The 119,498-nt window shown below is 36.6% G+C and overlaps 3 protein-coding genes, 2 non-coding genes and 1 pseudogene across 8 annotated transcripts; 2 read left to right on the forward strand and 4 right to left on the reverse strand.

The window, feature by feature from the left end:
* Nucleotides 1–1,091: 1,091 nt before the first annotated feature.
* LOC117410415 (retinol dehydrogenase 13-like) lies at nucleotides 1,092–11,999 on the forward strand. The gene is made up of 7 exons (XM_059025068.1): nucleotides 1,092–1,272; nucleotides 2,343–2,555; nucleotides 3,798–3,890; nucleotides 7,089–7,300; nucleotides 8,469–8,708; nucleotides 9,323–9,403; nucleotides 11,408–11,999. The coding sequence occupies exons 1-5, from the start codon at nucleotides 1,209–1,211 to the stop codon at nucleotides 8,481–8,483; spliced, it is 597 nt and encodes a 198-aa protein (XP_058881051.1). The 5' UTR covers nucleotides 1,092–1,208; the 3' UTR covers nucleotides 8,484–8,708; nucleotides 9,323–9,403; nucleotides 11,408–11,999.
* On the reverse strand, nucleotides 9,826–9,939 carry LOC117411623 (U5 spliceosomal RNA). The gene has a single exon (XR_004545815.3). It is a non-coding gene; the product is annotated as a U5 spliceosomal RNA (small nuclear RNA).
* Nucleotides 12,000–12,366: 367 nt separating the features above from the next.
* map4k3a (mitogen-activated protein kinase kinase kinase kinase 3a) lies at nucleotides 12,367–91,882 on the reverse strand. 4 transcript variants are annotated; one of them, XM_034018290.3, is made up of 34 exons: nucleotides 91,506–91,882; nucleotides 68,639–68,696; nucleotides 55,836–55,926; nucleotides 50,795–50,859; nucleotides 50,306–50,361; nucleotides 49,978–50,025; nucleotides 49,659–49,701; nucleotides 49,090–49,162; nucleotides 48,531–48,662; nucleotides 47,946–48,008; nucleotides 47,024–47,105; nucleotides 46,821–46,931; nucleotides 38,899–38,977; nucleotides 37,996–38,054; nucleotides 37,190–37,252; nucleotides 27,975–28,018; nucleotides 26,887–26,925; nucleotides 26,548–26,595; nucleotides 25,971–26,022; nucleotides 24,852–25,017; nucleotides 22,869–22,990; nucleotides 22,080–22,121; nucleotides 21,764–21,848; nucleotides 21,500–21,579; nucleotides 21,359–21,419; nucleotides 20,937–21,054; nucleotides 20,776–20,834; nucleotides 20,181–20,284; nucleotides 19,919–20,090; nucleotides 19,332–19,400; nucleotides 19,126–19,218; nucleotides 18,795–18,865; nucleotides 17,788–17,843; nucleotides 12,367–15,552 (listed from the first exon to the last, which is right to left on the reverse strand). In XM_034018290.3, exons 1-34 carry the CDS (start codon nucleotides 91,602–91,604, stop codon nucleotides 15,465–15,467), a joined length of 2,691 nt encoding a protein of 896 aa, XP_033874181.1. In that variant the 5' UTR covers nucleotides 91,605–91,882; the 3' UTR covers nucleotides 12,367–15,464. The 4 variants fall into 4 exon arrangements, with proteins under 4 accessions (XP_033874181.1, XP_033874184.1, XP_033874183.1 ...); XM_034018293.3 differs by lacking the exon at nucleotides 37,190–37,252 and having other exon boundaries at nucleotides 91,506–91,879; XM_034018292.3 differs by lacking the exon at nucleotides 37,190–37,252 and having other exon boundaries at nucleotides 22,857–22,990; nucleotides 91,506–91,878.
* A 9,994-nt stretch (nucleotides 91,883–101,876) lies between these two features.
* LOC117410916 (transmembrane protein 178A-like) lies at nucleotides 101,877–113,345 on the forward strand. The gene is made up of 4 exons (XM_034017867.3): nucleotides 101,877–102,650; nucleotides 105,826–105,939; nucleotides 108,978–109,115; nucleotides 112,364–113,345. The coding sequence occupies exons 1-4, from the start codon at nucleotides 102,239–102,241 to the stop codon at nucleotides 112,603–112,605; spliced, it is 906 nt and encodes a 301-aa protein (XP_033873758.2). The 5' UTR covers nucleotides 101,877–102,238; the 3' UTR covers nucleotides 112,606–113,345.
* A 760-nt stretch (nucleotides 113,346–114,105) lies between these two features.
* LOC117411624 (U5 spliceosomal RNA) lies at nucleotides 114,106–114,195 on the reverse strand (annotated as a pseudogene).
* A 158-nt stretch (nucleotides 114,196–114,353) lies between these two features.
* On the reverse strand, nucleotides 114,354–114,473 carry LOC117411625 (U5 spliceosomal RNA). The gene has a single exon (XR_004545816.1). It is a non-coding gene; the product is annotated as a U5 spliceosomal RNA (small nuclear RNA).
* Between the last annotated feature and the right edge of the window lie 5,025 nt (nucleotides 114,474–119,498).

Below are 119,498 nucleotides of genomic sequence, written 5' to 3' on the forward strand. Positions count from 1 at the left end.
TAACAGGTATAGGTAAAGAGACAGCACGTGAACTTGCCAGAAGAAGTAACATTATTATTGTGCTTAAATCTTGGATATACATTAACACTGATGGGTTGTTGTACAAGTTTAACATTTTGTAGTAATTACCAGTTTTCAGGATGTGCGCTGCTGTATCTCAATCGCTCATATCTCACAAACCATTTTAGATACAGACTAAACATTTCCACACTGTGTGTAAAGAGACCACACGCTTGAGACAGTGTATTGTATTGTTTTGAAATTCATGTCTTAATTTTAGGACTTTCTCTGTCAATGTAGCCACTTTTCAGGGAATCAATTAACTGCAGAAACATGGCATGAACGTTCTTGTTTTGTCTTTTTTTTTTTTTTTTTCTAGGCCGGATTATAATGTGCTTTTGAGATATGGTGAAGTGTGAGAATGCTGCTAAAGGAATAAGCAGGGAGACCTTGAGTCACAGTGTGTATGCGAGACATCTTGACCTGGCTTCAACAAAATCTATTCGAGAATTTACAAAGAAAATAAATGAAGGGAGATTGTTGTCGCCGTCTTAAACTCAGTAGCTGAACACCAAAATTCAAAAGCTCTTGAGTATAAATCAGCAAAAACAAAAAAAACATTAAAGTCATGTTAAAGAGATGCTTGTACCAGGTAGTGGGACCTTACAATACCGACTGCTATGAAGACCCCAGATTAGAATAAATAGAGATGCACTATAAAGATGTGATATCTACAAAAGGGGCCAAGTTTAATGTCCAGTAAAGATTAAATAAGGCACAATTAGGACAAACTTGGTCCCCTATATTTATTGCAGTTTGAATTAGTGGCAATGTTAATAAACAAAGTGGGGACAAGAATAAGATTTTTAAAATACTGTTTTGTATGTGATGTTAGAGTGTTTAGGGCTGTCCAGAAGTCAAACTTGAATGGAGCCGAAACAACTTGTAAAGGTGTGGCAATAGCCTTGATTTCCCTTTCAGTTCAGTCCTGTAAAGGTACTCACGGTAGATTTTTTAAAAATGTTTTTATTAAAACTACTGTGCCTCCCAGTAAACACGGCTGACACCAGCCTCCTCTTTTTAAATCTAGGTCTGTCCTTGCTGTCGCCACTGTTGGTTATTTATAAACTAACCTCATATTGAAATTGAATTTTTATTGGGTTGCAGAAGAGCAGCGTGTAGACATACTGATCAATAATGCAGGAGTAATGAGATGCCCTCACTGGCAAACCGAAGATGGATTTGAAATGCAGTTTGGGGTTAACCATTTAGGTAAGCAAACATTTTATTTATGGACCTATGACAAAATTTTAGTTACTCTGATCTCAGACTGAAATATAACCTCTGGAATTGTCTATTTTCTTAATCCTCATTCAAAAGTGGTTGGAAATATTGTCAACTCAAACATTCAGTTTTATAAAAGAATATGGTTCAGCCAATTAATATTGGCAGGAAAGCAGGAATTCCAAAAATTACAATACATTAAGATTGTGATTAAAACCCATCAGATGGACTTCCTTGTTTGGCTGCTGTTCCTGTAAAAGTTACAGAGGAATGAAGTAATGATTTCCTAAGAATGGTTTGGAGGACATTAAAATGTGTGTCATGCTTTAGTTTTTCATAAATGTAAAGAACTGCTTGTTAGTTCATGAGAAAGCTTGCTTATTTAGCTATTGATTATATCCTAATCTTGGTGCATTAGTAAACGGTTTATCTGTCTGACAGTCTTAACTATCATTTACAGATTTGTTTATATTTAGAGATTATGATGCATCTTGCTAAGAACATTCTTTAGCAGAAGTTATTGAGTCATATCTAGAGAAACCCATGTCAAATTCTGATGACATTTACTAAAGACAAATTACTGAGAGATTATAATCTGGAGAAATATGAAGGCCAATGTTCTGTCTGTGCCACATTTACATTGTTCAGAAACCCGGAGAAGCACTTATTCAATATTGATTAAACTTGGTCTGGTCCATCAATCTGTCTGTATGTCAAGCTTACATGCTGTGGATAAAGGCCATGGTAATCTACTTTTTTATTATTTTAGACATTGACAGTGCAATACAGAGGAAATGTTTACCTTTTTTCTTTTTTAAATCATTATATGCTACAATGTTTAGCATAGTAAGCTATATAACCCTGGGTACATGTCTGTGAAAAATGATTTAGTCTTGGCAGAATTTAAAGTAGTTTTGAACAGTACAACTTTATCCTTGTATACTTTGATGTAGAGGGTATTTAACATCAGCATGTGGAGTCCAGATTTCCTGGAAGTGATGCATACACATTTTCGAGAATTCAGTAAATAAACTGTGTTTTTCTGTAATTTCATGCAGGCCACTTTCTGTTAACCAACCTCTTGCTGGATATGATGAAGCACTCAGCGCCCAGCCGCATCATAAATGTCTCCTCGCTGGCTCACGTAGTGGGAGAGATGGATTTTAACTATCTGAACTGGGAAAATAAAAAATATAATACAAAGGTGGCCTACTGCCAAAGTAAGCTTGCAAATGTGCTGATTACAAAAGAGCTGGTCAGGCAACTGCCGGGTAAGTAAGATAATCAGAAAAGATCTTCACTCTAATGATTTACTGGAATGTTTTTATATATTAGGGCCTGTAGAAATTCACTCCAGAATTTGCACAAACTAACCAGCAATTCAGTCATATACCTCAAGATGCCTTAATAGAGACTAACTAACTGCTGTCAATAATTAAGTAAATAACACAGTAGCTACTGGCTAATTAAAAACATCAATTAATAATGAGGGACAGTTATGACAATTATGCCATAATTGTCTCTCATTATTAACTGCCACTTCCATTTTCTTTAAAGGCCAATTACAGATCTCGTCTGTGTTTCATATTTACCCTATATGGATAACTTTGGATGCATAATTTTTCTGAGACTGATAAAATGAGCAACCAAATGGGAATTTTATATTTATTATATACAGTTGCAGTCAAAGGACAATAAATCTGCCTAAGGTCTTCAGATAGCTCTTTACTTTTTCCCATATTGACTTATTGGTAATGACAGCAATCATCATATGCCAAACCTTTTTATACTCTAAGAATGTTCACCTACAATCCAGCATTTTCTAGACTTTTCTAGAATTAGGTTCTTTATTATCATATTGAAATTTCTAGCACCTTGTAGACAATACTATAATAGCATCAAAGAGTATGAATACTTTTGAATTAGCATTTTTTGAGTTTTGCAAAAAAATTGGTGGAATAAATAATTGTAGACATCTATTGCTTGTAACTTTTTTTCCTCATCCACAGAAGCAAAACTTTTGTTACAAAAAGATTTTTCTAAAATTCTTTGTTTTCGAGAAATTTCTATTAAAATTATACATTTCCAATGGGGTATGTAAACTTTTGACTACAACTGTATAATTTATAGAAAAACGAATACATCACAATTTACTGGATACATGCCAATAATATGTCAGAAGTGGAGACAGCTGAAAATTAAAAATGAAGCCAGTGAATATTGTCAATTTAATGTTTTCAATTGTCCTGTAGTTAGGATACGCTTGTATGTGTCTATGCTGACTGGCCAAAAAAAAAAACCAAAACAGTTAATGCAAAATATAAAATTAGATTAGCCTACAATTTATAAAAATTCCTAGGGTCACAGCAAGTGTATAATTAATCAAATGTTGTGTACCTATGAAAATGTTAACTAGAATTAGATTTTCATAAACATGGCTGGTTGGCTCAAGTTTCCAATCTGCAGCATTTAAGAGCATTATTAATGTCTGAAATGTATGGTTCCTTTTAAAGGTACTGGAGTAACAGTCAACGCGCTTCACCCCGGAGTAGTTGAGACCGAGCACACAGGGATGCATCAGTCTCAATTTTCAAGCGCAGTACTAGGTGAGCAAACACAGTTTTTGACAACTTCAATTTAGCACAAAGAGCGACTGTTCAGCTCTTTCGAGGAGATGACTTAATCAATTATCTTTCATGTTTCATGTATTCCTACTTGTCTTGTGTAGCTTATTGAGTGTTTTTGATTAATGGCATTGTGTCAAACTGCTCATCACAGCAATAGCAGGGCAAAAATGACATGAAGTCATAGGCTGTGATATAGTATTGTACATGTCATCCCAGATTTTTTAATTTATTTATTTATTTTTTTGTGTGAGCCCAACAAGTCACTTGTTTATAGGATGTGCATGCCTTCAACTGTTACACCCTGTATACATGACAGGTGCGAAAAAACCTATGGCTTGCAGATGATGGAAGACATTTACTAATCATTTCAACCAATTCAAACAATATTGTATGTTATTGTTATCTCCATATGTATTGAGCAAAAAGTCAGGACTTTATAAAAGTACAAATCACCGTAAGTTCTGCCTATTGTTTATTAATCATTAACGGAAATGATGAGCAATACAAATGTATTATTTTTTTGACTAGAATGGGAAGCCACTTGCAGAGCTTCAAAAAAAAAATTTGAAACTTTTAAATGCTCCTCTCCACACAAATATTTAGTAAAAGACAAAGATGTTTACCATTTTAAGAAAAAACAGAGATTAAGTTTCAATCCTGGAGTGAGTCCAAACATCCTGAAAAATGTTTGTTTTCTTTTTGAACAATATGCATTTTTTTAATCATCATTTGAACCTGAAATCCAGATTGGACTATGTGGGTAATAAAGAAATTTGTTTAAAATGGCATGCTATTTCCCTGAATATTGGAGAGCTAAGCAAGTACTACGAGGACTAAGAATTAGTAAAAAACCAACAAATTAAAAAAGAGGGAACAGGTGTTGAATAAATGCTCATTAGACTCGATCCTGCTAATTATTGAACAAACAAAACCTAAAAGTGAATTGAAGAAAATGGAAGTGTTACAGCTCAAAGAGAAGCTACAGAGTAAAATAAAATTGGAGGAATGCAACTCACATGAACAAAAAAACAATGGATGAATTACGAGACAGTTGGAAAATGAGCTGAAATCATACAAATGAAAACTGCATGAAAGAGACAAACAAGACTACAAAGACGGAGCCATAGGCGGCGCATATAAGAGGCTTGGGGAGGCTAAGCCTCCGCAAAATAAATTGCCCAAACCCTCACAAGAAATTGTTCTGACCAACACAAAAAATATTTGTAACAGAAGATCTTTTTTTTTCCCCCCCCACAAGCGCGACCCCTCCATAGCTGCAGTCTATAAGAGCAGGCTTGTCGAGTGGACCACTTTGCTTGACCTATTCAACTCCCCTATAGAGTGGTGGGAGATGGTCAAAATAAGAACTAAGGGCTATTTCATAGCAGCAGGCAAGAGGAAAGCAAAAGAAAGGAGGGCCAAATATAAACACCTGAATGCTGCCCTAAAGGTGTCTGAGCCTGCTACAGCTTTGGGGGTTCCCTGTAAGTGACGAGATAGCCCAGACCAAGTTAGATCTTTCATTGCTTTGTAGGGAGGAACAACGAAAGGTCATGCATAATGCAAAAGTGCAAAAAATGGAGGCAGATGAAAAGTGTACCCGCTTCTTCCAGAAAACGAGGGAGAAGCGGCACTTGATGTCCTCCATACTCGACAGCAGTGGGAGGATAGTAGAGGGTAGTGATGGAGTTAAAAAAGTGGTAGAGAACTTCTATAGGGATCTATATAACATCAAAGCTACAGATGACACCCTGATAGAGTGGTTCCTGAGCCAGTTGGAGCCTGACTCGGAGCGGGACGAGGAGGAGGAGGAGAAGGAGGAGCCAGAACTTATGTTGGAGGAGCTCACCCAGGCGGCTAAGACCATGAACACCGGTAAGACGCCAGGTCCAGATGGCATCACGGGTGAGAATTACCATCTTTTTTGGGACACGCTAAAAGTCCATCTAGCGGAGGTCTACAGAGCGGTCTACAGGGAGAAGCGGTTGGGCCCTTCTGTGCGGGAGAGTGTAATTACTCTCCTTCATAAGAAAGTGGACTACAAGATATTAGCCAAAGCTCTGATGCTCCAGCTACAAGTACACCTCCCTTTGGTCATTGGCCCCGACCAGGCTTGTGGTGTCCCAGGGAGGTCCATCACTGATATTTTAATATTAACTAGGGACATTCTGGCTTATTCAAGAGAACGGAACCATCCCCTCTGCCTGTTCAACCTTGAACAGGAGAAGTGGTTCGATAGGGTAAGCCATGAATATATGTACAAAGTGATGGACCAGATGAAATTCGTTCCTGGACTTAGGGAGTGGGTTAAAGCTATATATATCAATATTAGTACCCGAGTCTTGGGGAACAGACACCTGACTGGTAAAATTTCTATCCAGTCAGGTGTCAGACAGGGTTGCCCACTATCCCCACTGCTTTATGTCGTGTGCATTGAACCCCTCCTGCAGGCAGTCAATAGGGATACCAACATAACTGGTTTCCAGCTGCCTGGATCCAACAGGGTCCAGGTAAAAACAACAGCATATATGGACGATGTGTCACTAATTTGCACCGACAAATCGTCGGTACCTCGGATTAGTAATATCCTTGAGAAGTACTGCACGGCGACCGGGGCAGTGATTAACCCTTTGCGGATTGCATTATTGAGGAGTTTGGTGACAAAACGAGTGATCAGGAGATGATTTATCGGTATGCACTACTATGAAGAGCTATGTGTAAAATACAGCGAACAAGGGTTGGGGCGAGGCTGGAGATGCAGTACTGAGTGTCCTGTTGATATGTAGTGCCTTTTAAACCTGTTTTACTGTGAAAAAAAATACTTTTAAACAGCGTGTCTAAAATAAACAGCGCGTGTGAAAATAAATTGGACCTGACGTGCCTGAGACGCGCTGAATAAATGGACCGCTAAGGGTTAATAAGTCCAAGAGCGAAGTCTACGCGTCTAAAAATTGGCTGGTAGATAGGGAACTGTTGGACACGTACCCTGTCAAAAAGGACAAAAAAACAAGATTCTTTGCCTCATTTTCGAGAACAATAGCTCGGGGGCCCAGAGCTGGATGGCGGCCATTAACCAGGTTCATAAAAAGATCGGCGGATGGAGCACAAGATCCTTAACAATGACGGGTAAAGTATTAATAACAAAGTCTATACTTTTCCCCATTCTCTCTTACGTAGGAAAAATCTTTCCCCCAGACAGGACCACCAAAAAAGTGGTGGACCACATTATCTACCGCTTTGTCTGGGGCAGCAAGATGGAGAGAGTAAAGCGAGCGACTATGAATAAAGCCGAAAAGAAGGGAGGTAAGGGGGTTCCGGACGTTGTGCAGATCATCCGAGTGCAGGGGCTCACGCAACCCATCAAGAACATCCAGGCCCTGGACAGGAAGGTATGTTACATAAATCGCTTCTACTTTGCCACCTGTCTCAGGGCCTTGAGCCTCTGCACTATTGACAACACTGTGCCGTATTCCTGGGACCTCCCCATTGAATTATAGAATTTTAAGGGACATTGTATACAAACTGGGCTTAGATAAAGCAAAATTGGCCTCCTGGGAATACAAGGCTTTAACTAAACATCTTGCAAAAAGGAAATTGTAAAAGTAGCTACTTTCTCCCTGACCCAAAGCCAAAAAATCTGGGAGAATGTGTCTCACAGCTGCCTCAGTAATGTCCAGAAGGATATAGTATGGAACACCGTCCACAGTTCACTTCCCACTCGAGCGTTCATGTTCAGGAGGGGACTAGCCCAAGTAGAAACATGCCCCTATGCAGTGCCGCAAGAGAGAAACACCAGCCCATATCTTCTGGGAGTGTAATGTGGCTGGCAGTGTCTGGCTCTGGATCCTGTCATTAGGGCAGCAGTGCGGAGTAGTGGTTAGGGCGCTGGACTCTTGACCGGAGGGTTGTGGGTTCAATCCCCGGTGGGGAACACTGCTGCTGTACCCTTGAGCAAGGTACTTTACCTAGATTGCTCCAGTAAAAATCCAACTGTATAAATGGGTAACTGTATGTAAAAATAATGTGATATCTTGTAACAATTGTAAGTCGCCCTGGATAAGGGCGTCTGCTAAGAAATAAATAATAATAATAATTTAGATAAAGGAAGTAACTACAGAACACATTAAAGGCACTGAGGCATTTAGATCAATTGCCAAACACTTGTAAATTGAAAACCTCAGTATTAAAATGTCAAAAGGCAAATAAGATCCATATTCAACTGCTGGGCTTTTTTTTTTTTTTTTTCAATTAAAATGTCCTTTTGCCCATATAACCATTGTCATACTGTAAGTCACCCAAGCTAAATGGTGCATTATATACAGTATACCATTACTTTTTGTTTTATTATGCACAAGTGAACACCAACCACTGTGCTAATTTGATGCATTTTATATCCTTGTATTAGTTTTCAACAAAAACAAATTTGAAGGAATTTACTGTACCTAATTTGAGCTATTTTCCTGTAAAGTTCATTACATGTTTATAAAAGACCATCTTGGATTATTTCCATATGTTTCTCTTTGTAATACATTATTATAGTAATTCATGCTTTTTCAGCTGTCTAAATTCTGAAGAATCTCAATCTAGTTGACAGCCTACGTGATGTGTACTTATGAACTCTGGAGAGGTCTTTGATTCTTAAGGAGACATCCCAACACCTTGTAGACTCCAGGTCCAGCTCTGATCAAGACTCTGAACCAGTTTGCTACCAGTCATGACAACATGCGGGTGCCATGCCTTTCTGAATGACACTGTGTATTACTAATAATGATTTGCAGTTAAATCCATTGAATACATGTAAGTACGTTTACATTAATATGTTGTACTACATTACTAGTTTACTTGAGCCCATCTGGAATGTTGAATAAAGTACAGGAAACAAATGTCAATTTTGTCACGTTACTTTATTTGGTAACATGTCAACAGGTTACACACACTGAAGTAATACCACAGATCAGGACTCGCTGGATCAGATCACAAGAACAATAAGGCATTTAAGAGATCCCAAGAGATCCCACACATATCACATTTTCCACACAAACTGTACAGTAGTAGGGTATGTCTTCATTGTTTCCAATAGGAAATACAATATATTTTCATTTCATTTGTTTAGATAAGAACACATTTAGATTTCTGTTCTGTTTTATTCAGTACAATGTTAAATACTACTCCACCAGGAGTCTGGAGAGTTGTTATGCTCAACCCAAAAATTAGAGAAAAATAACTAATTCCCAGTTACTTGTAAGGCCTGCCTGCCACAGTTGTGTTGTCAGTTTGTCACACACAGTAATAAGGTCACCAGCTTTTAACAATCGAGTGCCACCTAGAGGTACAATTGAGAACTGCCCAACCTTGAGGATCTTCCATCCATTAAATTTCTGATGCACTACAATACCTCTTCTTACCAACAGATGGCAGTATGGAATATCTGGAAAAATAAAGCTGAAAACAGACCCAGGGATGACTGCTGAAGTAGAACTGAAGTCCATTAGGTAAAACATATAAAAAAAAGCTTTAGAAAAAAATTGCTTAAAAAAACAAAAAAATATTGTGGTAATTCCGTCCTCCTGATAAATGTGTAATACATGTATTTCTCATTAAAATTGTAAAATACAATTGGTTATGCCTGCCTATACATAAATACAAATATACTCCCTTTGTGTATATAATTACAAACTGCCTTATTTGATTTGGATAGTCTGTGTGTACAAGGAATCATGGGTATGCAAATTAGTGCAGCTCTTTCTGAGAACTAGTATGCAGTCTACCAATGGAACATAAAAGTGTTTTTTGTGTATCAAGTTCTTAATGTATCATTCCAACCTACTACTGGTTGTCTCCTGGTTCTATGTTTTATTTTAATTCAAAACAAATACTATGCTTAACATCAATCTACTTTTCACATTACAGAGCAAGCCCTGTAAAAACAGGGCATCAAAAAAAATTGTTAACTCGTAAATGTTCCTCTCCACGGAAATCTTTAGTAAAAGGCGAAAGAGTTATACGATTTGAAGAGAAGCCAGAGTATGTCTATGGAACTTTTTGGAGTTTCAGAGTAAGCCTTCAATTGCTGGTACACTGCGATTGATAGTGATATTGTGTAAACAATGTAAGCTAGAATTGTGTTGTATGCTTCTAGCGGTCCCATACACACGTAATTCAGACAAGCGAATGGTCTCTTAAGCACCACTTTGATGCGTTCTATTGTGCATCTTGTTTTAGTTATTTCATTTCTGCCTAGTAAATAAAATATTATTTGCATACTTTATATGTGCAGTAGCATTAAAAGTTAATTGTCTGAGTTTTTTTTTTTTTTTTTACATAAAACATAAGAAATAAATAAGGCTGTGTATTAATACTCATAGTTATCACCAGTCTTGTATCTTTTCAAATTAGGATATATCATAAATAATGGCCTATTTAAAAAAAAACAAAAAAAAACTATAATCTATCAAGGACTACTTAAAAAAACGGATTTCGTATACCTGACTATTTGTAATCTGGATATATATATATAATCCTGCTGTGACATTTTCTGAAAAACTGGATCAAAACGATCCAGATAAAATAAATTTTGATCACAAAATCTGGATCACTGTTATCCAGATTGAAAGTTTTTGAAAATCTGGCCCCTAGAGAATGTGCCACAATCCTACATACCATGCAGATATTAAAGAAAGTGCAATGATCCGATAGTTATTATTATTTTTTTTTTTACAAGCACAAGACATATTCTTTATTTTAGTTTTCAGATAATAGCAGATTTTTGCACTTTAAGAGCTTGTAGTATAAGCATTATAACTGCTAATGAACCTGTGTTTAAAATGCTTTCTATTTACTTATTTTAGTTATTTTACTAATTATGTTTGCTTATTGTTTGTTTACCGTTCCGAGGGCCCCTTGGAAATAAGATATACATATGAAGGGTACTCTAGTTTTCCCTGTCAAAGAATAAATACATGTAAAATATTAGAAACCTGTAATTTCAGTGTCCATTTTAACAAGCCACTTCACATCTGTAGGACATCCTTAATCCAACAATCAGTTTAATACTGAATACAAAAAAAAAAAAACCCAGCTAAACAGGAAACCGTCTACTTCAAATATACAACATAACACAGCAACCAGTCGTAGAAGGACTGATTTTGTGGATGTTAAATTCAGATGTATGGACCCCTCATTTACTTACTACTGCTGCAGATGACAGCCACTGTGTATAAATAGCTCGCAATTAAGATTAATACTGAAGGGAGCTCAATTTCCCAAATTATTATGAATTCTACATTATGTAGTGGACGTTCAGCATTATATCCGACTACTCTAAGTTCAGGCATCTGCAGTTCTATTTATTAGGATCAAAATATTTTTCTGCAGTATGCCAGTGATAGTTTTGCACTGTATACACAAACCTGTTTCTGTAAACCATGAGGAGGTAGAGGTGGGGTTGATGTTCTCAAACCGTACCACCTGTTTGAACTCTGTTCCTTTACTGACAGCAACGCAGATCAACGGGTACTCTTGCTCAGGAACAACCAGCATTTCAAAGACCTCAAGTGGACAAGGCAAGAGGAAATCTATGTTCTACAACAACAACAACAACAACAACAAAAAATATTAGAAAAAAACAACAAACAAAAAATAAAAGAACCTTAATAAAATAACTGTAACATATCTTGATCAGCATAAACTTCTGCATTAGTTCAACCCACTCCAATAGAACAATACTGGACTGAAAAGCTCCACAAAGGTATTTGTGTCCTGTGTAAGGATTCCTCACTGCAAGCACAACAAAAATAGATTAGTTTATAACACCATTTGTGCATAATAATAACATGGCAGTCAAAAAAAAAAAACTTCTCCAAAGATATTCTTAATTACAATTCGACCATATTCTGACAGCATTCTTGTTTATTCCATTTTTTTTAATTTTTAATTTTTTTTTTTTGGAAAGGATGGTACAATTAATTTGAAAAAAATAAAAAAAACCTGCCAAACATCTCTATATAAACCATATACTGTAGATGTGCAGCATCTAATCTTTTTTTATTTGTATTGTGTGAATCTTATGATAGTAAGAGGAATCTGTGGCATTAATTTGCATTAGGATTCCAATTCTTTCTCCTGCAATTAAATATACAACATAACATAGCAACCAGTCAGCAGGACTGATTTGGTGGATGTCAAATTCAGATTGAAAGGGGCAAATCCAAAGCACTAGTCATTGCTTCATTATGTAGTTAATTATATGAAGAACCTTAAGGGTAATGCTACTTCTGAGATCACACTCTCAGATTGTCCATTCCTGATCTCTGTATCCTACTGTTCTTATAAAAGTACCATGAAATTACACACTGAAGCACATATTTTACTGCACTGCCACTAGTCCCTTGGAGATTGAAACTATAATACTGATTCCGTAAATAAGAAATGAAAGAAGGGACCAAGAAGTACAGTATGTAAAACCAATGGATTTTATTTTACAGTATATACATAATGCAATTCATATGATAGTGTTACTATGTTAATGTTGCAGACAAGAAAAAAAGTTTGTTCATAATTACTAGATCCACCTTTAGGCTGTGGATATTGGATACAATAATAATAATAATAAAAAAAACACCTTAGTGTGCATTTTACTACCAAGTAGAAAACATTAAATCAATCCACCACCAGATGCTCCCTTGATGCGTAGTATTTCATACAGCTTTGTACGAGGTAGAAACACCCAATAACATTTAGCCATTAGTTGACTGTATCTTTAATTGAAAAAAACATTTTGGCATACCATTTTAAAACATACATCAGATAAGCTCAAAACTTTAAGCTACAACCAAAAGTAAGGAATGTTGGTTTCTCCTTTAAGAGTGGTCTGTAAGTCAAAATATTCTGAAATGCTTTGTGAAGTATTACATAAACATGTTCTGCACAATTAAGACGACAAAAGTTATAGAACAGTATCACTGGATGCCCGCTGTACAGTTCACGTCACAGGGCAATTTGACAAACCTTTCTAAAATCTACTGGAAAAAAATAAAAATGAAATGTTTAAGTTTCAAACATTGATTCATGTCAGTTTCTAAGTCAAACTGGTTTGCTCCTCTCTTTCAACAGTCTGAAGACCATTATTTTTCTAGTCTAAAACTATAAATGCAATCCCCAGTCACAGCTTGCCTACATGAGTAAATTATTTATTTATTTTATTTATATATATATATATATATATATATATATATATATATATATATATATATATATAATTCACCCCCCTTGGACTTTTCCACATTTTATTGTGTTACAACATGGAATCAAAATGGATTTAATTAGGAGTTTTTGCCACTGGTCAACACAAAAAAAAGTCCATAATGTCAAAGTGAAAAATAAAATCTACAAATTGTTCTAAATTAATTACAAATATAAAACAGAAAATAATTGATTGCATAAGTATTCACCCCCTTTGCTATGACACACCTAAATAAACTCTGGTGCAACCAGTTGTCTTTAGAAGTCACATAATTAGTTGAATGGAGTCCACCTGTGTGCAATTAAGGTGTTTCACATGATTTCAGGTTAAATACACCTGTCTCTGGGAGTTCCCACAGTTGGTTAGTACATTTCCTAACAAAAACTACATCATGAAGACAAAGGAACATTCAAAGCAAATCCGGAATAAAAAAGCACCAATCAGGGGTAGGATATAAGAACATTTCCAAGGCATTGAATATCCCCCGGAGCACAGTAAAGTCCATTATTAAGAAATGGAGAGAATATGGCACAACTGTGAATCTGTCTAGAACAGGCCGTCCTCAAAAACTGAGTATCTGGGCGAGAAGGGCACTAGTCAAGGAGGCCACCAAGAGGCCTATGGCAACTCTAAAGGAGTTACAGTCTTCCACGACTGAGCTGGGAGACACTGTGCATACGGCAACAATAGCCAGGGTACTTCACAAAACTGGCCTTTATGGGAGAGTGGCAAAAAGAAAGCCATTGTTGAAAAAAACTCACATCAAATCTCGGCTAGAGTTTGCCAGAAGGCATGTGGGAGACTCTGAGACCAAGTGGAAGAAGATTCTAAGGTCTGATGAGACCAAAATAGAGCTTTTTGGCCTCAACGCTAAGCGCTATGTTTGGCGCAAGCCTAACACCGCACATCATCCTGAGAACACCATCCCTATCATGAAGCATGGTGGTGGCAGCATCATGCTATGAGGATGCTTCTCTGCGTCAGGGCCAGGAAAGCTCGTGAAAATAGAGGGCAAAATGGATGCAGCAAAGTACAGAGAAATCCTGGAGGAAAACCTGCTGAAGTCTGCAAAGAGACCTGGGACTTGGGAGAAGATTCATCTTCCAGCAGGACAATGACCCCAAACATACAGCCAAAGCCACACTGGAGTGGCTTAAAAAAAAAAAAAAAGGTCAATGTCCTGGAGTGGCCCAGTCAAAGCCTGTACCTCAATCCAATTGAGAATATATGGAAAGAGCTGAAAATTGCTGGTTCACCAAAGGTCACCATCCAACTTGACAGAGCTTGAGCAATTTTGCAAAGAAGAATGGGCAAAAACTGCAGTGTCCAGATGTGGAAAGCTGGTAGAGACTTTTCCAAATAGACTCATGGCTGTAATTGCTGCCAAAGGTGCCTCTACCAAATATTAACTCAAGGGGGTGAATACTTAATCAATCAATTATTTTCTGTTTTGTATTTGTAATTAATTTAGAACAATTTGTAGATTTTATTTTTCACTTTGACATTGTGGACTTTTTTTGTGTTGATCAGTGGCAAAAACTCCTAATTAAATCAATTTTGATTCCATGTTGTAACACAATAAAATGTGCAAAAGTCCAAGGGGGGTGAATACTTTTGAGAGCCACTGTGTCTGTATATATATATATATATATATATATATATATATATATATATATATATATATATATACACTTTTGTGCAAATTTAAAACACCAGTGTATATGCCGCAGCATTAAAAACACAAGCAATTAAATAATGGCTTGGAATAAAACATACATGGTTAAAAGATTTGTATTTGAAGCACTAGATCACATGATAAATACATCAGTGTTAGTACGATAGGCACATTGCTATTCTTTACTGCTGAATACTTTAAAGCTGTACCCAAAGTGAACCCCCGACAAGCCCTTAAAGTAGTACCCCATTTACTATTTGCATCACTCACTCCTTTACATCTGTAGTTAGGACACCTGTACAACAAGTATGCAGTACTATCTACATTAAGTCTTAGTGTACAACTTCAATCACATGAAGTAACTTGTTCCAAAAAATACTACTTATGTACAAAGATTACATATAAGCAAATTAAGCACTTGTGTGGTAAACGGAAGATACTAGAAGTGGTGGCAACACTTAATTAAAATGTCCTCTGCTTCTTTCTTACATGCCACAATAAATATAAAAACGGAATCCAAAGCAACCTGAAAAACGCAGCTGTAGTAAAATTCCAAGCATTCATAGATGCTGAAGCAGTAGTGTCTGTCTGACTCCATTCTATTTGACGTTCATTGCTTCTTGCCATGCAAAAGGAATCAGTAACTGTTTTCATGTCCTGCCAAGATATACAGATTGCTGTTGGCTGCAGGGTTGTCGGTAGGCCTGCTTTCCAACACCACCACTCTATAAATAAAAAAATAAAAAATTATATAATAAATATATATATATATATATATATATGTATATATATATAACAAGAATTAACAAGTCGTCAGTGATTAAACATATATACGTGAATAGTCAGATATATCTGTCATACATGTAATATTTGGTGTTTAATAAATCAGTTTTTATGAAAAAGTGTTATTCAAGAAATGATTTAAGGTAACCATGGAAATGCACTAACTGGAACGGGGAACTGCAAGAGAAATTAAAACCCCAGCAATTTATTGAATAACTTAAAAGAAGTGAAAAGCATTTCCCCAGGTCACATTAAAAAAATATGAGCAACAGCACTAACAACTACTCAGAATAACTGTATGCATATATATATATATATATATATATATATATATATACACACACACATATACACACACACACAGTGCCTTGCAAAAGTATTCAGACCCCTGACCAATTCTCTCATATTAATGAATTACAAATGGTACATTGAAATTTCGTTCTGTTTGATATTTTATTTTAAAACACTGAAACTCAAAATCAATTATTGTAAGGTGACATTGGTTTTATGTTGGGAAATATGTTTATGAAAAATAAAAAACTGAAATATCTTGCTTGCATAAGTATTCAACCCCCACGCATTAATATTTGGTAGAGACACTGTTCGCTGCAATAACAGCTTTAAGTCTTTTGGGGTAAGTATGTACCAGCTTTGCACACAGTGTCGGAGTGATTTTGGCCCATTCTTCTTGGCGGATTTGCTCCAGGTTGTTCAGGTTGGTTGGACGACGCTTGTGGACTGCAATTTTCAAATAGTGCCACAGATTCTCAATGGGATTGAGATCAGGACTTTGACTGGGCCACTGTAGGACATTCACCTTTTTGTTCTTGAGCCACTCCAATGTTGCTTTGGCCTTGTGCTTGGGATCATTGTCCTGTTGAAAGGTGAATTTCCTCCCAAGCTTCAGTTTTTTAGCGGACTGAAGCAGGTTCTCTTGCAGTATTTCCCTATATTTTGCTCCATCCATTTTTCCTTCAATTTTAACAAGATGCCCAGTCCCTGCTGATGAGAAGCATCCCCACAGCATGATGCTGCCACCACCATACTTCACTGTAGGGATGGTGTGTCTTGAGGCATGGGCAGTGTTAGGTTTGCGCCACATATAGCGCTTGGAGTTTTAGGACCACAAAACCTTTTCCCACATCACAGCTGGGTCACTCTCATGCTTTCTGGCAAACTCCAGACGTGCTTTCAGATGGTACTTTTTGAGTAACGGCTTCTTTCTTGTCACCCTCCCATACAGGCCAGTGTTATGCAGAGCTCGTGATATGGTTGACTGGTGCACCATTACTCCACTCCCAGCCACTGAACTCTGTAGCTCCTTCAAAGTGATTGTTGGCCTCTCTGTGGCTTCTCTCACAAGTCTCCTCCTTGTTTGAGCGCGGAGTTTTGAGGGACAGCCTTTTCTTGGCAGTGCCTGGGTGGTGTGATTATTGATCAACTGTGCTCACTGGGATATCCAAACACTTTGATATTATTTTGTACCCTTTCCCTAATCTATGCATTTGTATTACTTTATCTCTAACTTCTGTAGAATGCTCTTTGGTCTTCATTTTCCTTTAGATTCACAGCCTGACCAATGATCCTTCAAAAGGTTTTTTTTTATCCAGAAAATGTGACTGCAACTTTAATGTTTCACAGGTGGAGGCCAATGGTAAGGTAATTGTGTCCTCGTTAGGGCAATTTCTTTCATCGGTGTAAACTGGGAGCTTCCACAGCACAGGGGTTGAATACTTATGCAAGCAAGATATTTCAGTTTTTTATTTTTCTTAAAAATATTTCCCAACATAAAACCAATGTCACCTTACAATAATTGATTTTGAGTTTCAGTGTTTTAAAATAAAATATCAAACAGAACGATATTTCAATGTACCATTTGTAATTCAGTAATATGAGAGAATTGGTCAGGGGTCTGAATACTTTTGCAAGGCACTGTAATAAATATAAATATAAATATAAATATAAATATAAATATAAATATATATATATATATATATATATATATATAGATATAGATATAGATATAGATATAGATAGATGGATAGATAGATATTACAAAAAGGTAAAGGAAAGTTAAATAAAACTACTACTTTTACCATGAACCACAGGAAGAACATTGAGGGAACATTCCTCCACCTCACTATTTTCCTTATTTGGTATTTTCTCTTTTTGCTCACCTGTCAGAACCTAAGAGCTTGAAGATTCTTGTATTATCAGAAATCTCCTGGGTGATCTGGTATTTGGAGAGAAATAGAAAAGGCTTAGTAAATCAGTTAACAATCAGAGTGAATACTGTGGTGCGTGCCTTTTCTGTAAATTCTCAAAATGCTTTTTCCCCCCTGTAAACAGCGGAGATCTGTACTGACTATCTGGTGTGTCCATGGTTCTGCAGGAAGAGGGCAGCAGTCTCGCAAGATCTGCCTGTCAGTCATGGCGATGACACTGAGAGATGGGGAAGAGGGTGTGTTGGCTTTCCCCCTCCGAGTGGCTGAGAGGCGGGCCTTGGGGGATAGCTTGGCCCATAAGTACTGCGCTTGGTTATGCATTTGGGTGGCCGGAGAGAGGATACCCAGTGACGCTGGCGGAAGACGTCAGTATAAACAAAGAACAGGCAAGCACGGCTGAGTGAGATTGCCTGCCTTGAAAGAAACTAAAAAAAAAAATAGAATAAATAATTACGTACCCGAGGGGACGTGTTTAGCTGTACGGGAAACTCTGGCCACCCCAGTGTATTGGATAACTGAGTGTCAGTCAGAGGCTCGTTCTGACCGGCTTAGCGGCAGTGCGGGCACTGCGTAAGCAGCACATTTGTTTTGTAGTTTTATTACTGTGTTTTATTTTCCCTTTTTCTTTCGCCTTTTGTTTTCATTATTATTTTGAGCACCTGTGAGTGAGCCAATTTCTCACTGTTTTACCAGTATTGGTATTCCTGTGGTCCTGTGTACCGCTGTCGGTACTCAGGCCACGGACAACAGCGCCCTCTGTGGGCAATAAGAAAAATGTCTGAAATAATAAAACTGGGCACCAGTGCAGTGTTTGCAACTAAAACTTCTGTCTCCCGTGTGTGTCAGTGAATTACCCACCACCCTTCCACATCCCCCATAAAACAACACTTTACACACACAGTTTTCATATCCTTGTGACAATCACATTTTTCATAATATAATATTCAGAGTTCACTTACCTCGCTTGACTTGAAGCTTCTTCCTTGCATACCATGCTTCCAAAATGCCAATACACTGTCCTGGAGGCAAACTAAAAAGTACAGTTTGTTACATATTGTGATTGGAGCATTTAAAATATTTTTGGATACTGTAGTAATGTAGGATACATGTAAAAATGAAAATGTGAGAAGGACCACATACTGAACTCTCAACTATTGGTTTTGTGTGGAACCATGTTCCAAGTCACCCTAACCTTCAAAGAAATACACCCCAACTAAAATATTACCTGGTTATAGTGTTTGAGTACTCCTAAAAAAATATCACGGAAAACTATTTTTGAAGTTCACTTACCTATTGCCTCAATTTGGAAATTAAACGTTAGCTCTGCGGACAGCTTTCTGCTGGATTTTAACCTTCCTTGTAAATTCACTATTTTTATACACCCTGAGAGCAATAAAGGAAATAATTTGATAAAGTTAAGATAAAAGAAATTGTATTTAAATAACAAAGAAAATACAAATCTGATTCCAAAAGCAGATAGGCAGTCAAACACTTACGATCAAGGCAGACTAATATTGTGTCTCTCTCCAGCTGGGTGACATGAATTACACAAGATTGTGGTGTATCTGTAAAACAAAATACATATATAGTATTAACATTAACACTACTTTATTCATCAGCCCATGTTTTCTGGGAGCAATGCTGGGAATGTGTTTTGCTGACCACATTTATAGGGTTCATTCATTATGTATTCATTATAGTCAAGTCCAACTGTACCACGTCATCCAGGCATTTTTTGAAACCACAAGTCTAGTAACATGAGATTAAGATTAACATTAATTTATAGTAAAGTCCCCCATGCAGTGCAAAATGGATGACTGAAGAGATGTATGGACCCCTCATTTACTTACTACTGCTGCAGATGACAGCCACTGTGTATAAATAGCACGCAATTAAGATTAATACTGAAGGGAGCTAAATTTCCCAAATTATTATGAATTCTACATTCACTATGTATAGTGTTGGATGGACTTTCAGCATTATATCCGACTACTCTAAGTTCAGACATCTGCAGTTCTATTTATTAAGATCAAAATATTTTTCTGCAGTATGCCAATGATAGTTTTGCACTGTATACACAAACCTGTTTCTGTAAACCATGAGGAGGTAGAGGCGGGGTTGATGTTCTCAAACCGTACCACCTGGTCGAACTCTGTTCCTTTACTGACAGCAACGCAGATAAACGGGTACTCTTGCTCAGGAACAACCAGCATTTCAAAGACCTCAAGTGGACAAGGCAAGGGGAAATCTATGTTCTACAAAAAATAAATAAATAAATAAATAAATATTTGAAAAAAAACACAAACAAAAAACAAAAGAACCTTAATAAAATAACTGTAACATACCTTGATCAGCATAAACTTCTGCATTGGTTCAACCCACTCCAATAAAACAATACTGGACTGAAAAGCTCCACAAAGGTATTTGTGTCCTGTGTAAGGATTCCTCACTGCAAGCACAAAAAAAAAATAGATTAGTTTGTAACACCATTTATGCATAATAATAACAACAACATGGTAGTCAAAAAAAAACTTCTCCCGAGATGTTCTTAATTACAATTCGCCCATATTCTGACAGCATTCCTTGTTTATTCAATTTTTCTTTTGCAAAGGACGGTACAATTAATTTAATATGTATGAAAGTTTCTTTCTCATTCCGTTGATTGATTTCTGCACAAGGGTTTGACAAACGACATGTTGAGGAGGAATTTCTGTTTCCAATACCCTGCATCTTCAACAATCTCATTATAAACATGCCAAGGGTAGAATTAGATTTGTGCTTCATACATAAAATAATAACTGTGTGCTAAGGTGAATTATGGCAAACTATTTATATCAAACTGATGCACAGACAGAGCCTACAGAATATAAACTGCTAATCAGACAGGAAAGAAAAGGATCTGAAAAGATTAGGCATCATAAAAATCAGATTTAAACTTACCCACACAACACTTTTGGCAACCCTTTGTGTCTGGAATTTTTGTGGATACTGCAAACTTCCTAAAAAATAAATAAATAAATAAAATAAATAGTGACCACAATCTCAGATTTCTATGAAGTCACACCCTAGTTCTGCCCCAGGGTAAATGCAGTTCTGCGTACCTGGGAAGAATTCGGTCTGGAAGCTTGTGTGTAGGAATGGCAACAGGCAATTTCTGCATCTGCCGAGCATATTCAAAAAGACCTATTAAATTATGAGAGTAAAGCTGGGAAGCTTTCCCTAAAAATAAAAAAAAAGAAAGAAAAAAAGTTTACTAGTTATTCCACATTTATAAACGTGTTACCCTTGCATCATTTATGTTAAGAATTGAAACAATTTGATTTTGTTTCTAAACACACAAATTTACTGAATTCATAGAACATATAACAAGATAAACAGCCAAGATCCCATAAATTGGGTATCACATCACAGATACAGTAGTATAACATAATTCAGATAACGTAATATGCACAACCTATACTATATAAATATATACATACATATATTGCACTATTTTGATAATCAGTATTAAATTAAGCCTTACCAGATATTGAAAGTAAACAATTATTCATTACATAGAGCCATGTACACCTTCGTGGAAAAAGCTGCAAGAAAAAATAAACATCCTTAAATGTAAGTTAGGAAAATATGCTTAAAAAATGTTTGTTTTAAATTAAATATACACCTGTTCCATGGAAGTCTCATGAAGCTCATTTAAGTTTAAGGTGTAAATGCCTTCTTCTGCACCAAATATCAAATACTGGTCTGAAAAAAAAAAGGAGAGAGACAAATTACATTTACAGAACACCCATTTTGAAAAAGGAATTTTTATAACTGGTTTCACAAACTACCTTATCTAATGCAACAGATTAATAAACTTTTCAGTTCTCTGGTCTTACGCCATTACGTTTTGTATTGTACATTTTCTGGATCTGAAGAGGATAATTACCTCTGGTGTCTGGATTTATCCATGATGTAGCACAATGGACTTTTAATGGACACCCATTGAATACCTTAGAGAAACACGCGCCCATCTGTAGAATTAAAGGAAAAAAAATAAATTAAGCACATTCACAAAATTCTGCAGTACAGGAAATAGTTTCAGAATGACTTCCCCTGTTGGTCTGTCAAACAAGCTAAGTAAAAGCAATTCCAATTTCATCCAATAGATGGAAGGCTAGAACAAAAAAAAATCTATTGTACGGTGAAAATAAACTGGGTATACTGCAAAGACTATGAAAAACAATCACATTTGTTACACTTACATGCACTTTTGGAGTTGGTGGCAGACCATTACTCAGTGGTTTCTGTAAAGACATACACATTTTGTTAATTGTATGAATTCATATGCTTCTATGAATATTTAAAAAAATAATTTGAAAAAAATTTAACACAACCCCTACAAACATTCTGCTGTAACTGGGAAAACTAGATTTTTTTGTAACAATTTGAGCTTTCTCCATTTTAAACAAATCCATACTGATTTTGTGTTTTTGCTATGCATGTTTGCAGTCTTAAAACTATGAAATGAAAGTAGAACAATGATGTGACAATTAGTGTGTTTATGAAACCCAAACACCGGTCTTTTTCGTCAAGGTTGTGTAGTCAGTACATCTCACGTCAATGTCTCACACGGTGCACAAGCTGTAGAGCCATGACTTTAAAACGTGTTTGGATTAAAAAGTAGGGCCTTCTGATTTTCAAAACCTTATTCTGACAGAGCTTGGAGTGTAGCTATCCTTTAAATCAATTACAAGATGTCAAATCAGAGGAAGCATCTGTTAAACCCTCGCTCTAGTGTCTGGTTCATGGGTTCCCAACCCCTTTTTGACCCCCTCTACCACCCCTGTGGGCTCCCGCCCAACAGTTTGACAACTGGTCTAGTTAATATTAACGTGGGGTGTAGCAGAGATTTAGATTTAATCATACAGAATGTTTAACTGTTTAAAATGGGAGTTCTACTAATTTTGTGCTTCGAGTACATTTAGTAGTTGCTATACTTTTTTTTTTTTTTTTTTTAAATGAATGAAGATGAAGTATACATTTAGTGTTACCGGTAACTCCTTCTTGTCTTTCCTTAAAGGGACAGCAGGAGGCATTGTAGCTTGTTTTGCACCTGGCTGTTGGGGACAGCCTTCTTGTTCTCCATTTATTTGTGATGCATTCACTCCATTGCCTGTAAATAAAACAAACGAAACTCAATAACTCTGAAAGCCGAATTATAATATATATATATATATATATATATGTATATATATATATGTATATGTATATGTGTGTATGTATATATATATATATATGCACACACGTCAGTGAATAGTAATCCTGGCCTGTGATTGGTTAAAACCTCATCATAGGAAGAATAGATTTAATTATTGCCCCAACATCTTTACACTACCGGTCAATAGTCTTCGTCTGTCATGTGATTGGTTCACATCACTGTCATCCCGCCCCTTTTCAAAGGAACACCTTTCTCCCCTGCACTCTTCACAAGAGAAAATGGCTTAACAACGATTCTGTGAGTTGACAGAAAATTAATTACAACACATACTACAAAAGAAAGATGCTCCAAACACTAAAATGGTGATTAAAACGTCACAGTTTTCTGACTTTCTGAAATTCAACTCGATCTAAACAAATATGACGGGCGGGATATAAACTGGATTATGCAGCAGTTGGCAAACCAGACGGAGACAGAGACAAACTTTGCTAACGAACGGTATGAACTTCAAAAACATGTTCTGTTATTTATTTATTTACTTTTGCTGTATCAGCTATATTTAAACAAAATATATAAAGTTGTATTTACTATCCAACCTTGCCTTATTGTACTGCAGACTCAGCCATAGTGGAAATTATTGATCCGAGGGAAGACTATTATTGCCTCCAGGGTACAATGCCCTCAGCCCGCGGTTCCTGGCATTTAGCCCCATGTCGGTAACAACAGTCTTCCCTCGCGTCAATAATTTTCTACTATAGCCCTCCTTTCCAGTCCATATTTTTATATTTATATATATATATAATGTATGTATGTATGTATGTATGTATATATATATATGTATATATATGTATATATATATATGTATATATATGTATATATATATATATTATATATATATATATATATATATATATATATATATATATATATATATATATATATATATATATATATATATATATATATATATATTCTAGTAGCTATTTAGGTTAAAAAAAAAAAAAGAAGTATACAAGTAACAGGAGTAAATAAACATATGAGCAGTCCTAAAGATACAGATAAGCCAAGTTTACCCAACCATATAAGGGTCTAGAACTCATAAAAATAAATTAAAAAAAACACTTGGAACTTGATTCCGATACCCTCTAAAAATTGTGCTAACCAACTTAAGATCAGCAGATCTTTTAAAAAATGTAGCTGCGTGTCTCCAACAATACAGTAAAAGGGATAGCACTACAAAGCAGTGAACTTTTGTTCACGTGTTACAAGACCAGGCTGCCAGCATGTAGTGATGCTCTTAGCCCTTTTAACTTTCCAGCTGTCTTCTGTAACAACTGGGCAAGTTAATTGTTTCAACCCTCAAACGAAGTTAGCTATTTCCATAGTGTCACAGCAAACTGACGAAGGTTTCTCAGTAGCTGCAAGTGCTTTTGAGTTTAGATGTTGCTTTACATAAAGCGAGTCTATGCATATGCAAACATGCCATGATTAACATAGATTACAACAGACAAAAAGGATTCAGTTAAAAAAGCATTAAAAAGGCCATTAAAATAGTCAAGTGTGTAATACATGTATATAGCTGTGACAAGTGTTAAATATATTACAAACCAAGAATGTATTTTATTTAACCTACTGAACATACAACTGTACATACCAAAACTTTGCCAACTATTTAAAAGTTGTCTCACTTTTTAATATTGTCTTTCTTGGAAACTGTTACATGATTTAAAAAAAAAAAATCTTATTTGTACATAAAAACAAACAGTCATAAATATCCATGCAACATTAAATCAATCATTGTGCTTGTTTTCCTTACCTAGGCTGCTGAGTTTGTGTGGGGGGAGCCTGGGAGGAGGGGGCCTGGGAGGACAATGGGAAGCTGGCCTGGCAGGGCTCTCTGAAGCAGGGCATCGCTTAATGGTTCCCTGGTTGTCTTCCTCAACAGGATGATGACTCTCATGGGGGATGTAGATAGATTTGGGCTGAGGAAAAAAAACAAAACAAACAGAAACAAGATTCACCTTTTATAAAAGCTTAAAATTTGACATAAGTGGAAGGCAAACGAAATCTTCCCCATATCTATAGTTGTAGCAGCACAAGAGTAACTCTTTAGCCACGAACATGCAATACAACAAGCTGGTTTTAAAAAGTAATACAGCTTGTAGAAATTGAAACTAAAACTACATTTGGGGAATAAAATATTATCATTTAAAATCATACAAGGGAAACAAAAGCTTTAATGAAGCGAGGCACTGCCATAATGCATTTAAAAAACATTCAGAGCTCCTATCAGACTTTCAGTGCAGAAATATCTACTATATTTACTCGCCAAAACCCAGTAATGCTATTAACCAACTCTGGCCAATAAGAAAAAGATGCAACATATTTCATCAAACAGCAGAGGGTGCCAAAAGTTGAACAGCTGTTGATTTAACCCTTATTCTCCTCTAAAGAGTTAATTAGTGCACTAAATAATGAAGGGATTTAAAGCAACTGCCATAAACATTAACACAGGGCTAACAGCATCTGGAATATTTTATAACAGATCAATTTCTGCAACTAGCTGCTTATCTGTGCATGTACAGTACATGAGAAGCAGACCAGATTGCACTCCAATAAAAATAAAAACATTGGATTAGCACTGAGAACAAACAACTCAATTAATGCATATAATCACATTAATAATAAATAGTATAAAATCCTTTTCAGCCTACAAGTATAAAATTAAACAATTTCACTGTTACGCTACTTTCTCCAAAACAACTTCATTTAGATGAAAGTGTTAAGCAACAAGGATATGTGTTCTACATTGGATATTTATAAATAAAACACACACACACACATATATGCTGTGGACCACAACATACTAAATTAGTTTCGTCTTCACTCAAATCCTTTTAAAGCATATGAATTTATTTGTGAAAATAAATCTTACCTTCGGTGGCAGTGGTGGTGGAACTTTCGGTTTCAAAGTTGAGATAGTGGGGCTAATAAAAATGTAAAATAAATTATTGGGGTCAGTAACAATAAAAATGTACACTTCAATACAATCTGTGAACCCAGTAGAAGATAAATGCTAACAAATGCATGAAAACATTCATGGGGAGCTACAAACACTGCTCGTTAAGCAGGGTTATTGAGCTACTCCTTTTTGAAAAGAAAAACACTTGATATTGTTTTTACTTGTATTGTACTACATGTTTAAAAAGGTCAAGCCAATGACTGAGGCATTCAACAATCACAGCAAAGCAAAAACATCACACAACAAAACAGAGACATGCCCACAGAGACCTCACGGCCAACACAAAACGACAACAGACATCAGCTTGGCACAGTTGCAGTGATTCAGAAAAATAAAAAAGGCTATTTTGGTCAAGCTGCAGTAAATGCACAAAGCTAGGAAGAGGTGAAGCCTGCAAAGCAGAGTGTGACGTGTATGAAATTGAAAAATACCTTTTCTCTGGGATTGGGCAAATATAGATTACAGCTAACAAGAACCGGAAAAGACTTACTGTTGAGTTTCATCATCATCATCATCCTCTAAATGTGCCACATGTCCCCTGAGGAGATGAACAAGGTACCATGGCTCAGTGGATTTGTCTGTAAATACTTCAGCTAAGCTAAAAGAATTCTGGCATGCACTGCCTTAGGGCGCCGTCCATAATGAAATTTATCTTTTCATACAGCATTTTATTGTACAAACAAAATAGTTGCAGTCCAAGCAAATTAGTTGTCTATTACATCAATTTGACAAGCACTAAGGCGAAAGGACATTGTTAGGTTGCACCAAATATATAAAGCACAAATGCAGACATTCAGGATTTAAAGAGAGAAAGCAAAACAGCATTTACCGCTGGTGAAGTTCCTCTTCCACTGATTTCAGAAGGCTCCTTTAATATAAAAAAAAATAAATAATTGTGTTTATCGAAGTAAGTCGTATGAGAGCAAGTACCTTGCATTACAAAAAAAAGTTATGACACAATTAACAATTTTGCCTATACCAGGTTACTGATATTTCAATTATTGCATTTCTCTTCAACTGTCAGTTGAAGGCAAAAAGGAAAGAATTATGTCAAGCCTAATAAATTAGAAAACACTAACATCTCGTTATTGGCACAAGGAAAAGAATTAGGCATGTTTCACAAGGAACCTTATAATTTTACACAGGCAGGCAAGTATATGAAGCATTAATTAACTTCATCTGTTTTACTGCATTTCAATGAATGTTTTGAAGTGCACGAGAATTACAACAGATTCCTTTTGTACTTTCCATGTTAAATTAAACAAACCTTCCCATTTCTTTCAAAGCATGGTATCTTAATGAGACTCAAAAGGACAGTTTTGAGCAATAATCCCAAGAATGTTTTGTTTAAATGTGGTTACACATGCTTCCACACCTTTCTTTCTCCCTTTACCTCAACAATGCTATATTATGCTTTAACTATAAGAGGTGTAACTAGTTACCAAAAATGTTCACCACAGTGCAAACATAATACTTTTGGGGGGTTTATGAATATGCTAGGCAGCAGTTGTGATAAATTCATCAGCTACCCCACCCCGCTTCCAAATGGTTGAATCCATTTAGCCTCTGTATTACTAAGCACTAAACTCCAGGGTATGATACAAGCCTATTATTACAAAGATTGCTTTTTATCTTATTACTGCAGATCAAAAAATATATCACGCAGCATTTGAAAAACAAAGCAAACCAGCAGGAAGACATTGCTAATGGTATTAAAGATATGATTAGTGGTTTCCCACAGGGAGACCTCAACAATTCTGAGCCTTCCAGCAACACACTAGGTGGAGCTGTGAAGCAGAGAGCCTTAATGGCCATAGATCAATCTATACAGATCCTGAACAAATACACTGCTGTTCCGATTAGCACCATGACATGGCCCTAGAACATATCATTTTAACTACCATCATTTTAACTTACTTATTTCCTCCAAAGGGCCCTTGTCCATATTCTAACTGAAGATCCTGTAAGAAAAGAGAGAAATGAAAAAGAAATGTTTGAACATAAGAAAGGTTACAAACGAGAGGAGGCCATTCGGCCCATCTTGCTTGTTTGGTTGGCAGTAGCTTATTGATCCCAGAATCTCATCAAGCAGCTTCTTGAAGGATCCCAGGGTGTCAGCTTCAACAACATTACTAGGGAGTTGGTTCCAGATTCCAGATATGTTTATCATCAAGTTGATCATTTTTTTTAGCACGTCTGATTTTAAAAGGTTTAAATCCTCTGGGGGCTCCCGAGTGGCGCATCCAGTAAAAGCACTCGCGTGAAGTGCAGGATGCGCCATAATAGTCTGGACGTCGCCAGTACGAGTCCAGGCTATTCCTTTGCCGACTGAGGACGGGAACTTCCAGGTGGTGGCGGCGCACAATTGGCTGAGTGCCGTCCGGGGGGAGGTAAGGTTAGGTCGATCAGGGTGTCCTCGGCTCACCGCACACCAGCAACCCCTGTCGCCTGGCCGGGTGCCTGCAGGCTTGCCTGTAAGCTGCCCAGAGCTACGTTGTCCTCCGACGCTGTAGCTCTGCGTGGCTGTATGGTGAGTCTGCAGTGTGTAAAAAAAGCAGGACGCTAACGGCACACGCTGTATAAAATTAAATGAAAAAAACTCATCTGTATTGAATATTTGAAGCAAGTACACACAGGTTAAAATCACACAATGTTAAAATAAAAGTACAAAAAGTATAAAATAAAGTACAAAAAAGCATATTGAGTTATTAAGGAAGAAAATATATTCTGGTATATAAAATAGCAATCCACAGAATCTAATCATAACAGTGATATTAGCTATTAAAGGGGATGAAAGGGTTTTCGAATATTGAATACGCTGGAGAGTCAGAAAATAAAATCAAAATAAAACACATGCACAAAAAGAACTACTGAGTAAAAACACATGCACAAAAAGAACTACTGAGTAAAAACACATGCACAAAAAGAACTACTGTAGTAATGCATTTTATTTTTTAATTGTCATTGTTTATAATAAAAAAAAAACATTATTGGATGGCTTGTGTTACCTCCGTTTTACAGCACTAATCAAACTGCCTTTGTGTTAACGAAATATCAGCTTTATCTTAAATAATGTATTATTTTTCTTAAGATTTTGTATCACTTTCTGTTCAGCCACATATCCTGGTGACTCTTTAAAACTCAGTATTTGGTACTTACTGTTGTAATTCTTGCATGCAGTGGAGGTGCAAGGTGCCAGGTTAATGGTTGCATTCTGGTGTACCGGATGTACTTGGAGATTAGACATGATTCTTAGAGCTCTTATTTAGAAATCTTTTTTTCTGACATGCCATTTATCCATAAAAAAGCAAACAAAACGGTCACAGGAGAAACTGTGGTTGGTACAATGATAATGAAATGAGAAGTGGAGCCCCATGTTTCTCGCAAGTACGAAATAAAACGAAATGCAACATATAAAACGAAAAATCATTATAAAGCAAACATAGAATGACATTTTTAAATTGGGAGGTTTATACAAAAAATGCTTTAAATAAATACTTGCAATTGTAGTTGTCAAGGCTCAGCCATTACCATAGACACTGTCTGAAGGGAAAGGGAAGCTCTGACTAGCACTTGCGCAAATGTATAATTTGGACCAAGTCATTTTTTTGGAATTCAAATTGTGTTGGAAGAGAAGAGACATTTGTTTCTAAAATGCCTAAACCACACAACAATTAAACAACACTGCAAAGAATTTAATTATGAGGGGATGTATTCAGCTGACTGTGACCAAACAATGATGTGCAGATTTTGCAACCATCGTCTGGAATGGGTCGAAAGATACCATCGTTAAGCACTAGCTGTTTATTCCTTTGGGGGAAAATATGGCTTGTTTGCTTGTATTTTGTATTAGTGTGCTAATTCTTTGTTTTACTTCAAGTGGTGCAAACTTTGCACTGGAGCAAATGCTGTTTTGGTTTTGAATGGATTTAAATGAATGAATCTGCTTTGCTTAATGTTTAAATACTGAGAAACCACAAGCTTGTTGTATACTGCTTCAGTGCAATGGGATTGAAATACAAATCCTATCGTTTTTTTAATGGGTAGATTGCTGTATGTGCAATTATGACAGCCCCACAATAGTAGATATATATATATATATATATATATATATATATATATATATATATATATATATATATATATATATATATATATATATATATATATATATATATAGTATTTACTGTAAATAGACAGTTCATTCTCAAAGAGTGCGGGGCTTTATGTATGTTACCGTTACTGTCGCTAATGAGAAATTATGGGAACTAAATTTTTCTGTGCTAGGTCTGTATGTTGGTGTAAAAAAAAAGCAGATCATGTTTAATATATATTATGTATATGGTTAAAAAATGATGTATACTTTTATATACTTCTATTTGAGTTACTTTATTAATGTGTATCTAATACAACTAAATAAAACAACATTTTAGCGGATAAAACTAACCAAATTTGTGAAAAACAAAACGGAAAAAATCATAAAAAGATAAAAAGAATTTCACGGGGCTCTAATGAGAAGCAATCTCTAAAATGATCTGCATGTACTTTTACTCCAGTACCCCTGCAAATCCACAGTATAACATGTTTTAGATAAATGAAAATGAAACTGAATAAACAGTATTAATCATACAGGAATAACAAGTCTAATAAACATGACCAGGGATCGGCAACTTGTCCGTACATGGACACGCATGTCCGTGGTGGCATTGAACACATCTAACACACACACACATAATTGTATATAACTTCCGTTTTGTTTGTCCATGGACAAGACATTGTTTTTAATTTTTTTTTTTTGGTCTGTCACCAAAAAAAAAAAAATCTGTCTTGTATAACAGTCTCCATTATAATTAGCTTTGGCTATACTTGGACTTGCATTGTCCAGGTACACTATTAATATTATGCGTTATCTCCCTGGCTGTGGAATATTAAGCACCTATCTATTTCCGCAGTTCTAGGACCATGATATGTATGCAAAATGAGCTCTAACTCTTTCCAGCACAACACAAGAGATAAACAGTCCCTGAAAGCTGGGTCCACTTATCTGCATTCTTTTTTTTTTTTTTTTTTCTAAAGCTAAGAGTGGCTGTCAGGCTTCTCAAAGCTGAAGTGACTACAAAAATATAACAGAAAGGACAACTAGAGGTCAGAGAAGCCAATTCCAGGTCTGCATTGCAAAAATAGACATTTAAAACTACATCATTTAAAAAGCACATTAGAATGAAGTCTAGTTAATCCAGCGCAAATACAAAATACATAAGTAGCCTATTAATTTGTTTTTAAAATCTATGTTATCTTTTTCATACTGGTCTTGTGGCATACAGTATTTGTCATAAACCTACATTGTGTTAGTTATCTAGTGGCATGCAGGACTTCACTGTGTGGCAACAATATGTTTGAGGATGGAAAACAGATTAGAGATTAAAAATAAATAACTAAAAAGGGTGGCAGGGATGAAGAAATAAGTGGAAATAAAGTTGTACTATATAAAATAAAGAAAAATAGGGTGTCAATAATCAAAACCTAGTTGTAAAAAACAAGGACCATTATACTTGGTACAAGACCATAAAAAAAAAAAAAAAAAAAAAGCAGCTTTTAAGGAGAGAAGAGGATGGCAGTTCATATTTCTGCAAATAACTGAAATTAAAAAGGTTTCCATAAACCAAAATTGTAATAAACCTTGAGCACACACTTCCAAAGTTATGCACTCCATCTCCTTATCCAAAGTGGGATTTGTCAACATGTATCTAATCTATTGGCCCAATTGCAGTAACACAGGGTGTTTGGAAAATACAAATGTGGATCAATTTAAATTCTGATTCATTGTTGATGAAGTCCTTATCAAATTAATATAAATATTTATCCTTATTCAATTGCACTAAATGTGTATTTTCCTAAAATGCCCTCCCCATCCCAATCTAAAGATTTGCTGGATTCTATGCGACACATGTCAGCTCCTGCCTTCAACCACATATATCATTTCTATGTGGGATGTCAGCAGCTTTACTCCCAGACGCCTGATTCAGTAGAAGAATGCCCCTCCAGAGTGGATCAAACATTATGCAACAGCTGGAAAAAATACAGTATCAAACCTTAGATCCACTGAAAAATGTATACTGCTCATGTATAGAAAAGGGCTTGTAACCAGGTCTCCAGTTCAAATCCTGGCTCACTCACTGTGTGACCTTGAGCAAGTGACTTAACCTCCTTGTGGTCCGTCTTTCGGCTGAGACGCTGTTGCAAGTGACTGCAGCTGATGCATAGTTCACATGCCCTACAAGTCGCCTTGGATAAAGGCGCCTGTTAAATAAACAAATAATAATAATAATAATAATAATAATAATAATAGCAGCTGCAATAGTTAAATTTGGTGTTGAAATGTCTGCTTGACGTTTATGTTCATTCCTGTTAAGGTCACATCACATCAATTCTGCTCCATTTACCATTTAGCCAAAAAATTGATCATATAATTTGGCGACATTAACTGAAACAAGTTAGAATGGAACATGGGAAGGGGGGGTGGGGTCCAGTTATTAATGTTATGAATTCATATTCAGTGTGACCCTCAGTAATGTCATTAATATAACAGTGTCATTGTTGTAGTCTGTATAAACATTTCCATTGGGATTGTTATTTAATATAGTTGTATATGTAATGTATTTTTTTTTTTTTTTTAAGTAAGTAATGTTTGTTCTGGGCTCTTAATATTTTTTATATTTCAATTTTTTTAATTTAGTTTTTAGCTGACTGATGTTAAAGTATAATTCACTGCACGAGTCAGAATTTACTGTAAGTCACCATTGTGTTGATTTATTTCTGTTATGATTGTATTTTTCCTAATAATTTATATAATTATATTTCTGCCATTTTTTTATATATGTGTTAACTTATCCTACTTATGTTGTTCTTTTTAGTAGGCTGTGGACAAAGTTTGAACCATACATGTAGTTACTGTGTTGCTTATATTTGTTTACTGTCTAGCAGGACCCCCTTGTAAATGAGGCCTCAGTCTCAATGGGTAAATCTTCTGGATGTATAAATAAATAAATATTAAAAAAAACACCTGACATTTATTGTAAGACCTAGTTTTTGTACAGTAGTTCAAAGTAACATTACAGTTAAAACGTAAGGCTGTACTTAATGCATTTTGTACTGTTTTTCTATCAAAATGCACACTATATTTACAGGAGGCTCCATCAAATTCTGCAAAGACAAAATATGTTTATTTCTATTATATACTTAATTAATACATAAACACATTGCCATGAGATTTACAGTCTTTTTTATTTTAAAATATTGCAGCAATAACCTCATATAAGAATTTCATTTCTATTATAAACATATTTGACAATCTTCATGTTTTAATAGTTTCACAAATTGATGGATTGTGCATGTTGTGGCAGAATGAGGGTACTGGCCTGTGTATATGTGTGTTTTGTAGTGGTGGTGGGGAATTAAAGGGTTAATTCACCAGCACTTTAAAAACATGTGAGAATGTGGTGGAGGGTTTAATTGATTAAGTGGGTGTAAACTGCTGCACAGGTGTGTGTATATAAGGGAGCACTGAGAGTACAGGTTTAGTTGGTGTTAGGATTCTGGAGAGGGTAGATCTCTGATCCTGTGTGTGCGAGATCTGTTTTTGTTTAAACTGTTTATTTTGTTTGTTTTATTTAATAAATACGTGCCGTAGCGCTTTTCCCTGCACATCCTGACTCTGAGTCTCCTTACCCCGGTCAGCCTGTCACAATGTCCAATAAATAACTAATATCGCTTCTGTTCAAATCAAGTAAAAAAAGTATATTTTTTTCATATCGCGTTTAAATAAAAAAAACAAATGTAAATATGGTAAACAGCAAACTAGGTTTGCAACACTAAAAATTGAAATAAAAAACATCCTTACATTTTTTAAGACATCCCAAGAAGTACTGTACACTCTTGACCACAATGTTAATTTTATAAATTTTATAAAGTCTATTTTTTCTAATCTGCTAATACCTTAGCGACTATGATTGTTGTAACTTTACTACATTGCTGCTATTAAATGTCAGGTTCATGTATTAAGAAAGCAACATCACTTATTTGCCAGTTTTGGGTTTCTTTGTAACCAATAGAAGATCAGCTTTTCCAACACAGTTAGCCAATCAAAAGTGATAGGGGTGGGATTTCTGCAGTTCAGTTTTCAGAAACTTGCGTGGATCTCTAGAAATAAACCCGTAGTGTCTTTCTAGCAACAGAACAAATATAGGACAAATAAATAAATAAATAAAAACTACTTGTCCGACGGTCAAAGTATAACGGCAAGACTTGTTGTCCCTCACACAAACCTTGTTGTCCTGGGCGTTAGGCGATACAAATTGCACACCCCTAAGTGTGTACTGTATTTATTGAAAGTACTTGTGACTTCAAGGTAATGTTGCATTTTTTACTCACCTAAAATAAGTTTTATGCACATAGTATCTAAATTGGAGAGTAAATTACTCAACTGACCCTTATCTGGAACACTGACTAAATGTACTTTCACCATATTTCATTATTATTCATTATTTTTGCCAATAGAATAATTTTATGAACCTGTCAATTATACACTATGTCTGCCCTTGAATCACCAATTCAAGTTGGCTTTTACTAAACATAACTGCATCCTTCATGTTGATTTCTGGGATCACTTCTATTCTAAGCTTAGCACCCACAGTCCTTGAAATGCAAACAGACAGTTGAAAAAAAAAAAAAAAAAAAGTTACAAATCTCATAGTTTTTGGCTTACACAGGGAAGGTTCTTTAGTTTGCCATTAATAAACCACCCATGCATTCTGTGTCTGTTAGGATGTACTAGGTCTCTACATTTACTGGTTCCCTTGTCAAAATACACACATGCTTGACCAGTGGTCTGTTTTAAACAAAGTCTGAATTAACTCAAAGTCAAAGCACTTTTATGCCTGTGAAACCCGAAATCAGAACAGGTTTTCTTTCAGCCCTCTGGGAACTGAAGCTTTCCAAATGTTCTGTGAAAGATTAACTATGTCTGCACAGTGACATATAACCACCTGATTTATGTGGTATAAAGCTGGTAAAAATAGTTAAACATAGTTAATGTATATCTTGCCACCATGTACCATCATCATTTAAATGTATTTATTTTTAAATGGCAAACATCAACATATGACACTGCATAAACAATAGACATTGTTCTCCTAACCCACTGCTCCAGAACAAACTACCACTACAGTCACAAAAATGACCACCATATAGTGATTTTAACATGTAACTGAGAAATGTCTTGGTCATACCTAATGGTTTGTATTACCCAACTAAAAATAATTTGTGCGTGTAAGGGACAGCAACTTTCAGTAATGTATGCACTGTTAAACCTCAAGACTTTTGTCTTTCTATGCTTGAAAATTACATTGTCCTTTTCGAGAAAACTCATTTTTGGATTATGAATGTCAGATACAAAGTTTGAAAATGCATCACTTGCTCTGCCAAGTATACAACAGCTACATTCCAGATTTCAGTATCAGTCATCATGATCCTGATACTGACAACCTCCACACCATATAAAACAGGATATCATTACAAATGACCATGACTAGTTTATTCAAATGTGAAAGCAGTTCTGAAGACAGAACCCCCTTTTGCTCAAGTAATCAGAATTCCTGCAAAAGTAGGTCACCAAAATCTACATTCTGATATACAGAAATTATAAAAAAAATTGTTCTAACGAATGTCAAAAACACGTTTTATCACAGTTGGATGAGCAGTTCTCCAAAAGGATGTAAAACAAAACCGCTACTGAAAACCCTGAACAGCCAGCTTAACATCTGTGTAAACCCGATTTCAAATGCATTTTTGTATAACAACCTATGGTAAGCTTCATATGTAAAGTACAACAATTGCAAATTAGCTGTGCAGCAATAACATTATAATCTCAAAATACATACATTTTTAACAGTTTGAGGATGAATAAAAATAGCTATTTTGGTGTCAGCAAAGCCATTGCAGGTTCTTAGGATAAGCTATGGTTGTGCTAGTGAAACTGTAAACAGAGTGCTTTGTGATCAAAATACCTTATTTAAAAAAAACACCTTATTTAAAAAAACATTACAACAGCATAACACTGAAAATCAAGACTAAAACAACCCACAGCTTGAAATGAAGTTTGGACAACAATGTGATTCACAAACATTTAGATCAAGAACAAAAATATTTATAAGGTATTACAGTTGCCACCACTTAGAACGGGCGTGTTTGTGTAAACATGATTCACCCGCAGTAAGCAATGGGCAATTTGGTCAGCATGCTTTCCACTCAACTATAGAAACCCCAGCTTTTTTGAAGCAACTTTGCATTGTTTGCTGACTGACAGAGTTCCAAGCATGCTTTAGCAAGCGCTCGGCATCCAAGAGACATTTTATTTACATTGAACTTTCGTGCTGATGCTCATCGTGTTTCTCTTTCCAGCCATGCTTACTGTTGCAGTCAGTGCTTTTTTTTCAAACTGTAAACCTGACACTGCATACAGGGATTAAGAACATAAGAAAGTTTACAAAACGAGAGGAGGCCATTCGGCCCATCTTGCTCGTTTGGTTGTTAGTAGCTTATTGATCCCAGAATCTCATCAAGCAGCTTCTTGAAGGATCCCAGGGTTCCAGACTCCCACAATTCTGTGTGTAAAAAAGTGCCTCCTATTACAGGGGTAATCGCTCAGTAACGAGGTGCAAACAGTGGATTGATCGATCTGTCAAGCTTTTACTACAATAAAGTGCTGCCTTTTGTTTTGAAATCTATGTGAATGGCAAGGTAATGAAGTGAAAACAGCAGACTGGTGGATTAGTAAAATCGATTACTACAGTATACGCACTGTGTTTGTTATTTAAACCTACACGAATGGCACATAACAAGATCCAAAACAGCTGAGTTTGCCCGAAATATACGACGTGCTTAACATGGTATAAACAATGCCTTTATTATTGAAATCAATGGGAATAGCATACGGCAAACGCTATTTGTCCGATATATATGGCTGCCCAAAATAACCCTGTACGGTGTAAGTGGTGGATACTGTATGAAGATAGCAAACAGAAGAATGACAACACAAACGGAAAGCAGACAAACACTCAAAAGGTGAGAAATACCAGATTAGATCTTGCAGTGTAGTATATTTCTTCTGAACAGTCCAAAAAATCGTCACTGTCGGGCTGTTTAGCGGACAGACCAAAAAATTCAAGTTATTTACATCAAGACCAAAGCCTCGAAAGAACAAAAAGGCTGAGGACAAGCTAGCCTAAATAGTTTGGCAGACAACCAAAGCTAAATTACATTCAGCAGAACACTTATTTAAAGCTACATTAAATGCCCCATCACCAATCAAAAATGAAAATGAAAAGAACAAGAAGAAATTAGTATGACAATTAGGTGTGACAAGAAAAACATAAGTATAAAGGTAGCAAACAAAGGAATTAGCAAAAACCTACTTTTAGCTACACTGACCAATGACATTCATTTCAAGCCAATTGCAAGTATTTACGCTACAACAATAATTCATGAACTTACCTTGTTAAAATTCAAAGTTTAAATGTACCAGCAGATAATTTCTTTATTACACTAAGCAAGAGATGCTTGTGTAGCTTCATTTAAATACAAAAGCAATGCAGTAACACAACAGTACAGCTTAACCTCCCCCTCCCCCAACTTTTGGTTTCTATTGCCTGTAAACCAAAGCAAAATGACTGCAATTTTACACAGCAGCCAAATTTAAGCTATTTAAGGAATTAAAGAAATTAATAAAAAATAATAACGCACATCAACTTAGCTTGGTAAACTCTAAATTACCATCAGGATTTGTTTTGTAAATTTCAAAAGAGCTACAGTACAAACCCCCACAAAATACAAAACCCATATGCAATGCAAGGAGCCATGTTACAGCGTGCAGGATACTTACGAGTTCATGGTGTGGCTCAGTTTCCTTTCTCAAAGGGGGATCAAATTTAACCTGTCCAACTGCATAGGAAAAACATATTTTTACATTGCAAATCTTTTATAAAAAAAAAACAAAAAAAACAAGCAGGGAGGCAGAAACTAGCAGTGTACACCCAAAGTGGTGATTTTTATATTGGCCACAGAAATTCCACCTCGCTCAGACTCGGAGACCAAATGGTAACATATGAGGAGTTCATTACACATGCCATATATCCATGAGTTTATAAACAGGAAATGTGTGATTAAGAACACATGACAGGATAATGTACCTATATTATGCACATTTAGAGGGCATGAAGTATTCCTTTAAAACACAAACTGTATCTAACAGGTAAAATGGCCTTCAACTGTACTTAAAATGGAAACCTACAATTGTATGATGCTCCCTCAAATCCAGGTTATTTTATTAGATGGATATTGGCTTGATAATCTTTTTCTGCACAATAAAGCACTCCTGAATCTGGTCAGGGATGGCTTGATGGACAGCAACTAATTATTATGAATCGCTATAACAGAGGGAAATGGGAAGCCAGCAAACTACTTTAATTTAGACAGCTAAGATAAATACTAGCCGTTAGGAAAGAAAATGCTGTTCAGAGTCTGACTGCACGTCTCGTGCTTTGCTTGAGAGTGTGTATTGATGAAAGGCAGACAGGAGTTTGAGTTTAAAGAACTTTCATGTACCATAAAACACTGCAGTTACAATCTTTTAAAGATGAAGTGCTTCATAGTATTTTTAAATAAAAACATTAGTATGCAATATCTCATTGTTTCCAAAGATTCTGCTTCCACTGAAATAGGCTGCCACTGGCTTTGCCATTTAACCAAATACAAGAGTATTTTCATTTCCAATGAGGGAGCTTACAGTTTATCTCAGAGCGTGTCTTCTCTTCCCTCGCGTTTCTACTTGTTGAGTGAATTCTGTGAGGTACACCAACAGGAGGCTGAAATAAAAATACAGGGTTACATTGAGCTCATTCCCACTCACCAGGGTAGGTAGTACTGCTGAAATAATTACATTGAAGTCCTTTAAAGATTTGATATTTAGCCAGCCAATTGTTCCACAAATGTGATACTAGTAATCCTTACATTTTTCCAACCTACCTCTGCCATTTCAACTGTATGTACATTACTATCTAAAGACTACCTAATATTATACCAGACTAAATAAAACAGGTCAGATAAATTACAAATACAGCACCAGGTGAACTGAACAGCATTCTAAAAACCCTTACATTTTGCTGGTTGTCCATAAATATCTATATTATTTAACATTTTTACTGTTCAGTATACTACTTTTTAGTAAGTTCCAATTACTCAAAGAAAGTATGCATGCAATATAAACAAAACAAGCAGCTTATCCTACAAAACACTAGACATACATCCTTCTCCTTCCAGATACAGGTACAATTCATGCATTTTATTAATCCTTATTTTCTGCTACATATCCAAATGCTTTACAGAAATATTCAGGCAATACATTCTTAAATCCTCAAGACAAGTATTAATGGCAGATTAAAATCAGACATTTAAGACCACAAAAAGGGCTAAAATACATGCAATTCCAAGACAAACACAAAAACTCAAAGATGACATTTGTACTATGTGCATTTGATCTCATTCTGTATATGCCCAGGGTCGATTACATTATCTTCATTATGTTACTAACTCACCTGCAACTACGACTTTAGCTACAAGTCCATAATTAAGACATGCTTTAGATTTAAATCTTTCTTCATCAATTTAAATGCCTACATATGCAATGAAATCTATTATACATAAATACAGTGGTGAAAAATAACCATCATACATCCCAGTCCTAGCATTAACTAAAGCATATAGTTGGTTGTGTATTCTTCAATTTTTTCCTCTCTAAATTCCATTAAACTTTTGTCTTCATGGGGCCTCTTCCCTGACATGGTAATAAAAGCATTTGAATACTACAGCAGCTGCAGAAAGGTAATTTAATCTGGATTCATAACTCAGTTTACTTATGCCCACAATGTACAGTATCTTTCAACTTTTCAATTGTCTTAATTCAGAATGCTAAAGATCAATATTAAAAGACAATAACCTTTAATAACATTCTTAATTTTCAATTATTAAAAAGTAAACTGCAATACCAAATATGAATAAACCTCCTTATAAATCACACCTGGCTCTAAACAACTTTTTGCCAACTGTGTGACCACAATCATCGTTACTGCAAGAATACAGACAACCAACCAATTGTTGAATATCTACAGAATCTCTTTATTCCTAGTTTGTCCTGTTGTACATACAGTTGTTTTCAATCCACACATGATTGAAAAGAATATAAAAACAAGCATGAATCATCTGAGTTCTGTCCTCCAAACATTGTTGTGATGTTCCCTAAAGGAGACAATTATTTACAGCTCAATTCCAACAAGACCCCCAAAAAATGTTTCCTGTATACCAAAGTTACATGCAAAGGCTGCTCACCCAGAATGTTTTAAATCATAAGATGTTACCTGCTGTTGGCATGTAGGTAAATAAATAAATAAATAAATAAATAAATACAATAAATAAATAAATGTACAGGACAGTTCAATTACACACTTAACTTACTATTTGCTGTCTGTTTTAATGCATTGTAACAATTTAGTCTAATATTCTCTGTATTATCAGAACGCACATTATTTAGGGATACTGATTAATCGCGTAATTAGGCATTGGGAATGGAATTGGCATTTTGGGAATGGAATTCTGCTTTGCAACTGCACCTTTAAAAAAAAAAAAAAAAAAAACTGCGTAAACACTCTTTTACCGCCGTTATTCTCCTATAAAAAATAATGGATTGCTTGAAAAACGACACTGCCCAGAAGCCCAGCGATGACGCTTGTATAAAACGCTTCTGTAAATTTATTTGCATCATTTGATAACGAGAAAACAGGTGGTTTTGTGTGCGTTACGCTGATGGACTGTCTGTCCCTGTTGCGGCGCTGCCTGTGTGCTGTGTGAGTCGAGTTGTTTAAAAAAGCAACTAGCTGTTTTGGGAGAGTTTTATTCTGTGGAATAATTTTGGAGTTGTATATACAGAAAAGTACCTGAAAAAAAAAAAAAAAACGATCGTCAACCACCAGATTAAAAAAAACAAAACTTAAATTTACGTATTCATTTAGTTTTATTATCGGAAATCCGTTACTCCGTCACCCGCTCAACACAAGGAAACGACGCGGTGGTTGAGGGGAAACCTTTAGCTTTAACTTATTATTTCTAATTTATCATTTACTTCTTAATAATAGTACATACTCAGAGTGATTTTTAGTTTTTTTTTTTTTTTTACTCATGTTGCAATAACATGGCTCTCTCTACTCTAGCTAGTAAGAACAGAACATTGTGAAAATTGTAGATTCAACGAGTGGACCAATAAATACTTATTTAAATACAACATGAAAAGGCATTCTGAAACCAAACAAGAAGCTTTTGGGAATACGTATCCAGAGGGCACAGTAGTTAGAAGCTCAAAAGCAGAAGCGCTGATCTCTTGAAGAAGACGAAGACGAAGAAGAACGACTATTAATATGTCACATACATTTTAAAATGTTTGTAATGATACTCTGTTAAATTCTCACACTGTTCTATTATTAAAGTACTGTTCATATGGTAAAATGTGTAAGTCTTGTTCAATATATGAACATTATGTTATATAATATTTATTATTGCTTAATGTGCAGAGTAAAATACTCTGGCCCGCCAACGCCTAACTTTTTTCCAATCTGGCCCCCATAAATTAAAAAAAACAACTAGTTGAAGAGTCCTGCTCTAACCAAGGCACCTCTATCTGTCCAGGGTATACGAGAAACACATGCAAGCAGTTTTACAGCAAGTACAGCATAAACCAGTCTGCGTTGTTGCAGATGAAACTACAGATGGGAGACAAGTGTCCTGCTCATTGTATTTAATTTGTAATTTAATGAAAATTGTATATTTTTGTAATAATGCCCCTTTATTTGTTGACTGACCTACAGTACATTGTTACTAATGGACTGCTTTAAGAAAGATTTTCTTCCTAAAAACTACAGTATCTCAGGGACTTAATTAAAAAAACAAATTAAATATATTTAATGTGAAAATGTTACTTATGTTCAAATTATGTTGTTAATTCTTAATGAATTGGTAAAAACGGAATTTGCCATTCCCAGAATGGAAAATCAGGAGCCCTAATTATTGATAATACAGTTCGAACACCACGGGAAGGAAGTTTCTATTAAAACTGTTAAATTGTCATATATACTCCAAAGGACTTCCTTTTTTAATTATATAACTTCAGTTTGCATTCTTCGCTCGAGAAAATTAATTCAGGACTGAAAGGGTTAAAGGGAAAATTATGCTATTATAATAAACCTTTCCTTATGAAATAACTTCAGCTGATGTATAGCAAACACATGGCAGTTGATAGAAATAGCTCACCCACAGCATCCTTTTTTTAAAATACCTACCTTGTTTTTAAAATGGAAGAAAAAAGCAACTGTTGACGGGAATTACAAATGTTAGAAGTATAATGGAGACCATTTATTTGCCCCCCATACACTCAAATGCTATATTTAATCTCTGTTTTAAGTAGGATGTTATTTCAAGGTTAAAGTTTGGCTGTACTGTGTCAACATCCAGCAGGCAGCTACATGCAATATCAGAAAAATACATAAAAACGTACATATATAAATTATATGTAATACAAAATTGAATCCTAGAACATTATTAAGTCCTACTTTTTTATAACTAATAAAAGGGTGGCTTGAAGTTTCTGATGGGCTGTGATTGTACACATGTTCTTAGGTATCAATAATACAACTCAAAACATAAGTGGTCAGCCACAAAATCACATATACAGTAATTCCCATCGTGAAAAGATAATCTACACTTTAAATATTTGTTTTGTTAGAAATCTCTTAATTCATGTAGTCTTCTAAAGATCAGTGCATTTGCCTGAACAGCTCCCCCCCCCCCCACTGTGGCAAAACAACCGCTAACAAAACAAACCTGGCTCTCAGCTGGAGCACTAAGAACATAAGAAAGTTTACAAACGAGAGGAGGCCATTCGGCCCATTTTGCTCGTTTGGTTGTTAGTAGCTTATTGATCCCAGAATCTCATCAACCACCTTCTTGAAGGATCCCAGGGTGTCAGCTTCAACTAACAGTACTTTGTGTGGAACAAACACTAGCTCTCTTATTCAAGTTTTGGTTTCTTTTTGTTACTTCTGTTTCCTTACGCCTCTATACCCCCATCACAAAGCTATCGGCTAAGCCATTTCTATCGAGGTGTCATCAACTTTAACAAGGACAGCAGTGTGGAGTAGTGGTTAGAGCTCTGGACTCTTGACCGGTGGGTCATGGGTTCAATCCCAGGTGGGGGACACTGCTGCTGTACCCTTGAGCAAGGTACTTTACCTAGATTGCTCTAGTAAAAACCCAACTGTATAAATGGGTAATTGTATGTAAAAAATAATGTATAAAAAAATAATGTAATTGTATGTAAAAATAATGTGAGATCTTGTAACAATTCTAAGTCGCCCTGGATAAGGGTGTCTGTTAAGAAATAAATAATAATAAATAATAACAAGCAGTTAACCAATTGACTATTATCCATAATTCGTTAAGGAAAGCAAGCAGTGGATTTTTCGTGGGCGTGCACACATGCGGGAACTCGTGACATCTAGTGGTGAACCCATTACACTGCAGCCAGGGAACAAGCTCTTAATCTCACACTAAGTTTGATTCTGCACCACAGTAATCATATTGGTCCGCTTTTAAGAATCAACCGCTTATAAAAGAATCAAAACACCCGGGACTGATGTGATTCTTATAAACGGAGTGCACTGTATAATCAAGGTAGACAAGACTTCCACCAACAATAAACCCTCCCTAAAATGTATAGCCTACAGAACTGCCAAAGTGACTCAAACTGATTTTAATGTTCATTGTTAAGGTTAACATATTGGCCTTTCAATATTGCACTGTACATACAGAACCATTTTCAACTGCATAGTGCCGAAGGCAAACTGCATCTGAAAAATACTGAAGGTCAATGGTAGAGAAAAAAACAGATTCACAGATTCAGGTCAGTAACATTATTACAGTATAACCTTTGCAGACATTTGTCAATGATGTGTGTTTATTTCAAGCATCTCTTTAAAACTATTTTTTAAATCACTTTTCTATATTAATGTGTAATATTCAGCAATTCATTCATTCCGACTTTCAAAGTACTTGGGCTATTTAAAAAAAAAAAACACAAAATCTTATCTAATCTTAATGTCAAAACTTCTTGTACGCACAAACGTATCAAACTGGCCCATTAATGTAATCCATCTACACATGTCAAATTAGCATCCACAGTCCTTGATACAAGAAGAAACATTGAGAAGGTCACATACTAGATACTCAAAGTAAAAACAAGAAAGGTTTTATAAAAAGGCTGTAAATAACTACTACACCTTCATGTATTACAATTTAAAATAACAATGTTAAGCTTGTTTTAAGTTTCAAAATGACTAAATCTGCTCTTCATGAACTGATTAGTGTATTCCCTCCTGTTGTGAGAACATATGTTGTAAAGCAGGCTTCTTTCTGGGACTTGAGCTTGCTAAACTTGCTGCTCTTTTCAAAGCTCTTGGCCGACTTGAAATCTCGTGACAGGCACTACGTGAGCAGTCCTTCTGTCTTGCCTCTCAGAAGCAGTGATATGGAGGCTGGTGCCAAAAAAGGGGCGAATTAGGTCTCCAAAATAGAACACAGCGCCCTCAGAGTACACTACTGACAATTTGCATGTATTTTTTTAATTTTTTTTTGTAGCTCAATTAACGTTTCTTTTCATTTAAAGAGAATTGACACAAATTAAGCAATTATACAATAGTTATTATTACATACAGGACTTAAAAATAAGCAAAAACAGTACTTCAGGGACCAAAAAAATATACCTTATTGTAAAATATTATATAAATAAGGCAGATTGGATACTCATGATGACATATTTACACTGCATTGCATAACTTCTTGGAACTGATGTCCATGCAAAAGGTTTAATGAAATGTAGGCAAGTGATTCCCAAGACTTCATTAACCCAAATGATCAGAAGCATGAACTTGTGAATAGGACAAACCAGACCGCACAGCATGCCAAATTCACTCTCATGTAAATGGAACTTTAAGACTATGGATCCTACATAGAAATTAGTGCAATTTGTTTTTTACTGCAAGCTACAGCCCCAAAGGTCCAAATGTGAATACATGGAATGTTAACAGACCAGATGAAGTTTACAGCTGCACCAGCTCTTATGAGGCTTAGTGTGTCAGTACACTAGCATGTTCGAAGACCACTCTACCCACAACAGGCAATTACTTTTACAAGCATGAATTAAAATAAATAAAATAACTCATGATCAGAAATATAAATCTGACTACTGGATGCAAAGGCATGGCGACAGGTGTTACCATTAAAGAATCAAATAAGGTCTCAGACATTTGTTATATTTACGGCACAGTACACTCAACCTCTATTAAAATGGGGGAAGCTACATCATTTCCAAAACTACCTAAGATTTACCTAGCTTATTAATAATATTGTTTGTCCTTAACATACTTTTTTTACCCCTCAAACCCTCACAAACTATCAAGACCAGGTGGTATTCATAGTAGATTTAAAACAGCTGTTAAGATGACACACACTGGCATCACTGACCATTTCCTGAACCCACATCAAACCCTGATTAGTTATTTCTCTGCCAATGTTAAGAACATAAAAAGGCCAAGGATGATGCAACATAGTTTAGGTAATAAGACAGGAGTGTATTACACCGTGCACTTCAGACAGACAACCATGGTACCTTCAGACGGGCGGCAAAACGTGGGGCTCGCCGTGCAAGAGGTGAAGCGGGAGAAAAGAACCCAAAATATTTAAACTGAATTGGGAAAAACAAATATAACGAAATGTGGAACCACAGGGAGAAGGAAAAAGTAGATGTAGAAATGAACACACAAAAAAAACAACACACACAGTATAGCATGTGTACACAGTATGAATTTGTAATATTTTACATAAACATGTTTTGCTCATGAAGAATTTAACCCTTTGTGGTCCATTTATTCAGCGCGTCAGGTCCAATTTACTTTCACACGGGCTGTTTAAAAGTATTTTTTTTTCACAGTTAAACAGGTTTAAAAAGGCACTGCATATCAACAGGACACTCAGTACTGCATCTCCAGCCCCGCCACACCCCCTGTTCGCTATATTTTTCACATACCTCTTAATAGTAGTTCATACCGATAAATCCTCTCCTGATCACTCGTTTTATCACCAAACTCCTCAATAATGCGATCCAAGTCATCATTTTATTACTATAACATCTAAAAAAAGCTCTGCAAATGTCTGATATTCTTTGAGCGCTGGATGCAGAAGCAGCTATCTTGTTTGTCTATGTCCATGTTATCTACGTGGTGCCGGGGCTATCATGAGATACGCCCCTTTTTTTCCGGCTTCTCTCGGCTCCTATCGGTCTCACTCGGCCATTGAATGGTTTTCTCGGCTTTTTCCAGAGAAAAAAAGACTAGAGACCTGTTATTGACCCAGTCGGGTCTTTTTGATGATGTCGGACAGGGTCCGACATTGGACCGGAAAGGGAAAATTGCAATGTCGGACCAGGTCTGACATAGGACTGCAAGGGGTTAAGTGGAGTACTTTCAATTTACCTATTATAGTCTTTTTTTGTTAGCTAAAAATAATATTTGCCCCAGCACCAGCTGTATGTACAAAGAAAATAGAAATTACCTCTGGATCATCATCATCAAAGTCGTGGAAAGTATTGTGGTCTGGATTGTTTGCTTTATCCAGCAGCTCAATGGCAAGTGTTCGACTCAAAGGCTGTGTTACAAAAGGATGCTGGAAGACAAGAATACTTGTCAATACAAAATCCCATTAAACTGCTCTTGAAATGTTCCACTGTGAAACAGTCAATGTATTGAAAATGTTACCTGTAGCAGTTTTTCAGCTGTTGGCCTTTTCTTAGGATTTTTTATCAGGGCCATTTTAACAAAATGGTGACAATTGTTTGTCCTTCAGAAAAATAAACAAGATTTAAAAAATGTACAATAGCAATATAACTGAACAATATAAAGACGCTGCAATGTTTACAAAGTTTTGAAAACCTGTGATAAAATGAAAAAGAAATACGATCAAGGGCCCCATCTCACACAGCATTTAGGAATTCTGCGATTATACGTTTTATTGTCAAACAGTACACCCGAGTTTGCAATATATTACCAACTGTACCTTAATTTGTATTTTTTTATAGTTATTATTTATAGTTATTATTAACAATTGCATTTTCTGTACCTCTTGTGTTTTGCTTCGTTTGTAACAGTTTGTTCTCCATTCACAGTAAAATTTGTATAAATACGTTGTGGGCGGTAAATACTTTGTGTAAAAGACTATGGGCCATATAGCAACACTGTATCAAATAAATAATCTGATTGCAGATGTGTTCTCATCTGGCAAGGTAGACATATGTTCAATCTCACACAAGCCTTAACAATGCTAAAAAGGACAAGGCTTGACAGTGGGGGAGTGTGATTTGAGAACATGCCGCTACAGCTGAATTAAGAATTTGTTTTGTAAAGTAGTACATTGAAAACCATCTGTCAGTAACATAGAATAGTTTATGTTTTAATATTCACATAGGTTTTAAAAACAGCCCTAGATTGAGAAGCCCAATTGAAAATGAAAGTCCATTTTTTTTTTTTTTTTTTAATATTATATAAAAACAAAATTACCAGAATTACTGCTACTTTATTTATTATGTTTTTTTTTTTAACAAACTAGTCACAAAAAATAAACATATCCTTAAGCATGCAATCAATTTTCACAGTTAAATTAAAATTAGGTAGAATTCCTTACCATTTAATTTTGTCTTTCAGTTTAGGTGGCTGAAAGTTGCTTTTCGTCATCAGGAATAACGCCCTGTAACAAAATAAGTTATTTAATTTGCTTTTACTGTTTTCAAAAACCAAGAAGCAGAATTATTCAGATTGAGGATGACTGGATGAAACAACAGTTTCTTCAGAAATGTAGGTTTTCAGGAGGCATCAATTTACTTCTACAATACTAACCAATGGTTAGCTACATTCAGACTTATTACTTTATACTTCTGAAAGACTTCATTTTATACTGCACACAGTCACTGGCAATACATAAATGGTTCCATCTGTAGAATCTAACTAACATGTTTCCCTGGCAATAGTTTTAGTGAATCGTTGTGTTTTCTGTGGGAATTTCTGAGACTGTTCATCTATTTGTCAAGCAATGACTACAAGCATTGCCAGGCCACCATATGGTTCCTACTAAGTGCTTAAAAAAATAAAATGAATACTGGCTTTAGGCTTTCAGAAACACTCAATTTCAAACCTTGGCCAACTACTCTAATCCAAGCGCATCAGATCCCCCTCACACAAGGTCTTCTGAACACTTTGTATTCATACTAACCTCATTGGATGCAAGTCAAACATCGGGGGTTGAAGTTCTGCCAGCTCGATAGCAGTTATCCCGACTGCCCAGATGTCACATAACTGGTTGTACCCGCCCTTCCTCTCCACAGCAGCTACTTCTGGTGCCATCCTAAAAAAAGAAAAAAGTTTTAAAAGTTTAGCCTATCTGCCATAAACCAAGATCTTTATTATTACAAGCCTATGACTTTCTACAAAAGTTCTATTCTTTTGGCATCTTCTAATAGTTGTATCTGGGTTAGCAGTTGGCAGTAATGACGCACAACAGTGTGTTTGATGATTCCCAAACAGATAACTCAGCACAGAGAACACTATGTCTATGTGGCAGCATAAAATAAGCCTTCAGTTGAAACTTCTGAACACTGATATAATACACTGTATCAATAGAGTGGAGAGTATAGTGTGTTACATGTGTGCTTGTGTAAAGTTATAATTCTTCAACTGAATTAATGAGTACCTATATATAACATTAAATCAATCAAACAGTTTCATATTCAGTGTTGCTATTGCCTATTACAATGTTAAGGTCTTCACATTACCAGTATGGCGTGCCGATGAAGGATTTCCTTTTGGCCAACGTGGCTGTTATCTGTGCAGATACTCCAAAGTCAGCTGTAAATTCAAAGATTTTACTTAAAATGTGCAATATATCGTCAATGCAAAAATTTAAATGGTAAAAATATTTGGCACATACCAACAAAAAAAAAAAAATGGATAAACATATATAGTATATTATACTGTATTTATGTAGTATTCGTACATAATGGCTGCTGCGCTTCACTAGAACAGTCAGTGCTCATTTTGATTTCTTTGAAAAGTGCAAAATGTAACTTAACTGTGAATGAGAACAACAATTCTACACATCTAAAGTGACAAACGATAAATGTCATTTGCAGTCTTGCCATTTTGTTGTGAATAACTGCATGTCGAAAACAGATCCGGAGTCTTCTTTCCTATTAAAAGTTTTCATGACTTACAATTTCTCCACAGACTGTGGGGGTGGATCTTGTTTCTAGAACTGTCAAACCAATTAACCTGTTGACAGTCAATTAAGAGATTTTACAGGCATACAACAAACCACAAATCAAGATTTGGTTATTAATCTTACCTAGTTTCACATAACCATTGTCTGTTAAAAGAATATTTGCTCCCTTTAAAACAAAACCAAACAAAGTTTATTTGAGAAGACAGATATGAAAAACATTTTCAAGCTATTCCAAGATATCATTTCTACCATATATTATTGTAAACATGAAAATGTTGTGTAAAATACCCCACCCCCCCCATATACACTTTTGTAACAGCTCAATGAGGAGTGTGCTATTTGCTATATTACATGCTATATTTTAAATGTAATTATGGTACATGAATTAATTGTACATTAAATTATTTTTAAATTAAAAGCAAGACACAATACATTATCTTACCTTAATGTCTCTGTGCATTTTTCCTTTACTATGAAGATAGTTCAAACCCTGAAATAGACAAATGAACATGACAAGAAAACGACAAGTCCATTTTCTTTATTAAATGTCTAATCTCCAAATTAATATATTGTGGATATTAAGGAGTTAGTGTTAAGTTTAACTTTATTTTATAAAAACTAGAACACTTACAAATAAAAGGCACTGCAAGAATTTATAGAATGATGTCATTCAAAATTCATACTACCAGTTAAAATGTCTGCAAGATTTCAAGCATTTCAGCTAAATGCCATCACTTCACATTTTCTATTAAAGGAATTAAAAAGTGTACCTGTAGTGTTTCCCGTGAAACATATGCTATTTGTGATTCTGACAAAGGTCCAGTTACTGAAAAGGAAAAGACAGCTTATTTATTTTGCAAGACATTTTTTGCATACACTTTTGTATACTTTGAGGGAAGAAACAGAACATATTTGAAGTAATTTGTAATGATGAATACTAGGACAGGGTGGATTATCACAAGATCTCCACTCTCTAGGGATTCTGCTAGCCATGATGAGTGCTACCAAGAGAGAGGTTAACATCTTTGAGCAAACCATGTCAAACATGTTTTAATTGTTTTTAATGTGATATTGCTGCTGTTCTTCCAAAACATATTTATAGGATTACATGATCACCATTTCTTGAAAGGTATTAACCAACTACAGGGCATTTTCCACAATTATTTTGAATTAAAAAAATGACTCAGGGAATGAAAAAAACAAAAAACACCATAAGCACTTTGTTATACTAAGTGGTATATTATAACATAGGCTCTTACCATGATAAATGTCCTGCAGTGATCCTCCTCCACAATACTCCATAGAAATCCATAATTTATCTCTCCTTTAAGGTACACAGACATTATTTGTTATAAGAAAAATAATGCACACAAATCAGTTTTTGTCAATTAATCGGCTCTGCTGTAACCTGTATTGTAGTGCTAAAGGTTTTTTTGTTTTTTGTTTTTTTTAACTAGATGTGGGATAATTGCTAAAGCTGGTTTGAAAGTACAATCTACAGTATGTACAACTTTCAAGTATTTGTAATGCACCACAAAATGTATTAATCATATTCAAGCCCCCACCATGGCTTGTCTGTTATCTGTATTGCTTAGGTAAGTCACACCCATAAACTCATCTGCATGTCTGCAATGAACCATGATAGATTTGTAGGCTGTAACCCAGACCTCTGGCCAGTGTTGACTGAGCCTGGGCAAATCTCTGTAATGAGCATGACGTGGAGTCCGGCCAGGCACTTGGTTAGAAGATACAGTAGACAAGTCATATGGTTATAAAACATGGCCAGAGGGTGGACTATATTTTGTTTATCAATATCAGTTCCATGTGAAGACTGGACAGGAAACCAAGGGCAGTAGAATTAGAACACAGACACTTAAAATACAGCAATAAAAAGGCTGCTCTTATGGCACTGAAAACTACCAGCTAGATCATTAAAACACACATTCTTTTTAGCTGCAGCTTAAATATAATAACATACAATACTGCCCTGTGAATGAGGCAGGGTGCAGCATTGAATCTCACCGTAAATGTGCGTCATGCAATTTTAAGAGTGATATAGGGTATTAATTCTTGAGACGGGGTAGCCGTCTACTGTGTGGGTGCAAGCATTCGCTTCTGAGTGACAGGTAGGGAATCAAGACGGAGATTGAAACTGATACGCCCTACAGGTGAACAGGATTTATTTACATATCAACATACTGAACTGCTCATATGACACTACCAGCAATGGTAGAGCACGGATTACATACAACACAGTGAACAAAAACTTTGGTGGGATCTACAATCTCTGAAATAATCTTCTCTGTTCAATAATAAACAAACTCTGGCTACTCGCCTGGCTGTCGGCGGTTTCGACTTGCTTACTCACTCTTCAGTATCCAACCCTGGTTCTGGTTCTCTCTCTCTCTCTCTCTCTCTCTCTCTCTCTCACACACTTACACACTGTGCTGATAAACGGTTAGGGCAGATACACGATGGATTATATAGTTTATGCTGTGTACTTACTATATAAGAACACTAATATTAAATAAGGAAGACTCGGACACTGGGTATTCAATTAACATGCTTTTATTGGTGTACAGTTCAACTCAAATTGGGGTAAGCAGATTCAATGAACAAACTCATCAGGTAACTTCAGATTCGTCACTATGTAATACATAATAATCTCCCTTCTAAGATTTCAGCCCCCCCCCCTCCCTCTTTTTGGTGGGTTACATTTTCTCTCAGGACGTCTCTCAGGAACTGTTAAGCTTCTCGAGCTTCAACAAAAGGACTTCCTTGTGATGATGTCTCTTCATCACAATGATTCTCAGCACGAGTGGTAGAGGTGAGATCATCTTCTGAGACGCATGAGGGACAATCAACAGGAGGCTGTGTGGTCCAGTGGTTAAAGAAAAGGGCTTGTAACCAGAAGGTCCCCGGTTCAAATCCTGGCTCAGCCACTGACTCATTGTGTGACCCTGAGCAAGTCACTTAACCTCCTTGTACTCCGTCTTTCGGGTGAGACGTAAATTGCAAGTGACTCTGCAGCTGATGCATAGTTCACACACCCGAGTCTCTGTAAGTCGCCTTGGATAAAGGCGTCTGCTAAAATAAACAAATAATAATAATCAACAGGGTCAAGAAAATCCTCTTCTGGTGCAGCAATAGACTCCAATAACTGATCGATATGGCGGTGCCACAACACATCTGGAGCAACTTCCACCACTTTACTTTAGCAGGAACCCACTGCTGATCACCTCGATAATTCCTTGTTAGCACTGGTTGACCTACTTGCAATTGGGGCATCTGAGTGTTGCGTCTGCCAGTTGTTTGCTTTGTCTGTCAATTCTGAACTTCACGGCGTATATTTGTTTTTAATAAGTCTAGCCTGGATCTTCGATTCCGACCCAGAAACAACATTGCAGGTGTTTGATTTGTTGTAGCATGTGTTGAATTTCAGTAAGCAAACAGAATTAAGCAAGTTTCTGCTGCAATGAATATGTCCTACATGCAGTTCCTCCAACACTCTTTATCTCAGTTTGTCAGGAATCACAACTCTCATTCCCCACATGCTACATCACTTGTCAATGATTAACTCATCCTTGCATTGATAATATCGAGGAATCTGTTGCTTTTGCAGATATCCCCAGCCTTTTTGAGTAGCATTATATACTAGAGCTAATGTTGCTTCTTTCCTGGTCTCTTTGTATTCTAGCCGCGGTGACAGGAAGGCTTTCAATTTGGGCGAGAGTGAATACAAAATCAGCAGGTTCACTGTCCACAGGATTTTTAGCACCATCGTATTGTAAGGGTAGGCGAGACAACCCATCTGCGTTTGCATGGCTCAGAGTCCTTTTAAACCTAATGCCATAACTGTGGCCTCCTAAGAACAAAGTCCAAATGTTGCATGCGTGCCGCCGCAGTTGCTAGAATACCTTTTCTTGGGTTGAAGATCGAAACAAGTGGCTCATGATCTGTTACAAGTGTGAACTTCTTTCCATACAGATATTGATTAAATTGTTTCATGCCCCCAAACCAGACTCAATACGTCGCTATCTATCTGTGCGTAGTTACGTTCAGCTTCTGACAGCGATCTACACGCAAAAGCTATGGGTCTTTCACTTCCATCTATCATAACATGTGACATGACAGCTCCTATTCCATAAGGGGAAGCATCACATCCAAGCTTGACAGGTAACGATGGAGGACTGTGAGGACTGTGTTAGAAACGAGATTCTTCGCTTCTTGAAAAGCTTGTTTGCACTCTTCTGTCCACAGCCATGTGGGTCCACTCTGTAGAAGCTGATTTAAGGGGTGGAGCACAGTAGCTAGGTTTGGCATGAACCGATTGTAATAATTTATGAACCCTAGAAGTGATCGTAATTGTGACACATCTTGTGGCTGTGAAGCTTTCAGGACAGCTTTAATCTTCTCTTGGCATTTATGTAGCCCCAAAGTGTCAATCGTGTGTCCACAGTAAGCAACTGAAGCTTTAAAGAACATTTCTCATGTTTTGCTCTCAATCTGTACTCTTGCACTCTTTTTAAAAACTTTCCCGAGGTTCTCCAAATGCTCCTCGTCACTGGCTCCTGTTACGATTATATCATCTAAAATAACAGAGTGCCTGGAACGCCTTGCAAGACCTGGTCCATGGCTAGCTGCCAGAAGGCTGGTGCTGAAGCCACTCCGAACACTAGGCTGTTATACTGGTAAAGGTCCTTCTGTGTTTATCGTGAGGTACACTTTGGACACTGCCATTTCCATCTGGAGGTATGCTTCTGTCAGATCAATTTTGTTTAAAAGCTTTGCAAAGATATCTTCAATTCTGGGCAGTGGATATTTTTCGTTTAACCGTCACTGAAGTCAAAATTTTATAGGGTCGGATATGAGAGTGCTGACTGTACATAACAGTTTACATATACAAAAATGTTAAGATATATATCTATATCTATCTATGAGAGAGATTTTCACATTTTCATTCTTTTATTTTAAAATATTGTACAAGCCATTAGGAATAAGGGCCAGATACAATATAAAAATGCTCAAAATCAAAACGGACCGTCAGTAGCTGAAACCTGTGAAACACTGTAGATTTAGAAGCTCAGAAAAAAAGACCAAAATACAATTTTCATGCTGTGCAGGAATATTTCAGCATTGCAGCAGCTTTAGATTCTGAAACCACTTAAAGGAGGTGGGGGACGGGGTTGGTATGCGTTTAAAAGGCATGCAAAAAAAACTCTGATCAAACACATAATACTTTGTGATGATTCAAACATGCATATTAATCAATATATATTCTAAAAAAGGAATAAATTAAACTTTTCACAAATGTTAAGGAAGCTTTCTAAATGAATTATGTTCTGTACATAAACCAATCCAATTATTAATCTGCATATTACTGCCAGAGCACCTGCCTCGATTTATTGATCTGACACGGCAAAAATTCAACACAGCCCTAGAGATCCAACATAATACTCACTATTCAGTGAATTAGTTGAAACACCGAATTATGTAAATATATGGACTATAAATTACCCATTCAAGCACTAATTGCATGACTACACTATTGTATTGTAATGTTATTGTAATGTGCACTAACGGCACATTACAATAATTTTTTTTTCTATTTTTTTATATGTTTGCATTTGTAAATAATTAAATAAAAAACGTATAGTTGACATCCATTTAACTAAAAAAATACAGCAACAGTTAGGTTAACAGCCTTTTTTTAACTAAACACTTTACCAGGCTTTCAGGAAGAAATGTGTCCTTATGAATTTTATCCTTTTGAGAATGTACATTTTTCTACTGGCAATGAACAGTACATGTATCATTTTTATTTCTTTCCCAGCAGTGGATTTCCTTTTGAGGATTAATCTTTTGCTGTTTTAAATGCCCCCCCCCCCCCCTCCCAAACATTTCAAGCTTTTTATTTCCAGGGGTATTCAGGGTGTTCAAATCCCCCAGGTTAAAAGGTTGTTATCAAACATGCCAAGTTATGATTTTCCAATATGTCCCATCTCTTCATAAACACAAGTGCCAAACATATTACTGGGATGAGATGAAACTGCAGAAGAAAGCTGGGCTGAACACCTAATAGCCCTGTATTGTGGATGTTAGTTGCTCACAGCAAACACAACAAGGCCATCAAACCTAGAAAACAAATATAAAGCACCAGGAAACCAATTTTATAAATTACTTACAGGCATGTATTTAGACACTCGATTGAGTCTGTGTGCTGTGAACTGCAAAGACACACAGTTCTTACAGGAGTATGACAGAGAATATCTTAAAATTGTGGGAGACAGAAGAACATACCTAAGGTAGCTGCCAAAATATGCCACAATGTTTGAATGTTTACAGTCCTTCATCATCACAATCTCTTGCTGCACAACTGCAAAGTCTTCCCCTGTTGAAAGAAAAGAAAGACATTTTTTTTATCTGTATGAACCTGTTTCCAAAGTGGTCTAGTTTTACATTTGGTACAGCAGACAAACATTGTAGTTTTTGGAGGGATGAATATGTATACATACTTTAAATGGACAGTCCCCATTATCTTCCTAATTCGACTTAAATTACATTACACTGCTTGATTATGAAGAATAACAGTTCTTAATAATGAAGGCCATCCTCTACTCAAAAAAAGGGGGAAATTTGGGATGTGTATGTGCCAGTTCCCTGCATTGTCAAGAGAAACACTGAAGACAGAACTTGGGTAAAAATAGTAGTCAGCAATACCTTTTGTAAATACTGCATGGTATAAAACGGCATCTTACTGTACATAAGACAGACAACTTAAGTTGTAGGAGTCCCCACAAGGAGAGGTTGACAAACTCACCAGATGCTTTTCACAATCTGCTGTGAGAAAACAGATTATCTGTGTGGTGCTGAACAGAATGGAATCTCTGCATAGGAAACCATGACTTCATTAACATGATTATTTTTGCATAAGAATTGGGTTATAGTAGCTGTCCATAAATGTTGTCATTACCCTATTAACAGATCACACATACTGTAAGCTAGATTCAAAAGTGCTTCAAGGGTGCTCCCGAGTGGCACATCCAGTAAAAACACTTGCGTAGAGTGCAGGATGTGCCCTATAGTCTGGACGTCGCGAGTTCGAGTTAAGTGCTTCAAAACACAAGCTGTGGTACAGCAAGTAAAGATGGGTAGCTAGTCTGTGTTCAATAATATATACACACACAGAGAATACACGCACACCGTTCCTGAAATACATTGCTACAGTTTGTAAAAATAAAAAAATTAATGGTTTCTCGCCTGCAAGCAGTTAATGGTGTGTTAAACTTTCTAGTTTCCCTTCATTGCTCTCACTACATGTTGTTTCAGAATATAGAAATATTTTATATCCTCAGGGTCAAAGTAGAAACAAGCAGTAACAATCCCATTTTTTAATCAAAGTAGAAACAGGAAGCCTGAAAAATGTTTTTTTCCTTGAACATCACCACATACCAACATATATAATGCCTCACTGAAACTATTGGGCCGAAGATCTATAATATGGTTTGTCTGAAGCTTAGAGGATTTCCAAAGTGATTCTAATTTGTTTCTGAACAAACTGATGAGTGATGTTGTGCTCTTGGCAACACTACTGAAAAGCATGTTTGCTGGAACTGAACTGGTCCCAAAAATCTTCATGGACTATGGAAATTAAACATCACTCTCTCCAAACACAGACTATAGCTAGCTGCAGCTTACTCTGCTTTAGTGATCAATAATATATAGTATATTATCATTGGAAACCTATAGCAAACCTGGTAGCAGTGGATGAGCACAATGGTATAAATGAAAAGGTAAATTAATCAATGATCAACCATAAAAACACACAATTACTGAAGATCATAAATGCTTTAAAAATAATTCCGCTTATTACTTCTGACATCATTTGCTTTTCTCTTGAAAACATACAATTCTTTATAAAGCAAAACCAAAGAAATGTGCTGTATGAACACCTTGTAGTAGCCTATACAGTATATAATGCAAGTGAGTTCCCTTTACAATCTGTTGATCAATGCCTGAGCATTTGACCTCCTGGTTGATTAGCCTCTGCAGGTTAAATCTTTTGCATATGCTTTCTATGTAATGTGGGGCAGGCCATGTGGTTATATTCCCAGTATTTAATGGAAATAATTTTTTTGGGGTGAAAATTTTGCTCTTGTTCTCAACGTTTATACATTGACGTGCCTGTTGTACCAGAATTAACAAGTACAGTCCACAGGAGTCCTCAAAGACATCCTTATGGATGAATACAGCCAAGGAACAGAATGACAAGAACAGATGTCACAAAAGGAAGCGTTGTACGCCAGCTCATGGCAGCCTGTAGAAAACCTGGTGGCTAAAAAGAAACAATGGCCACAATAAAGGGAGTGGAACTATGATCAAGTAGTGTGCTCTACAGACAGAACCTTCTTTTATGAGGTATTGATCAGGTCAGCAGACAAAGTCATTTTGGTCTGTACACATACATACATACTTACATACAGTACATACTGTACATGCACGCATGTAGGCCTGGATTTGGGGCTTTACATTTCCAAAGGCACCAAGCTCATCAATTTGATAATAATCTTTAAAAGACTAACAGCTGAGCTAAATGTGTGCAATGCTGGAGAGGATTAACTCTACCATGAATTAGGTCAGCTTCATCCCTGCCAATGGTATTAACATCTTTATTTAAGCAGCCTACCAAACAGAGCTAACACACTCAATTGTTGGATGGATGGAAACCTTTTTAAACACTACTGTGGAATGTGCCAAGGAAAAATTACTGATCTTCAAAATACAAACCTTCCTCCCAACTTCTGCAGCTATCCTCCTTGTAGGGCATTCAGGGCCTTTGCAGGGCACAGTGGACAACGGGACCCAACTATTATATTGTCATTACAAATGAGACTCCACGTTTCTGTCTGTTGGTTAGTTCTGTAAAGGTCGACCTAACAATATCCTTATTTAAAAATAGGTCATGGACACAATTTTAAGTTTGAACCAACAGGGATGGACTTGATTTAAAGCGGAAGTTTGTACTCATAAAATGTTAAAGTGGCATTGCTACAGAAGTTATTGAAAGGTTACAATATGAATAGCTGGTTATATAAAAAGTAGGCCTTGTTCTTTCCAAAGAACATTTGTGTTCTAATTCTTGGTCCTACAGAAGGCAAACAGTCCAATCTAGCATTACAAACTGACTTTGTCACAGCAGTCCAACCTGACAGACTCTCTTTGATGAGGCCTTTTATGTGGTCATCATATCTGCTTTCTTTAAAATGAATCGACAGCCACATTACATGACTGTAGACAACTGAAGTGCAGAGCAAGTCACAGTCCCCCTTTTTAGCATTTCAATAAAGACAATTTTCCAACCGAGTACCATAAGAAAGCAAAATGGCAAAATTAAACTGCATTTTTAATTGAATCAATCATTTTTTGATTGTAGGTTTACGACTACTTACAGTTTATTTTTTTTCTAAATCTGTGCACTGAAGGATCTTGTATTACATACACTTGGTGGAAAAATATTCTAATTTACCTAGTCAATGTGTGACAGCATAAATTACCCTTTAATCACAGTAATGAAATTTGATGGCCAAAAACAAATTCATTAAAATATTGAAAGTTGTATGTAGCTTATCTAAAAGAAAGATAAAAATACAAGAGAAAGAAAAAGGGGGGAAGATGAGGAAGGAAGAGAGCACTTTACATTTTTCAATGACAGGAAATTATGGGTTTAGAGGCAGACTGTTGGTCAACATATAGCATAAAAGTTGTACGTTTACAGTTCAGGCGTCAAATTTAAGTGAATAAAGGACCCTGAGCTACCTGTACAATTTCTGAGAAGCTTGCTAATACTCTCTAAAACCATCACACTGCAGAATGCCCAGTTTTTAGATTTTTGATCTGACCTTGAACTGGCGCTCTGGGGATGAAGGATCTGTTAGCGAGTGCCTGTGGCAGTTAAGCTACCAGCTCTCAGAAGCAAATTTGTCAAGCTGCCAGTTACTGTACTGCTAAAGTCAGCAAGCGGGAAGAAACATATAAAAGATAGGGATGTGCAACTTTTGAAAATAATTGTTGTGCAAGGGACAAAAAGCTAGAAAAATCTACTTGCCCCCTCCCCATCGCACAAAACACACACAAAAAAGTAGAATATACCTTGTAGGATTTTGGTTTTATTTAACAGTGAACACAATCAATCAATTAGTGATTAACAGGGGTGGATCTAGCCTTGTAACTTGACGGGTTCACTAAATTCTTCAAGACACACAAAAGGTTCCCCGTGACACAACCTCACCTCAACAAATGTAAGGCTGGGGCGATGCCTAATTTTTTACTATTGATATATTGTTCTCCAAAAAAGCTGTGCATCGATTTATCGACATTATGACATTACGACATTATAAAACCCACGCAGCAATACGTGTGGAGCTGTGGATTACTGTATAACATTGCTAGTAACGCTTTAAAAACTATTATGCCTATTAAATTGATTACATCAGTTAATGCATATTGTAATTTAAAAATATATACAATTATTTTATTTCTTTTACCTTATTTGTGTTGATTTGTCCTAATTGGGGGTCAAAGCAAAATTAAAAAAAAAAAAAAGTTGTTTAAATCCATAACAAGTCAGAGTAGCAACCAAATCAAGAGAATTTTTATCACTGTCATGAAAAGTTATCACTGTCAAGAGCAGTTTAGTAACAAGAGTGTTGTCCATGGCTTACATTTTAATTGTGTCAAGGAACATGATAGTGGCCACATTTTGTTTTAATTTAATTTTGTTTTAAACATAGGAGGCTGTGTGGTCCAGTGGTTAAAGAAAAGGGCTTACAACCAGGAGGTCCCCAGTTCAAATACCACCTCAGCCACTGTCTCATTGTGTGACCCTGAGCAAGTCACTTAACCTCCTTGTGCTCCGTCTTTCGGGTGAGACGTAGTTGTAAGTGACTCTGCAGCTGATGCATAGTTCACACACCCTAGTCTCTGTAAGTCGCCTTGGATAAAGGCGTCTGCTAAATAAACAAATAATAATAAATAATAATAATAATTTAAGCAATGACTTGCTTACAATCTGCCCAGCATTACCGAATACGTGCTCACTAGGGACTGACGTTGCTGGGATGCCTAATACTTCTAACCAGAGATGCAACTTTTGGAACGATCTTGGTTGTTTTTCTTAATTTTCACTCGGGGGTAGTTCAGATGAATAAATGCAGATTTTGTTTGAAGTTTTGTAGTGTGCCATCTCATTATGTGGTCACGCAAATTAGTTGTGTTAACCGGAGCATCCCAAACATTACTTTCTTTACTTTACTTTCTTGCTTACTTTAGAAAACAATTGCCAGACATCGGAAGGCATTGTAGCTTGGTCGATACAGTATTTGAAATTCTAGCACAGCGTTCTTAACTTGCTCTCTTACTTTGAAGACTCCTGCAGATTCAATCCAATCAGTAAACAGTCATAGAGGCAGGGCAATCGCATGCAGATTCAGTGAGTCAGACCTGAGGGGAGCAGAGAAGCTCTGCGCTTAATGCAAAAAACAATTGCTGATTCCAAATGTAATAAAAAATAAAAGCTTTTCTTTGCTTAAACCCTTTACACAAAAACGATGCACAGGCTCGACTATCGACAGTTGTCAAACGACACGATGCATCGATACATCACCTCAGCCTTAAACAAATGTATAACATACTTTAAGGAAATGTGTTCCTTTCAGTGCAGTTTGGAACACATTTGCTAGTAAATTTAAGGAACATACTTAGAGTACAACTATAATAAGCAATACTTGGGAGTTACTCAAATATAAAAATAGCTTCTGCCTTCCCTCCCCTCCCCCACCCCGATGAATCCGCTGAATCCAACTCCTGATGTACAGGTGTTTTAGTTTGTTGCACCACAGTTACAAAATCATTGCCAACTATTACTGCTGCTTTGTGGAATTCTGATTTTTCTTGACTCTCGGTTTTGAAACTGCTGAACCACAGATTTTTAAAAGGACTATAACCTGTCAAGTTTCTCTACATTTTTTACTGTTTTTCTATCAAAATGCACGCAATATTTACAGTAGACTCCATCAAATTCTGCAGACAAAATATGTTTTTTTCTTTTGTTTATACATAAATGGATTAATACATGAACACTATGTCATGAGATTTAGTCTATTTTATTTTAATACAATATTGTACAGAATCTCATATATAAGCATTTCATTTCTATCATTATAAACATATTTGACAATCTTCATGTTTTAATAGTTTCACAAATCGATGGATTGTGCAATAAATAACTAGTATCACTTCTGTTCAAATCCAGTAAAAAAAAGTTAATTTTTTAAATAGTGTTTACCGATAAATCTAAAAAAAATATGTAAATATGGTAAACAGCAAACTGGGTTAAAAAAAAAAAAAAAAAGGATTACATTTTTGGTCTTGAAATGCTTCTAAACAGTAGGCCTAAACGTCAGTTTTTTTATTTTTTAAACATTCTAACAAGTACACACTTGACCACAAATTTGGACCAACACAATTTTTTTCTAATCCGCTAATACCTTTGCGACTATGGTGTTTTTTTGTTTTTTGTTTTTTTTGTAACTATTTGATTGCTGCATTTAATTGTCAGGTTCATGTATTAAAAAAGCAGTTATTGGCTAATTCACATTATTGCCTTGACACAAGGAAAAGAGATCGCTTCATCAGGGCCCAGGCACTGAAATTCGAGCGGTTGTGTGCCATTTAAGCATTTTCATAACACATTGGTAAAGATTCTTTAATTCTTTAAAATAGAAAAAAGTACCAGAGGATTTGTTGTGCACAATTATATGATCACTAACCTACACGTTAGATACCAGTTTTATAGTAGTTAAGGAACGCAATACGATACTGTACAAATAAGGTACAATGAAAATACAATGTGTCTGAAGTAACCTGCGTATCTTATATCAATTCTTATTTATAACTCTAAGCTCATCCATGGTGGTAGAATCCACTCATCATAAATATTGTCATTGTAGAGCTGACAGTATATATATATATATATATACAGACGTGCTCAAATTTGTTGGTACCCCTCCACAAAAAACGAAGAATGCACAATTTTCTCTGAAATAACTTGAAACTGACAAAAGTAATTGGCATCCACCATTGTTTATTCCATATTTAATAGAAATCAGACTTTGCTTTTGATTTTTTATTCAACATAATATTGTAAATAATAAAACAAATGAAAATGGCATGGACAAAAATGATGGGACCGCTAACCTAATATTTTGTTGCACAACCTTTAGAGGCAATCACTGCAATCAAACGTTTTCTGTAGCTCTCAATGAGACTTCTGCACCTGTTAACAGGTAGTTTGGCCCACTCTTCCTGAGCAAACTGCTCCAGCTGTCTCAGGTTTGATGGGTGCCTTCTCCAGACTGCACGTTTCAGCTCTTTCCATAGATGTTCGATAGGATTCAGATCAGGACTCATAGAAGGCCACTTCAGAATAGTCCAATGTTTTGTTCTTATCCATTCTTGGGTGCTTTTAGCTGTGTGTTTTGGGTCATTATCCTGTTGGAGGACCCATGACCTGCGACTGAGACAGAGCTTTCTGACACTGGGCAGTACGTTTCGCTCCAGAATGCCTTGATAGTCTTGAGATTTCATTGTGCCCTGCACAGATTCAAGGCACCCTGTGCCAGGCGCAACAAAGCAGCACCAAAACATAACTGAGCCTCCTCCATGTTTCACTGTAGGTATGGTGTTCTTTTCTTTGAAAGCTTCATTTTTTCGTCTGTGAACAGAGCTGATGTGACTTGCCAAAAAGCTCCAGTTTTGACTCATCTGTCCAAAGGACATTCTCCAAGAAGGATTGTGGCTTGTCAATATGCATTTTAGCAAATTCCAGTCTGGCTTTTTTTATGTTTTTCTGTCAAAAGTGGAGTCCTCCTGGGTCTTCTTCCATGGAGCCCACTTTTGCTCAAAAAGCGACGGATGGTGTGATCAGAAACTGACGTACCTTCACCTTGGAGTTCAGCTTGTATCTCTTTGGCAGTTATCCTTGGTTCTTTTTCTACCATTCGCACTATCCTTCTGTTCAATCTGGGGTCGATTTTCCTCTTGCGGCCGCGCCCAGGGAGGTTGGCTACAGTTCCATGGACCTTAAACTTCTTAATAATATTTGCAACTGTTGTCACAGGAACATCAAGCTGCTTGGAGATGGTCTTGTAGCCTTTACCTTTACCATGCTTGTCTATTTTCTTTCTGATCTCCTCAGACAACTCTCTCCTTTGCTTTCTCTGGTCCATGTTCAGTGTGGTGCACACAATGATACCAAACAGCACAGTGACTACCTTTCTCCATTTAAATAGGCTGAATGACTGATTACAAGATTGGAGACATGTGTGATACTAATTAAAGAAACTAATTAGTTTGAAATATCACTATAATCCAATTATTTATTATCTTTTCTAAGGGGTACCAACAAATGTGTCCAGGCCATTTTAGAATATCTTTGTAGAATAAGCAATAATTCATCTCTTTTCACAGCTTCTTTGCTTTATTCTATGACATACCAAAGGCATGCAAGTATACATGATAAAATAGCTTTTAATTTCATCACTTTTCAGGAGGAATGAAGCATTATTTCAATGAGCTGTAAGGGTACCAACAAATTTGAGCACGTCTGTGTGTATATATATATATATATATATATATATATATATATATATATATATATATATATATATATATATATATATATATATAATTAAAAAAAATAAAACAAAAAAAGAGTAAAAAGGGAAGGCGCAAACTTTCTGCAGATTTTACTTACAGTATGTATTTTGATAAGATTATATATTGTGCCAGAAGTGAATTTAGCAAAACAAACACTAGTAAATCAATAGAATGTGACATGTTTACTAATCTTAAATGTTTACATTGACTGATGGGTGGATTTACTAAAGAGTGGCATCAAAGGGAGCGCTAAACTCATGTCTGCATTTTATAGATCTGTGTTTTCAAGCTTGAAATTTGTACAAATTGTACTGCATTACTCACTTTGCATTTCTGTTTAACACTTCAAATGTGAAATTCAGCAGTTACCATAAAAAAAAAAACTAGTGCACCAATATAAATAATAAAAATAAATGACAAGCATTTAACTGAACCCCATGTTGAACTTTAAAGTATAACATTGCAGATTTGAGCAATGCTACTAGGGGCGCCGCTGGCAGCTGCAATGCTGACAGTGTCCATGCTGGCTCCTCCAGCAAAGGAAATGCTGTCAGCGGAAAGGCTGACAGCGGCATGGCTGGCTCCTCCAGTCGTGGCGGCGGTGCTGGCAGCAGTAATACTGCCCTCAGCACAGGACGCTCTGGTAGTGGCAGCGGCGCTGCAGACTCCGGCAGCTGTTGAGGTTGGCATGATCGACTGCCCTTCTGGGTGCCAGGGGCTCGGCCTCCCCCCTTTTCTTTTAATTAATAAAATGCAATCTTTATTCTTTTATCACAAACTTCCCTTCAGGCAGTCAGATAAAAACAGCAAAAGTCACTTCACATACGTTACATCAGCTTTATCTCGCTCCGACCACACCCCAGGTAGCTTGGGAGCTTCTCTTTTAAACTCCATAACCCCTCCATTAATTAACAGGTCATCATTCTACCAAAGGTGCTGATTTAATTACTGGCTACACACACAGCAAACAAATCACCAACATATAAAACAATTACATTTAACTGCAACCCCTTAGTTTATACGCTGGCAATACCCACAGTTGGGTAGAGCCAGCATTTATTATTTACACAGTCAAGGAGACTGGAAAAAGAAAATAAAAAGAACTTGAACCGTGAACTCTGTGTTTGTCCTTGTTTGGAGCACCTGCATCACCCTTTCACCTATTCACTGCAACCCACACGTTCACATGGTATTAAAAATGGCCATCTATAAAACACAATGAGTTCAGCTCCCTGCGTTAACTTTGGATACAATAACAATTGCCATTGTTCCTAAACAGTAATTATGGGTTCACCAACAAATAAACAGTGCCAAAATAATAAACAAACATTTAGCGTGCACGCAGGCACCAACAGTGTCTCTCTTTTATTGTCCAGTTAGCAGCAGATCAATCAGTGTCCGTTACTTTATTAATCTCTTTCCTTCCAAGGATAAACAAAGGCTAAACGAATGTGTAACAGTCTGTGTGACGTTCACCGTCACAATGTCACTTAACTTGAATTTCAAGAAAGCCAAATCAATGTAAAACATGCTAAACTATTACAATTCATACCACAATGACAAAATAAACAGGTCGTCTGCGGGACGTGCTCTACATCCCATAATAGTACTGCGAGCGGCTGACAAACTGCAATTTGATTGATAAGACACAAGAGGCATGTTGCTATGTACATTGCAGAAGTGCCGTTCCGTGGTTCCCAGTCTCTATGATCTTCAGCAACTCTACCACTGCATAGATGCCGACACACACCAATACAGGAAGTGTCCGCTTTCTTTGAGAATATTTATGACTTTCATTTTAAGAGATGTTAAAATATATTTATGAAGCCCTTGTCCTACTGAACACTGAGTACGTTTGGAAGCACTTATTCGTCCAAATCTTTGACTGTCCCAGGCAAACGTACAAGCCTTAAAATGGAACCCTGTGTATACAGCAGATGTGCAGATTTTTCTTTTGGTTATAATTTAAACTGCAGAATAGTTTGAGACTTCAGCACTTTAGTTATTAAAATAATGACTCAAGTCCTCTTATAAAAAAAGACTATACCGGTCTAAAAATAAAACTCCAGTCAAACCAGCTGACCAATTTTTATTTATTGTGCATACATTGTAAAAAATACAATTAGTTAAAGTTTGCTCAGAATTAAGAATTCACATTTTTTTAAGAAGCCACACATATTTAGTGCTTGGACTATTAAAAACTGCTTCCACAGCACAACATTAATTCTAAAAAAATCATTAGAAGGTGTGAAGGTCTCTAATGCAACTCTTACACATCAATAGGACATCTTGTTTTTAAACACAAATCTCAGAAATCATAGATTTTCTGTCTCAATCTACTGTAGACAGCCCAACCATTATTTAACCAACTTTGCTGATGGAACTGGTGCTTCACTACAGGTTAGAGATTAACGTAAAAGAGCGGGAAAATTAAGTGCACAATGGATGGCCTCAACTCAGCATTAAAATACTTTGGTTTTCACACAAGGCTTACACATACCTCAGAATGAAGCCGATACATTCTGCCATGGTACTGACATATTTACCACCTGTCCATAATCTTATCCGTTTAAAAGCAAGAAGCAAATCGGGTTAATAAACAGATTTCACTGCAGAACCGATGCCCCATAAACATTCTTTGAGGACATGTTTTTTGTTAAAGAAGAGTTTTTTGGTCAAAGGCAAATAACTGCAGTGTGTCATTCATTCCAGCCATAGAGGCTAAGTGATTCCTTCTGAAAAGAAGCAAGGTGCTTCCGTCATAAAGGTTTAGGGGGTTTAACCCTTTGCTGCCCAGTTTCCAATATCTCTCCCCTGGCTTCAAAGGGTTAACAATATATATGGTGCAGCAGACACCTGATGTTTTATTTAACTCCCACCTGAGAATGTTTCCATTATTTCAGTAGTTTTTGTATCACTTCTCATGAATGCTGTTTTGATTTATCATGTCAGGTCGGATACTATAAAAACACTCATTCCGGGCACTGTTGTCCCTGACATGCAGCCAAATATTAGCTTTGGTCTTAAATTATTTACCAAACCTTTTGGCACCAACCATTCTCTAGGAATGTTCAGAAATTTAATTTTTTTTTTCTTGTTTTTCAATTTTTTTTTTTTCCCCCACACAAGAAATTGGGTAATTATTTCCCCTATAACTCGTTTTTCATTTTGGAACACTAAAATTGATTTATTTCCTCCTTTAAAAAAATAAATAAAAAAAAGGAGGAAATTACAAACTGGAGCAGACGATTTGAAAATATGCCCCTTATATTCTTATCAAGAATATTACCTGCTACTGGAAAAAGAAAACTATGACCTTATATGAATTTTTGTAGGGAGGGAGGGAGGGACGGACGGACGGAGAGAGGGGGTTGTCCCAGTAGGTTTGTAATAGGGTAATTTAAACCTGTATTACTCATATCCACCAGTGAGAGAAGTTTACATTGAATCTAGCAGCCCTTGATTTGAAGCAAGGAAGCACACATCCTGAATGTTACAGCTTCTCAGTGGGTTAAGCAATCAACAATCCCCCAGACAAAGGATTTTGAAGTCGTTTGTTGATTTTAGCCTAATGCTTCAACTACCCGTTTCAAAAGTGCTCAACCACAATGACTTAAGGTTTCTTCTGTCTTGCTGCAGGTGAGTATCAAATGTATAGTACATCCTGCAAAGGACATGACTTAAGTCACCCTGTACAAATACAATGTCTTACAAAAACAATCTAGCTCAAATTTTGTACGGTACAGTACAGTGCAAGGTCCACAATGAAATCAGAAGAAAAACCGTGTAATTCAGAGGATCACACCTTATTAAAAGCAGCTTTCCACTTTTTATCCACCATTAAAAGAAAAGCAGGAAGAGAAATCCATTTTAAAGAGTGACTAAGATGATACTGCACAATAGACAGCCTAAACAATACAATACATAACAACGTCTCTGATGAATGAGGAATTTGGCAGCTATTTTTAGAAACTCCTTGGAGATTCTTTCCACGGGAACTATAGAACATACAGTACAACAACACAATAAAACACGTGCCCTTCTGGTATAACATGTATAATATATCTATTTTGTCTTGAAGTAGCAGAAACGGATAACCAATGTCAGGGTTCAAGGAAACACATTACCCTACTGTAGCTTGTTAACCTGCCCTGTTAAACGAGGTTAGGGATTAAATTTCATTGAGATCTGCCAACCACAGTCGGTTAATGTTTCTCAAGATGTCTAGTGCAGTTTATATAGGTTTCATGTTTTTTTTATTTTTTTGTTAAGATTTTCAAAAGCAAGTTTATATCATAATTCACAGTGCAGTTTTAAAATCACAGTATCCAACACTTACACCCTCCACTTAAAATGCAAAAACATAAACTAGGAGCAGAATAGCTTACCAGGTTCCAGCTTAATGACTTTAATGGCTGCCAGCTCCCCAGTGTTGACATTGCGAGCCTGTGGCAAAATAAAAAATAAATACAATACATTTGAATACATTGAGAAACCATTTGCATTCAACATATTTTGACACATTAAGTCGATAAATGAGTTATCAATACAAAAAAAAAAACAACTTACTGTATAATAAAAAAAAAACACAATCAGTCTTCATTTAAGGATACTGGGCTCTATTCATAAAACTTTAAGGACAGTTAAGGAATTTTTTAAAGCCTAATTTGATTAATTAAATTGCATTTGCAATTCATGAAACCCTTTTAAAGTGTTTTAGAGGGTTAGAAGGTTTTTTTTAAAAAAAAAATTAATGTTTCAAAGTGATATACATGTATACGTTTAAAAAAAAAATGTTTAGGAAATCTGCAGTTTATGTACTGTAAACTTGATGGTTTTGACTTAAATGTATATAGAAGTTACTTACAATTTAAGAAAAGCAAAACATGTTGGAAGGTACAGCACTTCAATAAAAAGTGAGCCAAGGACTAATAAAACAGTGTTTATTCAAAAACGACATTAAAGAAATCTAACAAATACCAAATTACGTGCAGTCTCTTGTACGTATTAGAAAGGAAGCCATAAACCACCTTTATCTCACCTCAGTCCTATGGTTGCCCACAATAGTCTTCCGTTAGAGAAAACCAACAATGTCATCAAGATGTTAAAAGGGGACTAAAAAACTAAATGCCGCTACAAAAGGCATCAACTTGTGACAGTAAATACACCTTGGAATCTTGCTTGTTACTTCCCTCCATCTGGAAACTGCCTAAGGAACTGAAACAGAACGTGTTGTAACTTTTTACTCCTTTCTTTTTATCAATCTTAAACAATCTTCTGTACTTTGTGTTCAATTATACTGTATTCTTCTTGTTGATTTTATTGTATTGTAAAGCGCTTTGGGAGACTGTGTGAAAGGCTCTATATAAATAAATACAATTTAAACGTTATAAAACATGCAAACTGTATTGCGGTAACTGTATATTGGTTATACCTTTATACTTAATCCCTAAAGCCAAAAGTATTTTTGTCATAGCAATAGTCTGTTTAAAGCCAAGCAACAGTAATAAAATGTCACTAAGAATGCAACATGTGTGCGTCTGTATACATATTTAGTATTGATAATACATGTAAGTACAGTAGACAGTTCACTAGGCAAAATTGGGTTACAGAATAGTACTAGGAAACAATCACACTAATGTAATTAAACATGTACTCATATCTGACAAAGTACAACTGTAGTATATGTTTGGTTTAAATTCTTAACATAGCTATTTAATTCTGTTAGTAAATTTACTTGATTTGATTGTTTTGTTTTCCATGTTACAAATGGCCTATATTTTAGTGTTCCGTGCACAATAAAGCTTGTCTTCAAAGATTCTGCCCCTGCTAATGAAAATCTAAACTTATTCTATACATTTTGACCCAGATTAGTTCCCAAACGTATTGCTCCTCAAACATTTAAACTTAAATTTATAACATTTCAAGCAGTAAAACAATAAAATATCTCAAACTTATTTATTAAAAATATAACTAGTCTGGGCTGCCTCCTAATCAATAAAGCAAAGAGAATGCAATTCCTGAACAAAGGGAAACAGTAACATTTGCTATGTTAACATGAACAACATATTAAAAAGATAAACAGGCTCAGTATAAAAACACAGAAACCTTGCCTACACCTTCACTCTTCTTTCACAGAGTTCCGATTCAAATACAGTACATGGAGATCAAATAACATACATTAAAATATCTGCGGATTAGAAGAATGATGATGCTGCTTATCAAAATGTCTCCCTAAAATCACAAGTCTGAGCTCTTTGTATTTCATTTACACAAGAAAAGACATAATGTCAGTGTGCTCTTTACAGCAGTGTGGGAGCAATTACCCGTTTTCCCCTCCAAGGCAACAGCCTAATTAAATAAAAACATTTACACAGCCCCAGACAAACACACAATCTTTCAATATTATCCTGCAGGCTCAGATGGGTAAAAAAAAAGGTACCCAAACCAGAACTATTAAACGTACATTACAATGATGGTTCAAGTACTAATACCACTTTATATGTAGACCAGAAGAACTACAGTCATCTTCATACTCGTGGTTTATGTCACAGAAAGGGCTATGGACTTCAGTAAAATGTAAGTTATAAATAGAATAAAGCACCATCAAAGCTGATTATTTCACGCACTGTATGGAATAAAAAAGGGCAAAAGATTGTCCTACTTGTTCAATTATCTGCAAAACTATATAACAGTGCAGTGAGTGGTCCTAAAACACCTCATAATATAATATTTTTGGAATGCAAAACATTTTTTTTGTATTTTAACATGTGAAATCATGGATGAGGATCCTGTTACAAATAACACTCAACATCCTCCAGCAGCACTTCTAATTAATGAAGAAACCGTCCCTGCAGATCAGTCATGCAGCACAGTACGATGAGTGCTCAGCGAATCATGCAGATTCACAGCGCTGTCACTCTGCCAGAAAACCACTTCTAATGAGAGTCTGCACGCCTGCCTGCAAAACTGCTACTCTTAAATAGGACTTATTTTGTTCACATTATTCTTGAAAGTACCTGAAAATGGGTTTGGACTAAGAAGCGCAGCAAGAGAAAATACAATACATTGGCGATAAACTGGACCTCTTTCAGGTGGTCTGTAACAAGTATTGTTATTAATGACATTACATTTGGCAAAATTGACTAAATTGAAATGGTTTCCACAAATACTCTCTGTCCTGTAAAGGTGGATCTACACTGGAAGCAAGCAAATTTTGTATCTATATAAAAAGCAAATATTTGAGCAGAAACTGTCACATGATCCTGTCCTTATCCCTTTATTACTAAGCCTTCTGTATGTCTTGTTACTTAATAAAATGTGTTTAGAAAGCAAAAAGGAACAATACAATACAGCAAACGAAAATAAACAGAGGAAAGGCAGGAGGGGGTGGCCGGGGAGCCTGTGTGAAGAAAACAGAAGCATTGTTATAGTGGGTGTTACATGTGGGGGAAAAAATGGAAATGGCTTTTTTTACAGCACTGAATTAGGTGGAATGGTTTGCAAGCTCTGCCAAAAATCTTCGGGGGTAAATGGAGCAGCATAGCTTGTGTAAGAATGAGAGTGGAGAGTATTGAGGATCATGCAAAATTGGAGGTACACAAGGCATGGTTGTGTGCTGAGGCACATTTACTCCAAAGTGGCAACATCCTACAGAAACATGCAATGGCGGTGACTAACTTAAAGAGAGAGGCATTTATCGGAGCACTGAAATGTATGTACTGGTTGAGAATGTATTAAAAAAAAAAAACATTTGAGAATTTGAGAATAGCAAATTGTTAGTTCAATTAAGGGTCTAGTTAAGTAACTGAAAAAAGACACATGGGGTCCCCAGGACCAGGTTTGGGAAGCCCTGGCCTAAAGTGAAGGCTACAAAGCAAATGGTGCAGATGTGCCCAAAGTGGATTCATTAAATGAACGAGAAAACTAGCTTATAGGTTCAAATATGAATCTGAATAATGCTAAATGTCCAGGGTAGTATGACGGATTTCAGTAAACAAGAAATAACAATATTTAGAAGAAAACATTGTATTTTCTACTTGAACTGATTTGGATCTGCTTGAATCATATAGCCGTGTCGTCTTCTTTGTTCAAGACTGAATAGATTCAATTCTTTTCTGCATACGACATGCCTTTTAAACCTAGGATAATTCTGGTTGCTGCTCTTTGCACTCTTTCTACAGCATCAATATCCTTTTGGTAATGAGGTGACCAGAACTGAACACAATATTCTAATGCATTGTAAAGTTTTAACATTACTTCCCTTGATTTAAATTCAACACTTTTCACAATATATCCGAGTGTATTCGATGTAAACAAAAAACGCGCCATCTTGGATCCAGAGCAGGTCGACAAGCTTGCATTCCTGGCAAACAACATGTTAATAAATTGTGCACACTGAAAAAAAAACTGACTGTATATAGTTTGCGCTTCTTTGGAGTTTCAAAATGAACAGTTAACCCTGGGAACCGTCTGGGTTTCCTGATTGATGACCACATCTAGTCGATGCAAGTACAATCAGTGTCACCCACAGTTGATAAAATTGTTTTATGCCAGTACCATGCGTAAAGCTATATTACAGTTAATTACCCCTCACATTCCATTGTCGTGCACAAGATTTTACTAAATAGCAATGATATTAAAATAATCACGTCAGTGTGAGGGAGGGGGACAAAAATTTCTGTGGGTAGTACAATCATTAGTATTTCTTCGAACAACTACATTTTGTGTGCCCAATTAATCGATTGCTATTTAGAGGCTTAAAATGACAGCCCTAATGTACAACAGACAAGGTGGTCAATAGTATTTCACTGAGTGTGTGGAAACCTATACATATTTTATAATGGCAAAAAGAGGTCAAGTGCAAAAAACAACCACAATGGATAGGCCAGAGACAAATAGAACATTTAATATTTTAATTTCAGATTTAATATTTAAAAAAGAAAAAAAAAAAAAAACACATTGACCCCCATATCTTGATCACACAAGCTGTTTTAATCAGTAGTTCTGTTTTTCAGACAAACATTTCTAACCTGCAGATATCATAAAAAAAAAAAACCAGTTAGCTTAGCTTTTTTTTTTTTGGGGGGGGGGGGGGGCAACATTTGATACATTACAAAACTGAGAGAGCAGATGAGTGCGTCAAATCAGCATTTATGTCCCCAATAATAAAAGGGTCCACCAGTGATGTGTTAGATTGCAAAGGAGAAACACATACTACAACTAATCATGCACACTGGTTAGGACCATTCTATTTACTGTACTGTACACCTGCTCAAAACATTAAAATTGGCACTCTCACTGTATGATTTCACAATCAATTCACATTTAACACAAAATATACCGCCATTTGATAGTAAAAATCAAGTCCCAACGTACCTTAGATGTGATTAATTGAAAGCTAAAAGTAGACAGATTATTATCTGTTCCAATTGGAAAATCAAATTTATTATTATTTTATTTATTTATTTATTTTACAGCCAATGAACACAAGCAAGCACATCTGTTTTTCAAACTCCAATAGCTGTAAAGAAATTCAATTTGTAGAGTATAAACATAAGTGATACAAGTAATTTCATGCCCCAGAATGTTTTAATTAGCCTGATAAGATCATGCTCAGTAACACTCTCAAGCAGTCATCTGCATGATAAGTAATATAGTAACATACATAATTAGCAATGTAATGGGTGTGTTGTAATCAAATATTCAACAGACCTAACAGGGCGCTGTACTTTTCCCACAGACTTCCACTTGTCTGCTTTAACAAACTGGCATTGTTTTCTTGTCCAATCATATGTTTTGTATCTTAATAGTAAGAGAGGGAAACTTGTTTGGGCCAGTGGTCAAAGAATAAAGAGCCTGGAGATGTTGGGTTCAGAATTCCAGCTCTTTGTGCAAGCTGGTACAAGTTACTGAACTCCGAGTGCCAAGTCCACCATGTCATTATAGTAAATTCATGTAGGGGGCCTCACTGGAAATTAGTTTCCCAACTGGGTAGCCGAGGGTACTCTACATGGTAATTGAAGGGTGTGTCAGCTAAAGCACTCAGCAGCTGTCCCAGCAAGATCACGTGGGAGTTTCTGAAAATACAGCCTTAATTAACTGAAACAACCAGAGGTCAGACCTTATTGAACACGTACAGTAGATCACCATGACTCAATGATTGAGGAACTTGACAAAGAATGTCTGTAGTCTGTTCACAAGATACACCTAAAAGGCCGACAAACTGCCAGGTGCCTCCATTAAGAGTAGCTGGTACTGTTTAACCCTTTTGCTGCGGCGAACATGTGACCTGTTTGAAGTCTGACTGACATAACGTGACTTTCGGCTTGTGTATCAGGACAAATATCCATCGAAAGTATACATATTATACCTTTCTAAACAGCTGAGAATCTGAAGATTATCACTGTATGATGAAATATACCCTACAATTACCTAGTTTGAATGTATAAATAAGTTTTAAAATGTACTGAAATTAATTTCTTTAGAAATGTCTACATAAGTGTCATTTAGTGATCTCCTACCTAAAAACTATAAAAGTATCAGTGGTAGACACAACTTTCAGGAAGTAGGATCAGAAAGAATTGTATAAATATTGGTTTTCATTTTACACCAAATTGTTTGACGGGTGTGTAATGTAAAGTGGTTTGCCATCAGATAGATCTGTCAACGCATCAATATTTTCTGTAATAAAAATAAATAAATAAATAATATATATATATATATATATATATATATATATATATATATAATTTTTTTTTCTTTCGGATCGGTAATCATTCTTGCTTATGTAAAGCAATTTAGTATGCTCTCCAGTAATGCAGTAAAGTAAGTCCAGTAAAGTAATCATGGTATCTACAGTAATCAAAACACAAAGCAAGATACTGAAATGCTGCACCTCATAATAAAAGGCATTTCTATTGGCCTGGGGCTTTGGTGAAATGCATTTTGATTGGAGAGTCATCCATGATGTTTATCCTATGAATATTCACTACAGTTAATATTTTGTTAATTTATTTTTGGGTTTATAAACATACCATGATTTTAAAGCACAGCATTACCAGAGAGCATACTAAATTGCTTTACATAACCAAGAATACTTACCGATCCAAAAAATATGTATTTTTTTTTTTTTAAACAGAAAACGTAAAATAAAAAACAGACACAGTATTTTATACAATTCTTTCTGATCCTACTTCCTGAGAGTTGTGTCTGCCACTGACACTTTTACAGTTTTTAGGTGGGACAGCACTAAATTACACTTACAGAATGATATGAAAAATTAATTTGAGTACATTTTAAAACATTTTGTACATTCAAACTAGGTAATCATAGGGTATATTTCAACATAGAGTGAAAACGTTATTCTCTTAATAATCTTCAGATTCTCAGCTGTTTAGAAAGGTATAATATGTATACTTTCGATGGATATTTGTCCTGATACACAAGCCGAAAGTCACGTTATGTCAGTCAGACCTCAAACAGGTTGAATGTTCGGCCAAGCAAAAGGGTTAAACAAAGTGATATTCACACAGTAACGAAACTAAAACTAATGATTATATACCCAGTACAGTGCTCCCCTTTATAAGACAGCCTTTTACACTGCAGAACTAGTTAGCATATGTGTGACCTCCATTTGCCCCATAATGCCATTCCACTTAGACACAAATAGCAAAGACTGCCTCCAGAAAAAGGTAAAGGTGTGTGTGTGTGTGTGTATGTATTGTATGAGACAGCATAGGATTTGGGCAGTGGCTGGTGTTGCCCGAGAGCCTTGTGTCCTCTCCAAGCAGATATCTGACTTTGTAAAAGGGCAAGGCCGTTGAAAATAATCATACTGTAGGTGGCTAGTATGGAAAAAAAGGTAGAAAAATCCTGAAAGGCATAACTAACTTGATCATAATAACAGGAATAGTATCCTAATTACAAAATATGTAATAAATCACATGGAAACGAATACGTTTTTACAAGTTGCAATCTCTAGCTGAAGGAAAAGCATCCACACCCTTCCAAACAAGCTTGGCAATGTACCAAAATACCACAGCATTGACATGCAGACCTAGAGAAAACAAAGAGATTGAAGCCTAATTTGATAGCTCAGTCCAGTCTCTGGTAGCCAGTTTAGGCATTCCAGTCACACAGCTGTTCTATGAGATCTCTACAGTAGGTCTTGCCACACCCACCACACAGCCAGCTCTGAGATTCCAGAAAGGGCACAGCGTGCAGTCATGAGAGAGTGGGGGAGCTGGGTGCCTGCCAAGGCTGTCAAGAAGCAGTCCATCTCATAGAGTAGAAATTGGGCTGTCTATCAACAGTAAAGTCTTAATTTTGTATTTTAAGTCATTAAAAAAATATCATTAAGAAAAAATAAATCTGAAAATACTACCTACATAAGAAATAAAACTAAGGAATGAAAAATGAAACCTGCTACTAAGGCCATTCAAGGGACAAACAAAACAGCCCTTTAATAAGGGGGTGCCCTTACTACTAAAGGGACACATAATTTCTTCTAAGGAATAAATACTATAGATTTTATTATTTTAAAATGTCTTCGTTTAACTGGCTAACATTTCTCTTAATCAGTTTAAGCATTCTAAATATTTGTTTTATGCAAACTAAATTTATCATTTTCAATTTCTTTTTTTTTCTTCTAAAAATGTAGTAGTCGGCAATTGATTTTACACTGTTTTTTCTCCCAATTTGAAATGTCCAATTGTATTTTTCGTCTCAGCTCACTGCTACCACCCCTGCACTGACTCGGGAGCAGCGAAGACAAACACACGCTGTCCTCCGTGTGCCGTCAGCCGACCGCTTCTTTTCACTCTGCAAGTCCACCATGCAGCCAACCCAGGGGTAGCTGGTGCGCAGTGAGCCGAGGACATCCTTGCAGACCTAAGTCCTCCCCTGCCGGGCGGCGCTTGGCCAATTGTGCACCACCCCCTGAGAGCTCCCGTCCACGGTCGGCAGTGGAATAGCCTGAACTTGAACCAACGACCTCCAGGTTATAGAGCACATCCTGCACTCCACGCGGAGCGCCTTTACTGGATGCGCCACTCTGGAGCCGCCTCAATTTCTTTTTTTAATGTAAATCAAATGTGCAAATGCTTTACTGTACATCATGTGGCATCTAAGTTTTCAGAGGGTTTATTTACAACATTAGAGAGTTAATATAACAACCACCTAATGTGGCCTTAATGTTGAAGGTGACTTTGCATAGCTGTCAATTAGAGTACGTTGAGACAAGGGTCTAAGATGGGAAGTAGCCTTAATTGTGTGGTGTCATTTTTATAAAATGCTAATACTGCCAACATTACCACCTGGTAAATACAGGTATCATTTACACAGCACATTTAAGTTAACTCCTTGCCAGCAGTGCTGCAGTACCAAATTCAACTCTATGTGTTTGTATTGTACACGTCATTTTTTTGGCAAATTATAGTACTAATGCTAACTAAGGTTTAAAAAAAAAAAAAATATCACTTTTCCCTAAATTAGATGTATAATTGAACACAATAGCTGATAATGTACAAAGGCACAATTGTTTCTTTAAAACTAGGCAGTAGTATACAGAGAATGTCGCAATACTCAACTTACAGGTAATGCCTGTCAGAGCAAGAAAAGGAATCAGGAAGACAATGGACAGGATAGGCAAGTGGGACAGTACAGGGAGCAAAGAGTCTAAAGACAGTAAGTACAGTAAACACACAATACAAGACAACATGCAAAAAGGGGTGAAAACAGAGAAAATAGTAGAATTAGGCCTATATGATTATGAATCACAGTGAAACGGAGGACTGGAAAATGCAAAACTTGCCAAAATAAATGTTCTTACAAGTTAGAAAATAATCTACGTCAGATACATACACATCCACTTTTAACAGCTATTTAAAGTGCTATATGCAAATACTCACTCTGCATCAGCTATCCCAGTTTTAATGTGATCTCTTTTATACAAATCCTAGATCAAAGTCAGGAGGTAACTTGCTACGATTTAGCTGTCAAGATAAAGAGCTACATTCTGCTGTTATTCTTAACAGTTATTCCCCAAGTCTGAACTGCACACAAAGACAGGTTGTTAAAAGTCTTGTTTTAGGATTAGTGTTTCAATATAATTCAAATGACGCAAACCGGCAACCATGCAGCTCAAATTCAACCATGCATTGCCCAGGAAAAGAAAATGATCCTTAAAACACAGAACGGTGTCTGACACGGACTGTACCGTCCATCACCCCACCCAAACCCCCTTCCGTTTGTTTGAACTATTGGCTTGTATTATCTTTTATGCTTGTTTTCTTTTTTCCCCTGAAAATAATTGGTATACTTTTCAGATAGCTTGCTTTTTTATTTTTTCACAGCTTCTTTAAAACCTGATTAGCAAGATTACATAAAATGTGTTTTGGGTTGCTATAGAAACTGACAGTTAGGTCGAACAGCCCAAGATTAATCAAGTCACAATAAATGTAATAAATGTAGTTGTGCCAATTGCCATCTTGATAAAGACACATATGAAGAGCAATTACTTGAAAGGATGTATTAAATAAATAGTCCCTGCCAAGGGATAAAATCCCTTATAGAAAAGGCAAGAGTTTTTCACTTCCCATCTGAGACTATTCTGACACCTGCATTCAAAAATTGCCCTTTAATACAATAGTACTGACTTTAACATGGTTTCTGTTGAGTAACTTCTTTTTCTTCCCTAATTGGGAATAAAAATAAGCTTTGGGAATGCCATACATTTTTATATTTTAATGATTTTTTAGTCTGTAGTGTGCTTCATCGGACGAAACAGATCAAATCAGTGTCCCTGTGTCACCTTATCTCTCTTCAAAAGACCAAATTAGACAGAGTCTGATTGAAGAGCCAACTAAAACATTTACTGCAACATCACAACGAATGCAGAGACTTGCACTTTATGTACCAGAAACACTTCCCTGCTTATTCACAGGACACCTTGCCAACATAACATAAGGAGTCATTTTAATTTTATATTACTTAGAAAGCACTTGGAGCAAGAGAGCGAGTGAGACTGTAAGACAAATATATAATCCCTTTACTAGCTGGTGGGGGCCCCTGATTCCACTTTGTTATTAAGCATCACTTACTTCTATTAATAACACTGGGGGGTAAGGAGGTGTCGGGGGACTCAACATTGCTCCCAATATTCAAGTTTCATTTGCTTCATTAACAGTAGTAATTTCCCATTGATGTACACACACACACACACACACACACACACTCGCGCTCTCCACTGGATTTAAATTACAAGGGTTTTATTTAAAATCAATAATAATCTTGCATTTCAGTTTGTTATTTATATCGCCCAGTCTTTTTTGGGAATGGGAGGAAAGGAATCCTGCATTTTACTGAGGTCATAGTATTCCACCACAGATCCTTTTATTTCATGCTAACCGTTGTACCAGCAATACATTGAAACAGCCTACAAAAGCATATTCAAGCCAAGGTTTGATTTTAACACACACTCCAGATTTGAGAAAGGTGTTAAAGTCCCTTGTATAATGTTTACATAGGCCTGTTAGTTTAGAAAAGATCAGCTCTATAGCCCTTTCCTGTAAAATCAGTAGAAACACATTTTAATAACATGCCATATACTAACTGCAGCAAGTAAAGGAGTAACTCAATTTTCTAAACTTAAGTCTAATTCTTACTGAGAACATTCAATTCAGGCCAGCATAAAATGGTTTCAGTGACCCACGTGACTACATGTTCCTCCTGCACAATGTCTTTGAATGGGCGAATCAAATAAAGTTGCTACTTTAACCGAGTTTGGCACTTTTGCTATGTGTTGGCCTTTTGATAGCACACTTTCTGCACCACTGCATTCACTTGAATTTCTTTGAGATGTTTGCTTATTATGCATTACAATAACACAAATAAAACCATGACAAAAGTTAAATACCAAAGAATAATGCAGAGGTTATTTTAACAGTTACATAGCCTACTACCTTTTTTATAATAGAACAATATTTTGCCTGTTGAAATGTTTAAAAGTGCCAAGATTGAACTATTCTACTTTCTCATCTCCAGTATGTAACTGGGAATCAAGGTCTCGCCAAAGCTGTAGCTCTTTCAAGCTGAGATGGAGATGAGATGATCCCGTATTCAAATCCTAGCTAAACAATTGGCTTAATGTGCTAACTTGGGCAACTTACTTTCCCTCTTACTGCATTAGCCAGCCATACAGTAAACTAAAGTTTTTCAGCCAAGTGTAGATCTACATACTTACAATTGAAAAAAAGTGAAAGAGGCAGCACATCAACAAGTTAATATTTTCTGAAACTCATCACCAAAGTCTATGCCGGACCAACGATCAGTTAGTCATAATTAATTTGTTAGTGGACACTGTTGCACTATATAGTTGTCCTGGTTTTCAGAATACCTATTGTTCAGGTATAATATTAATTTCCAAGAGGCAGGAACTACAACAGTATCATAACATGAATAAGTCTGTAGATTTACTAGTACTGTTGTTCATGCAGTTACTACAGTACATAGGGTAGGGCTGGGTGTCGGCAGTGTCTTCGCGATACGATACGCAAACATAAAAACCACACAATTGTCTCATTTGCTTGTGCTGCACTTGCTGCACACCAGGCTGCACTTTTGGTCAAATAAGCTTCACGACCTGTTTTGCTGTTGTTTCCTCTTTATTCTTTATAATACATTTATTTAAAACAAAAGTTTTACTCATCAGGGCTGCAGACAAAGTTTTTGCATTAGGAGCCAATGGCTCATAGGCCCACAAAAAAAAAAAAAATTACAAAAAAGGTTGCCAAATCCAATTGATGGGTGCTACTTCAGGAGCAAGTTGGTTTCTATCATATTCAACTGCTTAAAATATATCAAGTTGCTAAAACACTAAAGTGATACTAAAACAGTAACTTAATGTCTATACTCACTTGTCTGTTGCCACATTGAGCTGAATGGTTAATCTACACAACTGATGACTGCAATGAACTCAGCATGCTTCTATTTTAAATATTCTGCAAATATGTCGAATTGGTGACTGCACCTCCTGATTGTTTCCAGCTGTAACATGTGAAATAGCATGCTGCAGCTCCCATGCTCCGTGTTAGTGGAGTCTGGCAGCATGTAACACAGACAGCTCTTCGGATTACATGTTACTAGGGGTGAGACGATTCTGGCGAAAACCAAACACTGCATACCACAGTAAGAACCTCATACCAAAGGTCAAGCATGGTGGTGGTAGTGTCATGGTTTGGGGATGCTTTGCTGCATTAGGACCTGGACGCCTTGCCATCATTGAAGGAACCATGAATTCTGCTCTGTATCAGAGAATTCTACAGGAGAATGTCAGGCCATCCGTCCGTGAGCTGAAGCTGAAGCGCAGCTGGGTCATGCAGCAAGACAATGATCCGAAACACACAAGCAAGTCTACATCAGAATGGCTGAAGAACAAGAAATTTAAAGTTTTGGAATGGCCTAGTCAAAGCCCAGACCTAAACCCCATTGAGATGTTGTGGCAGGACCTGAAACGAGCAGTTCATGCTCGAAAACCCACATATGTCACTGAGTTGAAGCAGTTCTGCATGGAGGAGTGGGCCAAAATTCCTCCACGGCGCTGTGAGAGACTAATCAATAACTACTGGAAGCGTTTGGTTGCAGTTATTGCTGCTAAAGGTGGCGTAACCAGTTATTGAGTCTAAGGGGGTGATTACTTTTTCACAGGAGGGCATTGGGTGTTGCATAACTTTCTTTAATAAATAAATGAAATATGTATCAAATTTTTGTGTTATTTGTTAACTCAGGGTCCCTTTTATCTAATATTAGGTTTTGGTTGAAGATCTGATAACATTCAGTGTCAAAAATATGCAAAAATGCAGAAACTCAGACAGGGGGCAAATACTTTTTCACAGCACTGTATGTTTTTCTTTACCAGTTTTAATGTATTGCTCTCCTTTAAATGTTTCCTTATCATAATCTGGTGTAAATGATTACTTTGTATATGGAAAGTCATTTGTGAGGAAGGATAGGCTATAAGCAACATCCGAAGAATCCGACCCTTCCTCACCAACTACGCCACCCAGCTCCTGGTCCAGGCCTTGGTACTCTCCCGCCTAGACTACTGCAACTCCCTCCTGGTTGGCCTCCCTGCATCTGCCACCCGTCCGCTCCAGCTCATCCAGAACTCCGCTGCCCGCCTGGTGTTCTCTCTGCCTCGCTTCTCCCATGCAACTCCACTACTCTGCTCACTCCACTGGCTCCCGATCACCGCTCGCATCCAGTTCAAGACTCTTGTACTAGCCTACAGATGCCTTGACCAGACTGCACCCAGCTACCTCCAGACCCTCATCTCTCCCTACACCCCCACTCGACCTCTCCGCTCCGCCTGCACTAGAAGACAGGCTCTACCTCCTCTACGCTCCCGTGCCTCCAGAGCCCGCTCCTTCTCCACCCTCGCTCCGCAGTGGTGGAATGACCTTCCTACAGATGTCAGGACTGCCCAGTCCCTGACCACATTCCTGCGCCTCCTTACGACTCACCTCTTCAGACAGCACCTGTAGAACTCCTCTGTTTTTCCCCTGGGACACTTCTCACCCTTCCTTAAATGCGCTTTACTTGCTCTTACCTGCCCCCTATTTTACTGCATTTAATCCTGTACTTCAGAGTACTGTAATCTGCCAAGTGTTTAATCTGTAGTATTTTGTATTTAATCATATCCTGATGTAACTATCAGTGACACTGTTATCTGCTGTATTATTGAATTGTATTTTGTCACACTTGTACTTGCTTGAACCAAAGTCATTGTATTTATCTTGCTCTTAATTGTATTATTACTTGTACTGTGATACTTGAAATGTATTTGCTTACGATTGTAAGTCGCCCTGGATAAGGGCGTCCGCTAAGAAATAAATAATAATAATAAGAAGAAGAATTTACTTTTTTTGCGGAAAGAACGTTTCCCGTTTCCTGTAAAGCTATTTATTATAGATGACAAAACATATCGCATTTTTACATTTCTTACAAGTTTTATTTTATATTTGTTCCCCTTTCGGTGCGCCCTAATAATGTTTTTGGTTGAATGATCCTTAAACTTTGATTTGGTTGAATTTTACTTTCTTTAAAGAATTGTGTTAATCCTGATGAAAATGACTTATTTAATACTAATTTTAACATTAATTGTAATCTAATAATTAGAATGATTTCTAACATATTTGAAAAAAGCACAGTGTAGAATAGAATGCAAAATAGAATACTCAACCTTCACTTCAAAAATACAAATATTTGGTAATAAAATGTATGGTATAATATTAATAATAATAATAATAATAATAATAATAATAATAATAAAAAAGTCTTATAATAATCTATTGAGTTAAAGTTAAGTATTATGCAAGCAAAAACGCTCATGTACTTTAAAAACATTTAAATTGTTATTGATTAGATATCACAGCTTAATGCTGAAAACTTAGATTTTTCTAACGAAACACGTGAACAAAGTTTGTACTTTAATAGTTATCAAACACATTGCTTAGTATTGTTTTCCTTTCTCAGAAATGTGGTAAGGAGATTTGGTTAATTCAGCTAAAATGGATATCCTAGGAACTCTAGTTGACATTCTGCTTTGTCTTTAAATTCAAACCAATGGTTTACTATGTGGGAAATAAATATAATTTATTTTGAACTGAATCTGTGTCTACAGAATTGAAATTGTAATTATTTTCAAGTCCGTCAAGTAGAGATGAGTTTTCATTAGTATCGCAATATGTATCGTATCATGGCTTGTGTATCACGATATGTAGGTGCAGCAGTGTGGAGTAGTGGTTAGGGCTCTGGACACTTGACCGGTGTATCGTCTCACCCTTACATGTTACCGTTTATTTTTCAGTAAAAACAAGTTTAAATTGCAGTGAGTTGGTTCTGCTGTTTACGATATTAAATGCTACATTTTTACGCAACACTCGCTCACGTTTGGTCACCATCACAACAGTTGCATGGAACTGGGGTTACCGTATTCTGCTGGTGTTAATGCAGCCCCTATCTGCGCTTACAACGTGTATATACAAGCATTAGTATTCGATGAAATTGTTATTACGGTAGTTTATTTATTACCGTCCTTTTTGCGCTTCAGTTTATTAAAACATGTGATATGCATTTCCCCCCCCTTACAGACTGACGTTATAGCGCATTCACAAATATTAACATGCTTTTAAAGGGAGAGGCAGCATTTCTGAGTTACAGGCGTCAATTTGCCTAACCACAAATAAAATGTTTACTATTCTTTTTTTATTGCATTTGCAACCATTTGCACCCTGGAGCCCTGTAAAAAACAATAACAATAATAATAATAATAATAATAATAATAATAATAATAATAATAATAATAATAATAATAATAATGTGCACAGTTCTTGCAAACAAAAGTTTTTTAAAAGTTCTGAATCTGACAAAAAAGAAAATAAAATAAGATTTCTAAATGCAGATTATTATTATTTTTTTCTTGAAGAACACTAATTGATCTACATGTTCTGGTTCACAAACATCCACTGGATTTAAACTGGCCAGAGCAGGTTGAATTTCACCGTCGCTCTGATGAGATCATCAACATTAACAACCCACCTCCGCTCGCTTCTGTTTCACTCGGCTGCCGGCGGGATTAACAGAAACACCCTGAACACAGAGATTGGTAGGTGATGCTGCTAGAGTGCATGCTAATAAATACTATTCTCCAATTATCAATTTAGACAATAATTACTGCATGCTCATGTTTGTTAACAGATCCAATTTTATTTAAAGAAAAACTATTTAAAAACAGTGCATCGATACAGGGGTCACTGTATCAATAATCGTATCAAGAAAAATATCACGGTTCACTGTGTGAATCGATGAATCGGGACACCCCTAACATAGGTGTGGAACAGCGGTCCAGATTTATCAAAGCCTTTACCAAACTGCAATCAGCACAACTAATAGGGTTAAGTTAAGAGCTACAAAATGTGCCTTTGCTGATTGTAACTAAAATTAACTTTTTTATTCTTATTTCACAGAGAAGGGTTCAGATTGCATTTGGCGACCACTGAAACTCCTGACTCCCTATCATTTCAATAACAAACTTGGACTGAGTTTTGAAACCAAGGGTGCAGAAAGGAAAAAGCCAAAAGCCAGAACTGAACAAATACAAACTAAAAAGTAAACAAAAAAAAGAGCCAACTAAAACAGTTACTGCAACAAAGAATGCAGAGACTTGAACTTTATGTACCAGAAACACTTCCCTGCTTATACACAGGACACCTTGCCAACATAACATATAAGGAGTCATGTTAATTTTAAATTACTTAGAAAGCACTTGGAGCAAGAGAGTGAGTGAGACTGTAAGACAAATATATAATCCCTTTACTAGCTGGTGGGGGCCCGATCCCACTTTGTTATTAAGCATCACTTACTTCTATTAATAACACTGGGGGGTAAGGAGGTGTCGCCCTCCATATTGCATGATAAATTAAAATAATCTCAGCAGACTGAAAACATAACTCATGTCAGGGACTCAACATTGCTCCCAATATTCAAGTTTCATTCACTTCATTAACAATAGTAATTTCCCATTGATGTTTCTCTCACATTAAATAGTCAACATGGTCAGTGTACTATCCAATAAAAACATTACCTACTGTATTTACTATGCATAGGACTTTACTAATTCTTAATTGACATAATATATATTTCTCTCTCTCTCTCTCTCTCTCTCTCTCTCTCTCTCTCTCTCAATAATAATCTTGCATTTCAGTTTGTTATTTATATTGCCTTTTTTTGGGAATGGGAGGAAAGGAATCCTGCATTTTACTGAGGTCACAGTTTTCCACCGCAGATCCTTTTATTTCATGCTAACCGTTGTACCAGCAATACATGGAAACAGCCTACAAAAGCATATTCAAGCCAAGGTTTGATTTTAACACACACTCCAGATTTGAGAAAGGTGTTAAGTCCCTTGTATAATGTTTACATAGGCCTGTTTGTTTAGAAAAGATCAGCTCTATAGCCGTTTCCTGTAAAATCAGTAGAAACACATTTTAATAACAAGCCATATAATAACTGCAGCAAGTAAAGGAGTAACTCAATTTTCTAAACTTAAGTCTAATTCTTACTGAGAACATTCAATTCAGGCCAGCATAAAATGGTTTCAGTGACCCATGTGACTACATGTTCCTCCTGCACAATGTCTTTGAATGGGCGAATCAAATAAAGTTGCTACTTTAACTGAGTTTGGCACTTTTGCTATGTGTTGGCCTTTTGATAGCACACTTTCTGCACCACTGCATCCACTTGAATTTCTTTGAGATGTTTGCTTATTATGCATTACAATAACATAAATAAAACCATAACAAAAGTTAAATACCAAAGAATAATGCAGAGGTTATTTTAACAGTTACTACTACCTTTTTTTTTATAACAGAACAATATTTTGCCTGTTGAAATGTTTAAAAGTGCCAGGACTGAACTATTCTACTTTCTCATCTCCAGTTTAGGGAATCAAGGTCCTTCTCACATTACAGAGGTCATGCCAGAATTACACTCAAGAAATTTTAAATTAACAAAAAGTGACAGCAATACATGTAACAAGACCCCCAATCCACTTTATTCGATTAAATTGTGAGGCTGTTGCCATTACTGTGCTCACACAAACCTGCCCGTGTCTCACTCCATCAATCATGCAATGAGGAGCTTCATGTTTAATGGAAAGCCACAATAATAATAGTCCACGAGTTAGCTTTTACATTTTTAGTGAAGTATATATACATTCATTCCAATATACATTACCCTCTTGAGAATACCGGCAAGTATTTTTTGTTTGCAAAGCACTGCACATAATGTAACTTTACTTTTTAGTTTCTGATTCATTATTACTTATAGTATTATATAATTGGATAATTTATAATGTACTACAAACTGTAACAAAAGGAAGATTTTAAACTTAAAATGCAGGTACGTTTATAAAATGCTGCTTTTTGAAAGCGACGCATGACTTCTGCACACAGGGCTCATTTACTTCTGATTCACATCACACTTCAGTACTCTGGTTTGAGTCCACTTTTTTACAGCACCATACAGTAAGTTCAAAACCAGCTGCACTCACATACTGTATACTCTACCCAAACACACCAGTTGTTGAATTGGCCCTTAAAAGCATTAAAACAAATAATGCAATGGGTCAAGTAATCGTTGGATGGTTTAAAAAAAGCAGCACAATCTATTGCATGAAGACCAAGACAAAGCTCTCGCATTGTATCAGGCCATTTTAATCCAGAATCCACATGCTTAACAGTACAGGTTAGCTGAGTGATCAGAGATCAATCAACTTCCATATTAATTAAAGTACTAATACAGCATTCAAAGACCCTGCAATCAGTTCCTATTGATTATTCCTGATCTCTGCTTTACCATTGTTTCAAAGATCACCCTTCAGGCACATACTTTACTGTTTGCTGCATTAACTGAACTGTACACAAAAAACAGCCAAACTACTGTACCAAAATACAGTGTGGTTGAATCAAAGACAGCATATAAGCAGATAAACAAAACAGTGCAATGACATCAGCAAACGAGAAGCAAGTAGTCACAATGTCAGTGTCCACTTGAAGCCTAGTTTTTAAAAAGCTTTTCCACTTAAGTATTTTCTTGCTTTTATTCAAGATCCCAAAAATATGTTGTTCTGTGAATTCAAATGAAACATAGTATTATTAAGTATGATACATCCCTTGCCACGACTGATATAGGAGTCATCAGTATCATGTTAAAGCAGACCCTCTTGCAAGGTTCTACACAGGACTTTAGTAGTGGTGGGAAGAGTTGTTTTTGGCGAGCATATCGAGGCAAAATAAACAAAGGATCAAGAAGCTCTTTTTTAATAAATCCTCTAACAAATGAAAATTATATTGGTACAATTTGGGTAAACTTTAAAGGCATTGGCACATAACTGCCAGAAAACAAACAAAAAAACAAATCTACAGTTCTCTCCAAAAGCAGTCTACACTTTAATCCTGTGACAGTACAGCTCAAAGTTTTCAATGGGTGGTCAAACAGGATGAGCTCTAATGATAGCTTGTGACGACTCCCCGTTTAAAAGGCTGAAAATAAAAACAGCTAAAAACTATCAAGTATCAAGAACCCTCAAGTTCAATCCAGGTTGGCTCTTCATTCACATGAAAACCATCCAAATGTGGTTACTCCCTATTTGTGTTAAGTGGCTCCTATATAATAATGTCCAAAATTGCTAAAGTATAGTAGTGCAGTTATTGCCCCACAAACCTATCCATTTTAAACATGAGGTGAAACTTATAAATAATAAATTGTTTATGCACAGTGTTCACGCTGTTCAAAGTACAGTAGTCTCCGGCTAAGAGAACATCCCTCTGGAAGCAAGCTAAGTGTTCTTATAACCTAAGTGTTCTCTAAGATGGAGTTAGCCACCAGACACAATATGAATCAATAAATAAATAAGTACATATGTACTACTTGTCATGATGCATGTACATCAACATATGAAATGAACTGAATAAGTAAAAGCAAAACAATAGGCAAGTGTATGTTAATAAACTACAAATATAAAGTAACAGACAAACTAACGTTAATAAAACTAAAGCAAAACAACACGGTCAAAAAGCTTAAATCGCTATGTACTATGAAATTAGCTGCTGGGTGTGATTCAGGCTATCACAATGGCAGAGGCAAAAATAATGGGTGTTACTTAGGGTTAACTTAACGTTAATAAACAAACTGTCAAACTAAATTAACACAGCACCCCTAAACAAAATGCAGCAGCTACATACAAGACATGCACATTATTTAACAGAATGGTGAAGCAACTCACTAGAATGGAAAACACCAAATTGTTTGGCAACTTGCAATCTCCACTGTGTGTAGCAAGAGAAACAGTGTTGCGTTTTGCTGTTTGTTTACATGCTATTTTGTAGTGATGAGGTGCACTCGTGGAAATCAGAATACAAAACAATTCAATGATATGATGGTGCTTCTGGAAAGACTTAATAAACCAATCAGTGACCTTCAAGACACTCTTGTGATGACAAGTCACATTTTTTTACAAAACAGTACTGTACATGTTGTGAATGGATCACTATCGGTGCCAAGAAGGTGTTATTTTAAGCAAAGTTCCTGTTCCTTTAGCCAGAGCATTTACAATGGGAAAAACCAGTTTCACCACAAGGGTGTTCCCTTAGGATGTGTACCTATACATGGAGACTACTGTACCACTATCTAGAAACTCTTGGCAATGTGTTTAGGGTTGTGTTCCACTTAGCCATCATGGGACAAGATGTTAGGTGAGCAAAAATAGCTGTAAAATGTTGAACACTGTTTTTTTTTTTTTAAATAAGTATATAATAGAAATAAACAAAAGAAAAAATATATTTTGTCTGCAGAATTTGATGGAGCCTACTGTAAATATTGTGTGTATTTCTGTAGAAAAACAGAACAAAATGCATAGAACCTTGACAGTTTATACACAAGTCCATTTAAAAATCTGCGGTTCAGCAGTTACAAAACTGAAAGAAAGTCAAGAAAAAACAGAATTCCACAAAGCAGCAGTAATAGCTGGTAATGACTTTGTATCTGATGTGATGCAAACTAAAACACCTGTACATCTGGAGTTGGATTCAGCGTATAGAAAGAGTGGAAAATAACAGGCAGAAGCTGTTTTCATATTTGAATAACTCCCAAGTATTACTTATTATAGTCGTACTCTTAGTAGGTTACTTAAATTTACTAGCAAATGTGTTCCAAACTGCACTGAAAGGAACATTTCCTTAAAGTATGTTATACATTTGTTGAGGTGAAATGGGGTCACCTTTTGTGCATCTTAAAGAATTTAGTGAACCAGTCAAGCTAAAAGGCTAAAAGGCTAGATCCGCCCCTGTTAATCACTAACTGATTGATTGTGTTCCACTGTTAAATAAAACCAAAATCCTCCAAGTTACATGCTATTTTTCTGTGTCTTTTGTGCGACGGGTAGGGGGGAAAGTAGATTTTTCTAGCATTTTGTCCCTTGGACAACATTTTTTTCAAAAATTGCACATCCCTGAATCAGTTCTGAAACTACAGAAGTTTGCAATGGTTTCAAGATTATATAAATGATTACACTCTTCATAAAAATAAAAAAAAAAATTAGTATATTGTTACACAGTTTAGAATTTAAACTTACAAGATATCAAAAAAGCTGCATAAACTTTGTATAAGCTATTGTAATTGTGTAGAATTGTGTGGAAAATGACCAAAGCATCTTTGTTCCCCAGCTGGTGAGCTGGACACAATACAGGTAGTGGTACATTTAAATTAGAATACAACACAACACACAAGCATTCTAAGGAATAAAATAAATAATAGTGTGAATTGAACAGGAAGAAAATTGATAAAACAAGTATGAAAGACATGAAAAGGGCTCAAAATAGGATTCAAAGTGTAATCGTATTATCCAAAAACACAAATTACAGTTTAAAGCTGGATGGAAAAAAAAGGATAAGTTGGGTGAAGAAAACAATAAAGAACAACCACTTTGTGAAATCCTTGACATTTTTGTTTTATGTCGTCATACATAAATATGTATTGAATCGTATTTCAGTCAGAGGTCCAGTAGCCTGCTCTGTTATGGAATTTAGGATTCTGACCCAACTTCTGAATGTTGTTCTTGTTGTATGTACATCACAAGACAAATATAAAAAATACTACATAATACAACTGCCAGGTAAAACGTATATTTACAACTAAAAAACTACAGACAACATACAAAAAGGACGAACAAACTCGTATCGGTTGTGTGTGTTTTTTTAAATTATTATTATTAGTAGTAGTAGTAGTCGTAGTAGTCGTAGTAGTAACCAAATTATTGGCTAGGATGGGCCTACTTTGCTGTGGATAACCACAATCTTTTGACCATATTTTTGGAAACGTCAAAGCTAGACATAGTAACTTACAAGGAGACAAATGACAATACGATGTGTATTTCAGTGGGAGGTTACATAGGGCTTGAATTAACCTCAATAAGAAGTGACTGCGATCTCAGTCTAGTGGTTGGACAAATTCTTTCCATTAATATATGGTTGTACGTTTCTCTGTGAATACACCCAGCATATCCTAGCTAACCATTTCAACTAACTCAGTGCACCATAGTAATATTCACACCGTTTTGTTACTAACAAGCTTTGCTCATATATACATGTACTATACGTATGCGCTGTTGTTATGTAATAAGCATTTCCAAATGATTACCTTGTAGACATCTCCATAGGTGCCGCTTCCTATCCTTTGGATCAGCTCGAAATCTTCCTGTGGATTCCTCCTGGACAGGTCGAAACTGGAATTCATCATTTGAACTCCCGTTTCTGATTCCGATATTTACGTTAAGACACACCGAGTACTTAGTTTATAAGCAGGTAGAAACAAACAAATATACAGCGTCAAAAAATCACAGCCCTAACTTCACTGTAACTTTAACATGGCTTCCGCTGCAGAGCGCGCGTGCGCAAGGGGATGGTTTACATTCTCCAGTGGGACAGCTGGGAGAGAATGCTCGGAAGAGAGACCTCAGCGCTGCTACGGATGGGCAGGGATAGCAGGAATGGGAATACGAAAAGAGAATGCGAGTCTAAATCCCTCTTATCACCACCGCAGTACCAAGTAATTCCAAGCGTCCAGAGCTTCCTCCTGAATATTAAATCATACAGGCAATTAAAAAATAGATTATACCGCTTTTTATAATTAATTATATTTGTGTTTTTCATAACAAGTCCATAACACACAGACAGAAAGCTATATTGGAATGTAGCTGTGGAGAAAACGTAAATGTTGCATTAAGCATCATTAAATGTCTCCGGTTTTAAAGTGCCATTGCTTGCTGTGGAAGGCTATAGCAACATTGGAAAGCAGCCTACTGTCTTTAAAACCACTGCAAAAATATACTTCATTTGCAAGGCTATATGCATCTAAGTACAGTATGTAAAATATCCCTACACTATTTATATTGCTATAGTTTACTACTGTATGTACTGCATCATGTGTTTTGGGGTACTATTGGATTTGTCTGCCTGTACTGCAGCTTTGCCAAGACCAGGGATCATGTGACTAGTCATGTGTCAAACAGATCAATCTCATGGGGTAGGTGTGGGACGAAATATATTAACACAGTACAGTATGGACCATATTCACAAAGCATGTACCCCAGTGCTTAGTTTGCACCAAAGCAACTAGCAGTAAACAACTGATGTGTGTACATAGGAACTCTTACATTAACATCCTGGGTTTGTTTGTTTTTGCAAGCTGTGTAACATCAATGTTTAATTTTCTTTTTAAAAGACAAAACTGTTCTAAACTTGTGAAAACAGTCCTATATATTTTAAAACACTGAATCTGAAACAACAGACAACTCCACCTGCTTTTGTTGTGGAAGCAAAATGCACGATTCCAGGATGTGCTTATACAATGTGAACACATTTCCTAACAATACCAACAGCTTTCAACACAACAACCTCCCACTTTACAAGGAAAACTCCCACTGTCCTCAAACAGGCCAGCGGCAGTCCCAAGGGGATCACATATATTTGCATATAGAGTGCTATGAACCTGGTTTCAAATGCAGTCAAATAGCAGCACATAGAAAGAGGACTCAAGGGGAGGACTTTTACAAGTGCAGTGACTAAGGAACGCATGTTTTAAAATGAATTTCCAAGAAAGCTGAGGTATGGAGTCTCCCAATGCTCTCCTATTTTATGTGCACATTTAACTCTGAGTCATCCACCTGCCCTACCGTTTAATTATAACAGGGTTGTGGTGCGTGTGCTAAGTGGAGCTCCAACTGAAAAGGGACTCCAATGAACGATGGGTGCAGAACCACATGAAACAGGGGAAGTCTAGTTGTACCTTCAGAGACTGTATCAGAGTTTATGTTTGTGTTGGGAGAACACATGTAGAGTTCACTCTAAATGTAGGAACTTCTGCTGTGGTCCAGGAAACAAGGATTTGTTTTAACCAGTAAACCTCCAGTAACACACTGTGTAAATGTGTACAACCTCTAAGAAACAGACTGCAAACCCTCCCCACCCTGTCACCCACATTGATCACTATGCCCATCCTGGTCCTGGTAGAACCTTATCTAACTAATTGCAAAGAATGTCAGCAATACTTACAAATAACCTATACATTCCAATGTTTTTTTTTTCTTTTAATATAGACCCTACAGAGAGTTAATACATCAAATATTATGAACCCATTGACTACTTTGTAATTTTTAACTGGCATCTACCTGTTGTTTTAATGTTCTTTTTAACTATATGGTTATGATAACTTACTCTAATTTTGTTAACCACAAAAGTTAAGTCCAAAGGAACTGAAGCCTAATGATACACTTTTTGATGTTTTCCTTCCACAGTGATGACAAAGCTCAATTTTCTATGTGTGTAATTTCACTGATCTTATTACGGGCGCATCTAACTTGACTGTCCTCAAAATAGGATGCAGCAGTTTGTAGCCAAAACTAACAAATTTTTTTTTTTTGTGAAGAAATATTGATTTTGAATGTACCAAATTACATCAATACAGCTTGTGTTCTGATTTTTTCAAATTCTGTATCCATTTAATTTAGTGAAAATCCCATGTGACCCTACTGGTTAATTGAATCTATGATCAGCGTTACATTACTAGATTGCATAATACACAGCTGTAAGCCGATGCCATCATTGTTATAGATGGGGAAATATAGATGGACTAATACAGGTGACTTTTTCATAGCTCCTTCATAGGTCCTTTTCTTAATGCCTCTTTTATAGGAAGATAATCTCCAAAGTAAAAATAATGTCTCTAAAATGAATTAATCTTCAGTGAATTAAAAAGATCTCAAGAAATAATTATGATAATAATTCAATTGTACATGGTTCAATGAATGCAGGGGGCTTTGTGAATTGATTTATATTCAACAGAAAGTCAAAATAGACCATTTTTGGTTCACCTTTAAAATAGTCATTCTAATCTGGTACTGCTGCCAAAGTGAAGTATGTGTGTGAAACAGGCCCTATAGCTAATTGTTTCAAAAGAAATTGAATGGCCGTCAGAAAATTCAAGGTTGTTTGGGACAAATTCACACTCTGTATGCACTGGAACACAGCTGAGGACATCAAGTTCACACTCTGTATGCACTGGAACACAGCTGAGGACATCAAGTTCACACTCTGTATGCACTGGAACACAGCTGAGGACATCAAGTTCACACTCTGTATGCACTGGAACACAGCTGTGGACATCAAGCCCTTTAAGAAGTGACATCCCAAATCCAATTCAAGAATAGCATGATACCGTGCCTAATGATTACTCAGAGGTGAGAGTTCAGCAAACTGAGGGTGAGCTGTAGGCCACTTTAAGGCCAAATGCATTTTGAATCTGCTTTTGTGTTGCTTGCAAGTGTTTGTTTGGTAAAGTCAGTTATTTGCACAGTTCTTTTCTTTGGTGTCATAAGCCTATATAGCTTTATTGGATGCATGCATTGTTGATCTTTTACCAATGGCCTTACCATTTTGCAATGTTAAAAGTTTTCCCAAGACATGTTCACCGTTAAGGCCATTTACGCCAAAACTTGTATAGCAGCACCTCTTGCATCATCTCCAGGTCAACCACAAGCTTCAACAGCAATTGCACGTGTAGCAAACAAATACAAATGAACAGTTTTGGGCTGTGTTGTTTCGTCAAAGCTAATTTCTGATAATAGAACTCACGTAGTTTTGCCATTGCGTTAGATTATCACAAGGCAGAACAAACTAGACAAGAGGATGCACACTACTAAAAATAAAGTTGCCTCACAAAAAATGCTTTTTGCTTGCAACCAGTTGTGACTTCTTCTAACTCCTGGTACTGTAGATTTCTAAAAAACTGAGAATGAATAATACTTAAACAATGATGAGTGGAAAACATTTTATGTACTGAATACTCTTTAAGCTTTTCTGCTTAAAATGTGTTCCTAAGTCTTACATTTTTTCACATTATGACTGATATCACTCACTTTGTATTTATTCCTCTTTACTTGTATTGACATTTTTGCATAGCACATACTTCCACCCAGTGGCTGAATGTTGTAATTAAACTCTCTAGGTTGCCAAGGATTTTTAAGGGAAGGTAAAATCATATCTTTTTTTTTTTTTTTTTGCCAGAAGACACAAGTCTCGTTTATATGAGGCTTATAACTAGAATGGCCTTCGCAAAGTGGTGGTAATGAAGTGTTTACCCAGGTTTCAACCAAGTGGAGAAAGAGAGAGTTTGAACAAGGAATCTGTTTCTGGAGAGAATTAACCTTTGCAAACTTCCCTTTTGTTTGCACATTGTTTAGTTTTATAAGGGGCAGTTATATGACGCAACATGAAAAGGAATACAAAGGGATGCATTGTACAGTTTACTTTAAATTTTATTTCATCAACAATCCGACCATAAAGAACTTAGAACATGGTACATTGTACTTCTCATTAGCACAGGAACTTCAGTCTGTTATCAATATGCTGTTGGGGGTTTAGTCAGACTAGTTTCACTTTTCCTGCTGCAACACTGTACATTTCCTCTTCATGGGATGGTCCTAGACGGTTGGTGGAGGGGGGTGGGAGGGTCCTAATACTTGCTGCACAGGAAGTGACAAGGGCGTAGCCAGCATTAACGACATACAGCTGCTCACCAGGGTGTCCCCTCACATGGATTGAGAGGTATAACAGGACACCGAAAACCATTTACTGCAATTAACATCTTACATTTATGGAAACCCTAATGGGGTTATTTGTCAGTCAAATAAAATAGGACGTTGCTGGAAACAAGATCTCAATGAATCAATCAGGTGCATTACTGCATGTTAGTGCATGTTACTGCATGTTACTGCATGTTACAGAATGTGGAATTTCCAAATCTTTCTTGCCGATTCAGCAAAACTATTCTTTGTTTATCTTCCAGCATAAGTAACTGTGTAGTCAGTCATGGGACAATGTTAACACATTCCACTTTTCCACATACTTCCAGCTTAATGATTGATGCTTGCAATTTGAATGTCATGTTCCAGCATTTTTTATGAATATGTTATCCAGTCACAGTTTTTGAATGGAGTTAAGTGGTCAGTGTATCAAGTAGCCAGTTTTCAGTCTCCAGTAGAATTTCTTACACACACACACACACACTGTAGGGCTGGATGGCAGCCTGTGCCAAATTAATCACGTACAGTTTTTATCGAAGCTGATCCAGCCCTAAACATTGGCATCTGTTCAAAGACATCTGCTTGGTAAGGAAAACAATAAATTATAAGCCTAACATAATACATAATGGGTTTATTAGTGTGTGTGTGTGTGTGTGTGTGTGTGTGTGTGTGTGTGTGTGTTATAGTCCAAGTTACTTTATACCTAATCTTTTTTGTAAAACGTTTAAATTAAAATATTTAGTTTATCCATAACTTTTTTAAATGTGGTGATCCAAGACCACGTGAACTTTTAAAATAGTAAATCTCAACCAATCAATCGCTAGAATATATGGGCTTAAAAATATGTGCGTGTGTGTGTGGGCATGTTTAACAGTCATGCTGTGGTCTGCAGGATCTCTGTCTCATAGTAACAGAGTAATCAAAATAGCCTGTTGCAGAATATTGCATAAAGATAGACAATTGCGTTGTTGTGACAGATAATCTTTTAATAATTTACAGTTTGCATGAAAAGAGGTTTACTTTTACAATGTCCATCACTGGTCAAAGGCGGTTAGAAAAATGAGTTGTACTGCTTTTAAACTGGTCATGCTAGTTCAAGAGTCTATAATACTGGCTGAGGAGCTGGATGTGCTAGTTCAAGAAAAGATAGTGAAATGCTCATCCCTTTACTGCAACACTAAGTTCAGTCAACTGTTGTCTAAACTTAAATTAACCTATTTGCTGTAACCCTGTATTGGGGTTGTATACACCAGCTATACAGTATATCCAGTAAATATGTGTTCAAATTCCCAACTCCAGCTCTCCAGCTATTCCTGGAATTTTCAGCATGGAACATGGACAGTATTTTACAGCAGGCAGTGAAACCCAGATCCAGAAAGTTGGGCCTGACAATTGAATTATATGTTTTAAATACAGGCCAAAAATTCAGACTGTGATACAAAGAACAAGCTAAGCTAGGCTTAAATAGTTACCATTAGGAAAGAAAAACACCTAGCTGTTTTTGGGGTAATTCAAATAGGATTTTATTTTTAAGTATAAATAACTAACCTGCAATAGATATGCATACACATTCACAATATATATATATATATATATATATATATATATATATATATATATATATATATATATATATAGATAGATAGATAGATAGATAGATAGATAGATAGATAGATAGATAGATAGATAGATATTTTTTCTTTCTGACAAAGTCAGTTAAAACACCACAGTGCAGCACAGTCGTTTTGGGGGAATGGGCCAGGTTAGGTCACCTCATTGCGTCTCTGTGACCCTTGCTGGTCAAGCGCCCAACAAGTCCAGATGGAGGTTTCTTGCCTCTGGGGTTCACTAGCTTTTTATATTCTGCTCTCTTTTGGTCTGGTAAGTTAAAGTAATTCTGCACAAAAATGTCATTTTCCTTTTTAGTTCCAGATCACAATCTTTACAATATGGTACAACCTTCGACTTGACATAGTTTGGCACTTTGCCTTGTCTTTTGCAGCATTTCATGGAATTACTGTATCACACTTCACAAACATCATACTATATATTACTGTACTACTAATGTTATATTATAATATTGCAAGCGAAAGGACCAGATAAATACCGTTACATTAATTTTAAAAAATGTAAATAGAAGCAATTATATTGGCTACTCCAATTAAAATCATGTTACTGTTGGCACAAAGCAAAAATCAGCAAAACAAACACAGGTGGCATGAACAGCCCCTGCATTGTTTCCCCTAAGGATCCTGCCTACATGATTATAAATCATTGTCATTCTTGTCCAACTAAGTATTTGAAGTATCGGTTTAATGCATTTTTAGATTATGTTATATTAAATGTGTAGAAAAGTAAGGCAGAAATACACGATTGCACAAGTACTTAGAACACATCAAGGACATTTTAGAATCATCAACTTAAATAATGACTTATGATTAATGCATACTAGGCCAACACATTATAAAGAACAACAACAACTTTAGAAACTTATGTTTTAGATTTAGAATTTTGGATCTGTCAAAATTTCACAGTATTCGAGTGCTGCCAGAAATCTATAATAGTAATGATGTATTAAAAAAAAAATAGTTGAAATGACAGCTATGAACTGCAGCTTATTATAATTATGATGTAGTACATCTTTTTATGAGCTACAGTACCCATAATTATTTAAGGAGGTCAAAACAGAGATTTTTTTTTTTTAATCCATGGTGCATGTCCCAGTACTGCATGAATACATGAATTAAAAAAAAAGACAGACATTTGTACTGGTGCAGTGATAGAACAAGAGTAAATGGGCTGTACCTCACATGACAGAATAATAACTTTTAAATGCCATTCTGTAATACCATATATAAAAACAGCTTCTCTCGGTCGCAAATCAGTAGCAAAACAAAGATTACGGCTAATACGAGGTGCTTAAAGGTGCATAAATTACTGATGGTTTACCATCAAAAGTGATGAAGCAACAGGCCATTCTGCAGAACAGATTTAACAGCCGTTTTCCATCCCCAAATTAGAGGTTTTGTAATCTCTGAATAGTCATATATCTCTTCAGAACAACTTGTGCACCTTGCAGACACCCTAATGACTCGTTATTCTGTAACCAGCTAGTCTGAACCGACCTGCAATACGAACCATACGTATGATAATTACTTAAATATTTACATCGGTCACTATAAATGTTGATTGAATACAAGTATAAAAAACCCTAAACAAAGACTAATTAAGACATTTTGTTGCATGCATAATATGATCACGTGTACGGTACCATCAGGTTCAGAGAAATCGAAGTCTGTTTTTGCAAGCAGCCTTTAAAACACTTTGTAAAAACAGCCCATTATTTCTGATTGAGTTGTTTATGGGGGGTTAGTAAAAGCAATGGCATTCTTTTATCTCATCACTGTTTTGTCACCCAATGTATATCTTGCTTAAACTGTGTGGTTGCAATGCTAATATTTAGGTTAACGGGATGGAAGTGCTTTGCTGGCAGTTCTGTCCAGTCCATACTTCAAGTTTATTAAGTATTGGTTTAGTCTAGTGTTTACATCCTAAACCTAAAGTTACTGTTAAAAACTAAATGATAATAATGTGATATTTTACAGGAGTGGCTTCAACTATTACCTATATATATATATATATATATATATATATACACACACACACGTTTTGGCAACTTTCACGCGATTTGATTGGCTCTTGTAATGCTTTATTTGCATATCTCCCTACAACCCATTTGTTTTTGAATTTATTGCTTTCTCTCACCTTAACTCGAAAGTTACTTGTTATATATATATATATATATATATATATATATATATATATATACATATATATACATATATATATATATATACATACATACATATACATACATATATACATATATATATATACATACATACATATACATACATATATACATATATATATATATATACACATATACACACACTGCTGCGCAAAAGTCTTAGATGTGTTGCATTTTTCTACTGTGATGCATTATGAGCATAAACAATTGTTTTCTACTATTATAACAACCTTGACTTGCATAAAGAAGAAAAAACATTGAGTGAAATAGTGAAATACTTGAAGATAATATCCTTAAGGAATAGAAAGATAACAAGCGTTGAATTGTCAACAGTATGAAGCTCACTCTTGAAATCAGGACTTAAAGGATGTGTTGCAGTAAAAGGCTAAAATATGCACAAGAACACAGAAATTGGACTATGGAACAATGGTCAAAGGTGCTTTGGACTGTTGATGGATGGACAACGACACCTGTGCCTTCTGCCAGGTCTGTTGTCAATTCAACGCTTGTCTTATTTCTATTCCTTAAGGATATTATCTTCAAGTCTTGCACATCCTTGTTAGACAGCTTTTGGGGTCTTCCAGTCCTGGGTTTGTCAATTACTGATGATGTTTCTCTGTACTTGTTGATTATGCTTCGGATACCACACCTTGAAAATTGAGTGATGTAAGCTATTTCACTCAATGTTTTTCCTTCTTTGTGCAAGTCAAGGTTCTTATAATAGTAGAAAACGCTAGTGGAGGCTTTGAATACATTGTGGATGCTCATAATGCATGACAGTAGAGGAAGGCTTGTCACTTTGAAGACGGATAATTGATAAGGCAAGGGAGCTCTGAGATTATGATATAAAAACTGAAGATAATCTCAGAGTTTTATTTTCCATACCAAAAGAAAATGTGTGTTTTCCTTACATCACAGGTAATACAACAACAGTGAAGGTGCTCTTTTGTATTGGCTTGTTCTTTTCCCTGCATGAGGGGGGTATGATACAAACCTGTAAAGACATTTCAAATATTCATATTTGGAACTGGGTTTTAAATATGTACGCCTGGAGAAAAATAAATCAGTCCAATAATGACAGCTAAAACCAGCATAAAACACCAAACTGGAGACAATTTGGCAGGTAAAACCAGCATTCAAAATAAGTACCAGGAACAATAAATTACATATTAACCTTACTGACACAAAAGGTTCTTGTGAGACAGTCGAATTTGCACATCCACTCCAATACAATTCAGTACAAGAACAGGCTAAAACATACTATTACACAGCAAGCACATTCTTCATAATATGACACTGCCCTCTTGGTTTCGGACAGAAACACAACTCTCCAATTCCATTCCTTCTGTAGCGGGTCTCCTTAATGACAGCCACAGACGGTTATGTTTCTGTAGTCTCCCAGGGGCTGATGCTTAAACTATTTTCATAGATTCTTACCTCCAGGACTCATACAGTACCCTTTCAGCATGCTGAGTGAAAGCCTGCAGTTGTACTGAGTGCAAGCAGAAATAAATACATACCTTAAATCTACAGTCACACAATTATTATAAAATGAATAAAGGAATAAATAGGATCCTGTGGTGACTGCTGTTTACTACATCTTCCATAGTTTAGCCTTATGTGCACCCTACTTCATCAAAATACAGACTGCTGGCTATCCAGTTTGTTTACATTTCCTAAAGGTATTTTCAGTTGCAGGCACGGAATCCCCTTCACACCTTCAAACCTGCCACTTTTTTGCTATGTGTGCTTAATAACTACCTGGAGGTTATATAAAATAAATGTTATGGGCATTCGGTGTGCTAGAAACTTATACACACACACACACACACACACACACACACACACACATACATATACACACACACGTACACATCTGAGCAACATTTAACACGGAGTGATTACATTATGTTAACTCGGTTTATATACACATACCCATAACAATGCATTACTTCATATTTACTTTTTGACACACTTTTGAGAGCGTGATTTTGCTCATCTTTATGACACACCTACCGCGCCAAAAGTGAAAAGAGAAATGACCGGAGACATTAATCCATTCTCTACTCTCACTGTACTGTGGTACTATTTATCTGTGAGGTGCTGACGGATCAAACATAATTTCTAGCGGCTTGCTGTGCGAGGCGATGGAAGAGAGCGCGCTACAGATGCCAGTATATGCACGCAGATTGTCGCAAAGTCCAATCAAGTAGCATCCAATTTAAGATTTATGTACTCTGTTAACTGATACATACATGCGGCGGGTCTGGAGTTACATCAACGTACATTGTCCAAACAATTTGGCACCACGGTGGGAAGTCGTGAGCAAATGACAAAGGAGATCACATCACCCATGTACATTTAGGGAACATCATCTTATACATTTATCCAGCAGGGGGTCTTGGTTATTAGAGCAACTGAAGCTGAAAGACAAAGCGTCCCCTTGACTGCAAGAACCAATGCAGCACTAATGAGCGAAATATGGAGAAACAGGCTCTTATCACAGCAATCAGCTTGTCAATGAGCCTCTGTTCTTTGATATTGCTGAGCACCGCTATATTCACTGACCACTGGTATGAGACCGACACCAGGAAGCACAAGGAGAACTGTGAGCACCACGGGAGCGAATCCAATGATCAAAAGAGCCGGGTGATGCCCATGTATCACCTGCCTCTCAGGGACAGCAATAACCCGCAGAGGAATGTGGGCTTCCTAAACCCAGTGCCCCTAGGGAGCATGGAGGACGATCTGCTGGAAAACTGGAGGTCAATTTTAGGACTGGGAGTTCTGGAATCTGAATGTGGGCGTCCATTGTTCTCAACCTATGCTGGATTGTGGAGGAAATGTTACTATCTTGGCATTGATCGGGATATTGATAACCTAATTTCAAAGGGTAAGAAGGTTACATTTTGTATTTGGCTGTGCATGGGGAGAAAAATCAAATAAACCCGACTGGTATTACATCGGTATGTGTAGGTATGTTTCAGTTTGAGTAACTCTATATCTGGAGTTTGTCAGTAGGCTATAAATCTCAATAATATTAATGCACAGATTGAGGTTTCCTATTCAGGCTTTATCACGGAGGGGTCTTAATCAAAAACGCTTGATTTATCTCGACTTTTCTAGCATTTTACGGTGTCAGAATTGCCCTGCTCATTTATTTGAACTAAAACTACTGGTCTCTGACGTATTAGATCCGATCGACCTTTGTGTTAGTTTTGTTTATTAAAACCAGAGCTATTTCACACATACGATGGTGTAAACAACAATTTGCTGTGTTAGCTACCGATTTGTAAAATGTTCTCTCAAACATTGTTACCGCCTGCCGGTTCTATGAAGTCAGTTAGTTCTGCATAACAGCAGATTAGAAATCAGCGCACAACACTTTGCATTATAGATCTGGATTCTTACATTTATGTAATGTCACATTTAATTGTTTAAAACCCCCAACTCAGCAAGAATTATTGCACTTCGTGATTTCACTGTTTATTTGCTTATACAGTAAACGAAACAATCCTGCATTTTTTTTTCAGATCCAACAACTGTCCATATCATTCATTTTAATTATTCTAGTAACTAATAAAAAAAGCAACTCAAAAACGGTCTCTTCTTTTAATGTTAACCTCTTGCATGAGGGAGTTAGATAGAGCTATTAAAGGACGGCGACCCTTTTGTACATTGGTCTAACAGGTAAACTCTGCTTTATTGATCGGTCACTAATTAGATTATATATATATATATATATATATATATATATATATATATATATATATATATATATATATATATAGACACACACACACACACACACACACACTTTAAATATAGTTTGGCATGAAACAAACAAGAATATAGAATATTCTATATTGTCAATTCATTATATAAAACACCTTAAGTTAAATTTCACCTTAACTTTTCTCTTAAGAACACAAGAACATAAGAAAGTTTGGTTGTTAGTAGCTTATTGATCCCAGAATCTCATCAAGCAGCTTCTTGAAGGATCCCAGGGTTTCAGCTTCAACAACATTACTGGAGAGTTGGTTCCAGACCCTCACAATTCTCTGTGTAAAAAAGTGCCTCCTATTTTCTGTTCTGAATGCCCCTTTATCTAATCTCCATTTGTGACCCCTGGTCCTTGTTTCTTTTTTCAGGTCAAAGAAGTCACCTGGGTCGACATTGTCTATACCTTTCAGAATTTTGAATGTTTGAATCTTCTTTGTTGTTCTTTGTTCTTTTAGCCTGTCTGCATACAACATGCCTTTTAAACCCAGGATAATTCTGGTTGCTCTTCTTTGCACTCTTTCTAGAGCAGCAATATCCTTTTTGTAAAGAGGTGACCAGAACTGAACACAATAAAACCTACTGTGATGTGTTTAAGGATGCAGAAAGCAACTTAACACATTTAATAACCTATATAAGACCATGGATACCACTCTGTGATTCATAGACAATGATAATCGGAATAGGTCAGTTTCATTTTTGCCATTCCAGCCCCATTCATGTAATTTATAGTAGCCATCGTATTCCCAAAGTGGAGTCAGAACCTTAGATCTGTGCTCCACAAGAAATGTAGATTAAGCAAAACTTCTACTTAAAACAAGAAAACATTTCACAATGCCAGAATGACTTTGTTGTCTTTTCAGTTCAGGTTTAAGACTGTGTGAATCTTTGACGTGACGCAGAACCCGTGGCGGCATCAGTCAGACATTGACACAGCTGCCCTTTCCATAAGTTATTCATGGAAGTCAGTGGTTTTCTATTGAACTTTACAAATGAAAGGAGTGATAACCAAGGTTTTAAAATCATTTCAGTAGTTCGGGACAAACACCAATCACAAAATGTTTTAGTACAAATATTTATTGTAGAGAATGCGGAGTATGCGATTTAACAGAAAAGTATGCTGTATATACACATTCATTTGGCATCAAACCTAACTTGGTTTGAGGGTTCGCTGCCTGGCCGACTGGACGAGGCTGAGACCCCCATTTAATAAAACATAAAAACTGTTATTAAGAAAGGTGGAGAAGGGCTCCCGAGTGGCGCATCCAGTAATGGCGCTCCTCGCAGGATGTGCCCTATAGCCTGGAGATCGCAGGTTCGAATCCAGGCTATGTCACAGCTGACCGTGACCGAGAGTTCCTAGGGGGCGGCGCACAATTGGCTGAGCGCTGCCCGGGTAGGGAGGGCTTAGGTCGGCAGGGGAATCCACGGCTCACCGCGCATCAGCGACCCCTGTGGCCGATAGGGCGCCTGTGGCTCTGCAGCGGAGCCGCCACATCTGTGTTGTCCTCCGGCACTATAGGTCTGGCGGCATTGCTGTGGATCTGCAGTGCGAAAAATGACGGCTTGGAAGGAGCACGTTTCGGAGGACGCGTGTTTCAGCCTCCGTTTCCCGAGTCGGCGGGGGGGGGGTTGCGAGCGGTGAGCCGGGGATACAGATAATAATTGGGCATGCTAAATTGGGGTGAAAACCGGGGTAAAAATAATTGGCGACGACTAAATTTAAAAAAAAATAAATAAATAAATAAATAAAAAAAAGGTGGAGGTGGTGGGTTACGATGAAATCAAAACGCAACTGAGAGATAAGTGAAGCGGGTATTTATAGTGCTAACAATTTAAATTAGCTAATGTGTAAATTGAATGATTCAATTTGGTGATGCGGAGATTGGTGTCTGACCCTCCTCCCAAACTTTAATTATAAATTTCATTTTTCTTCCCTCTTATTAGTTCAATAGGAATTGTATTTTAAATTACAAATATTTTGTTTTAATATTTGTACTAGATGAGCTGGCACAGGCAGCCCTAGATATGTGTTCCACAAGAAATGTAGATTAAAGGATTTATGATTGTAACTTTCTGAATGCCTGCCATCTTGTGGCCATTTATTATACTGCAGTTCTTGGAATAAAGTTAGATACTGTATTACAATAGTGAAGAAAACAATTCCCTGATTTAGATTTAAGAAAGCCTGTGTGCTATTAAGCCTTTTGTTTCCCCATAATTCTAACGTATGAATGTCTTTTGGGGAATTAAGAAATGTCATCACTTTGTTTCCTCATTTTACCTAGGTATTGCACAGCGATGCACATCCGTGAAGTACCATTTCTCACAACCTATTCGCCTAAGAAACATTCCATTTAATTTGACCAGAACTATTCAGCAGGATGAGTGGCACCTCTTGCGTAAGTACATTCTAAAATCAGTGTCATAATATCTACAGTTTTTAAAAAAAAATTTATTGTACTTATACACACTATTAGCAGCACGTTTAATAATGGTCTACTACATTGGTCCCTGAACCGGTCCCGAGGACCTACTGTGGCTGCTGGTTTTCATTCCAACTGAGCTCTGAATTACTTAACTAGACCCTTAATTGAACTGATAATTTGCTTAACTAGACCTTTTTAATAGTTTTCAGCTCTTAACAGTTGCATATTTCAAGTTAGATATACCATTTTATAACTTGAACTCTGCAACTGTTTAAGAGCTGAAAACAATTAAAAAGGTCTAATTAAACACATTTTCATTTCAATTAAGGGTCTTTAAGAAATGAAGAGCTCAGCTGGAATGAAAACCAGCAGACACAGTGGTCCCAAAGATGGTGCTGGAAATCACTGGCTTAATACATTGTAACAAAACATAACAGTTTATGCAATACATTCTGCAGAAAATAACATGAGAGAAATTATATCAACAACTTTGCAATTCATATACATTTTACATCTTTTTCCACAAGCTTAGGAAGCCCTGCTTTACACAGGGCATCAAAAAATTAGTAGAAACTCATAAATGTTCCTCCCCACAGAAATCTTTAGTAAAATACTCTTATTGAGATTTTACATATTTTACATTTGCACCCATTCTTTCATTCCTTTTACATTTCTTTTAAAGATGACATTCAAGCATACAGACATACATTTTGTTTTAAAAGCATTTATACATGGTTAAAAGAGACACAGAACATGATAAAACCTGTGCTGCTTTAAAAGTGACTGGAACAAAAGAACCATCTACAAAAAAACAGTGTATGTGAGTGCTCTCTTAAAAAGTTCAAAAGGTGAACATAAAACAGAACAATAAACTATAAAACTAAACTAAAGGGACAGGGGCAAAAGGGACAGCGTATAAAACTGTGTGTTAAAACTCTAAAATTCTAAAACACTTAAAGATACAAAAAACAAAACAAATCAAAATCAAATAAAACACTCAAAATTAATCAAAAAACAAAACAGTCCATAAAACTGAAACAAAAAGACTACATAAAACCAGGGCACCGTTCAAAAATGCTAAAAAGGGTGAAATGCTGGCATGACAAAATAAATAAAAGGCTTAACCGGTGCCCCGCAGTCCTGCTCCTAGGAGCTAGCGGTTCCAGTTGATGATGTCATATCTTCACGTCCCGGAGTCCGACGATCCTCCAATCCGCGCAGGCCTTGTCCTTCCCGAGGGTCCGGATGTCCGGAATTACAAAGTCCTTGATAAGAGTTTGTGCCCTTCTGGTCGTGGTGATAGTGTCTAGCTCCTGCTCGTGAAACACAGATATTACGGCCCTCCCACAGGATCTGCTTGACAAGATTGATGACACACCAAACGCACTTAGCTGTGCTGGTCGTGTTTCCTCCCGCAGGCACATAGAGCACAGTCTCAGCGGTCATCTTGGTCGTGTCAGCAAACCTGTTTAGGAAGACACAGACAGAGACAGACACTGCCAGCCACATCACACTCTCAGAAGATATGGGCTGGTGTTTCTCTCTTGCGGAACTTTGCATAGGGGCATGTTTCTACTAGGGCTAGTCCACTCCTGAATATAATCAGTTTTATTAAATACATAAGAGTACTCACTGGAACCAGATTCCTGATATTTGTATCCAGTTCATCGGTTCTAAAGCAGGAACCGGTTCGCACATCTCAGCTTTGGTGCAAAGATCTCTTCTTGACTCCATCCTAGAAGTCATAGATAGTGTGTAGAGTGTTTTTTTTTACACTGTGGAAAGCATGTAACCCTGTATGTGGTATTTATTTATTGTTGGCCAAAGGCATGTATTCCAAGATTTAAAACACGAGTTTACACAACTAAATACACAGTGAACAGACCTGAAACCCTTGCCACACACAACAATGCAATGCAATCCAAAACCATGTAGAATACAGAGATCAGGAAACCGTGTGTGCTCCTCCGAGTCCCTAGACATAGCTGTTTATTGTTCATTCTATCTTAAACACTCCCACAGCTCTACAAGTTAGGACTCAAATTGATTGAAACCCAAATGTTCTTCTGCATGCAAGTCTTTAAGAAAATGCAAAAGATTTTTACGATTTTAAGAGAAACCAGAGTATAAGCTCATGTCTTTAAAAAAATGCCTAAGGATACAAATCAGTCGATCTTTGAAGTAAACCCCACATATGCAGGACACCAAAAAATGAAATGAGTGAAAACACTGGAATGGATCCAAATAAATAAACAAACCAAAACATTTTGAACGATGCAGACTATTTTTACAGAATAACACATTTAAATGTCATAATTTTAGACAGCAGTTCCCTCTTTAGACAGCGTGTGTTATTTTCAGTGGTTCAAAGGTGGCATCTTTTAAACTCCCTGAGTGGAAATATTACAAAGACAGTCAGGGACCTAACGCCCAACATTGACGTTTACACCAGATTATCATAATATTGACATTGTTCAATTTAGTCAGACACTTTCGTGCATCCCATTGTTCTTAATTGAAGTCTCACCCAGAATGCAGGTGTTCAATGAAGCATGAATTCCTCAGCAGGGGGCATTTTTAAAGTAAAATATTCAACATTATTTTAAAATGCCTTATACATTTAACCCTTAACCACCTATCCTTTTTAATATGCCGTTGCCATTAATACGACCTCCACTGCCACGCCACATTTAGATTAATAATAAATGTTTTCAAATGACTTCTGTAACGGTGTGCAGTACAGGATATAGATGATCTCTCCTGTTGTGAAATGGGGCATGACTGTAGATCCCATAAATAGAAAGAATATAAATAGATACCTTATACTACGTCACATTCTTATACAGATGAGGTGATCACGGATCGAGACTTGTTAACCTGCAAACAAGGACATGCCATCACTCATGATATCATTTGAATGCCATAAATACTGGCAGTTGTTAACAATGCAATAATATTTGAAAGGAATTCCCACTACAGAGTATGTACACTATTTCCATGTTGCGCCCCAGATCTGCGAAGAATCACCGCTGGGTTTCTGGGCATGGCTGCTGCTGTATTGCTCTGCGGGTGCATCGTGGCGATTGTCAGCTTCTTCTGGGAAGAAAGCCTCACCCAGCACGTGTCTGGGCTTCTCTTCCTCATGGCAGGTAGGCACTTTTGATGCGCTACTACAGGATCTAGCAGACCTTCTCTCATATTTGGTCCAATTAAGTAATTTAGGGTACAGCTGGAACAAAAACCAGGAGGGATAGCGGCCCTCCAGGACCAGGGTTGAGTAGCCCTGTTCTAGAGGGAACATTTGTGATTTATAAAATGGGTCTTTTAAATACTCTATTCTGATTGGTCAAAACAGGTCACATGGGGGTGTGAATATTACAGTATATTCCCATGGGTTGAAATTTTGTTTCAAAAAGCGGTGAATCACTTGTAGACGCCACTAGAATTTTGAAAAAACGGTAGCCATATTTAAATTTATATTAATAAACATGACTAACCACATTTAATATATAATTTTGAGAAAGAAAAAAAAAACGGTAGCCATATTTAAATTCACAATTAAGATAACTGACGAGGTATATCAATTTTGATCTTTCGGGAAACCAAACTCTAGATGAGATTTTGGATGAGTCTGAATCAGACACCAACACTTGTAGTGAAAAGTAATACTGCTAGGCACCGAACTTACCGAAGCACAGCTTCTGGACATAGAAAAAGAAAAGGAAAAAAAAATACACACTGCCTGGGCATCGGGTGTCCGTTTTCTGCCACTGATCGAGTATTTGAAAATGCAAACAACATCTTTGTTGCCACTGGAAACGGTACCGCAAATCTACTGGCAGTTGTCACTACTCCCGTATCACAAAGGACGATTAAAAATATATACATATATATATAGAGAGAGAATAAAGTACAAGTTACTGTACAGAATCAGATAGTAAAAAGCCACCAAGGAGTTCTGTGACATCACAAAGGACGAGGCTGCAGGCGAATCCTCTTGAGATGTCATGTAACTCCGAGGTGGCGTTTTACTATCTGATTTATGTACAGTAGCTTATATATATATATATATATATATATATATATATATATATATATATATATATATATATATATATATATATATATATATATAATTAGGCGCTGTCGTTTAGTATCTTGGCTTTTTCTTTTGGCATCAGATTCTTAAAATTTAACGCTTTTGAGTTGTTAAAAATGCAGTTATACCCCAAAATACTCTGGAGGCTGTAACTTAAGAGTTTCGTGAGAATGGACTTTGGGTGGCGCTGCAACAGAGACTACCGGTCACAGTTCACTGATCTCTGCCAAGTATGATCAGAGGATGGTGAGATCCGAGATGGTTTTCCTTACAGTGTTGGCATTTTGCTGCTGTGCTACAAAGTTCTGCCTTTCAGCCTTGACACAACGGTAAATCGAGAGGATTTTTTTTTTTTTTTTTTTTAATAAATAAGCTTTCTATTTGAAAATTGTCTACTTGAACTTTCAAAGCACTTTGAAACTGTCAGATAATTTTTTTAAAGTTTATAAAAAATGTTAATTCCATTTACGTCAGATCGCGCCTGTATTCAGAAATATCAGAACAATCTGGATTGCAGGATAGTACTGTTGTCACAAAAGGGATTACAGTGTAGTACTGTCATCAGTAGTAACCTGTAATCATAGAATTAAGAATAAGGTTTTATAAGGAAATATCAGTTACAATGGTATTATAATAATAATCTTCCCCAACAGTGTCACCTGACACTGCCGCAGGTCTTGTGAAAAAGGTTTGTTTTGATGTGCAGCTAAATATGGCCAGACATGGCAAAGAAGGTCAGTGTGATTGTCCTGCTACACTTCCTCAGACAACAACAACAATGAATGAAACACTGTGTTGCTCGAAATCGCTTGCTGCAGCTCCACCTACTGTTCAGAATGAACATCTAAAAAAAGGGCCTGTAAATCTTCAATGGCAGTGTTCAATTTAACATCTATAAGTAGTGCTTCTTGTTTTTAATCAGTTCAATGTTTATTATAATAATAATAATAATAATAATAATAATAATAATAATAATAATATTTTTTTAATTAATGCATTTTTGGTTTTATTTTTTTAAGTTTTAAGGGACTATTTTTTAGGTCAGATACGGAAGGATATTTAATAAAAATTACTTTTTTGTAAATTAAAACATGTTTTTACTTTTTTATGTATTATTATTTAGTTAGTTGACCCATTTTATAAGCACAATAAGACACTTCAGGGTGTGGGATATTCTCTATTGTGACTTATCACTATTGTGACTCTATTGTGACTTATGACTTATGGCAGCATGTGTGGAGTAGTGGTTAGGACTCTGGACTCTTGACCGGAGGGTTGGGGGTTCAGTCCCAGGTGGGGCACACTGCTGCTGTACTCTTGAGCAAGGTACTTTACCTAGATTGCTCCACTAAAAACCCAACTGTATAAATGGGCAATTGTATGTAAAAATAATGTGAAAAAAAAAAAAAGGAATGTAATTTTATGTAAATAATGTGATATCTTGTAACAATTGTAAGTCGCCCTGGATAAGGGCATCTGCTAAGAAATAAATAATAACAATAATATGACAAGCAGTGTCAAGTGGGGAAGATTATTAATCATCCTTTGTGATCTGGGAGCAGTGACAGGTGTCTATGCCAGATTTGCGGTACAGTTTCCCGTGGCAACAAAGATGTTGTTTGCATTTTGAAATACTCAGACTGTGGCATAAAAAGGACACCCGATGCCCAGGCAGTGGACTTCTGTGTATTTACTTTTTCTTTTTCTATGTCCAGAAGCTGTGCTTCGGTAAGTTTGATGCCTAGCAGTATTACTTTTTTGCCACTTGAAGTATTGGTGTCTTGATTCAGACTCATGAAAAATCTCATCAAGTTTGGTTTCCCAAAAGATTAAAATTGATAAACCTTATCAGTCATCTTTATTGTGAATTTAAATATGGCTACCATTTTTTCAAAATGGAAATGTGGTTAGTCATGTTTATTAATATAAATTTAAATATTGCTACCGTTTCTTTTTTCAAAATTCTAGTGGCGTATGGATATCTACAAGTGATTCGCCCCTTTTTGAAAAAAAGTTTCAACCCATGGGAATATGCTGTAATATCCCCCCCCCCATGTGACCTGTTTTGACCAATCAGGATAGAGTATTTAAAAGACCCATTTTATAATAGAGTATATCCCACACCCTGTCATGCCTTATTGCTTACAAACTGCATGGTTTAAGAAAGCAGTCTATATAACGTCCATGTATTAATGATAGTTGCAGGAAAATGTGCTGCTAGGGTTTTGTATACTAGCTGGTTATTCCATAACAAAAGCATAAAAAGCACCTAATCATAGATTATATTTTTTTTCTCAGGTATATTTAGCACAATTTCGTTGTGCACCTATGCAGCAAGCATCTCATACAACCTGTCCAGGAACCCGTCATTTATCTATGGTCTTCCGAACAACGTGGAGCACGGCTACAGCTGGTCAATGTTCAGCGCCTGGTGCAGCCTGGGTCTGACTGTGGCCTCGGGGTGCCTTTGTACCACATACCCCTTCATCAGCAGGACCAAGATTATACACTCAAAGACCGCCAGGGACTCTTCTGTGTGACCATTTATCAGGAGGATGGAATTACCACAATATTTTGTTGGTTTTTTAAGCAACTACTTCAGCAGTCATCCCTGGGTCTGTTTTCAGATTTATTTTTCCAGATATTCCGTACTGCCATTTGTTGGTAGGAAGAGGTATTACTGTGATACTTGAAATGTATTTGCTTACAATTGTAAGTCGCCCTGGATAAGGGCGTCTGCTAAGAAATAAATAATAATAATAATAATAAAGTATTGTAGTGCATCAGAAATGTATTGGATGGAAGATCCTCAAGGTTGGGCAGTTCTCAATTGTACCTCTAGGTGGCACTCGATTATTAAAAGCTGGTGACCTTATTACTGTGTGTGACAAACTGACAACACAACTGTGGCAGGCAGGCCTTACAAGTGACTGGGAATTAGTTATTTTTCTCTAATTTTTGGGTTGAGCATAACAACTCTCCAGACTCCTGGTGGAGTAGTATTTAACATTGTACTGAATAAAACAGAACAGAAATCTAAATAAATGTGTTCTTATCTAAACAAATGAAATGAAAATATATTGTATTTCCTATTGGAAACAATGAAGACATACCCTACTACTGTACAGTTTGTGTGGAAAGTGTGATATGTGTGGGATCTCTTGGGATCTCTTAAATGCCTTATTGTTCTTGTGATCTGATCCAGCGAGTCCTGATCTGTGGTATTACTTCAGTGTGTGTAACCTGTTGACATTATGTTACCAAATAAAGTAACGTGACAAAATTGACATTTGTTTCCTGTACTTTATTCAACTTTCCAGATGGGCTCAAGTAAACCTAGTAATGTAGTACAACATATGAATGCAAACGTACTTACATGCATGCAATGGATTTAACTGCAAATCATTATTAGTAATACACAGTGTCATTCAGAAAGGCATGGCACCCGCATGTTGTCATGACTGGTAGCAAACTGGTTCAGAGTCTTGATCACAGCTGGACCTGGAGTCTACAAGGTGTTGGGAGGTCTCCTTAAGAATCAAAGACCTCTCCAGAGTTCATAAGTACACATCACATAGGCTGTCAACTAGATTGAGATTCTTCAGAATTTAGACAGCTGAAAAAGCATGAACTACTATAATAATGTATTACAAAGAGAAATATACATTATATGAATGGACATAATCCAAGATGGTCTTTTATAAACATGTAATAAACTTTACAGGAAAATAGCTCAAATAGGTACAGCAAATTCCTTCAAATTTGTTTTTGTTGAAAACTAATACAAGGATATAAAATTAGCACAGTGGTTGGTGTTCACTTGTGCATAATAAAACAAAAAGTAATGGTATACTGTATGTAATGCACCATTTAGCTTGGGCGACTTACAGTATGACTGATTATATGGTCAAAAGGACATTTTAATTGAAAAAAAAAAAAAGCCCAGCAGTTGAATATGGATCTTATTTGCCTTTTGACATTTTAATACTGAGGTTTTCAATTTACAAGTGTTTGGTAATTGATCTGAATGCCTCAGTGCCTTTAATGGGCTCTGTAGTTAAAGTTCCTCTCCACGGAAATCTTTAGTAAAAGGCAAAAGATTTATGCAAACTGAAAAGAAACCAGAGTATACTTTGCAACAAACTGAACTCATGTCCTTAAAAAAATACCCAAGGATACAAATCAGTCGATCTGGCTGTGGTGGTGCAGGCTAAATTTCAACCTAAAAAAAAAAAAAAAAAAGATACAGATAGTTAAACAAAATATTCTGTTTTTACAGAGTAAAGTAAGCCCCTCTTATGCAGGACATAAAAAAAAAAAAGTTTAAACTCAAATAAAATGTTATTTTCCCCGTAAATCTATAATAAAAGGCAACAGATTTGTACGATTGGAATAGAAACCAGACTACATATTCCTATTAATTAGGGCGTCTGATTTTCGGGTGAAATTTTTTTCCAAATTTGGGTGAATGCTTTTTTAAAAATCGGGTACAATTATTTAATGAAAAAATCAGGTGAAATCAGGTTGATTTTAAAAATATATAATCAAAACAGAATAAATATTTGGGTAGAAATCAGGTTTTATTTAGAAAGAAATAAACAAATGTTTAAGCATAAAGCGTGATACTAATACTTTGTCCCAAGAACAACTTCTTGGAGATTACTATACATAACGAGGAACTTCATACTATTCTGTATCTATTTTTTACAAATATTAGGAAGCCCCGCTTCCACCAATGCGGTCCACCACTTTTTTGGTGGCCGTGTCTGGGGGAAAGATTTTTCCTACATGAGAGAATGGGGAACAGTATAGACTTTGTTATTAATACTCTACCCCTCATCGTTAAGGATCTTGTGCTCCATCCGCCAATCTTTTTACGGACCTGGTTAATGGCCGCCATCCAGCTCTTGATTTTGTCCTTTTTGACAGGGTACATGTCTGACAGATATTACTAATCTGAGGTACCGACGATGTGTCGGTGCAAATTAGTGACACATCGTCCATATATGCTGTTTTTACCTGGACCCCGTTGGATCCAGGCAGCTGGAAACCAGTTATATTGGTATCCCTATGAACTGCCTGCAGGAGGGATTCAATGCTCACGTCATACAGCAGTAGGGATAGTGGGCAACCCTGTCTGACACCTGACTGGATAGAAATTTTACCAGTCAGGTGTCTGTTCACCAAGACTCGGGTACTAATATTGGTATAGATAGTATTAACCCACTCCCTAAGTCCAGGAGCGAATTTTATCCGGTCCATCACTTTGTACATATATTCATGGCTTGGGCTTGTTGGCAACTCCCATCACCCCTGAGAAAGTACTCACCGCTGCCTCGTCCAAGAAGGCACCGTCTTTATACTCACAGTAAGTAGTGTTGGTTAGGTTACTCAACTCCCCACAAGGTAAGTCTGGTGGAACTTGCTCAGGGCCCCTTGGAACGTGTGGGTCAGCTTTGTCCTGGGGGGGGGGGGGGTTCTTACAGACCGCCTTCTTTGGCTGTTACCATCTGTTGGGTCATTGCTACCGAGGTACTGCTGGTCAGGGCAGGTGTTGATCCTGACCTCTCCCTCAGTGCATTAGTGAACACCTCTTCTGCGAGGTGTGCTAGGGTCTGTATTAATGACTGGGAAGACTGGCTGGGGATGCCCTGGCTGGCTGTTACCTGCCCACTAGGGGGCAGTGTAGCCGTCCCACTCACCTATGTCTCTGCCTGCGAGGGCAAGACTGGGGACTTTGTGTGGGCATTAGCTGGTTTTGGGTCTATGGGGGCAACCTGCAACTGCAATCCTTATGGAGTCATAACGAGAGCCGAGGGGGAGTGCTGGCACTGAGAGGGCCCTACTCGGGGGGGCCACTGCTGGGTCCGGGCACCCTCCCTGCCTTGTGTTCTGATTCAGAGGAGCTACTGGAGGAGCTAGTGGAGTGGCTGTCGTACTCTCTTTCTGGGCTGGGGGAAGGGGTCCTCGTAAAACAGGACATGTCTCGGGGGCGGGGGGCGGGGAAGGGGGTGCTGGTGATGATGGTGGTGCTGGAGTCTGGGTTCTTGATATTGTTGGTGGTTGGACTGATCTTTGTTATTTGCTCCCTCTTCCTGCTCAGGCCTAGGCTTGTTGGTATTTGCCTTACTGGCTCTGGCCATGTTGGCAAAGGAAGAGGGGCAGTCCTTAAACAGGTGCCCCTTCTTTCCACACAAATTGCACTGCCTCTCTTCTCTGCAGTGGCTGTCAGGTGTCCTAATTCCCCACATGTTCTGCAGGGTTTTGGCATCCCATTATAAAATACCAGCCCTCTGTTGGACCCTAACACTATGGAGTTTGGGATGTGGCGGATGCCTCCAATGCCCGATGGATCAACATTGAGGCGTACCAGCCACTTTTAGGCTCCTGTCCAAACCCCATCCTCATCAGTAATCTTCCTCCCTTCTGGTGACACCCTCCCATAGCGGTTAAGCCATGTTGTAATAACATAGTCGCTAACAGCCTCATTGAAAAATTGGACAAATTCTTCAATGAAAAATTGTCGTTCATATTCATTCATTCATTCATTCTCATTCTCATTCTCTCTCTCTCTCTCTCTCTCTCTCTCTCTCTCTCTCTCTCTCTCTCTCTCTCTCTCTCTCTCTCTCTCTCTCTCTCTCTCTCTCTCTCTCTCTCTCTCTCTCTCTCTCTCTCTCTCCATATAACCCAATATAACCCAATGTGACAGGGTATTATGTGTGGTGACATTTTTACTCTGCCTTGGTTAGATGCCATACAAACTGAATAGTTTGAGTCTTGAAAAATGTTCTTAAACTTTTTGAAGCCCCTGAAAGCTGCTTAAACTAATGACATTTAAATTTTAAGGGACCTATGTACTGTAATGCTAATGTATGCAAATAATCCTAATACATCTGTCTCTCCGTGTATTACACTGTGACATTTCAAGTACACTCACATTTCGTAACATGCATTACTTTGAATAGAGACAAAAGGTAAATTACCATCAGTGTGACATATTATGAAAAATGTAGTAGCTTATTTATAACGTGGATACAAAGTTCATAGTGCAAATATAATTATGTATGAACTACTGTAGTACATGATTTCTTACTAAATTGATGTAAAGGAAAAGCAGTCTAAATAAATTAATGAGATAATCCGTATTTATTTATATGAAACCCTTAATCCACATTAATTCTTTATGAACATGTACATTTATTTTCCCTTTGCACATTTTATTCTTCCACTTTCTGTGTTACAGGCAATAGGAGTCCATTGGATCTATACAATCGCTTTCAAAGCTGTGTTACCAGCAGCGTTGTGCGATTATGACATCTGTCGGTGATGTGAGATTTAATTCTCTCTAACCATGAATGCAGACAAACCTGTTTTGCATAGGTGTTAAGACGTTCGCTGTCAGTGTGCATAGTTGCTGGTTTGCTCCCAGCCTCTGTACTGTTACAGCTACACATAGGAAAGCCCTCAACCAAGTTTAATGTGACCTTTGTTTAAAAAGATGACTACACATACTGTGCATATCCTCATGTACTGACAATTGTAATTTGTTATATGTAAGATTTGTTTTCTTCTCAAAAATAATAAGCCAGTCTTCTTCAGGTAGTTTCAATCAAAAGAGTTTTATTCAGCAAATCAGAGGTAATACAACCGTGATCACAGGTCTCAGCTGATGGATGAGTTTTGCTCAATTCTCAATGGCAGCAAAGCACTATACTCATGCATTACAAGGTCAAACGACAAGGCTGGCGATTGTAAACTGCTGATGTACACCAGTATGTAAAGCTTAATTTTAAGAGTTCATTAACCCTGCATTGATTCAGAACTTACATTAAACACAAGAAAATCACACAATGTTTACAGACAGTTTCAATGATTTCTTTACTATTTAAAGGGCAAACATAAGAAAGGGGTTGCATTTTAACTGGAACAGAACAATATGTACATCGCCCCACACAGGGTGTGTGTTTAACAGAAAAAACCTACATGTTCCATTTGTATAATGTGTTATTAGACATTCTGTGACGCTTACCTAAAGTTATAGCATGTCACTTTTAACAAAAGTAAGTGGTTTTAGAACCAGTTTTAATTGGTTTGATTATGGTTTGTCATTGGCTCAAAACAGCTTTCTAAGCAGAAACAATTTATGTCCCGAGGTCACAGCTGCCCAGCTGGGTGTATTTCACGCCACGTGCTAAGCTACAGAGCTACAAGGTCACGGCAATACATATGCAGGAGTTTCAAATGTTCTGGATGAATTTGTTTTTGTTTTGGTCACCATACCTTATTTGAATAAAAACACTGTTTTTTTTGTACTGTTTCACCCTTAGAATTGTTTCTATAAGGTTCTTACCACCTATTTTCTGTCATCTAACTAAAAATAGCACTTTCTCACTTTCTCATGTCATGAAGGTGGTGTCAGCAGTAGCTCCTGGGCAGACCCACTTTATCCATGTCTCTGAAAGTCATTCTGTCTAAATAGGTCACATTTGATATTCATCTTCTTGGCGTCTGCTGTTTTATTTGGTAAGCTTCCATTAACAGAAAAAAGTAGACAAATGTACTGAAGTGTCAAACAAAATCATACCAGGCTGTAATTCTCTTTTTGTGGGCTGAACTGCAACATACTAAACAGCCTTTTGTTCTCCATTTACTGATTTAGGAAGGATAACATCACTATGGTTGCACTGCTGGTATGTTTTATTTATTTATTTATTTATTTATTTATTTATTATTATTATTATTATTATTATTATTATTATTATTATTATTATTATTATTATTATTATTATTATTATCAATTTATCACATTAAGTGTACAAGCAATCCTTAACACCTTCAGATTACAGAACAGTCATGGCTACTTGCATTACAGTTATAGTACTGTAATTCAGCTGAACATTATTAGAATGTGACACCCAAAACATTCTGCCAGACATTACCAGCAATGGCAACACAATGGATTTGGCAGAAATATTATAGAGCTGTCTTGATACAGTAGCACACTGGCACTAATATGATACTTTGGTACTGAAATGTGTATTAGTTGTAGCACTGGAATATCAAAATACGAAGCTGCCCTTGTGCTACCATTATCCCTTAGTACAACACCACTTATTTTCCAGGGTGAGTGCATTGCCATTGAAGATGATTTTATAAAGAACATTGTACTGCATTGTACTGCATTGTATGACAGTACTGCAGCATTACACTTATTATAGAGATCTTTGTTTATACTGCAATCAATATTTTCCCATAGATCTGATTTATTACTTGTTGATGCACATAGGGCTTGATTAATAATGGATTTTAGAAGCATGCTACATTTTTTAAGAATTTGGTTTTTTTTTGTAACTAGAACAAATGGTGAATATATCTTTTGATTAAATATGTATGGCTTGTCTGGTTTGCAGCAAAGTACTGCACTGCATGGACT

Source organism: Acipenser ruthenus, chromosome 6, assembly GCF_902713425.1.
Source record: "Acipenser ruthenus chromosome 6, fAciRut3.2 maternal haplotype, whole genome shotgun sequence".
Lineage (NCBI taxonomy): Eukaryota > Metazoa > Chordata > Actinopteri > Acipenseriformes > Acipenseridae > Acipenser > Acipenser ruthenus.

Coding starts and splice junctions, on each gene's coding strand:
- LOC117410415 (XM_059025068.1), top strand. CDS start 1,209: ATGAGATGCCCTCACTGGCAAACCGAAGATGGATTTGAAATGCAGTTT. Junction 1,273..2,342: donor GTTTGGGGTTAACCATTTAG/GTAAGCAAACAT, acceptor AATTTCATGCAG/GCCACTTTCTGTTAACCAAC. Junction 3,891..7,088: donor ATTTTCAAGCGCAGTACTAG/GTGAGCAAACAC, acceptor TCTCTTACGTAG/GAAAAATCTTTCCCCCAGAC.
- map4k3a (XM_034018290.3), bottom strand. CDS start 91,604: ATGATGAATTCCAGTTTCGACCTGTCCAGGAGGAATCCACAGGAAGAT. Junction 49,702..49,977: donor AAATGCACAGAGACATTAAG/GTAAGATAATGT, acceptor TTTGTTTTAAAG/GGAGCAAATATTCTTTTAAC. Junction 18,866..19,125: donor TTTCCAAATTGAGGCAATAG/GTAAGTGAACTT, acceptor TGTACTTTTTAG/TTTGCCTCCAGGACAGTGTA.
- LOC117410916 (XM_034017867.3), top strand. CDS start 102,239: ATGGAGAAACAGGCTCTTATCACAGCAATCAGCTTGTCAATGAGCCTC. Junction 102,651..105,825: donor TGATAACCTAATTTCAAAGG/GTAAGAAGGTTA, acceptor CATTTTACCTAG/GTATTGCACAGCGATGCACA. Junction 105,940..108,977: donor GGATGAGTGGCACCTCTTGC/GTAAGTACATTC, acceptor GTTGCGCCCCAG/ATCTGCGAAGAATCACCGCT.